The sequence below is a fragment of the Harpegnathos saltator genome, unplaced genomic scaffold, assembly GCF_003227715.2.
Source record: "Harpegnathos saltator strain DR-91 unplaced genomic scaffold, Hsal_v8.6 scaffold59, whole genome shotgun sequence".
Classification (NCBI taxonomy): domain Eukaryota; kingdom Metazoa; phylum Arthropoda; class Insecta; order Hymenoptera; family Formicidae; genus Harpegnathos; species Harpegnathos saltator.
The window spans coordinates 1,481,293-1,609,616 of NW_020230415.1; the positions used below are offsets into that span (position 1 = coordinate 1,481,293).

At 38.9% G+C, this 128,324-nt stretch overlaps 9 protein-coding genes, 4 long non-coding RNA genes and 1 pseudogene across 25 annotated transcripts; 7 read left to right on the forward strand and 7 right to left on the reverse strand.

Moving 5' to 3' along the window:
- Positions 1 to 7,452: 7,452 nt before the first annotated feature.
- Uba1 (ubiquitin-like activating enzyme 1) lies at positions 7,453 to 12,756 on the forward strand. The gene is made up of 5 exons (XM_011154112.3): positions 7,453 to 7,876; positions 8,722 to 9,196; positions 9,504 to 10,011; positions 10,407 to 11,480; positions 11,826 to 12,756. The coding sequence occupies exons 1-5, from the start codon at positions 7,453 to 7,455 to the stop codon at positions 12,549 to 12,551; spliced, it is 3,207 nt and encodes a 1,068-aa protein (XP_011152414.1). The 3' UTR covers positions 12,552 to 12,756.
- Positions 12,757 to 15,979: 3,223 nt separating this feature from the next.
- On the forward strand, positions 15,980 to 19,360 carry LOC105191030 (transmembrane protein 165). The gene is made up of 6 exons (XM_011154116.3): positions 15,980 to 16,351; positions 16,851 to 17,052; positions 17,517 to 17,692; positions 18,136 to 18,315; positions 18,566 to 18,671; positions 18,776 to 19,360. Exons 1-6 carry the CDS (start codon positions 16,208 to 16,210, stop codon positions 18,850 to 18,852), a joined length of 885 nt encoding a protein of 294 aa, XP_011152418.1. The 5' UTR covers positions 15,980 to 16,207; the 3' UTR covers positions 18,853 to 19,360.
- On the reverse strand, positions 18,147 to 34,111 carry msps (msps cytoskeleton-associated protein 5). 4 transcript variants are annotated; one of them, XM_011154113.3, is made up of 21 exons: positions 33,858 to 34,111; positions 32,962 to 33,028; positions 29,830 to 32,566; positions 29,193 to 29,623; positions 28,965 to 29,111; positions 28,474 to 28,749; positions 28,131 to 28,334; positions 27,863 to 27,998; positions 27,574 to 27,767; positions 27,238 to 27,434; positions 26,705 to 26,863; positions 25,466 to 25,642; positions 24,897 to 25,056; positions 24,663 to 24,821; positions 24,301 to 24,488; positions 24,038 to 24,200; positions 23,738 to 23,911; positions 23,279 to 23,428; positions 23,013 to 23,187; positions 22,741 to 22,896; positions 18,147 to 18,332 (listed from the first exon to the last, which is right to left on the reverse strand). In XM_011154113.3, the coding sequence occupies exons 2-20, from the start codon at positions 33,016 to 33,018 to the stop codon at positions 22,772 to 22,774; spliced, it is 6,009 nt and encodes a 2,002-aa protein (XP_011152415.1). In that variant the 5' UTR covers positions 33,019 to 33,028; positions 33,858 to 34,111; the 3' UTR covers positions 18,147 to 18,332; positions 22,741 to 22,771. The 4 variants fall into 4 exon arrangements, with proteins under 4 accessions (XP_011152415.1, XP_025159861.1, XP_019700579.1 ...); XM_025304076.1 differs by lacking the exon at positions 18,147 to 18,332 and having other exon boundaries at positions 20,416 to 22,896; positions 28,474 to 28,746; XM_019845020.2 differs by lacking the exon at positions 18,147 to 18,332 and having other exon boundaries at positions 20,416 to 22,896.
- Positions 34,112 to 36,525: 2,414 nt separating this feature from the next.
- LOC105191031 (uncharacterized) lies at positions 36,526 to 37,694 on the forward strand (annotated as a pseudogene).
- A 647-nt stretch (positions 37,695 to 38,341) lies between these two features.
- Positions 38,342 to 39,842, reverse strand: LOC105191032 (uncharacterized). Its single transcript, XR_003113747.1, has 4 exons — positions 39,596 to 39,842; positions 39,349 to 39,521; positions 39,009 to 39,221; positions 38,342 to 38,860 (listed from the first exon to the last, which is right to left on the reverse strand). It is a non-coding gene; the product is annotated as an uncharacterized LOC105191032 (long non-coding RNA).
- Positions 39,843 to 41,991: 2,149 nt separating this feature from the next.
- On the forward strand, positions 41,992 to 42,952 carry LOC105191034 (uncharacterized). Its single transcript, XR_002163103.2, has 3 exons — positions 41,992 to 42,397; positions 42,508 to 42,624; positions 42,707 to 42,952. It is a non-coding gene; the product is annotated as an uncharacterized LOC105191034 (long non-coding RNA).
- A 1,934-nt stretch (positions 42,953 to 44,886) lies between these two features.
- On the reverse strand, positions 44,887 to 46,295 carry LOC109504590 (uncharacterized). The gene is made up of 4 exons (XR_003113728.1): positions 46,130 to 46,295; positions 45,860 to 46,000; positions 45,517 to 45,780; positions 44,887 to 45,424 (listed from the first exon to the last, which is right to left on the reverse strand). It is a non-coding gene; the product is annotated as an uncharacterized LOC109504590 (long non-coding RNA).
- Positions 46,296 to 50,334: 4,039 nt separating this feature from the next.
- LOC105191035 (high mobility group protein DSP1) lies at positions 50,335 to 61,501 on the reverse strand. 2 transcript variants are annotated; one of them, XM_011154124.3, is made up of 6 exons: positions 60,698 to 61,363; positions 55,917 to 55,964; positions 54,101 to 54,319; positions 53,369 to 53,532; positions 52,752 to 52,926; positions 50,335 to 52,368 (listed from the first exon to the last, which is right to left on the reverse strand). In XM_011154124.3, exons 1-6 carry the CDS (start codon positions 61,361 to 61,363, stop codon positions 52,255 to 52,257), a joined length of 1,386 nt encoding a protein of 461 aa, XP_011152426.2. In that variant the 3' UTR covers positions 50,335 to 52,254. The 2 variants fall into 2 exon arrangements, with proteins under 2 accessions (XP_011152426.2, XP_011152427.2); XM_011154125.3 differs by lacking the exon at positions 55,917 to 55,964 and having other exon boundaries at positions 60,698 to 61,501.
- An 8,425-nt stretch (positions 61,502 to 69,926) lies between these two features.
- On the forward strand, positions 69,927 to 70,774 carry LOC112589735 (uncharacterized). 3 transcript variants are annotated; one of them, XM_025304129.1, is made up of 2 exons: positions 69,927 to 70,338; positions 70,469 to 70,774. In XM_025304129.1, the coding sequence occupies exons 1-2, from the start codon at positions 70,044 to 70,046 to the stop codon at positions 70,726 to 70,728; spliced, it is 555 nt and encodes a 184-aa protein (XP_025159914.1). In that variant the 5' UTR covers positions 69,927 to 70,043; the 3' UTR covers positions 70,729 to 70,774. The 3 variants fall into 3 exon arrangements, with proteins under 3 accessions (XP_025159914.1, XP_025159915.1, XP_025159916.1); XM_025304130.1 differs by having other exon boundaries at positions 69,927 to 70,329; XM_025304131.1 differs by having other exon boundaries at positions 69,927 to 70,326.
- Positions 70,347 to 72,473, forward strand: Sap30 (SIN3-associated polypeptide 30). The gene is made up of 3 exons (XM_011154126.3): positions 70,347 to 71,245; positions 71,790 to 72,017; positions 72,251 to 72,473. The coding sequence occupies exons 1-3, from the start codon at positions 71,075 to 71,077 to the stop codon at positions 72,380 to 72,382; spliced, it is 531 nt and encodes a 176-aa protein (XP_011152428.1). The 5' UTR covers positions 70,347 to 71,074; the 3' UTR covers positions 72,383 to 72,473.
- A 1,435-nt stretch (positions 72,474 to 73,908) lies between these two features.
- On the reverse strand, positions 73,909 to 77,933 carry LOC105191037 (high mobility group protein B2). 7 transcript variants are annotated; one of them, XM_025304098.1, is made up of 7 exons: positions 77,759 to 77,885; positions 77,037 to 77,109; positions 76,032 to 76,215; positions 75,797 to 75,909; positions 75,567 to 75,712; positions 75,151 to 75,325; positions 73,909 to 75,036 (listed from the first exon to the last, which is right to left on the reverse strand). In XM_025304098.1, the coding sequence occupies exons 3-7, from the start codon at positions 76,150 to 76,152 to the stop codon at positions 74,974 to 74,976; spliced, it is 618 nt and encodes a 205-aa protein (XP_025159883.1). In that variant the 5' UTR covers positions 76,153 to 76,215; positions 77,037 to 77,109; positions 77,759 to 77,885; the 3' UTR covers positions 73,909 to 74,973. The 7 variants fall into 7 exon arrangements, with proteins under 7 accessions (XP_025159883.1, XP_025159885.1, XP_011152430.1 ...); XM_025304100.1 differs by lacking the exon at positions 77,037 to 77,109 and having other exon boundaries at positions 76,044 to 76,215; positions 77,759 to 77,933; XM_011154128.3 differs by lacking the exon at positions 77,037 to 77,109 and having other exon boundaries at positions 77,759 to 77,933.
- An 8,258-nt stretch (positions 77,934 to 86,191) lies between these two features.
- On the forward strand, positions 86,192 to 87,016 carry LOC112589720 (histone-lysine N-methyltransferase SETMAR-like). The gene is made up of 2 exons (XM_025304101.1): positions 86,192 to 86,520; positions 86,601 to 87,016. Exons 1-2 carry the CDS (start codon positions 86,230 to 86,232, stop codon positions 86,895 to 86,897), a joined length of 588 nt encoding a protein of 195 aa, XP_025159886.1. The 5' UTR covers positions 86,192 to 86,229; the 3' UTR covers positions 86,898 to 87,016.
- On the reverse strand, positions 86,464 to 103,237 carry LOC112589721 (uncharacterized). Its single transcript, XR_003113725.1, has 4 exons — positions 103,148 to 103,237; positions 101,841 to 101,902; positions 95,330 to 95,527; positions 86,464 to 86,528 (listed from the first exon to the last, which is right to left on the reverse strand). It is a non-coding gene; the product is annotated as an uncharacterized LOC112589721 (long non-coding RNA).
- A 20,241-nt stretch (positions 103,238 to 123,478) lies between these two features.
- On the reverse strand, positions 123,479 to 123,934 carry LOC112589718 (uncharacterized). Its single transcript, XM_025304097.1, has one exon. It carries the CDS (start codon positions 123,932 to 123,934, stop codon positions 123,479 to 123,481), a length of 456 nt encoding a protein of 151 aa, XP_025159882.1.
- Between the last annotated feature and the right edge of the window lie 4,390 nt (positions 123,935 to 128,324).

Sequence of the window (128,324 nt, forward strand, 5' to 3'; positions counted from 1 at the left end):
TATTTTTAAGAGATTGAAGCAATCCATTTGATTAGCATAAAGCTAAGACTCCATGCATGCGGTGAGCTCCGGTAAATGGCTGCGGTGACCAATCAGGAGACAGACGCATGCCGGAGCTTGCCGCAACCGGACTTGCGCCTCCCTCCTGATTGGTCATCGCAGCATTTGCCGCAGCTCGCCGCATGCATGGACTCTTAGCTTAAATCTCCTGGAGACGTCCAGAGACATCCCAGGGCAAAGATTTTAATATAATTTTCATATTTTATTTCATTATTGATTAAAATATAAGAAATGGAACAAATACAAGGTGGTTCAAATATGAATTTAATTAAATTAAGTAATTGTGTGTGTGTGTGTGTGTGTGTGTGTGTGTGATAAGATATATATATTCAATATAATATAAAATAATATTTACCCATGATTTCTTTTAAATTCATGTGAATTTTCACTCACTTTACCACTCATTAATAACATTAGCAAGAACATAGACATCCTAAAACTAGAGAACATACACACGTCATTATACAAACTGCCTGTAAAAGTTAGGAAATAGATATAGAAAGAGCTATGAAGGTCTTTCTATTTCTAGCATTTCGGATGACAACCGAAACAGCCCGATGATGCACGATTCTACTTACATAGTTACTTTCTTTATATAGACAGGAAATTTCTTTCTATTTCTTCGTCTATCATTTACATAGTTCCATGGCAGCTTTCTAATTGAATTCTCTATTGGATTCTTCTATTAGATATCGGAAATCGTACGTTGGACATCGGACTCCATTTGTGTGAAAGTAAAGTAGTTCATCCGTAATGCAAAACAATTTTTTGTTTGTGTGGAATCTGAGAGGGTGAAATCACCTTTCGAAAAAAAGACCATTTTCATTTTTAGCGTATATCTTTTAAAATACGAGGCATATGCAAAAATGATTTATATGAAAATTGTAGTGTATTTTATACTCTTTACAACTATGTATTTAGATTTTGCAAAATTGGAGGAGGTGTTTTAAAAAATTTTTCAATTTTGCAAAATCTGAATACACAATTGCAAAGAGTATTAAATACACTACAATTTTCATGTAAACTATTTTTGCATATGCTTCGTATTTTAAAAGATATATGCTAAAAATGAAAATGATTTTTTTTCTCGAAGAGTGATTTCACCCCCTCAAACTGGAATTCCGCACAAACAAAAAATAGTTTTGCATTACGGATAAATTATTTTACTTCCACACAAAGTTTCATAACTTTTCGAATTTCCGAGTTCCCTATGGTTTCTTGTAAGAGACGATATTGCAAAAACTTCTCAACAGAAAATAACGGCATGCCTTTTATATCCATTTCTGGCAGTGAATTTCGGAACGTAGCCTTCGGCCGTGTTCCAAAATCCACTGCCAGCGCTGAAAAGTTATAGTTTGCGTGACACAAACTATATATTTTCAGTACTGGCAGTGAATTTTGGAACATGGCCTTCCTTAAGGCCCCTTGCACAATGCCAGGCAACAAGCAATAAGAATAAAAATAGACTAATCACAATCGACTATTACAAGAATAATCTATTGTGATTGGTCTATTTTTATTCTTATTGCCTGTTGCCTGGCATTGTGCAAGGGGTTTAACTGTTACGTCCTGGACAAGCATAGAACATGCAATGTCTAGATTCGTTTGGTTTACTTCGGATCAGCGCTATTCTTGTCCAAATCTTTATATCTTTATTATTTGAATCTGTTACCTTTGGAGGTGGGTTACTGTTAGGTTTAAAAATAATAATATTCTCGCTAGTGTTGAATTTAACTTCAAATATATTTCCCTTTATTTCAGATTTTATTCTCGGGACCGAAGATTTTGATGGATCTGTTTTGAAAACAGCTAGGTCGAGCATGCCTGGGTTATAATAACTTTTTAACAAACGTCTAAATTGAATCTGCCGTCCGGCTCTCCTTGTTCTTTTCGGCATAAGAGGTTTTTCGTGATACTTATTTTAACAATATCTATAATAAGGTAGATGGAAGGGACGTGATTAAGTTTAAAGAATAAAAAGGCGAACGGTGTTCATGGTTCAAGCACTATCATTCTTAGGAAAATGAGGAAGAATGGTGCTCGTGGTTCAAGCACAACACTTAAAGTAAGGAAGAGAAGAACGGTGCTCGTGGTTCAAGCACTATTGTTCTTAGGGAAATGAGGTGAATGGTGCTCGTGGTTCAAGCACAACACTCTAAAGCTAAGACTCCATGCATGCGGTGAGCTGCGGCAAATGCTGCGATGACCAATCAGGAGGGAGGCGCAAGTCCGGTTGCGGCAAGCTCCGGCATGCGTCTGTCTCCTGATTGGTCACCGCAGCCGTTTGCCGGAGCTCACCGCATGCATGGAGTCTTAGCTTTAAAATAAGGAAGAGAAGAACGGTGCTCGTGGTTCAGGCACTGCGTTCTGGAAAAATAATGAAGATGATAATCAGTGAGGGAAGAGAGGTAAAGAAATCTGTACACACACACATATACAGGGTGTTTGATAGCTGATCATGCAGACGAAAGTTGGAGATAGATTGGGTGTAGCCGAGAAGAAAAGTCATGAACCATAATGTCAAATTGGCAATAGTTATCGAGTTATTAATTAAAACATGTGAGCCAACGAGCGCGTAGAGAGCGGAGAGCGGCCGCAGTAAGCATGTAGACATTTGATACAGGCGGAGTCAATGAGTGTCGGTAGACAAGAGCGCGCGGCGAGGGGCAACGTAAAGGACAAGAGGCGAGCACGCGCGACGAGGAGCGAGCGAGCGCGAACGACGAGGAGCGAGCGAGCGCGAACGACGAGGAGCGAGCGAGCGCAAGCGACAAGAGGCGAGCGAGCGCGACAAAGAGCGAGCGAGCGCGAACGACGAGGAGCGAGCGAGCTATAAGGAAATAGCTATAAAGAAAAAGCTCGCTCGCTCCTCGTCGCGCGTGATCGCCTCTTGTTGTTTACGTTGCCCCTCGACGCGCACGATCGCCTCTTGTCGCTTACGTTGCCCCTCGCCGCGCGCGCTTGTCTACCGACACTCATTGACTCCGCCTGTATCAAATGTCTACATGCTTACTGCGGCCGCCCTCCGCTCTCTACGCGCTCGTTGGCTCACATGTTTTAATTAATAACTCGATAACTATTGCCAATTTGACATTATGGTTCATGACTTTTCTTCTCGGCTACACCCAATCTATCTCCAACTTTCGTCTGCATGATCAGCTATCAAACACCCTGTATATATATATTATAAAATTACTCTATATTGTTAAGTTTTACAATTTATACACTAAATTTAATATAGTTAACAGCTGGCTCAATACTTATTCAAGTAATAGAAATGATTTTCTATAGTATCATTATGAGGAAAAAAGGCTCGTTCGACCTGATGGGAGCGCCGCCCTGGCAACCGCCGCAGGGAGCGGCGGAGAAGGCGGCGCTCCCCCGGTATGGGCAGCGGGCCCGAGGTGGCGCCGGCCGAGGAGGAGCGGCCACCGGCTCGCCGGAGGCCGCCTCCTTGGACGCGCGGGGGGAGGGGGTGACGGGTGAGTGAAGCCCACAACCCGCCTCCCCCTAGCGTCGGTAGGGGTCAGGCGAAGGGGCGGTGGAAGCCTGGTTGGGGCTGGGCTCCACTCCTCCGCCCCCTTGACGAACAAGAAGGCGCGGAGGGAGGATGGGTGTCCCCTCCCTCCAGTAAGTGTAACTAGAAGGTCAACCCGGTCCCCGGTCGGGCAACCGGCCGGGGACCGCGCCCCCGACTCCCTTTGTGGGAGGGGGCGCGGTACATAGGCGGGGGGCTCTTAGGATGAGCTTTGTGGCTGGGGCGTCGGGGAGGGAATACGAGAGTAGTTCCCCTGACTCCCCCACCATGGTCCGAAAGGTAGATACCCCGCAGGGGGTTTAGCCGATAGGAGTCCGGCATAACTCCCGACCCCCCCAAGGGTCGGGAGTATCCATAATGGATTTCCCCTGCGAGATAAAAAAAAAGGCTCGTTCGACCTTTAATGATTTGGATTTTACGTCTTAACAAAGTCTTAGCATTTGCAGACGGAGTCCTAAGAACAATAATCTTTAATACCGACCTTTCTGATTCCAGGCTCGAGATCCTTTGGCAATCGGCTAACAAGAGGCTCAGCGAAAGACTGTCTGATAGCTGATTAGAGGCTAACAATAGACTGATTAGAGACTGATTGCGCGCGAAGGGCCCTTTTTATACCCAAGCCCGACATTATGGGTGTCAATTGAGCGTCTTTTCTTAATTCACTATTCATTATTTATTGGTTAAAAAATATAAAGATATTATTATCTAGTAATTAAAATTATACTTAATCATATATAGCGTTTGGTAATTCAGTTGTCTCGTTGTTGGCTGATTTATTAATAAAATTATGTTTTACTAAGAAATGAAAATGTTATTGATTTCCTGTGGTATAATATAAGAATTTGGAAATTTTGAATATTTAAAAACTATTTCATACGGGCTGGTAATTGTTAAAGTTAAATAATACGAATAGATTCTCTTACGATTCTAAAGCGCATATACATTAATATATGCGGTTTGACAATAATATTTGAAGAGTTATTTGCGAAATATGATGGCAATTATTTAATATTATTTAAAAAGAAAAATAGAAGAAAAAGAGGAAATTATTTTCTTCTTCGGGTCTTTGTTTGGGGTTTTTGTTTGTTTCGCAGTACGTGGAACAGCTATCGCTCGATGATATCTATAACATAAACACATTCCAATATGTGCGCAGCTGTATCCGAACGAAATCGTTCTTAGTCTCCGAGACAAATGAATCTATAAGCTAGCTCTAAATTTATTCCTTAAATTTTCTTATTCTCTCCTTTCTTATTTTATATATTTACTATGTCGATGTCTGCTTCAGTCCTATGTTAATGTTAATTTTATTCATTTTATGCTATTTAACCCTTTAATTGCTACGGTCGAGATAACTCGAATGTGGAAAAAAATAGCGGCCTTGCTACGATCGAGTTTACTCGATTTGGACTTTCAATGTGTAATACTCATTTCATTTAGTTTCTAAAAAGCGTTACCTTCTGATTTATCAGATTTGAGTGACAGTGACCATTATAAAATATTTTATAATTGTAAAAATAACTCAGCAAAGAGGGTCATACTAGTCACTTAATATCTCAGCAGTTAAAAGGTTAATATTATTTTTGTTATTTAATTGTTTGGTAATTTATCGCTTACTAAACGAAGCAAGAAAGTAGAAGGAAGAAAGAGAAAGAAAAAGATAGATGATAATTTAGTAAATAGTTTCGAGTAGTAATGATATTATATTATATTAACAATAAAAGACGGCAGAGATACTTGTTGATTGCAGAGGTGTTTGTAGGAGACGCTGCAGTTGGATTAGTCGATAATGGGTAAAGATTTGATTGAATAAGAAAAGGTATGGTGAGTTTTGGTGAGAAGATAGGGAATTTTAATATGGAGGGACATTACATAATCAAAGTTGATGGAAACGGACATAAAAGAAAGAAATGGCTGCGTTCAGCAGAACAAAGTGATCAGTGAGCGCTTAGTGATTCTCGCTCTTGATTGGTAAATACTTCTGAATCTTTTTTTTTGGTCACGCAAGGGAAATCTTCATGGATACCATACTTCTGGGTCTATGAAGAATCTAAAAGAATGCTCCAATCACAGACAATAATCACTAAAGTCAGCAGCACACGGTGCTTGTTTTCGTGCTGGATTACTTGCTAGATGAAAATACTGCGTTCTGATTAGTGCATTTCCATCCATCTTCAGAAATGTATCAATCGGAATGCAGTATTTTCATCCAGCAAGCAATCCAGCACGAAAACAAGCACCGTGTGCCGCTGGCTTTAGAGTCCATTCCGTTTCACGCATCGAGCGCATTAACTGCATCCAGAACCGTTCCGTTTCAGCTAATGCGTGCATTGGTGGCGTATAGAATTCCCTAGAATCCCCCTACCTCCATCGCATTAAGCGCACATCAGCTACTACAGCTCGGACTAGAAGCAGTTGATGCGAGCATGCGTAAATTAGTATTTATAATCTTTTATATAACCCTATTTAAATACTGACAACGTGACGTGACGACTGATATATTTAACGTACCGATATTTTTTGATTTTAAAGATACAGATAATCACAGATACGTACAATGGACAAAGTCGACAAAGTTGAATTCCCCGTATTAGGCCCAGTTCCACAACTTGCTTTAAACGGAGTTTAAAGCAAGTTGTGGAACTGGGCCTTAGTGGATAACGAAATGATCACTATGTTTCTCGAAAAAGAGATCGCGTTAAGAGCATTGAAAGGTAAAATTGAAATTTTTAAGTTTTAGAAACAGTTCAATTGTATTTTTAAATTAATGCATGTGTGTGAATATTTTTCTCATCAAGATTTCTTCATAAAATATAGACTCACTACTACTACTGCTACTACTGCTGCTAATTCTGTTGTCATCATTCACTAATGAAAATAAGGCTATTGTTGTCAATGTTTCGATGTCCATTGTAACCATAGTAGCATCCATTTTTCCTTTCACATCAAACACATTAAAAGTCGTTCCGTTTCCAAAAGCGCATAGACGCATTAACGAAAACGGAACGATATCAATGCGCGCAAATGCATTGGTTGCGATCGATGCGCTCGATGCGTGAAACGGAACTGGGCCTTAAGCGCTCACTGATCATTTTGTTCTACTGAACGCAGCTAATGAATCAAAGGAAAGTGTAGTGAGTGCAGTTGAGAGGAACAGACGTAAAGTCGATCACGAATGAGCCGGCGAAACTGCCCGAAGTTGCGTGTGGCAACAGCGAAGAAAAGAGCGCGAGAGGGTAAAGGGGTGAGAAACGCGGGCAGCGTCGGTACGTCGAATGGTGGATCCTTCTTGAATGGTGTGCTTCTCGAGAGTATCGTTAACGTAGTCCGAGAAAGTTCGTAGGTGACAGCGACGGCGGCGGCGGTGGTCTCCAGGTGGATACGTGGAAGCAGAAGACGGCTCGTGAATAATTAGACAGACAAAGGTGATCGTGGCGGTGGCGAAAGTGGGAGAAGGAGATTCTGACGACGGCGAGGAGGAGGGGTGGCGGCGGTGGAGGAGCAGCAGCAGGAGGTGAAGCGACGTACGGCAACGGCTAATGTGAGATTGGTTTGTGCGCGTCGGTACTGATCTGTCTTTTACGTGGTGCCGTCGTCGGCGTTGTAGCTGAGGTGCAGTTACGTGGTCAAGCTGTGTGCGTGTATCACGGCATCGGTGGAGCAGAGCTGACAGCAAAGTCAGGAGAAAAGAGGAGTGAGAAGAGGAGAGAGTGAGAGCGAGCGATAGAGTGTGCGTGTGAGTGAGAGACGGAAAGGCAGGGAAAGAAAGAGAGAAAGAAAACGCGAAGAACAGAACAATCAGGGGAAACAATCGACGAGCACACGTAATCGACGGTGTGACTCCGTGAAGTCCGATGTCTAGTGCTGAGGTGGCGGAGAGCTCCGTTGATCCCCCAGCCAAGAAGCGACGCGTTGCTGCTGCCAGCACGACGGGAAGTACCGACGACGAGCAGCCGCTGACGACGAACGCGGACATGGCGAAGGCGAACGGCTCCACGAGTAGCGGCTCTGGCTCCAGCTCTACCACTGTGTCACGTGCCGGCGGCCCGGCGGAGATCGACGAGGGCTTATACTCACGACAGCTCTATGTACTCGGCCACGATGCTATGCGTCGCATGGCTTCTTCAGATGTACTCATCTCTGGTCTAGGTGGCCTCGGCGTCGAGATAGCTAAGAACGTCATCCTCGGTGGTGTCAAATCAGTCGCTCTGCATGACGATGCTGTGTGCAAACTGGCTGACCTGGGCTCACAGTTCTATCTTACAGAGGCGGATGTAGGTAAGAGAAAGCAAGAAAACAAACAATGAATAACTACAAAGAATGTGAAATATATGAAATTTGTTGGAAAATAACAGAATACACGAGTATTTGAATGTTTCTTCAGGTCTATTTATTCCAGCTGCATTCCCTGTGTTTGGAATAATACAAATACATATTACCTTGTAGAAGGAGCAAGTGTGAAAGAAATGATTGATTTGTATAAATTATTATAAATATGATTATTGTTCTTTGATCAAAAGAGATTTATCTGAATGATATAAAAGATTTGCTTTTACTTTGAAAATGATGATAAACTCACAAAGGATAATCTCTAAGATGATAAGATGTAAATTGAGATAAAGCTTAGTTGCTGCCATTGTTATGTGAATTCTTATTTTATCGAACCATTCATTTGCTGTTATTCATCATACTTGCTAAAAGTAGAATGCAACTGTAAAGTACATGTTATTGATATGCAAGTCATGAAAAGATTGTCTTGCAAAATGCTAGGTCACCTAATAATAAGTTACCTGACCTGTAATTATATCTATTAAAAGATACTATATAAAATATGTGATAAAAAGATTTGATACAAAATCAGAAATTATTGGAGTTATTTGAGTAACTAAATAAAATAAAGATATTTAATAGAATTAAAATAATTTGAGTAAAATAAAAAGGTACAAAGAAAATTTGAAGATAACTGGATTTAATTAAAATTTAAAGATAATTAGAAATTTAAAGATAACTAGATTACCTGATTAATTGATGTCAATAAGTTAATTGATTAAAAAACAAAATAACTGACAAATGATTATTCAGATTGATGCTTGAATATCACTGACATTGTTATCATTTTGCAGGTAAAAATCGTGCAACTGCATGCTGCCAACGGCTGTCGGAGTTGAACAACTATGTGCCAACTCGTCATTACACCGGACCATTGAGTGATTCGTACATTCAGCAATTCAAAGTTGTGGTACTGACAGAAACATCACTTTCTGAGCAGTTGCGCATCTCGCAAATCACTCGGGCTAACGATATTGCCCTGATCATTGCCAACACCCGTGGCCTCTTTTCTCAAATATTCTGCGATTTCGGTGAAACATTCACGGTAGTAGATACCAATGGCGAGCCGCCAGTGAGCACGATGGTCGCTAGTATATCCCGCGATAACGAGGGAGTCGTTACGTGTTTGGACGACACGCGTCATGGTATGGAAGATGGCGATTACGTGACATTCTCCGAGATACAGGGTATGATTGAATTGAACGGTTGTGATCCAATTAAGATCAAAGTGCTGGGGCCATATACCTTTAGCATTGGCGACACTGCCAGGTGAGACACGCAGCAATTAAATATGTTGAGCTCTAAAGAAGTCTTAAAGTTCTTGAGAAACACTTCATATAGCTCTTATTTATATCATAAACAATAATAATTGTAAATAACATAAGCGATTAATATATCATAAATATAAAAAACTTATATTTTTATAATATAACAACTTTTCTCATTCAAGATTTATTATAGAAAAACTTGAAATGTCAGAACCTCTTCTGTGACGTATCAGAAAAGTAAAATATTTAGCTTAGTTAACTTTTGTTGACATCTAGTGTAATAATTAATTGATTCATTAAAATTACAGTTTTTCCGAATACATTCGCGGTGGCATCGTAACACAGGTGAAAATGCCAAAGACTTTGCACTTCATGCAGCTGGAGGATGCCTTGAAGAAACCAGAGTTCCTCATCACAGACTTTGGCAAGTTCAATTATCCGGAACAGTTACATCTGGCTTTTCTGGCACTACATCAGTATGAGTCTGCCAAAGGCGCATTACCGCGGCCGTGGAATGAAGCGGATGCCGATGAACTTGTTAAAATCGCCAACACGGTCAAGGATACATATGGCTTCGAAACGGAGATCAACGATGAGCTACTACGCACTTTCGCTAAAGTGTCGGCTGGTGACTTAAACCCCATGAATGCCACAATCGGCGGTATCGTCGCCCAGGAGGTGATGAAAGCCTGCTCTGGCAAGTTTCACCCTATATATCAGTGGCTGTATTTCGACGCGATAGAGTGTTTGCCCGCGGACCGTTCAGAACTCACCGAAGAGGATTGCTGCCCTACTGGATCTCGTTATGACTCTCAAGTACGAAAATAATTGATGAAAATTTGTCGAAGGGTTGTTGATTAAACAAGTAAAAAAAATATATATTTTTTTAATTATTCTGATATTTTGAATTAAAAGGAATAAATTAGAGGAATAGTTGAAAACTGGAACAAGCAAGTTTAAACTTGTTGTCAATATTTGCCCATTATATCACGAATTTGTAGAACTTTGAAATTGTTATCTTTGCAATTTTTGTAAAATACGATCTGATGGTAATATTATTTTTTACACACGATTATTTTAACAATACGGTAATTCCGATTAAAATTCTTGGATCAGATAATCACTTACAAAATTATAATTTAAAAAATCGAAGTATTGATCTCTTTAATTTAGTTACTTGACAATTTTTAATACATGTTTTGTTTTTCTAGATAGCCGTTTTTGGCCGAAAATATCAATCAGAGATTGGTAGCTTAAAATACTTCGTGGTGGGCGCGGGAGCGATCGGCTGCGAGTTACTCAAAAACTTCGCCATGATCGGCGTAGGTGTGAAAAGCGGTAGCGTGACGGTGACGGATATGGACTTGATCGAGAAGTCCAATCTGAATCGGCAGTTCCTTTTCCGACCATCCGATGTTCAACAGTCCAAATCGTCGACGGCGGCGCGAGTAATCAAGGGTATGAATCCGGATATGAAGGTGATCGCCCACGAGAACCGTGTGTGTCCGGAGACTGAGAAAATCTACAACGATGATTTTTTCGAGGCGCTGGATGGCGTGGCGAACGCATTAGACAATGTAGATGCACGTATCTACATGGATCGACGTTGCGTCTATTATCGCAAACCTTTGCTTGAGTCCGGCACTCTCGGCACCAAGGGTAACACCCAAGTGGTGGTACCATTCCTCACCGAATCATACAGCTCGTCGCAAGACCCGCCAGAGAAGAGTATACCGATCTGTACACTAAAAAATTTCCCCAACGCGATCGAGCACACGCTACAATGGGCACGCGATAGTTTTGAAGGTCTATTTCGTCAAGCAGCTGAAAATGCCGCGCAGTACATTTCGGATTCGCAATTTGTCGAGCGGACGCTCAAGCTACCTGGTGTGCAACCACTGGAAGTATTGGAGTCTGTAAAAACTGCGCTAGTGGATGAGCGGCCTACCACCTTTGCTGAATGTGTGGAATGGGCACGTTGCCATTGGCAGGAGCAATACAGTAATCAGATCCGTCAATTGTTGTTCAATTTCCCGCCGGATCAGGTGACCTCAAGCGGTCAGCCATTCTGGTCCGGTCCCAAACGTTGCCCAGACCCGTTAGTCTTCGATATCAATGATCCCTTGCACATGGATTACATTGTTGCCGGAGCGAATCTCAAAGCCAAAGTCTACGGAATTCCTATTAATCGTGACAGGGAAGAAATCGCTAACATCTTAGCCATCGTAAAAGTGCCAGATTTCACACCCAAATCTGGTGTAAAGATAGCCGAAACGGACTCGCAGGTAATAAAGATGTTTACAACAATTGCTGAAAGCCTTTGCTCGTTTTGAATATTATATGAAATCGGATATTCAGTCTCGAAATCTTGAAACTTGAACCTGATAAAATCTCAAAAATACTAATGTCTTGACATTTACTAAAAGTATTCACATAACCATAAATTCCGAAAATCTTGTAAAAATCTTGAAAGGTTTAATATTATCTTAAGATAAAAATTTAATAAGATTTCACGGAAATATATATTTTGAGCAAAAATAATAATCATGAAAGTTAAAATATTGATGCTAATGTTAGGTCTTTACCGAAAGCATTTAAAACTGTAAACTAATAAGAAATTTCTATGATAGGTGCAGGTGTCGAACGGCAGTGGTAATATCGACCACGAGCGACTGGCGCAATTGCAGGAGGAGTTGCCGAAAATAGAGCACCTGAACGGGCTGGTTATTTACCCGCAGGAGTTTGAAAAAGATGACGACACCAATTTTCACATCGACTTCATTGTTGCAGCGTCGAATCTACGTGCAACCAACTACAAAATTCCGCCGGCTGACCGACATAAGAGTAAACTGATCGCCGGTAAGATCATACCGGCGATCGCTACTACAACGTCTGTAGTAGCCGGTCTCGTCTGCCTGGAACTGTACAAGCTGACGCGTGGCGTGCGTGACCTCACACTCTACAAGAACGGCTTTGTAAATCTGGCGTTGCCGTTCTTCGGCTTCAGCGAACCGATCGCCGCACCTAAACTCAAATACTATGACATCGAATGGACACTGTGGGATCGCTTCGAGGTGAAAGGCGAGCTGACGCTCAAGGAGTTCCTCGACTACTTCAAGGAGCGTCACAATCTCGAGGTCACGATGCTGTCCCAGGGCATCTGCATGCTCTACTCCTTCTTCATGGCGAAACCGAAGTGTCAGGAGCGCATGGGTCTACTTATGTCCGAAGTGGTAAAGAAAGTGTCGAAGAAAAAGCTCGAGCCGCATGTGCGTGCCCTCGTTTTTGAATTGTGCTGTAACGACGAGGACGGGAACGATGTCGAGGTGCCGTACGTGCGTTATACTCTACCCTGATTCGCACGAACAACATCGGATCGCGCCAGATGTCTACTTAACTGACTTAGCCATAGTGATTTCTACAAATTTCTATATTTTACGATAATACCGCGTAAAAAGAAACACAGAGGAGAGACGTATATCGATCCTCACAAACGTCTGTGTGACGCACTCATTTTTTTTCCTTTCTTTTCATTTTTACGTCTGAAGCGCGAAATGTGAATTCTTTATTATCGTCTAGAGTGCTTTAGAATAGCGATTTCGAGCAGCTAGCACGCATAATAGCAAGGTCAATCCTGCTTAGGTTGTACAGCAGAGAGATCTGTCTTTCTGCCATCTTCTTTCCTCACCGAATATTTCGAAATGAACGCTGCGCTATAAATTATAATGTCAGAAGCGATAAATTGTATAAACCATTTTTTTTTTCTGACATTATTCTATGTTTTTCGCTACGTTGGATGTCCGCTATACGATGGTCATATTCTTTCGTTCTCTATATGGTTAGTAGTAAAACAAGCTTCTTTCCTAATTCATGTAGAAGAAATATTTTTATTTTTTTAATTTTTGGATAGTTAAAACCATATATAAAGATTCCGTGAGAAGAAAATACTTTTTATCATATATTTTATCATATGATCAACTACTTAAAATGTAAAAGATGTTGGCCATTCTGAAAAGAATTTCTTGTGTTTACGCAATCAAATATTCACTTATTAAATACAAGTTGAAAGGTGGCATACGAAAAATTACTGTTTAAAATATGATAATAAAGTAAAAATCAATTTCTTGATATCGATATGTTGAGAATATGTTTCTTAGATTAATTTTGAATTTATTACATAAGCTTCTGTGTGTTTTTTAGATACGAAATAGATCAATCATGAAAACAGAAAAAACGTGATATAGAGATGTTAAAATATTCAAACATTTTTTCATTTCTCTTATAAATTCTTTTAATCTTGCAAAATTCTTGTTAATTTATCTTTGTCAGCTTATGAAAATTTAAGTTACTCTAAAATAGACTTATATTAAATTAGAAAATCAAGAGGTTTAGAAATGAAAAAAAAATATATATAGATATCGAGCACTTCATATAGATTTATTAATAATTTACTCTGATGTGACTATAGAAAGTTATAACGTCGTCAAAGTAAATTATTAAATAAAAATAGGATTTACTGGAGACAGAATGTGCACTCGGTCTCTCGCTTCTGATGTTATGATCCCGTTGTCACGTGATGTACGTAATAATTACGATGAATCTCCAGAGCCTCGGCTCACTGTCTGGAAATTTAATTTCTTCGTCTTCGTTACTATCTTTGTACGTTTCGGCCAGATCTTGCTCATGATATACTATATGACGTTGCGGTTGAATAGAGAAAAAGAAAACACAAAATGCGATATTAAATTTCTATGATGAAGAATATACAGAACGCTTCGTAACTTACTATTTTAATTTTAACAACAAATTCTTTGATTAGTGTAAAGCCGATTTTTCTGCAATAAAAATGTCGATATATAATCAATCAGAGTTATGATTAAGAAAGAAAAAACTTTCCGTGAGTTAAATTTCAAAGAAAGCAATTTATATAATCAAACCATATGGCAAGCTCTTTGATGAATTTCAAATAAACTGCTTCTGTAGGATTTTAGTTTAACATTTAAATTAATTGCTAGCGAAGTCATCGGTGACCAGCACCAAGCCTTTGCTGCGTCTCGTTAATTTACACGTAAAGTGTAAGTAATCGCGCCTCGCAAATTAAATATATAACGAAGAGAATCACACAAATTAACTAACAAAAATATACACATCAAGGAATATGAGTGTTTTCTATACATTTGGCTTCAAATTTAAAGGTTGGAACAATATTTGAAAATCAACATGCGGCGGCCAATCGGTTCAATTACAAAGATACGTAATATAGAATATTCTGAAGCTGCAATATCTCGACATTTTTATGAAGGGAGGACTGATTTCGAGCTGAAAAGTTTAGTTTTAGGCCATTCTTAAGACGATCTGGAAGTAAGCTTTTCAATTATTCGGAGAATTTATCGTTAAAATTACAGTTGCGAATTGCGGAACAAATGCTCTATAACATTAACGAGAAGAAGGACAGTTCGATCCGTAGGAAATGTTTAAGCGAATAGTCGGAAGCTCTTCTAGCTCACAGTCCACGTACGTACATCGCTGTATTGTATAGAATCGGATGTAAATTACTAGGGATAAAGACGACTCAATGATCTTTAAGCTGTATTCTATTAGCCCAGTGGAAATTGAAAATGGAAAGTTATGTAATTTCGGTGAGTTCGGTTATTGGCGTTGCAGGTATGCGAGGGAAGAGATCTAAGGTCAAACACGTCGTATTTTACTCGCGATTGAGCATTATTACCGAAGATACGGGATCACTATCGTATACCTCCGCGGTATCCGAATCTGAACTCTGCCAGATTATATCCTTATCAATTCCTGCTTGAAATATAATTCCGTAGAATGGTGTGAGTAAGCCAGTATTAAGTGAACGCGATGTATCTTGCCTCCTCTTCCGTTATTTTTTCCTCTCTCTCTCTCTCTCTCCTTTTTGATTTTTCGCAAGCAAGTTATTTCACGGCGAAGGAACAATGTAACAAGCTATATATTCCGAGTACTTTCGTAATTTCTGTTCCCTATCGCTTTCCTCAACATTCTCGCTAACGCGACTTGACGTGTGATAGACAGATATTTGAAAGCTTGTATAATCGATAGAATTATCGTTTACACCTGATTTATCCGCTTCGCGCAACGTCTTTCTCGAATAATAATATATAATAGTAATAATATTAATAACAATAATGGATATATATAAACTATTGGCTAAGGTTGGTTGTTGTTACGACGGATGCTGCATTTAAATTTATAAAAAGATGTCTTTGGAGGAAGAAGGAAAGCTTCTAAAAGAGAAAAAATTGCATACTTTAGACCAAGATAAAAACAACAAAAACAAAGGAAAGCTATTTTGTTAATTTTAGGATATAATGCGGATATTTATTATATATCATTTCGTCGATAGATGACAAATAGATGTGTTTGGATTTCAACAAGTATAAAATATAACGAGAATAAAATGAGAAAAGTATTTGTGTTTTTTATGCATGTTAAGTTGAATACACGTTTGAGAATCCCCCTCCTTCTTTTAAGTAATAAAATAGTAATAAAATAATTAAATAACTTTCGTTTACTGACGAAAACGATAGAAATATCTCAGAAATATTTGTGAATAAAAATTCTGATTTGTCATTAAGTTGTATTATCATTCCATAATTTGGCGATAGAAACTACTTAATTCAAATTAATAAAGTCCACTTAGCACAAACATGAATCTTATCGGCCAAAATTTGAATCATGTCAATATCTAACAGGTTTTCCCAGATTGTCGCTAGATGACACCAAACAATCCGTATAGTTGCATCTTGAACAATTAGTTGTTATCGACCAACCTTGATTCATTTCGTGTTGTTTCATTCGTGAGGTCGTGCTGTACTTCACGCTAGCGACGTGACATAACCTTATCACGACAGCATTCACAGGAACCACAGTATGGCAGTTTCGGTATATTTGTAGATATTGTTGAAGGCTGTTTTTTTTTTGAGGTTATCTCGCAGTGAACGGCACGGCACAATAGCCATAATAATAAACGATGAACTCTTCCAATCGTATCCGTACAATGTGGCCCGAAAGTTTGTTCTACGTTTGTTCTCTACTTTTGATTTATATTTCGACCGTTGCCGGCGAGATCGAACTACGTTACAATGAAAAAGCCCAATTAATCGCGACGACAACGGTGAGTTCTATGATAGACCTCAATACTTCCGTCAAATCTCGTGACTTCGTTCTTAGTCACAATACAAAAAAAACTTTAACTCTTAAAAAGAGTATTTTGTTTAATTTATTTATGTTTTCACATATTTTTCAAATGTCTCTTGTATGTGAAACATACAAGAGACATTTGAAAAATATTAAAGTTTTTTTTGAAACCTTAGAGAAAATGTTTTATAAAACTCCAAAGTCTTTAATTGAAATCTTCAAGTCTTAACGAATATTAAAATAGTCATACATATAAAATTAAATTTCAAAATCTAGAAAATATCAAATAAATTTTGATCCAAACTTCCGAACTCAGATTTTCATATTCCAAAATATAGTAAAGAAACCTTTGTGGTTTAATTGTTTGAAAGAAGAAATTCGAAACTTTTGTTAGACATTTAAATATTGAGAATTTTGAGTTAGACATTTAAATATTGAGAAGAAACAAATGTCTTAACTAATAAAATTTTTTTCAGAGAAGAGAAGAATTTATGTCAGAAAAGCCAGAGGACAAACTGGGTTTTTTGCATGCATTTATAGCATCTTTATCAGTAATTGTAGTATCAGAATTGGGTGATAAAACTTTCTTCATTGCTGCTATTATGGCAATGAAGCATCCAAGATTGACAGTGTTTGCTGGAGCAATTAGTGCACTTGCATTAATGACTATTCTATCAGGTATTCAACACATGTCACAATGATAATTTTATAGAGATTATCATTTATAGCAATTTATAATAATATTAACTATCTGTAACTTTTATCTAGATACATTTGTTACACAAGAATAATTCAATCAATAAATTATAAATATGGTCATCAGGTGTAATTCTTATCCAAACAAACAATATGCACAGTATTTAACAGTATTAAGAATATATAAATAATTAAATTGAAGTGTAAATGAAACTTTTATTCAAATAAATAATGGAAATAAAACTGAAATAATCAAAATTAAATTTTAGATATATCAGAAGTATAAATTTAATTTGATGTACAACAGAAGTATCTTATAAATACAGTACATCTTGCTTGAATAAAAATTAAAATAGATGAGTAATTTGCAACAATTAATTTACATAGTAATTAATTTACATAGTAATCTTATAGACATGTTTTCTATAGTGATATTTTATTTACAGTGGTGTTTGGATATGCAGCTACTATAATACCTCGCGCCTACACTTATTATATTTCCACTTTACTCTTTGCCTTGTTTGGATTAAAAATGCTACGAGATGGATATTATATGTCACCAACAGAGGCACAGGAAGAGTTAGAGGAAGTTCAATCAGATTTAAGGAAAAGAGAAGACGAAGTATGTTTTATGTGAATTATTAGTTTTTTGTACTTCAATCTATAATGTCACATTTATAAATTTAGAAAATACAACACAATGTTCTATGTAAATATATAAAAAAATAATGTTAAAACCAAATTATATATAGAATTATTAAATATTAAATTTATATAAAAAATTATAAAAATATAATTAGTGGATTTTTTGTGGAAAAATACACATAATTCTCTATATAATTTTTCACTTGATGTCCATTTTCATATATTTTTCTCAATTATATTTGAAATATTTTTCTACTACACTATCATTAAGGATATTTATAAAAAAATACTTAAAAAGTGAACACTCTTTCATACAACTAAGAAAACATTTAAAATATATGAGAAAAGAGTCATATGTTCAAATAATGTTACAAACATTTTTACAGACCTTGAATAATCATTAAATGTTATAATTTTCAGTATGAAAAGGAGACAGCGAGTACTTTGGTTCAAGATCCTGAAACTGGTGTTATACGAAAAACTAAATCTAGCGCATTCATGCTGCTCTCCAGAATATTTCTTCAAGCATTCAGCCTAACTTTCCTTGCGGAGTGGGGAGATCGCTCACAACTAACGACTATAATCCTTGCAGCGAGAGAGGTAAGATAGCAATTTTACTGCAACATTAGTATCCATTAATACACTCAATATGTATATATATATATATATATATATTTATATACATATAAGCTGGATGAGATATCAAACTTAAATGCTAGATTAAGATAAGACAAATTGTTAAGTGCAAGATCTTATCTTATATGAAAACAGATAATTTGTATGATAAAATAATAATATAAAATGTAAAAATATGTATGTAATTTTTCAGCTGTAATTATATTGATTTCAGGATGTTTATGGAGTTATATTAGGTGGAATATTAGGCCATTCCTTTTGTACAGGATTAGCAGTATTAGGAGGACGTATAATAGCACAGAGAATTTCAGTGAGGACAGGTAATATTAGAAATCGATTACTTTATGATACCGCGCGACATATAATTTCCATTTAAAACTAAATATGATTATATCTCGTATCTCTAATCTCTTAATTTGTTCAGTGACCATTATTGGAGGATTCGTGTTCCTGCTATTCGCTCTCACGGCGCTCTTCGTCAACCCTGTAGAAGATACCTGAACGTCACCTCCGCGAGAGTCCCTTCATTACCCGAATACTTCGGCAGTATATCTGCATTACCTCGTGAACGCTAAATTGTATATATTGTGGATATTGTGTATATTTGTATAATATGATTCTATCCCACAGTATATATGTAACATTATGTTTAGTTGGCGTTAGCCGTTTTCTGCGAGAACTACCTTTTTAATGTTGATAAGTAGGTAGATATATGAAGTAGATATATGAGAAAAAAGAAAGTACTCTCGAGAAAATCTATCGTTATGTTGCGCTTTATATGTCGCGGGAAAACAATATATCTGAATGAGTTTTAAATTATTTAAACGCATACGATAGCAATCAATATATCCATGCGTCGTTTAGTATAGAAATTCTTGAGATACGATATCATCTTGCCGAATTTGTACCTAATTCATTGTCCGAGATATATTATCCAGGTGTACTTCATATGCGAATAGCTTTATCATTGATAAAATATTTATATATGCTGTCTGTAAGATACTAGAAAGAAAGAAAGAGAAAGAAAGAAATAGTTTTATACGAAGCATATATATATATATATATATATATATATATATATACATACAGAGAATAAAAGAAAACAATGTATTATATGATGATAACAAAACAAAGAATTCTTTTAACATGTTGCACAAATGTATCATTAAAAAAAGATAGAATAATATATAGAAATACTTCTTATTTATTCTTATAAGAATAAATATAGAATATTATTATAAGTTTGTTATAATTTATTCCATACGGAATAAAATATTCTAAATTGAAATATCAAAATAGATAGAATAATAGAACTTTGTAAAACTTATGCAAATATAACATGTCAAGCATGCAAAATTGATGAAACAAATTCTGAATTTAAAGAAATTTGTTTCAATAAAATTGTAAAAGCTTCGTTAAATTAATACTGAATTAATATGAGACTAGTTATTGAAAGATTATTTATTATTTATTTATTTTTAACGTAAGCTCCCAATTCTGCTGTTTGTATCTTGCATATACTTGATTGATTCAAATTTAAATCAACATCTACCCTTTTCATATTTTATCAGTCAAAAGTATATTTATATAAAATATATATTTAAAATAAAAAATCAATAATAATGAAAAAAGCAGTAAATAATCGAATTTAAGAATAAAAATTGATTAAATAAATTCAAATTGAACAACAGATATTTAATATTAATTTTGTTAATATTAAATTAATACTGTGTGTGTGTGTGCGCGTATGTGCGTGCGTGCGTGCGTGCGTGCGTGCGTGCGTGCGTGCGTGCGTGCGTGCGTGCGTGCGTGCGTGCGTGCGTGCGTGCGTGCGTGCGTGCGTGCGTGCGTGCGTGCGTGCGTGCGTGCGTGCGTGCGTGTGTGTGTGTGTGTGTGTGTGCGTGTGCGTGCGTGTGTGCGTGCGTGTGTGCGTGCGTGTAGGAGCGTACGTTAAAATTAAATGAGTATCAGAAAGTAAATATAAAACAAGTAATTGGTAGTTAATAGCGTAAGGAGAGTATTACTTCATTTCATACATTTCCGTGTCAAACATACGTTACACAATTTCGTCGAATATTCTTTTATTAGTTACGTGTATAATATATACATGTCCTATTTACACTACAGAATATAAGTGTTCAGAAAGCGATAAGTTCTCAAATATAGCAACGAGTCGATTCGTGTACTGTATTAGATAGAAGGGTATTCGTAAAGCCTGTTTGATCTGGGTGACTCGCTTAAGAGTAGATATTTGCTATGTTCTTTTTTCTCTTTCCTCTGCACCAATAATAGAAAGGTAGATATATTTTTCAATAGAGAGTCGCAAAAATCTCGTAACATCATCTTAGGTACGAATACGCGTATAAATGAAAAACGAAATGTTTACATAATCATGATCTATTTAACTCGATATTAATAAAAATATTAAGTAGAACAGAGATATTTGCAGTACTTTAATATATATTCTATTTTGTAATGTTTTATTTCTGTTGCATATTCGTAAATTACTACAATAATTATTAATTATTCCTACTTGTAAATTTATTAGACTTTGTACTCTATCTGTAATAATTACTTAACATGTGAAAGTTGAGTAATTAGCACTTAATTAGCAAAAAATCATGCAATATTCAACTTGTAATAAATCAAGCGATTTATTAATTCGTAGTAAAATCGAGTAGTCAATGTGATTGAAATTATAGAATAAGTGCGTAACTGCACGACTGATCAATTAATTTGCAACATTCGATCAGTCAATTTCTGTCACTGGTCATCGAGCGAATCACTCAAAAAAAAATTTCCATACAATAAAGGTCCAACGTGACATTTTATTCTGAATTTGCTTGAGTTACGAGTTTTATGCGGCTCAACGGCAATCATTACACCGAGTTAATAAGCGTCGATAACGATGCTGATCACTACGACCGATACGTTATCATACGGTCTTATTAATAAATACTAACTGGGATATAACAGATTTGCGTCTCGATAGATAATAGATAGTCGTTGCTCTCGCGAAAACTCCGCCGTGTATGTTCTGATATATTTCTCACGTGAGAAAAATTCTACAAAAATTGCTATTTTTGTCCTTTTATATCGTTAATAATCATAATATTTGGACAGGTACCGTGTAAATTTATCTTATCTCTTGGGCTTTATCAGACCGCTTTGAAAATCTTGATTCTGAAGTCCGATACAGATATATAAGAAAATAATTTTAATTCTACAGTAATGCTTTTCTTAAATGCCATAACGCTTAAGGAACCGAGTGATATTCACGAGGAAGTAGGTACAGTTCCTCCACGAAAGCAACGACGAAATACCGACAATTTAATGTCAAATGTTCAAAATAGAAAAAATTTATTTTTGGAAATAACGTAAAACGCGATTGCAAAATCAAGTTGCAACGATGACACATGATTACAATTTTATTCGAATCGCGCCTTTTGTGTACTTATGCATACATGTTACACGACATGTATCCCAGTACATGGGTAATAACTTCGGAAGTATATCCAGCAGAAATAGTGAAAAAAAGTTCACGCGAACATCTATCCTACCTGACTATTAAATACATTAATCTACATATTGTCTAATGAACATATCAATATCACTATCGAAACAAATATTCATATTAATATCCGCAATTTTCCATCGGGAGAATAAAGTGCGGAATGATGGATTGCTCTGAGTGTTTGAAACAAATAAATTATACAGCGTAAGGATGGGTAGAACAGAAGAGATGTTCGCATGAATCTTTCAATTATTCTCTCATGCTGGATTTACCTGCAAAAATTATACCCGCATATTGAGGAACACTCTACGTATATAATTAATCTTACGTATATAATTATTGACATTATCAACTATACATAACTACTATACGGAAGAAAGAACAAACATTATCGTTAGCACGCAATATTATCATTAACGGGGACGTAACGTGTTGTTACACAGCAACTATAATCGGAAAGTAGGATAATGTATGATAATGTAATTTGTGTCAGTATGCGTTTAACCGCTCGTTAACTTATTTCCTGCAATTTGCTCGCTCGAAAACGTCTGCTGCTAAAGGCAAATCGTATGAGCACGAGCATCACTAAACTCAACGTGAATAAATAACACGCATCTCTTTTTTTTGGATGAAGACGTTTAGCGACACAAATGGGGGATGAGATTTGTACTCGGAAAATCAACTGGCAACTCACTTCGTCGGAAACTTAGTGTTGTAAAAATAAAAAGAACGAAAAGGTAGATGACGAAACAAAATTGTATGTTTTGAGACGCGAATGAGGATGTTAAACGAGTATGCTTGCTATATATATATATATATATGTGTGTGTGTGTGTGTGTGTGTATGTGTGTGTGTGTGTTGTGTGTGTCACTTACCTATAATTTTCATATACGCGCGCAATATTGTTCATGGTGGGTTCGGCTGCGAAGTCGTTCTACATTGCGCTTCAAGAGCTCGTAGTTTCTCAAGTCTGTGCATCGGGTCCATCATATCCTTGTCTTCGGAACCCGCTGACGGTGACTCGGTGGTTTCTGCATTGTTTATTTCATACAATCGCATTGATTCATATTGGTATAGTAGTGCGTTACTTATAGTTGATACACTAACTCGGAAAAGCAGACCGATCTGATCGGTCAGTGTCACTTACCCAGAGAATACTGATTGTTAGCTTGTGACAAGATGCTCTGACTCTTGCGCGCCTGATCGATCTGCCTAAGTCCCTGCTCGATAAAGTCTTGGAAAAATTGATGAGATTTCACTAGAAACGGTTGCACGTCAGCTTCGGGGTATTGAAGCTTAAAGTCGTATAACTGTGTCAAACCCTACGAAAAAAATAGGTAGTTAAGGATTATCTTAGAAAGTAAAGCTGTTATTATAAAGCATTAATCTATGTATTGTAATTTATCCACGTACTTCTTGCATTTGCTCTTTTGATCCAATTTTCTTAAATATTTCCGCCAACTGTTGTCGAGTGGATTTGGACAGATGTTTCGGCGTCCTACCCATATTATTTGATTTCGGGTTTAATTTTGCTGTAGCATTAATCTCATCTGGCTTAAGACTCTATGTGTACATTAAAAATATCGCTTTAATTATGTAATTTATACATATAAATAAATAAATATATATATATATTAGCAATTATATTATTATATTTTATAATCGATTATTATTATGTAATATATTTTGTATATCTAAAATTATCTTTTGAGCACAATTGTGAATCTTTTTGCTCAATCATTGAAATCTTAATTAATCCATCTTATGTTATATTTCTACAAATTTTAAGGCTTTTACAACTGAAGAAACAAATATTGTTTCCTTTTCTTCTAAGTTGCACATATATACTTTGCAAAATGGACGTAAACTTACCGCGATTAATCTTATTAAGTATGCATGCAATTCAGACTCATTAGTGTTGTTTATCAACGTCAAATGATTAAGTATCGTACTGCCTTTCACTCTGGTCATGCTGTGGAGGACAGTTTTGACTGTTCGTAATGGAGTGTCAGATTTCTGTTTCTTCCACCACGTAGTGGGATAGTCCTGTAAACATCATAGTGAATAACTATATAACCCTAAAAACGAATTAAAAAGTAAAAAAAAATTGAGGACCAATTAAAAATTCGTTTGTGTATGTATGTGTGAATTCATTCTTATGTAAATTTATACCTTTAGAAAGCGATGCACTTCCAAGAGTATCGTATCATAATCCAAGTCGGGTGCCCAATTCGACATCGTTTTTACAATTTTCCACAGACACTTCATCACCAATTCCTCGTACTTAGAAGGAACATTTGACTCGGCGCAGGAATGAAGCAATTTAATTAACACGCTAAAGACAAATGTGATGATTAAAATGAAACAATAAATTAATTAAACGATAAACGAACTGGAACTGCTGAATGCAGCATTAATTTTTACTTGTATTTTACCATATAATAGTAGTATGATTAGAATTGTCGATAATCTTCACCATGATGTTGTTAATCACTCTATAATAAGCTCCGGCCTGATGCAAATGTTCCAATTTGTTTTCAGCGAGCAAACTTATCATTTGATCTACTAATTCTTTCAAGTGCATGAAAGTAACGTTTTTTCCAAGATATCCAGTGTCATAAAACTAAAAGAAATTTTTCATTAAAGTCTCAAGATAAATCCCTTACCAAAATTTCTTATTGTCAAGTCTTATAACATGATATAATGTAGTATATAATATATGATTTATTATCATAAATTTCAAATATATATTTTCTCTTTGTGATAACAATATGGTTTTTATTCATTAATTTCTCACCACAAGTATAACCAAGAACGTATTTCTAAAGCCTCTGGATACGTCCACGTTTTCCTGGCGTAATGGATACGTCTGCAACAACTTTAGTTGCATATTTATCGAACCGATGAATTTATCTTCTTTGGATTGTAAACTGGCCGCTTGATGGGACTTCAATAACTATAATACAGAAAAATGTGATTAGATTTTATCAAGTATCTTTATATGCAGCTTTATATGCGAGTAATTACTAACGTTTTCTATGCTGTTCATAGATTGTATCGCAGTGGGCAAGTCCATACTAGCCATGGATAAGATGTTGCGCTCCAACATGTCATCGTGACTACTGGCAGTAGGTGATACAGCAGATGCTGACTTTGACACCAACAACTTTGGTGGTGAAATCGGTATCATTCTGCGAAACACGTTAGTATGACAAAGTATTAATATATATTGACGTACGAATATAATATCTATTATATTAATCAAATATATTTCAACAAATAATGTATCTTATAAATGATGCCATACATGATACACAGATAATATAGTGAATTGTACATTTGTTTTATAAATATATTATAGATAGCAAAATATTAATAGAGAAACTAATCATTTTGTTATACTGTATATTGAAATTTTGTAAAATTGGGATTAATTAATTATTATATATAATAATTTAATAATTTAGATAAAATAATTTATTAACTATTTTATTAACGACTTGATAGTTTGTGAAGTATTTTAGCATTAGACAATTCCGTCGTCTAATGTGTTAAGTGTTAAATCTAATTTAGTAATAATTTTATTGTACTTGTACTTACTGTGTTTTTGGTGTATTCAACATATTAATCGGAGCTTCGTTTAGATCCGACAAACTGGGCTCCAGTAATATCGGATTACGATATTTTACCGGTGCACTCAGTTCGATCCTTTGCAAAAATTCCATATCTAATCCAAAAGGACCTGAGACTTTCGTTTGAGTAGATGTGGGAGAATTCCTAGAAAACAGACGCACCAGAGATATAGATATATTGATTCAATTTGTGCACCTAAGATATAACACACATATGCATCGAATTGAATACTATATGTGTAACATACGACTACTCAAATGCAATTATTAGTTAAAGAGATCTAATTACTAAAATATTACAATTTAGATAGTAATTTAGAGGCCAATTGGGATAATTAATATACTATTAACTACGTATTATTAAAACAAATTTTCATGAGAACACCAATGTTACTACTAAGAAATAGAAGATATCTGTGCCTAAATATCATTGTGATAGTGAGCTAATTGATAAGAACATGTAGAATTAACATATCATCATATTGTACAACGATAATCGTTATTTTACAATCACAATCTACATTACCAATCACCTTCGACACTCAACGTTGGACACAATGCATCGTTTGTAATAATTTAAAAAATTTTAAATGTATAACAAGCAAATATAGAAAATACATTATTGTTCGTCGAAACTTTAGTCCAAACCCAGGAATTGTTATAATTCTGACAAATTCAGAAGTTTATAAGCTACGAGTTAAGAAATTCTAATCAAAATACTACAAATATAAACATTTTTGTAATTCTTAATTATAATTGTATCAAATTTTATACATATGCTTAAAGGTTTCTTAATATGTATTGTAATTGTATTGTAATTGTAATTCCAATACAAAGAAATGTATTTCTATAAATGCATGTATGCATGTATATTTAAGAAACATAGAACCAATAATATGAAAAATTGCACGAGAAAACCCAAAACATTCTTTACAGAATTTGACGATTCATTGTGCATTATACATTTATATAAGTTCTGTTCATCTTCAATCATACTTTCACGTACTTGCTTCATCCTTAAAACCGGTTTAATTATTAAACTAGAACAAAATTAAAACAAACAGATCCAATTGACCTAATGGACAATTTATCGCACATGGAAATCACCAATAGAACGACGAAATCCCAAGGCATTTCCCAACACCGTGTTTTTATCAAAGCACGTGTTCCAGAGAGCATAAAACGAAAAATCGAAGAAGCAACAAACTTTGTCGAATTGTCACAATCGTTATCGGGTACACAATTTTGTGCATTATCGATGTTGAGATCGCTGGCAATTTCCTGGCATGGTTCAGAAGTGGACTGAACATCAACAGAAAGTAGCACCTGTTTCTCCGGATTATTATCAGTGTTCGTGGCTATTGGCCTGCGGACATTGTGTTAAAAGCCAAGCAGATGCCAATGTGAGTGACTTCGTATAATTCTCGCACATAATGTAATAAGCGCTTAAGATAATTCCAAATTATACGATTGTTTCAATGCTTATGAAATGGGCTATATCCACTCTTCTTTCTTGAAGAATATTGATCGTATAATAAAGGCCAGTCCTGCTTCTTTCAGCTGCATTTTGCTACTTTTCACATTTTAACTGAGACAAATATCCGGGTTCATGGGTTTTACACGGTGAAAGAGGAAAGAATGAAATTGCAGGAAAGCGAAAGGCAGCTGAGAAAAATGGACTCATTATTTTATAAGTATTACTTAACGATAAACGGGCACGATTTAGCTATATAAACTTACAATTCTGGCACCGACTCCACCACCTCAGGAATCTCCTCCTGCTCCTCTTCGTAATCCGCCTCCATGTCGTCCGTGGGAGGACTGGAAGCTGTAACTACAGGCGTCGAAAGCTTGTTGGCGGACGCAGATTTCGTAGGACGATTCTTTGCCGCTCTTTTGATGCGCTCGTCCAACAACGATCTATCTTTCTCCGATATCTATATAAATGATATGATAAAAGTAAAGTAAAATCTAGATAAAATTAAAAAGTAAGGCAAAATCTAGATAAAATTAATAATTGCAAGTTAAACTTAGCAGTTGGTTTCCCTAAATTATTTCTTGCAATATATCACGTACTTGACCAATGAGCTTGAATACACGTTCTCCTTGCAGGAAATAAGCCTGAACGATGCAATTGAGAGCGGCGTTACGAACGGAATTGTCGCGATCCGCTATTTGTTTCGCCACTTCCTTCAACGCCGCAGACGGACTGGGTTGGCAGACAGAAACTCCGTAATTCTCAATTAGCGATCCTAATTGATCCAGGCATTCTGCAAATATGGTAGTATTTTAATTCATGCGCATGCATTCTAATTCCATCAAATGAAAAAAACAAGAAAAACAAAACTAAATTCGGGTGCTTCACCTGTTCGTTGTCGCGCGTTCTTCGATTTCAGGCCTTCCATCACGTACGAGAACAACTTGCTCACAGGGTACACTAGAGCGATTTGCCTAAACAGCGCTCGCACGCCATTGCGCACGGCATCCTTCGGATCTCCTATCTATTATATGTGATGTAACAAACATAATATTAATATAATGTAATGACAAAAATAGAATGTTGCTGTACATTATGCAATTTGTAGAAAGTACATAATATAAGTACATAATAAAAAGAAAGATATTTAACATACTTTGATGATAAGATAAGGAATAAATGATGCCGCTTCAGTTTCTAACATATGGTATTGATCTTCTATCAATAAATTGAAAACCAGCTGCAGGTAATCCAGTCCTTTCAAGAGCACAGAAGGATTAGTATCGAAGAATCGCAATGTCAACCACTTGAGGATGAGATCCAGATTAGATACCAGTGCTTTGCTATTCCCAGGTAAATCCTGAAGGAACCACGAGTGAGATGAAAAGTAGTGCCGCATACGTTGAGTGCAAAAGGTAGCAAACTATTCTCAAAATATTTTATATTGTCATGTTTAGAGAAATAAACACTTGTGTTTATTTCTCTAAAATTATATTCACCTCGGTGAGTGCTTCAATGGCTTTCAGATGATATCGGAAATCAGAATGGAACATATTCGCTCTTAATGTCTTGTTAACATTCGCCGTAGCCATAAGTTCCTTCAGAAGCTCGACAAATTCTTCTCTAGGAGTGGTGAAATTCCACTTGAGCACCTTCAGCTTCTGCTCGTCAATCACGCGTTGGTGCTTCAAATTGTTGACCACCAACAGAGGACTGGTATCCACGTCGTCATCCTTTTTGCGAGCACTGCCCAGCGCTTTTGATGATGCGCCCTTCTGGAACAATATCCGATTGACGATGAATCGCAGCAAAAAACAAGTGGCAAATTTAGCAGGAGAATTAGAAGTAAAATGTTAGGACATAAAAAGTCAATATACTTGTAAAATTTCTAAAAATTTTTGTCGTGAGAGAATATAACTTATATTAATAATTTAAGGAAATTAAATATATGTACTAATTTTACGTATTTTAAAAAATTCATCATTTTTACCGGTTTAACCACTTTTGCCACTTTTGCACCCTTGGCGGCACCCTTCTGGATATTCTCGTCCGAAGGTTCTTTCTTGGGCAGAGGTTTCACAGGTAAACTAGGACGAGCTTTGTCCAATACAGCAAGTACTACAGTCCTCGAACCAGGCTACAAAATCACCACATTGCCATAATTGTTATGACAAATATTATTTGCTGCATAATCAGAGTTGCATCGTTTGCAGTGTACCTTTAATTTTTCAGTGTTTCTAACCATTGCCTCATACGAGAAATGAATCATGAACCCGAGAACAGCTTCCTGAGCGTTCTTTCTCACATCAGAATTGCGGTCCTCCAGATTAGCGAACAGATATGGAAGGCACACAAGTAGCTCTTCCTTGGGAATCTGCTTCACAGGTATTGTAGGCAACTTCTGCGCCAACCAATTCCAAAGCTCAGCGCGAAGCATCGGCGAGCCTGCCTTCAAAGCGTCCCCTATCATCTCGCCATCGAAGAACTCCTTGTAACCACATTGATCCCCCCAGATATTGATGCAGGAAATTGCAGCTGTTCTGATCCAGTTCTTGCTGTCACCCAAGCACTGCAAGAACCCGGGAAACAGGATGCGGACATGTTGCTTTACCAGCGCACCGACGGCCGTCGCCAACGTCTCACATATACCTAAAGAAAAGCGAGCAATTGAAATGACCAAATCTTGATCAGTAATGAATCGTATTGTACGATTAGATTCTTCATCCTAAAGTTACTGTTTAAACTATAGATTAATATTTAACGATTGAAAATTATATAATTAATAAAGCAGACAAGTTATAAAGATGATATAGTAATAAAACACATACAACACTGATTAGAGTAAGATAACTGACCTAAAGTCGATTGTGCGATTTTGCTGTTACTGTCGACCAAGCGCAACGCCAAGCCCTGTGGCAGATCGCCGATGTTGGGCTTGATGTATTTGGCCTCGCTGAGTAAAGAGTTCACTTTTTGCAAACCTTCGTTACGTACTTTCCAATTCTTGTCAGCCAACTCAGCTAAAAGCCCATCCGTAATCTGGCTACTGATATCAACACGAGGTATCAGATCATTAATTAGATCTTGCTCGCTGTTACCGGCGGCCAACGGCTGTTTCTTGTCCGACAATTCCGCAGAATCTTCGTCGTCATCCTCGTCATTCTGAACATTGTTGCTGCCTGCCTTCTTGGCCTTGGCGCCGCGAACAGGCGCCGGCGGCGTCTCGCCGCTGCGCTTCTCGCACTCTTGTTCGATCTGCTGCTTCAACGCCGGCTTCTCATTGTCGAAGAACGATAACAACAGCTTACCCACGTACAGATAGAGCGTACCTAAGAGTGTTATAGCGGCAGTTCGCACGGCGGGATTAGTTGCCGCCACCGCGCGCTTCACGTGCTCAATGATGGACTTGACGTTGAGACAGCAGCCGAAGTCTGCGAGGCCACGGCATAGCCACAGCAGCGTCTCCTGCTGCACCTTCGGGTTCTTCTGATTGAATGCATAAGCGACTATCTCGTCCGCAACATGCTCAAAGCTCGTGGCCTCAGCAATCGCTAGTAGCGTCTCCGCGGCGATCGCGCTGTTCTTCGAATCCGCCAGCTTCTCCGCAATATCCACAAGACAGTACTCGGCTACGGTGACCGAGAACGGATGACACTCGGCCAGATGCTTGACCACTTCAATACGCAGCTTCAGTACCTGAAAGTTCGTGTCCTTGAAGCCGGGCTTCTTCGCCATCGTGCGCACGATCACCTGCGCGGACACTTCGACCGGATCCATGCTTTTCACCACGTCCAACAGCTGCGTGACCGCCGTTAAACGCATCTTCCAGTTGCTGTCCATCAGGCCTGAGATTACCTCGGCCGGTAACAGCTGTACCGCTAACTCGTCGACCTCTTCGGGGCTGTAGCTCCTCTCGGTCGGCTGCTTCTTGGACGGCGCCAAATTCGTCGACGATGCACTGGGTTTCTTAGCTGCTGACTTCTTGTTTGCGGCGGTGTGGCTGCTGTTAGGTCTCTTGGTAGCGTTGGCTTTCTTATCCTTGCTCTCCTTGTTCGTCACCTTCATTGCTTCTACCTTTGCCGGTGCAGTATTAGGTCGATCCACAGCTGCTTTCTTCGTCGCGCCCGATACCTTAACGACGATCGTCGCCTTTTCCGCGCATTCCTTGATTTTTGTCATTTTTAGATTGTCAATGTCCGTGAGAAACGGCATCATCGCTCGCTCACCGATCAGCTTCATCGCTGTGCCCAATGCCTCCGCCGAGTTGTCACGCACTGTTGGATCCGGCTCATTCAGCGTCTTCAGCAGTACGCCGGAATACGCCTTCAGTAACTTCTTATTCAGCATGTCCGGTGGCGTGCGAGTGAAGCAACGAGCCAGAAAAGCAGTCGTTTCAGCCTTCACCGCGGGATTTTTGTTTTCCAACGCAGCGAGAGTGTCCTCCAAGATCTGCTCGATGTTGATGCTCTGGTAAATAGCGTCGGCGGCTTCGCGCAACGCTTGTACCACCGTCTGCTTCTTCTCGCGGAATTTCTCCAAGATCGCAGGAAGGCAGACACCAGCGTACGGCTGGAAACGCTTCTTCAGGCCTGACGCGAGACCAGCCAGACACTTACCAGCCAATGTGACCACTAGCACATTCGTATCCTTCGAAATAATCTTCTTCAGAGCACGTACCACGTCGCCATAATCACCGTTTTCCAATTTTGGATTCTTTACAAGCGTCTCAAGCGCCTCCAACGCTTCCTTACGTTCTTGCCACTTCTTCGCCTCAACCTTTTCGTAGAAGTCTTTCGGCAACTTCGACAAGATGTCCACGGGTGACAACAAGTCGTACGGGTCTATATCCGGCACAGAAGAGCCATCGCCGTCTTCGTTGTCTTCTTCACCGTTGTCACTTACTGCCGCATCTGCTACCGTGCCACTGCTGACGGTCTTCGGCCTCTGCGAGCGCAGGTAACGCGTAGGTATCACTTTGTTATCAGACAAATTATTAAATTCCGCCTCTAATTCTGTGATGTGTACTGGTTTCAATGTGTTGAGTTGTTGCTTTAGACGATCGCCTATCCAACGATACATCTCCACTACCATCGCTTTGCTCTCTTCACGCACCGTTTTATCCCGATCCTCCAGGAAATTCGCTATTTTCTTCATCAGCGGTTTCATATTCACAACCTTCGGGCCAAATTCCTTTAGCGCTAAAGTCAACGTGGCGATACACGCGGACACGATTTTGGGATTCTTCGCCTCTGTGCCGCGTAGCAGTTCTTCCTGTACCGCCTCGTGTTTCTCGATCTCCATGTACATCAACGTGATCTGCACCGCCAGCTCCTTAGTCTTTGCTTTCGGCGCGGCGATGCATTTCGACACGATGCCGCTCATCACCTCACCGACTATCTTGCCAGCCACCGCAGCGTTCTCCACAAAGGCCAGCGTCGCCTCCAATCCTTTCTCCTGCGCCGCTGCGTTGCTGTCCACCACAAACTTCTTGATGAAGCCTACATATTTGTTCCACTCCGCCGATTTCTCGTCGTCGATACATTGGAACGTCTTCACACATTCCTCGTAACCATGCAAACGCGCCCTCCAAGACTACACATTTGATTATAGGAGATATCAGTTAACATTTAATCTATCAAGATGTTTAATAATAAATAGTTTTTGATAATAGTTTCTTTTTAATAGTAAAAATTATCTTAGTTATGTCTTTGATTAATTATGATAAATTAATTATTTCATCTTTATTAGACACAGTCAATTATTCTTTTGAAAATTATTGGGGCATGTATATTTCAAGGAATATCTAAAAAAAACTCTATTAAAAAGAAAAAATATAATTGAAATGATCTAAATACAAATTAAAAGATTGTAGTTTTATTATAATTTTAATTTGTTATTCTTCAACTAAGATTTCATAACTTTATATATTGATGAATATATAAAAATATACTGTTTTTGACATTTAGAGAAAGATAATATATTGTTACCTTGTGCACACAACGTTCCTCCAGAGGTAATTTCATATATTCTGTATCTTGCTCCATGATTGATTATCTAAAAGAATGAGTCATCCGAAATATTCTTTTACTCATGAGAAATAAGGTCAAAGTAATAATGAAGAATACTTGTATGTAAGTTTATATTATATATAAATTAGACAAAGCACTGGTGATCAAAATTATAAACAAACAGGAAATAGGAATAAAAATATAAAATTATAATAATGTGGTTACTATTTCTCAAGAAACTTTTGACAGATATATGAATGTAATTGTCCCAATAGATACATTCAGACAATTGCAATCTGAAAGTATCGGAACATTTTTAATGTTAATATTTCTATTGATTTAAACTTAGAACATAACAAATATGATACATGTTACTATGCTATGAATCCAACCATCAATCAATTTCATTTAAAACTCTCAGTAACATCTTAGCAACAAGTCTGTTCTTTTAGTTGCATTGTGCTGACCTTTTTACATTCCATATAAAATAAGTACATGCACAGCCACTGCAAGAACAAAAGTGGAAACAAGAATAAATACAGAAAATGCGGTTATAAAGATGGATCTGACAAGTGTTAATAAACTTAATTAACAAATTAATAACATTTTGTAAATAAACAATATTCAAAACTAGAGTCGAGAAGATCAGAGCGTGAAGCAACGGCTCCCGAAACTCACAAGTGTTTCCTTCCCTAGTACGTAACGCAATGTCTTTATACGTGCGATAGATTTGCTAAAAGTATAAAGGTTGTGAGATTGTTCGGTCGGTCAGGATTCTTGTAGAGCGCATTGAATACCGGGAGCAATTCGCGACTTGCAGATTCAACGTCGATTCTCGCGGTTTTTACACTTGCATGCGATTGTCGGGAGCTTACCTAGCAAAATGACGGCATAAGAAGGATAGCTATGATCTCGGCGACGCGTTACTTGTGCCTAATCGCGTTGTAACGCGCGCTAAGACGAAACGCACGAATGTGGAGAGCCGCCGGGCGAATCGCTGCTCACGACTTTCCAGCGGCCATTAAGTCTGTTGCATTGAATTTTCAAACGTACGTATATGTGACCTTCGTATAACTGTCAGGAACAAACGCAAACAAAAAGGTGATTGCATCTAGAAAATAACGAGATGGACTGACTCCGAAATCCGTTCGATGTAATAGTTCGTCAGCGCCCTCGACAGGTAGCGCTACACGTGTCTTTTCGCTTTTTATCCGTTCGCATGTACACTCGCGGACATAAAGCCCTTTGCACAATGCCAGGCAACAGGCAATAAGAATAAAAATAGACCAATCATAATAGATTATTCTTGTAATAGTCGATTGTGATTGGTCTATTTTTATTCTTATTGCTTATTGCCTGGCATTGTGCAAGGGGCTTAGTAGTAAGTGCCCGTTTTTTGCAACTTTCGGAACGCATCCCGACTCGAGAAGAATGAGAGCCACTGGCCGCGTTCAGTAGAACAAAGTGATCAGAGAGCGCTTAGTGATTATTGTCTGTGATTGGAGCATTCTTTTAGATCCTTCATAGACCCAGAAGCATTTACCAATCAGGAGCGAGATTCAGTGGAAAATCTAGTAATGTTGTCCAACTGTTGAGTCTACTGAACGCGACCACTGCTTCGCCTGCGGAGCACGCCTGCGCAGTGACTCACAACGAAAGGCAAGAAATGAAATATACGCGGTGGGACATATTGACTTGTGCATTCGTTGCAGCTGATGATTCATCTCGTCCATCTCTTTCAGAAGACTTTAAAGTGGAAATCATATCTTAAAACGATATCTCACATATCATTTCCACGCCTGGGTGGAAAGGTAAATATCTATAATATATATTATGTTTTATATTGTAGATACAGTGTGGTGTCAAAATATTTCTTGAGAAGAAGAAAGTAGAAAAATATAATGAAATAATATATTATAATATATTTGTCTCACTTTAACTTATTGCACCAGTTCAACAGTGCAGCTACAAAGAACAGACCAAATATGTCCCACTGCGTATATTTCATTTCTCGCCTTTCGTTGTGAGTCACTACGCAGGCATGCTCCGTAGGCGAAGCAGTGACTCTCATTCTTCTTCTTCTTCAATAGATGGCTCTGTGCATACAATAGATGTTCGAACGCCACTCACACGTTATATTAAGTCATAGGGGGAAGTTCACAACGATTGGTTAGTGTTCAGTAAAAATCTGGATATTTCGACGAAGCAGTGACTCTTAAGCCCTAAACACAATGCCAGACAACAGGCAATAAGAATAAAAATAGACTAATCACAATAGATTATTCTTATAATAGTCGATTGTGATTGGTCTATTTTTATTCTTATTGCCTGCTGCCTGGCATTGTGTTTAGGGCTTTATTCTTCTCGAGTCGGAATGCGTTCCGAAAGTTGCAAAAAAAACGGGCACTTACTATTATGTCCGCGACCGAACATGAATTCTGCTCTTCTTGTTATATTATGTGATTCCTTGTATGTAGCGCTCAGATGTCAAACGAATAAGATTAATTAACCCCTGATCTGCAATACGTGTCGTACGTGTAAGCCGTTAATACCTCGTCTACAATAGAAGTCGTAGAGTCGTAAGTCGTATAAATTGACCAATCGCGGTCGATTATTTTTCTCTTACCGGACTATAATTGGTCAATTTCTACGACTTACGACTCTACGACTTCTATTGTAGACGAGGTATTAGGCCCGATCTAGAATAGATGAAGTAAGGAGTAGGAGTAGAAGTAACGATTTTGGCGTAAAGATGCTTACGCTAGTCTTGTCTACAATACGATGCAATAGAAAGGATAAGCCAATCAGAACGCAGGAGGAAAATTATATCGACTTTGCGGGTGGTCCGGTTGGACACATCATGATTGTATACAGGACACAGAGTAATGATTGGTTGGATCTAAAATTCATCACATAAAGCTTTGCACCGGTTGGTTGTGTCCAATCGTGTAGGTAATCGAAGTCTTTTCGAGTGTGCGAGAGTCGAATAATTTTGCGGGAGTGTGAACTGCGTTCATTTAATTTATAAAGTATATATTCATAAAATAATTTTTAGTATTGATAATAAATAAAGAATTTAGCTAAATAATACGAAAAATTACGAAGACGCTGGATTGTGCTTTTGTAACCGATACCTCTATCGAAACAAACCTCAGTGAATAAAGAGGTTATTTGTGAAATGGAGTTTAATGAATTAATTTTAGCAAGTATTTCCGTCATTACATGGCACCATCAATTAATATTAAAATGGAAACGACGAAAAGAAAGACGAGAACATCGTAAAAGAAGGAGATGGTGGATTCGTCCCATAAATAAACTTAAAGTTCAATAAGGTTATCAGACAAATCTTGTAAGAGAAATGGAGACGCAAGACCACGAGGTATTTTTTCAAAATTTTCGCATGTGGCCAGAGCATTTTAATTGGCTACTTAATCAAGTGCAAGATAAATTACTAAAGCGAAGCAGGAGGACTCCATTGTGTCCTAAACTGCGTTTATAGGTGACACTCTTGTAAGTAGAATCTGAAATAATTTTATTGTGTGTGTGTGTGTGTGCGTGTGTGTGTGTGCGTGTGTGTGCGTGCGTGTATGTGTGTGTGTGTATAACACCATTATGTTGTTCCTGCAGATATCTGGCTCTAGGAGACTCTATTTTAAGTAAACATACTGAGTTTCGCATAGGGAGATCAACAGTGTACATGATAATCCCTAAGACCTGCCAAGCAATTTGGGAAGCATTACAACCAATTTTTCTCCCAACTTTGGATAAAAATTCATGGAATAGAGTGGCACAGGGATTCATAGATAAATGGCAGTTCCCTAATTGCATCGGTGCCATTGATGGGAAACACATATGCATTAAAGCCCCTCCTATGTCAGGATCTCAATTTTATAATTATAAAGGATATTTTAGCATGGTACTTATGGCTGCTTGCGATGGAGAATATAAGTTTACATGGGTGGATATTGGGCAGTACGGTATGTAATCATAGCAGTATATTTCATAATCTAAATATATAGTTATATTGCATGTAGAAATGCACGTCATGTTTCTGTTTATAGGTTCATTGAGTGATGGTAGTATCTGGAGGAATACAAATTTCATGCGAGATCTCAAAGAAGGAACAGCTGATTTGCTACTACTTATTCCGCTCCCTGATGCAGATGTTCCCATATGTTTTTGTCGCAGATGAAGCGTTTCCACTTTCAACATATATGATGAGGCCATTTCCAAGAAGAAACATTAATCTGTCTAATAATGAATGTGTTTTCAACTATCGATTATGTAGAGCGAGAAGAGTTATTGAAAACACGTTTGGCATCATGGTAGCAAAATGGTAAATTTTAAGGTCCTGCATAAGCTGTTTTCCAACAAATGCAGAACTAATTATAAAAGCCTTAGTCTGTCTACATAATTTTATGATGACCTGTGGACGTCCTCAATATTGTCCTCAGGGATTTGTAGATATTCAACACCATAATGGAGAAGTTGAAAGAGGAACATGGAGAGCACAAGTCAATGAAACAATTTTTTATCGTCTAGGCAGAACAGGAGCAAACAGAAGTATACGTGTTGCACACAGCACGAGAAATTACCTAATGCAATACTTTACCTCCGAAATTGGTCAGGAACAGGTACTATGGCAATATAAAAGGGCGCTCCATAAAAATTTAATAAATCTGTCAGATGAATAAAAGTATTACATCTATACATAGATTATATAAATATTTGTATTATTTATATATTTAGTTAATTGTTATATATTATGCATATATTAAGTTAATTTTTTAGTTAATATAAAAATTAAAGTTACATAAAGACAAAACTGTAAACTTAATAACTCTTTGCAGTGATTAATTAATGTACGTTGATGTATTCTATGTTACTTTTCTGATAATATAAATTATGGAAATTTAAAGTTTGATTCATTTTTATATATATATTGTTAACAAATGTAGCGAAGGCAAAAAATTCATTTAAACCATACATCCATATAAAAATATGTTAAATATAGAATTGTATGTTTCATTTAAATGTTTTTATTTATTAAAATTGATATTTATAACATTTTTATGAAAAAATAAAATTTATAGTAGAGATATAAATGGGAAAAGAGAAAATAATTTGTTTATTATAATTTATTCATTATAATTTATTTTGTTTAACATTATATAATTCTTAATATTTCTATATTAATAACATTTTTTAATATTTCTAATAAAAATGTAATCTAAGAAAACAAAAATTTTATTTGGTCAAAACATGTTCTGAAAGTAAAATAAAAACATTTTATAGTAAATAAATTCAAATAAATTCAAAAACAAACAAGTTAACATATTTTTTTATAAATCTATAGAAACAAAAGCAATCAAGTCATTTATGGAAAGAAAAATAGTCAAAAAATCTTATGCATATTAAAAAATTCATAAAAGTTTCATCTCTTTATAAAGTCATTAATGCAAGCAAGGATCGATATAAAACAATCCATTTGATGTTCTTCATGAACTTTGCTCAATCCTAAGGTTATACCACTCCATGTTTTCTATTGCAGTAGATAATTCTGATTTTGCAGATTGTAATGCTGTTGACGTAATATTTTTTTTCAGTGCAATTTCTAATGAGTTGACCAAGGAAGAGATGCTTTTGGATGATTCTAGTATTGCTGCATCCACTTCATCACTTGTCTGTCGCTTTCTCTTTTTAGTACTATCTGCCAGTGGTGTCAGTCTTTGCGGTATGATAGCAGAAACTATGGTTTTTTGCATGCTTGTGGATGCAATACCTTGTGAAATTGATGAGTTAGAAAGTGACACTGAAGAAGACGACTCCATGAAATCCACGACAGATGCTTTCTCATTTTCAGCGAAAAATTCTGAATCTGCAGCAATAAAAATTATTAGTATAATGATCGATATTCTATAATAACGAACTATCAAAGGCTTATTATAATTAATAAAGGTCATTATAATTAATAAAAAAAAGTTAATCATGTGCAATATTTTACAATTATTTAATTATTTTTATACCTAAAGATTCGCACAAGTCAGTTTCATATTACATCTGTGTTTTCTTCAGAAGTTATTGGCGGGATACATATGGATGGATATATTGCAGGTGTCGGTGTGGCACATTGTAAACTGGAATGCTGTGAGCTGGCAAGTTGTGAGCTGCTAAAATGCAACAGTTGCGAAGCTATAGCTTTCTTGCGCTTTAGAATAGGCTGGAAATTTGATGATGTCCTGCACAAATATAATTCATCTTAAACATAAAACTTATGTAAAATGGATCTTTCAAATTTATTGTAAAACAAATGCAAAAATGCAAGAATAAATGTTATAGTTATCATTTATATAATAATTTAATTACTGTCTAGGTTGAATATGATCAGCCAGAAACATTAGTCTTTGTATAATGTCCAATTAGATTATATGGCACATGATTTGCCCCTGTGCCGGATCTTGCCTGCGACTGTATGACTTTCCGGCGCTCTTTTCCGAATTTTTGACGTAAACGATAAAATGTTTTTTCTGCATCAATTCCTGCAAATACACAGTATATAGTATTGAAAAAGAAATCTCTTATCCAAAATATCTAACCTCACTTATTCACTTACCAGTCATTGGCGGTGTCAAGGATGCACCAATATTTTTCCATATTTGCATCTTCATGCTTTTGTTATTGTATTCTTTGTGTTTCTTCTGGTACAAGATTAAATTTGGTTGCATTAAATTAATTAACGTCTTCCATACCAGGATTTGAGTTTCTGATTCTAATGCATTACCATAATTATCATCGTCAAAAGCACTATCCAACATCTCGTCTTCATAATTCATCATTATATTAAATTCTTTATTTTATTAATACTGAAAATATTTTATTAATGTAATCTATATTTTCATATTGCATCAATGTAGTTCACGCTCCCGCAAACTCAAATCTCGTACATAATTTTCCTCTTGTGCTCTGATTGGCCGAGCGTAAGAAAAGCAGGAATAAGAAGTAAGCCGAAATGGAAATAATTTATTTCACTTAAGCTAAGACTCCATGCATGCGGTGAGCTGCGGCAAATGCTGCGATGACCAATCAGGAGGGAGGCGCAAGTCCGGTTGCGGCAAGCTCCGGCATGCGTCTGTCTTCTGATTGGTCACCGCAGCCGTTTGCCGGAGCTCACCGCATGCATGGAATCTTAGCTTTACTCCCTTAAGGTGCCAATACATGGGAGCGTCGAGCGTCGAGCGTCAAAGCGTTCAACCAATCAGTTTTTCATTCTTATTTCACGGATAAAAACAAGGAACTTTGATTGATTGGACGCTTTGACGCTCGACGCTCGACGCTCCCATGTATTGGCACCTTTACTCTAGTTTCTTACGCTGCTCTAAAACCAACGGCATACGATGCTTGTTTTCGTGCTGGATTGCTTGCTGGATGAAAATACTGCGTTCTGATTGGTGCATTTTCATCCATCTTCGAAAATATACGAATCACAACGCGATATTTTCATCCAGCAAGCAATCCAGCATGAAAACAAGCATCGTGTGTCGCTGGCTTTACTTCTTAATTTAGGCTTACTTCATGTAATGTAGACGGGCTAACTTCTTATTGTAGATCGGGCCTTACGGCTTACAGCTTACAACACATATTGTATACCAGGCCTGATGGAGGATTCACAATGCGTCCAATGTCCGATGTACGACGTCCGCCATCCAATAGGAGAACAGCTTTCCAATGGAGAATTGAATTCTCTATTAGAAAGCTGTTCTCCTATTGGATGTCGGACGTCATACATCGGATATCGGACGCAGTGTGAATCCTCTATAAGATTTAGCGAAAGAAAAAGAGAGAAAAAAATTGCGATAAAGTGCTAAAAGTACAGCGAGAAAGAACAAGTTTAATATTTTTTGTCGATCTTCTTTCTACGTTGATACTCATGGTTTATGGCTATCGGCAAATGGCTCATCGATTTGAAATATGTCCAGCCAATGAATTTAAAATATAGAAAATCTTGCAATATTCTCTTACTAAAACGGTTTTAAATTTACGCCTTGCGATTCACATAAAATTAAGATAATATTATACTAAATATGTAATCATACCCGTGCATCCTTTATTAAATATAAACCCAATGTTCTCATATAATGAAAATTTGATCGAGCGTAACCCCTTTCACATTTTTCTATTTTTCGGCGTTAAAAGCTAGTACTATTCAAGTATATCATAATGTTAAAATTATGATTATAACGATATTATAACGAATTATAACAATATTATTACAATTTTCAAATATATATGTATCTATACAGTTAAAACTCATAATTATTACATACTAAAAATATTGTATCAACCTTTGCACATTAATTATAATTAAAATTTGGTGGGTAAATATTTGTAGTTTGTATGTATCAATGGCAAAAAATAAACTAATATTTATATATATATCATTGAATTTTTATTATACTTTCTATGAAAATTAGGAATCATATATTTTATATATCCATGCAGAACAAAATATTCCAGGATTATTTTAGACATGTCTAAGATGTTCTAAAATATCTTAAAACATTTTGAACGCATCCAGAAAGATTTCTAGACATATTGTGCTACATGTACTACTTATATATAATTATTTCATTTTCTTCCAACTTTCCTTTAGTAAATGGAAATAGAAAAAATTATATTTATATTTATATCCAGTAAGCAAAAAGTCATTATTACAACGTTATTATAACGATATTCAGTAACATGTAACATAATATGTCGTATCTAACGTTGTATGCAATATCATAATTATGAACAAACTTTGACCCCGATTTGGAGGTTTCAGTAATGTTGAATTCACAAATGTAAAGTTGTTATAAGTAATGTTGTGCTAATAATTTTGTTAACATTTTGGTAATTTCTCAGTACAAAAATTAAAAACTAATTATTGCTCTTTTTCTAGTAGAAACGATTCCTAAAGTTGTTATGCTGGTTTTACTTGAAACTTAGTTTACTTTATTGATACCATGTCACGTCACATTTGAAAAACTCACACTTGGTACTGGTGGGACTGAACTTCGACATCCGAAAGGGCTCTGGATTACAAGTCAATCATTCTGTCCACCTAACGCTCTAAAATGCTATGTAGCGCTACGGCCGATCTACTTTGTGTTTTGAAAAGCTACAATAACCTTCATGACGTCATCAAATACGTAATTATTTTCGCTCTCATCGCGCTTCAAACGCCTCACCTCAAGAAGTGGGTTAGCGGTAACATTTCTTATATTTGGCGGGAAATATCAATTAGTGAAGAGCGTTGCGTGGTGCGTAATGAAAAATATGGTTGCCAAGATGCCGCAATTGCAAATAATAGACGATGAAACAAATGTGTGTTACATATTAAATTTAAGTGAAGAAGAATATTCTTATGCTTTAACAGGTATATGTTCCGTAGTTATTCTGTACATTTTTAAATGTGTATAAAAAGTTTAGGTTAGAAAACTATTTTTGTAATTTATCGGTGTGCATAAATCTTTTCTCTTTTCTCAGATTTAATATATTGCACACAATTACTTGAAAAAGTAAAAACGCAAAATATGATACAAAGAAAGTAATACAGTGGATGAAGAAAAAAAGAAGCATCCAATACTAATGAAGCATACAATGGTATATGCTTTGTCCTTATATCCATTTTAACAAGTAAAATTTCAATGAATTCCAATAGATTATGTATAACGTTTACTTTCAGATGGTTTTAGATGGGTAGATGGAGCTATTAGATTACTCTTAGCAACATACAAAGAACAAGAAGATTTATTGAACAGTGGGAAAGTATCGGTAAAAAGATTTTGGCAAATAATCTCTGAAAAATTGAGAAAAGCATCATACGATATCATAGGGTTACAGTGCAAAAGTAAATTGAATGGGTTAAAAAAACCTACAAAATAAAGACCACAACGCAAAGAGTGGTAACCATAGATGTACTTGGTCCTATTTAGATGTGTGTATCTTCAATATTTAGATTTAGTATCAGATTTAGAATAGAAATGAAGTGAAAGAACTGAAGTGCATTTTATTGTTTTGCAGATTATGGATGAAATGTTTGGTCATAAGCCATGGATAAGTCCAATTATTGTAACGCTAGATTCTGCAAAATACATACCATCTCCTAGTACCTCTGTTTGCAATGACAATAGTGGCAATATTTTGCTACCTCTACTTTCATCATCTCAAATTGTTTGTGAAAGACTTCGAAAACGTAAGTGATAATTATTAATAATCTAAGAATTAATAAAAGTCGTAGTAAGTAATCTGTCAGCAGTTTGATGACAGATTTAAACTGGTTCTATTAACAGTTCCATGGTCACCTATCTTTACAATATGTTGTTATTTTATTGACAACCTGCTGACAGAATTTGACAGCAGATTAACAGCAGAAAGCAAGCAGGATCTATTATATGTTCTATTTATGTATATTGAAACAGACTTTGTCATAAAATCCTATTGTACAGTAAAGTATTGTAAAGTAAGAGCATGTACGGGTTAATGTGTAGAAAAATTTATTTTTTATGATTTTTAAGTACATGAATTTGTTGTACTCCATGAGAAGAAAAACGCTATACCATTAATAATGAGTCCAGTCACCACCGGCATTGATAATTGCCTGGCATCTCCGAGGCATACTTTCCACTAAGTTGACTGCGTATTCGTTTGGTAAAGACCTCCAAATGAGACTAATTTGTCGTGTCAGCTGCTTCAAAGTGCACACTCTTTTTCCTCGAAGCTTGTGCTTGAGATATGCCTCACAATACGGCTAAAATAACTAGGACGATATTTGAAGCCAACTGCCATTTATGCCATACACGCTCTTACTTTACAGACTGTATTTCTGCTAACATGTTGCTGACAGAGTTTATAGTATACACTGTGTAAAATCTGCTTTCGCAAGTGTAGCTGTCTGGAGTATTTTATTATTTTTCATCATGCATTGTAATAAATTTCTTATATTGTTATTTTTTATTTAGGTAAGAGAGTAATGGAAAAAACTGCGTTGGAAAAACTTATTATAATTGCACAAGAAAATCAAGAAGAAAGAAAAAATTTTACAAAGGTACTGAGGCAAGATAAGAACGCTTATTAAATATTTTGGAAAATATTGCTAACAAAAAATAAACATAATGTGTAAATATTATTAGAAATTAATAACTTAATAATTAATATTAGTTTTGTTAATTATTATCTATTATTTTTATTAATACTATTATAATTTTTATTACTGTTACTATATTTTTTTTGCATAATTGTAATGTAAATTCTACAGCAAGTGCAATTACTAATTTTTTTCTTTTTAACAAAAAGCCAAAGTTTTTAGTATTAATGTACAATAAAGACAGTATTATTTTTTCTAATTACAATATTTCAAGAGTTAACGTAATAATATAGCACAAATATAATAACAATAAACAAGAAAAATATATATTAATATTTTTTAACATTTAGTAATATTTGCGCTATATTAAAGTGTTAACGTGAAAAATTGTTATTAAATATTGTGATGTTCATGTAATGAAGAATTACTCGTAAATTTTATATAATAGAGTTCCTAATTGTGTTAGTGTTATTTACTGCTACATGTTTTTATGTTACAAATTATTTTTGAGTTTGCAACTATTAGAATGTTCTGTGCGTCTAATGTCTAAGTATTTTTTCATCAATATAATTTTTTTGTTATACCAAATGTTATCTCATTTGATGCAACATTTAAAGGTATTTCATACAGAAAATATATTTCTTTGCACGTTAGTCGTTTATTAAAAATAAAACTCAGGACTGTGATCTTATAATGTAACTTTTATTGATAAAATAACATATGTAATACTTATTGATTATATTTATTTAAATTTTAATCAAATAAAAAATACGAATATATCACAGTTTTTTTCATACTTCTCTCATACGAAATATAGAGCACACAAAATCTCGTTTAGCTTCTGCTTCACCTCTGTTTTGCTCTATATCTTGTATTTGTGGTTAAGGGTGTGCTATGTCTGTATTTACGATAACTGCTTCTATTTCGTTTTTTTTCATTAAACATATGTAACACACAACACGCTAAAAAATGATAGGAAATACGTTCCACACATCCCATGGCCAAATGATGAAGGAGGCTTCTTCAACGTCCTTTTAACAAGCCAATAGCTCTTTCAACACCCATGCGACAAGATGAAAGGCAGAAATTGTAATTCTTCTGACGATATATCAGATGGCCATTATCTACATATGGCACCATTAACTGTTTTAACAGGGGATAAGCAGCATCTTCTATCAAGTGACAGTCACTGGGAAACTTTGATGCATCTGAAATGTAGTCTTGTACAGCTGACAATCTAAATATCCGAGCATCGTGTACGGATCCTACGTTTCCAACGTACACATGTGTAAATAGATACGTATGATCACAGACTACCTATATCCAAAAAAAATACAGAAATATGTAAATAAACTTAAAAAAAGTTATACTTTATATTTTATTAACAGAAATGAAAAAAAAGAACGAACTTGAGCTTGAATTGATGTCCTTTCCTATTAACGTAAGCTTCTGCATGCTTATTAGGAGCTGGTATATTTATGTGGGTGCCATCAATTGCTCCAATAACTCTTGGAAAAGCACCAATACGAGAAAAACCTTCTTTAATTTTTTCCATTTTTTCTCTTGTTAGCTATTGAATAAATTTTGAAGCAAGATTACACAATGCTTGCCTAACCCTCTGTACTGCTCTAACAGATGTACCTTTTCCAACACCAAATCTAGTATGAATTGATCTAAAGGAATATTACGATTTAACTTAGTAGTATTATAATTTTTTTATTTATTAACATTATACGTGATCATAATTCATACCTATATGAATCTGGCGTTGCCATACGCTACAAAGCAATTAAAAACTGCTTTTCTGGAGATATCATTTCATTGCCATTTATAAATCGTTGTAATTGATTTGCAATCTGCTCTAAAATGAATTCGAATGTCTGTGGTAACATTCTAAAAAAATATAATAAATAAAATAATAAAACAATGAAATATGATTGAATATTTATTTATCATGCATGTGTGTAAAAATTTAGAAACATTTTTTTTTCATACACAATATGTAAATAGTATAAATTTTACCTGAAATGATTTTTTAATTCCATTGCGCTAAATGACGGAATTATTTGTTCAACATAACCCTTAATTTTTGGGATATTATTTCGATTTGTTTCTATTTGGCCTTGAAATTGTATATATACAATTATTACTTCTACATCATCCTCATGTATAAAATAAGGCATATTGAAAAAATTATCGAAAACACTCATTATTATTGGTATATCCAATTCCATTTTATTTCAATGAAATTCTGATGCTATATTATGGAGATAATACATTACAAGTGGTCCATTTGCATAACATCTATAAGATTCGTAGCGTTAACGCAACGGTTTTCTGAGTTTATTCGGAGCGTAGCGTCTAGAGCATTTCAAAGCAGTAGGATAGTGGACCGCACCCTTTAACACTACACCAATTCTTCACTTTATATAAACGTGTTTACTCTGAGTATAATTTCAAAGTTTCAGTAATGTTTAAATGAGAATGTTATAATGTTGCAAATCTAATATCAAATTATAAACATTTTTTAACTGTTGTATTAACATCAAATAAATGTTAAAATAATATTTAAAAAATATTTGCTATAATGTTTTATAAAATGTTTTAACAACATATAGAAAAATCATATTGCAAAATAATAATTTTTAAATGTATATATAATGTTATTCAAGAAACGTTCAAAAATTCACGTAAAATCAACATTTCTAAACATTAATTTCATGTTCCTTACTTACTGAGTATATATTATACATTTGTTTAAATCAATTAAAGATTAGAATAAATGAATAGAATAAGATAATTTAAATATATATCGGTATCTGTGAAATAATTTTAATGAAGAAATAATTTTGTGATATTGTGTTATTTTGAGTTATATATTATGGTTCTGTGATTTCTCTATTATTACATACTGTACTATTTTAATATATACAAAGTGGTCCATTTTAATTCAGCCAGCCGAATATTTTAAAAACAGACTAGCAGACAAAAATATTTCAGACAAAAGTTGCATGATTTTAAGGGGAACATAAGATGGTAATAGTGATTTGATCTTGAATAGTCGTTTAAAGGTGAAGGTCACTTTCAATTTTTTGAATGGAACCCCCTATTTTTTATTGCATATTCTTGTAACTTACATCAAGAGCTTTCCAAAACGCTATAATAAAATATTTTTTTATTAACAATTTTCTGAGATATTTTACATTTTGTTATGACATTTTTAATGTAAGTTTCCTTGCTTCTATGTTAAAAATGTCATGACAAAATATAAAATATCCCAAAAAACTGTTAATGAAAAAATACTTTATTATAGTGTTTTGGAAAACTCTCAACGTAAGGTATAAGAATATGCAATAAGAAATAGGGAGTTCAATTAAAAAAATTGAAGGTGACCTTCACGTCACATTCAACAGATTATTCAAGGTCAAATCATTGCCACCGTCTTATATCCTCCTTAAAACTATACAACTTTTGTCTGCAACATTTTTGTCTACTGGTCTCATTTTTCAAAATATTCGACTGGATAGATTAAGATGGGCCACTCTGTATGTAAATTTTTTCAGGGATTTATTGGTGAGTTAGGTCATGGCAGAAAATTTAATGCGCTGATGTAAAAAGAACGTGAAAAAGATGGAGTAATAAAAGAAAGAATATGAAGAAATGCAATATTAAAGGGAGAAATATCAGAGTCGGTTGCAGTGATAGAAAAAAGGACAGATGTTAGGAAGAAATGCATTAGTAAGAAAACAGTGCAAAAAAAGATATATTTTTTGAAAAGTTTATTTATCCCTAAGAGATATACAAAACAAACATTTCTTCTCGTGTATAACTATCGTAATTCCCCTAGTAGTAACACAGGAAATTCATGTCATGATCTTTTCGAATATATTCCATTTCTTCCATTCCTTTCATTTTTTTATCTCTTCTTTCTCTCCCTTTCTGTTTCTCTTCTATACTCAATCATCTTTCTCTCTATCGAACGGATGATTATCCGCGATATCTCACAAAATCTCATCAATGTTATCAGTTACATTTCGCTCTTTCGCATAATTGGCTATGTATGTTAAAATTATGCACATCTGCAAATCAGTATTAAAATATTACAATTTGATATTTTACAGTCGGTTTCCTTCGCGTCCTTTAAATCTCCCTCTAGAAAACTGCTTCTTTTTTTCTTTTTCTCTTTTCGTCCTGCTCGCAATCAATCGTCAGAATAATATTTTACGCCGACGAGTTAATGTGTTTTCGGAAAAGGGAAAGGAAGAGAAGGGAAGAGAACACGGACGGGGAGGGACACGAAGAGTAATTTAATAGAAAAAGTAAAGTCTCGGAACTTGCAAATATCTCAAATCCAAAAGCTCGGAGAGCTTAATATCATTTTGCAATCATTCAGATATTAATTAACCAATGTAATTAACAAAGTATACGTCAGTTTAAAACATTTGCAAATTGTAAGACTTGCGTAATTGAAGATTAAAGAAATGGACATTGGTTTCTTTCCTTCCAAAGTACAGACATAAGAAGAAACCAGTGATGTCTGGCCTACTTATATTTTTCTGTTTTCTCTTTCCTCTTTCTTTCTTTCGTTCTTTTTCCTTTTCCTTCGGCTCCTCTTTCTGCACAGTTCCCTCTCTACAATCCCGTGAACGATCATTAGAATCTGTACACGCTAGGATCTAGGAATGTTAATATTACAAGAAACCACAATAATTTATTATAATACAGCCTGCTGTACACCACAGATGACTCGAGGCAGTACAAGACAGAGAAAAAAGAGAACGTCCTTCTTCGCGGCGGGGGAGCTGCTGCTGCTGCTTCTTCCTCACCCGAAACACGCTCCCGAAAGGTATATTACGATTCACGAAGCGTAAAACGGCGATCGTTCGGTTGATCAATCAATCAATCAATCAATCAATCAATCAATCAATCAATCAATCAATCAATCATTCACGTGAGTCTCGAGACGAGAGATTTGAACGTACTTCCCCTTTTATCTTTTGCGTCTTCTTCAGTGAGATAAGAAATTAAGAACGAATAAGTAAGAGGGAAAATGGCGGTAGTAAGGGGCAGGGACCACTTTGAGATGTCTAAAAACGAAAAGAAATTGAAGAGAAAGTCGAACAAAGAAAAGAAAGTACGAATGTCTTCCCGCGATGCATTTAAACGAGAAAAAAAAAGAAAAAGTAGCAAGCGGTAAAACAATAAAAATGTCGCTGGTACAATTCCAAGATCAAAATCAGGATTCAGAGATAAACGAACGTTTTCTCATTGTCGCGCGCACGCTGAAGTAAAACGGACGCCGAGAGAGACATCGTCGAACGTCTTCGTGTTTTACGATCAAGATTCTTCACGATGATACAACGGCGAGCGCGAGCGAAAAATACGGGTCGCATCTCGCTGTGTACGTCTAAGTAAATTAATTTCTCTAAAGAAAATGAAGAAGGTTATTCGGTATAACAGCGTAATCCAAAGAAGATAAATCTAATTAAAGAAGCAATACAGATGCAAGTGCATGAAGATTCAATAACATATCGTAACAATTGCGCGAAAATTTGTTTCTGGATTATTAATTTTTTTACTTCTTCCTAGCCATCGTGCTAGTTTTCGGACTCTCATTCAACGATAATAGTTCCTTTACAGTTGAATTATAAAATAAGTATAAAAAAATTTTAATGCCGAATATAACGTTACTAAACATTGTTAATACATATCACTTTACAGTTTAACTTAAATAGGCCAAAGACGAGAACAGTCAAGATTAAAAATTTAAATTCATATCCGATTCAGAATTCATAGTTATAGATAGGATTAAATGTTCATAATACACTTGGTTAATTCACAATTCACAATCTAGATCTCATTTGTGAACTCAAGTAATGCTTATATAAAAATTACGAGTTGATTTTATGTGATGAAAAATTCATGTAATCAAGTATGAAATCGAGTATATGCTAAATAGTATCAATATAATATCAAACATATATGAAATTTTTCATATAATATGAAACGTAACATCTCTCGGAATGTAATATATAATAAACAGAATATATTTAATAATGTATAGTCAGTATAAGACGCATAATAATGTGTAAATAATTTAACAATGCAGTATATCAGAATATACTCGATTTCGGTTCACTTGTTTCGCATAAATAATCTTAAACATATATCATTACTAAATTACTCTACGAAATTTTCCAGAAGAAAAGAAAAAGAAAAGAAAAAAGAAAAAGAAAAATTAATTTATTTCGACGTACACCGCAGGATTAATTTGCGTGCTTTCAGTCGCTTTCTGACATCATATAATTAGACACTGTAATCTTGTGTCTGGCATGTGAGTCTATCGTGAAGGAATGAAATCCCTCTGAATTTCGTGAGTACAACAGTTGTCATTTCATGTCAGTGTCAAGAACTCGGCGATATCGCTCTGCTCCATGGCTTTGCTAATTTTGATTTAGTAAAAGCTGTGAGCTACACACATGCATACACACACACACACTTGCTCTCACTCTTTCACTCTCGCATTCTCTCCCTCTCTCTTTCACTCTCGTTCTCTCTCGTACACAGTTCTCTCGACTCGATTCGAGCGATCGCTTATCAGCTATCAGTAATAAGGCTCAATCACGTGGCTCGTACAGCTCGTAATAACACAAGTGTTGATCAGAAAAACAAAAGTTATATAGTCGCACGCTAAAGAAAAAGCTTTAAGAGAGTCATAGGAAAATCCAGAAATCCGCGTCGAAAATACACGTACACTTATAATAATTATACTAAATGTACTTACAGTATTATTACTACGACGTGCGTGTACCCGAGAAACAAATTACATTCGCACATCATTGCATACGTAAAAAGCAGCCCCATGCCCCCGGCACGCGCGCTCAACACGATCAAATTCGCTAAAAAGTACGAAAGGAAAGACAAAGCTCTCTGTACAAGGATATACAATAATAATCTGTGTATATGTGAGTTTGTGTATGTGTGTCACAACGAAGACGACCAGCGACGAATTAATTAAAAATTAAACATATTATTCAAAATATATTATTTTTCACTGTATATATCTTGCTTTTTCGCTCAAACATTTTTTTTTACAATCCAAGTACAATTGAGTACAAAAGCTGAACATATCGATGCGCCGATAGCACATGAAAGCTTTTGCATATTAATACATATCGCACCGTTGGAAATGCGCTTGCACGTAACAATAATATACCCATGTATATTTATAAATATATCAACATATATAAATGTATTATTATAGTATTGCTGTAACTATAATAATACATCGTTTAAACTATATATTGATACATTTACTGATATTCAGAAAAAATTTGTATCTCTTGTACGGGGTATTGAGAGAACAAAATTCGATAAATCAAAATTAAAATGAATTCTCAGCGGGTTCCACTAATAAAACGCCGCTCGGAAGAAACTGTATCGTCTTCGTCAAGTTTCGTCAATAGCGGTAAACTAAGCCTTAGCTAGCTTGTAGTAACAGCGTCGGAGAGAGAGAGAGAGAGAGCGGAAAGTCAACAATGATTGAGCCCTTTTTGCGCCTTTCTCACACGGAACAGAAAGAAAGAGCGGGCGCAATATATCATTCTTCATCCTCTCCGCGACCTTTCTTCATATTCCTTTTTTTTTCCTTTTTCTTTCTTTCTTTCTTCTTCCGACTTCTATCCTACTAGCCACTTTACATCATTTTTTTACTATCAATAATGTTTTAAAGTACAAATGTCACTCACACAATCCTCTCGCCTCTCGCTCAAACTCGCGCACGCGCGGCGGCACTCTCACACATACAATATTTTTCTTTTTTTAAAATAATTATCATAAATCGCGCGGGGTACCTTTTTTATTATTATCGTAAATAATCAGGGTAGGATTAGGAGAAAGGAGGCTTGGTTGGTTGATGTGGTTCGTTGGTTATGGTTGGTTGTTTGGTTTTGGGTAGGTAGGTAAGTAGTTGGTTGGTAGATTGTGGTAGGTTGATAAGGTAGGTAAGGTTGAATTGGTGGTTAGTTATTTTGTTCTCCTAGTGGTGTAAGTACGCTCACGCTAAGGTCAATGGTACGTACAGTAGGTGAGGTATGCTTTCAGGATGAAGGACACGGGGTGATAGATGAAATTTCGACGTGCATCCGCTATTCGTCGTCTTCCTTCCATTCCTCTTCGCTGTCGCTTTTTACAGTATTTGCCGGCGCACCGCCCACCACCGGGGCGCCGTCCTGCATTTTTTTTTTGTACGCGGTCATTTCCTGCAAGAGAGGAAAAATATATTAAATAATTCTCATTTGTTGATTTATCTGTTGATTAAAAGACACGAACACATAGTAAAAAGGAGCAAACAATGTGGTAAAAAAATTTATATGGGAAGACTAAAGCCGGTATTCATAATCAGGTCTTATATTTAAGACCGTCTTAAGTTCATCTTCAGATACCCCGTAGCCAATGAAATAATTTGTACAGCATCTGAAGATGAACTTGAGACTGTCTTAAATATAAGATTCGACTATGAATACCGGCCTAAGAGTGTGATAAGGTACAACAGAAAAATTCTGCAGAGTATCGAAAGCATATGACACACGATGTATTCAGTGTGTTAAACAGTTATAAGAATGAATCTTGACAGACACGTTACCCTCTCATATCGAGCCTTGTCCTTCTCCGCCATAGCCTCGTATTTAGATTTGGTTTCAGGATCTGCATCTGACCATTTCTTGCCTAATTCTTTAGCTATATCGCCCACGCCGTACTCGGGATTTAGCATCTTAACTTTGCCACGTTCATCATTGCAGAACCAGAAAAAGGCGGATCTGATAGAATCGATAAAGTAGAATCGTCAATTCAAACATACGGAACATTAATAGTGCAACGTCTATGTCAATGCCTCGTGAATTGAATAGAATAAATGTAAGCACGATTTTTTTATACTTATCTATTTGAATAAGAGTGAAAATTCAAATAAAAAAATCTTATACAATTATATCGGGAAAAAAAAACTGAAATTTTTTTCGATATAAATATATAAGATTTTTTAAATGTATAAGATTTTTTAATACTTTAGAAATTTATATATATACATATATATATATACACATATATATAAGTTCTTCACGATGTTTAAATATTGAATACGAATTTATGGTCAATCTTTCATATTAGTTCTTCTCTCTATTTATCTATCTGTCTGAATGTCAGTCGGCAAATTTTTCCATCAAATTCGGCGACACACTATATATAACACGAGAGGCTTACAGCGATCTCTTGGGAGCATTGTGATCCTTGATGTGTTTGCGTTTCTTGCCCCTGCCTTTATTCTCTCCCTTAGGCGGCGTATAGTTTTGCATCTCTGCGTCGTATCTCTTCTTATCTTTCTCTGCCATTTCATGGAAACGTTTCTTCTCTTTGTCTGACATGGTCTACAAACATACGATGTAATCTATATAATAAGTATATTCTGTCCATAATCACGGACTAATAAGAAAAAAGAAACGATCGCAACGCAAAGAGCTTTTTTCGCAAGTATCAGCGACGTTTCTCATTACTATAAGTTCGATTGTTTTCGCAAATGAGATTGACGCAAATTAACACTACGTATTGATTGCGTTTTGACTGCACTCGTCGTGTTTATCAAAACGTATGTATTTGGAGTCAAAGTAATTCCCATGAAATTTGCGAAACTTTCGACAGAACATCAAACGCCTCTCACTCTTCACTCGTACTTCGAGCTGTGAAATCGATGCGGCAAATTCGATCGTCTCTCCGATTATATGATATGATTGTATGTATTTTATTATAAAAGCTCTCGATTTTAGTAAAGAGTAGAAATATTCTTATTATGGAAAGTTTTTATCTTCACAATCGATTCATTATTTTCACAATTGGTTAACGTTAATTTATAGTATAATATAAATATAAGTGCCAAGACTAATTCATTTTATAACGTTCTATAGGTAGCCTGTTCGAAGCTGAAAAAAAAGAACTTACCTTCCATCTCATTGCACACTTTTTGGAAAACTCTCGGAAAACGATCTTCTCCTCAGGATGCTTCTTTTTATGCTCCTGACGACACGTCTGGACGAAGAACGCATATGCTGTCATCCGTCCCCTTGGCTTCGAATCTTTTCCTCTCGGCATATTGTCCCGCTGCAGACTCTGAGCGTTATTTTGTTGAAGATTATTTTGCGGTAGCTGCTGTATTTGGTGCTGAAATCCAAGCAAACAGTCTACAATGCAAAACTTTGCCGCGGAGAACAGTAAAGTAACTCGTCGGTTCCTTTGGGCAACAAGTCATGAAAATAGTAAGTTCTTACTTTTACTTTTATGTCAAAGAAAATTTAAATTCTGAAATAGAAACCTTCTATTTTCCTCTTTTAGTATAGAGACTTGAGTTTTTTTCACGAAATAAGTTGCCAATTTATAAAAATGATCAGGATTTTCCAGTTTTCTGGAATTTTCAATGAATTTTCCCTGTTTTTATGCGAAAAGAAATTTAAACTCTAAATTTCTCCTAATCTAATTATTCCCCTAGTAATCATTTATTTTTCTTTTTATATCAAAAGTAACACAAGCTGTGAAAGGAAAAATCTTTACTTTTACATTATAAAAACTCAAGTTTAAAGTGTAAGAGAACATTCCATCTCTATGTTAAGAGAAATCAAAATTATCAGACACAGAAATTCTATGCATCTATGCATCCATCTTGTGTAGGAAAAATATGAAATATTCTAAAATAGAAATTTTCTATTTTCAAATCAGGAAAACTGTGTGCATCATGCGGAGTAAGGAATACCATCGTATTACGAGAAATTCGCGCAAGAAGCCGGAAGAGGATTTCGTCGCGCGTTACTGTTATCTCCGACTTGCCGAGAAGCGATCGCGAAAAAATGAAGATTTCAGCAGAGAAGGGGCAAAATGTAAGTGCATTTGATGAACGAGCGAATTCAGCAAGTTATTCGCGCGCGTGCGAACCGAGGCGCAGTAGTTACGCACTTTACGTAATACGACTTGCGAGAGTTAATTAATAAACGACTGCTACCGCCGTTACTGCTGCCGCTGCTGCTGCCCGCGATCTCACATTGACAATGAGAGACGTAACAATGCTCGCCGTACGAACGCGCGTTTTTTATTTTGCCATAATAACAATGGTCATTATATCGTACTGATATATTACGTGATATTTACCATGGTTGTGCATATATATAATTATTATATAGCATAGTGGTGCGTGTAATGCCATACAATAATATCACGCCACAGTGATAAATTAGGATTGAATAATATGTTTGCTATGGCATGATATTTATAGCGTTGCATTATGTTACCGTAGTACAATCACACGGCAACGGCGCCGTACGTACGTACAAGGACAATCCTTGTAACATACATACGTATAGTAATATATATATATACACACATATATATATATACATACATACATATATATACATATATACATATACATACATATATACATACACACACACACACACACACACGCACATATATATATATATATATATATAGTATCTCTAGTATAAATGAGATGAAATCGAAACGAAGGTGCAGTGAGTCTGCTTATTATATTATCGTCGTGTCCATTTAGAATACGACTTTACACTTAAGGCCGATCTCGCGGACTATAGTCCATTTATGCCGTATACGTTAATATGCACATAAACGTTGCGTTGTACATTCATCGCGCACAGACATAGCGTTAACGTACCACATTTATACTTGCGCCATATGTACGATATACCGACCATTATTACTCAGACTGCGATAATAATATTTAACCACGTACCTGCAGAAATAATCGGAAATCTAGCTGACCTACGTTCGGATGTGAGATCTGCCGGCAAAATAACTACCATGTAGAATCGACATTATTATTGAGTCCACTCCATAAATAATGCGAGTCTTTTGTACGTTCTTTCCTTTTTTCTTTAAGCGCAGCGAAAGACATCTTCGCTCACACGAGACGAAAGTGCCTTTCGTACTCGCGATAAAGATTCAGCGATGTCACTCTGAAAGGAAGCTCGCATTATTTATGGGATGGCCCAATATATCGCATACATAAAATATACTGGCTGACTTAATTAATTAAATTTTAATTCTGTTAACGATTTCTCGTCCTATGGGACTGTGTTGCGTTTACGTATCGAAATTTCGATATGCTATAGCGTAATGAATTTTATGTTTCGTCGCTGATAACAGCGGTCGACCATTTAAAGCTGTTTACTTGAAAATATCGTTCCTCTTCTCTGTGCTGGCTTACGCTCTAGTGATATTCAAGTATGCCATTTTAAACGTGCCAATCTGTACGATGCGATTTCGGAAACGAGAATAAAAAATTAAGGAACAATAGATGACGAGTGAAACGAAGAGAGCGCGCCCCGATCGAGATTGGCGAGTGGAAAAATTCTTCTGATCGTGCTAGGGCGCGCTCGTTATTTTTCCCCTCTCGCTTTCTCATGATCGCACGCGCTTCTCTACGAAACGTTCTATACACTTGCATGGCGCAAAATGTAAAAGTGCATCATCGAGGGATTAAAAATTGATGCCTTGCGCATCGCATTACGACGACGATGGTTATCCGTATTCGCGGCGCGGCAGAAGTAAAATTAACGTCGAGCACGCGTTATAGCGCGTAGAAGCAGCCAGATGTTTACGCTGAGCAGTGGTTATCTCCTACGAATGTCGGTAGGAAGAAAGCTCCGTACAACACCGCTTGCTCCGATTTACCACTGCATGCAGAAGAAGAGGAAGATAATAAGGACAAATATATATGTACAACGAAAGGGTCTGGACTGACACGACTGATCGACAGCATTCTAGATCACGACGATCGGGACATTGAGCGCTCGCACACGTTCGTCCGCACGCGGTAACTCTCGAACTTATTTGGAAGTTAGAGCACGTGTACTCTCACTGTCGAGGTATTACCGCGTGCGTGTTAATTAAAGCGTAAATTGCGCTTGGTCGTGTGTTAAAGGCTCCCGGTATCGCGTATACCAAGCATATCCGCGTGCTGCGGTACGTATTTGAAGTAGCTTTAGTAGTATTAAAAAAAAAAAAAAAAAAAAAAAAAAAAAAAAAAAAAACCGCAAAATGCGACAACGCAAGAAGAGGGGTAGCGGGGGGGGGGGGGCGAATCGACAAGAACATGGCAACCCTTGAGGCACACATCCGCAAATTAATTAATATTATAATATGTATAAATAATACACGCATTTCTCTCTCTCTCTCAATCAATATTATAATATTAATCAATATAATATTATAATTACCATTATTTCTTTATCTCAATATCAATATTATACAGTCCCTGCTTTATAAAAATAAATTAGAATTTATATTGTACTCGAGCAACATCAAACCCAAACGTTATTTCGATTATAATTCTTTGATTCTACGTCGTTATTAATATTTATCATTTCCTACGTCAGATATTTATACGTCTATTTCTCGCAGTCTCTTCGTCGAGGCTCCGAAGGAAAAATCGCCGAGCGATCTCCAAAGCGGAAGATTGCGAAAGGAATTGCGTTTCTATCGCGGATTATCATCTCGAAAGTGCGTAATCGGACGGATCATTCATCACGGACTTTCATATGTGAACTTTCGTTCGTAGCCCGGCATATATCCCGAACAGGATTCCGCTTTCGTTACACTGCGTTAAGCTCCGATTATCCGCCCGCGATCTCGCGACGAGAGAAAATCGTTCGCGCAATTCTAATACACTTGATATCATTGCAGCTTCCGATGATCAAGATCGAGAAATCGTTAGAGAATATGGCAATCTCAGATGTTCGTTGGGTCTACGTCGAGGAGAACATCGGTGCAAAATTCATCAAAGAGGGGAAGAAATGAATCGTTGCGTTCAAGGCACCCTGTACATCTTGTGGCTGAGCTTCTTCGATCGAGACTCCGTTAAAGTCCGCTTGAAATTAGGTAATTACAATCAGCAAGTTATATAAATCGCTTCCAGAGGCGACAGTTTTCACTCGACGTCGAGAATTTCACTGTCACTCCGCAATGGCGAGACTGTATTTTCCACCACATTTTAGAGAAAATAACTTGTTTTCACCTCCTGCGTTCACTATTTTCCATGTAAATCTATGTAGATATCCTGCCGAAACCCATCGAATTTGAATTTCAAATCCGAGTGATCGATCAGAGCGTAGTACTAATGAAACCAAATAATCTCGAAATGAAGAAAAATGCGGAGTGTGTACAACCGGGCAGAGAATATCTTCGTAGTCTCTCGCTTTCCGTGCCCAACGGACGAATATTTTCGACCACTTTGCATTGACGGAATCGCGAATCCAGGAGCGAAAACGGACGAAAAGGTACCAAACGAAGCAACGAACGAGCCAACCGACAGCGCGGCTGGACTCGCCGAACGCGAACGCACTTACGAAGAAGGCCGCACGAAACCCGGAATCAATAGCGGACGGCGGACGTACGTACGTACGTACGTACGGACGGACGGACGGACGAGCGGACGGACGGACGGACGGACAGACGGACGCGGGGCGAGAGCTGCGCGCGGGAGCAAGCGAGTCAGGAAGGCGGGCGACCACGATGAAACGCGCGAAAACCGGCTGCGACAGGATCGCAACAATATTTTGTATAATGCGTGCGTGTGTGTGTATACACATTTTTATATATATTGATATTTGATCAACTGTATCAAAATATCAATATATACGTGAAAAATTTATGTATGCGTATATTACCTAACCTAACCGTATGAAAAACTAATGAAAAATTAGAAATATCCAGGTTCCCCAGACGAGACCTCTGAAGGAGCGATTGAAATGTAAACTCCAACACAGAGAGAAAATAGTTGACGCGATCCTGTGGTATTAATATTATTACAAATATATTAATATTTCATTATCGTACAAACTGATAGAACGCTTTAGTCGGTTATTGTTGGATGCAATATTTTTTTCTGGAAGCTTGAAATGTGCGCGCTTTTTAAGAAGTCTAGAAATTTTCAAAAAAATTTCTCTGAAACTAGGGATTCGGAAACGCTACAGTATTAGCTAATGATATTAATTAATTATTGATGTTTTCCTACTTCATATTTGAATTACCGTAGACACGAGTCTGGCTGTGATCGATAGCACTAGTTCATCAATGGTCACGACACGTCCGATCCACGATTTCTGGCGACCGCGAAGAAATCGGCAAACCAGCGGAACGGAAAAGCCCGGCAACGACACAGGGTAGAAGGAACGACGAGTAGAGCCGCGGACCAGCCGATATCAATGAAGATAGAGAACCACGAGGTCCGCCGTTCTTTTCAGTTATACCCTCTCTCTCCCTACATCTGCGACCTTTCATCTTTCTCTTTTCTCGGAGCGCTAGTCTATACACTCGCCTTGCCTTTTTTCTTTACTCATAAATTCCTACATCACCGTCAGCTACGCATTATATTTTTTCAATGGTGTTTTGTTTGACCATCGAGAGAGGAAAATCAATCACATCTCCCGGAGTGAGAAGTAAAATATTTCGAAGTAAAAGCTCGCGGGTTACTTCTAATTATCGATTAGACCTTAGTCCTTGGATTCGTACAAAGTGAAAAGACTAGCTGTACCGGGGATGTTTTTAAGCGCAGGAAGCGCAACCAAAAGGAACAGTCCCTTTCACGCATGTCTCTCGTGCGTCGCGGTGGAGGTGCCGGAAAAGTTGTCAAAAGTGCCGCGTGGCCACCTGGTTGGACCAGGTATATTTCTCTTCTTCGCTCGTTACCTACCCGCTCGTTCGCTCGCTCGTTCGTTCGTTCGCTCACCGCGCGCGCGAAAGCGGCCGAAAGGCCGCCGAGGAGGGGGCAGGGTGCGGAGCGAGGTCGCCGCGTTTCGGCCTACGTATATCTTCTATGTGATACAAAGGCGTCGAGTATAAACGCCATCCCGTTACCGGACACGGTCACTCCGATCGAAGGGACGGTGGTATCGCGCCTGGATATATGAATCGAGGGTACAGAGATGGACCGATCGCGATGTAAATTTATCCTGCAAGACAAAAATCCGGGCGTACAATATTCATTCCTCTTTAATCTCGACTGTGCTGCCAACTCAAGGTTGGAGAAAAGTACGGAGAAAGAGAGAGCCAACGTTCCTCCTCATCGAGCCCGAACTCGGCTGATTATCGATGCTCGCGACAAGTACAGTTTCGTACAAAGTTAATGAACTTTTCGCACTGACTCGAACCTGATCGCTTACTTAAATTCACGCTAAAATTGCAGGCTGACACCGCGGCGTCTGGCATTCCACCTCAGGCAAGATAGTTCTTTTTTCAGTCGCGCTTTCTGTATTTTCGTAAAATCGTCCATTTTTTCACCCTGCCGTTTCGGAAATATACGTGTGTACTACACGTTACGTGTGATTACACATCAGGTTTATTATTCGCGAACACCGGAGTGGTATATACAGAGGCCATGCAATGCTTCGGCAAGTGCAAAAGAAGGGAAGTACGCGCGGATCACGCGAGAGAGTGAACAGAAAAGAAGCCGCTCAAGAAAGGAAACCGCTCTGCCTCCCTCAACGGGGGATGATAATGTTCTTCGCAACATACCGGGGACATTACGGGGGGCGTGGACGTTTGCGTGGTAATGGGTGAGAGGTGTTGCTGCTGTTGTTGCTGCTGTTGTTGCTGCTGTTGCTGACTCTGCAACTGCTGGTGCAGGTTGTTCTGTCCGGCGTCCATAACTCCACCTGAATACCACCACTGCACGCCGGGCGGCGGTGCGGAAGGTGTGCCGGCAGGCACGCCACCGCCGCCGCCAGCACCGCCACCGCCGCCACCTCCACCACCGCCGCCGCCGCCTTGTCCAGGACCCGTGCCGAGCCTGTAATCGTAACTGCCCCTCATGCATTGCGCGGAGACCGGCGTGGACGTCGACACCGGACTCGACGACTGCGTGCCGGTGGTGGCCGGGTTCTGGAAGCTGGAGGCCATTTTGTAGGAGAAGAGCTGCTGGCTGGCGGCGGCGGCGGCGGTACTTCGGACGATGTCCGGATGGTGTTGCGGTTGCTGTTGCTGTTGAGCGAGTTGCTGCTGCTGTTGCTGCTGCTGGTTCATCAGGTGTTGATGTAGATTTTGTTGTTGCTGCTGTTGTTGATCGGTTGAGACAGTGTTGAGGCCCGAGGGCCACCAGGCGGCACCGCCGCTGGCATCCTCTCGGTTTGCCGGGCTCGCCGTGCCCCAGCCACCGGCTGCTACGCGGTGATGCTCCGACATGTCGTACACGCGCGAGTACGTCCGTTTGTCACCTCAGCTTCTTGTCTTTTTTTACTCGCCGGTAATACCAGCGAGGGAAAGAAGAAGGATGCACGAAGGAATTGCTCGGTCGCGCGCGCGCGCACACATGCACGCGCTAACGTTCTCTCTTTCTCTTTCTTTCTTTCTCTCTCTCTCTCTCTCTCTCTCTCTCTCTCTCTCTCTCTCTCTCTCTCCTCTAACTTTCTTGCCGTCTCTCTTTCACCCTCCCTCTCTCTCTTTCTCTCTCTCTCTTCCCCCCTGAGGTACTCACACGTACCCGCGCACGCTCACCGACTCGGTAACATCCCGCGCGCACGCACAGTGCACACGCACACACCAACCAACGATGACGACGAGACGACGATTCTTTCTCTCTCTCTCTCTCTCTCTTTCTCTCTCTCTCTCTCGCTCTTTCTCTCTCTCTCTCTCTCTCTCTCTTTCTCTCGCTCCGCGACACTCGTTCGAGGGAGAAGGAACACCCGGCACGCACGCACACGCACGCACGTACTCACTCACGCATGTACGCACGATATATACACGTAGAGCCCGTCTCGCATTCGAACTCGGGGAGGAACTCGCTGGTACCGACGACGCTTAAGTATCGGTGAGATAGGAGAGGCACGCACCGTACGTACGTACGCACGCACCGCATGCACGTATCGTACGCACGCGTTCAACACGCTCTCGCACTGTCACACACGACGGCGGTAGCGGCAGCAGCACACACGTCGCGCGTCCAGGCCGCGTTTTCGGGCCGGCTCGATGGTGGTACACCACTACAAACACCGTTTCACTGTGACTACTCGGCCCGCTCTCTCTTTCTCTCTCTCTCTCTCTCTCGGCTTCTTCTGCCCGTACTTCTTCTCCGCTCTCCTTACTTTCCTGCGAGTGCGTCGCGCGACAATCGCGCGAGATAACACCGTCGTAGGTGAATCAGAACGAGTTCGCGCGCGCGTTATTCCCGTGTGGAATAATATACGTACGTTATACTTGGGATGCGGTCTACTCGACGCTACGCTCGACCGTTCGTTAGCTCCGTGAGTAGGTACGGCGGCGGGCAGAGGAGGCGGCGGGGGGTGGACGGGTGGGTAGTAGAGGAGGGCGCTCTCTCTCCCCCTCTAGCTCTTTCTTTTTCCCTCTGTCTCCCCACCATCGACGTGGAGCAACGACGTCGAACGCCGCTCACGCCGCTTCGCGTCTCCCCTCGTCGTCTTTCTCTCTCGCCTTCTTTTTCGAAATCTCTCTCTTTCTCTCTCTCTCTCTCTCTCTCTCTCTCTCTCTCTCACTGCCCCTTCGTCTGTCTTCTCCTCGCGTCTCACTCTCCCGTCCCGCGACCAAGACTCGCTTGTTCGACTGCCAACGACACGGTGGTTCCTTCCAGCAACAACGGCGTCGTCGAAGGATACGAAGGCTCCTCTTAATACTGTGTCCTTGATACGATGCTGAAGAAACAGCAACAACAACAGTCCCCCGGCGATAACGACGCAAACCTTATGCTACGCGTCTACTTTGATTTCTTTCTCTCCTTCCTTCCTTCCTCGAATTTCGCTTTACACGCAACGACTCGTTCTTCCTCCGAACGATGCGATGCTTGCGAGCGCGACGCGAGAGACGACGCACCACGCGCGCGTTATACACACGGTGGCACACGGCTCGCTCGATTCACGCACGTTTGGTTTGGCGCGAGGCGAGGCGACGCGACGCAACGCGACGCGACGAAGCCGGTATCCGACGAGCACGCCGCTGACGATGACTATGGTACCGATAGTAGTACCAGTAGTAGTATCAGCAACAGCAGTGCGTTGTAATGGTGGTAGTAGTAGCAGTAGCAATAATAGTATTGGTGGTGGTGGTAGTAGTGGTGGTAGTAGTAGTGGGACGCGTAATAGCTTTTTCACACGGAGAGAAGCATACGCGCGCACGAGACTCGCTTCTCTCTCGCCACCGCGGACTCTAACACGCGACGTCGCGCACACACAGAGGGCGAACCTGGCGAGAACGAGCCGCCTGGACGCGCTTGTACGATCTATATCTTTCTCTCTCTCTCGCTCTTTCTCGCAGTTCCCCCTTCCGCCCCTTTACCACCACCTTCTCTACCGGGTGTCTCGTTCGCCGTTTCGTCTCGCCGTCTCTGTCTTTCTTTCCCTTCTCTATCTTGCTCGCTCTCTCACACTTGCTCACCAGTTCAACCTTCCTTCCAGCGGACGCCGGCAAACTCTCAGCGACGTTGCCAAGCACGCTTTCACCCGCCCGCTCACAAAGGAGAACCTAAGCGCGTCGGCCAATCGAATCGCACCGTGCCGCCGGTAGAGATGGCGGGAGTCCACCGATGTCGAACCACAGGCAACGTCGCTTTCTCTCTCTCTCTCTCTCCCTCCTCCTCCTCTCACACACACTCTCTCTCTCTCTCTCTCTCTCTCTCTTCCATTCCGTTCTCTCTACGTTCGTAGAGAATTCGAGAGCCGCGCGCGCGACTCTCCGTAGTCCCTCCAGTAAGGTAGACAGAGAAAGAGAGAAGAAGGGAGAAAAAGAGAAAGAGAAGGCATGTGAGCCGAGGAGGGAGGAGTGGAGAGAGAGAGAGAGAGGACGAACGACTGCGAACCCTTCTCTACCCTTGAAACTCGAGGTCAACTTTTAGGCAGAGAAAGAGAGGCACGCGGAAAGAGAAAGAGAGAGAAGGACGCATCTACCGCGGCCGACTGGCTGACTCCTCGTCGTCGTCGTTGTCGACGTCGTCGTCGCGCACTCTTTCTTCCGTTGACTTCTCTCTCTCTCTCTCTCTCTCTCTCTCTCTCTCTCTCTCTCTCTCTCTCTCTCTCTCTCTCTGATTCTCTCCCTCCCCCTCTTCCTCTCTCCTTTTTTCTACCCTTCTTAGTTTTGTTACACTGGTACGCACTCGCTAGCTCGCTAGCTCGCTGGAATTTGCCCCACATCGGAGAGACGCTTCCTGCTTTTCGTCCACCGCACGCGCCCTTTTTCCCGCTCATACGTGTACGTGTACGCGCGAAGAAGACGAGGACGAGGACACGCGTCGTCTGTCTTTACCGACCGGCGACGACAGGCTGTTCCTCCTCGTCGGTCGATACGGAAGAAACTCGGAGAGTCCACCGAAATTTTTCGTCGTGGAATGTATGCCGGAGAGGATCGAACTTTCTCGCGAGACTCCGGTTCACGCGAGCAGAAAGGACCGAGACCGGATTTACGTGGCCACATCTTCAGCGTCTTGCGTACACGCAAGGCGCCGCGCGCCATATTGGAAGAGATGTTCTTTTTTTCACTCAAATTTCCTACAATGTTGAATTTCTTATGGAGCTCGAGGAACCTTTCTCGATTGTACTCGTGTTACAACTTGGAGCCGCGATCAGTGGCTCGACTTGCTCTGTTCGACGAACAGCATCATTCATTCGTTCCTCTCCTCTTATACCCCTTGTTATCTCCTAACCGATGCAACACAGTCGCGCGATGATAGTCGCAAGAATGCGACATGTGCGCGCGCTTGCTCGCTCGCTCGCTCGACACATCCTCGCGTCTTCATCGCGTTTCTTCTCTCACGCGAAGTCGCGAATGTCGCGAATTCCGACTTGCGCGATTTGCTTGTTCGCGCAACCGGACGGAGATGAGCGGCGATCTGGAGGCACTCCTCGGGGGGAATGGCCGAAAATTTTTCCTGACCCCTTCCCAGGAACGCAATGCTTCTTTTTTCTTTCCCTTTCTCTCTCTCTCTCTCTCTCTCTCTCTCTCTCTCTCTCTCTCTCTCTGCCTCCCTCTCTTGCTCTGTCTCTATCTCTGATAGCACGCCAGGAAGATGAAATGAAAATGTATATCGCGGGACCTGTACGTCGGACCTGTCCTCCCCCGTCCCCTCGTCGCTCCTCGTTCACTTCTATATTCCGCGCCCCCCTTGCTTCCGCCCCCTCGGGCAATCCTCATCGTCGTGAGGCGGCGGGTGTGAGTCGGTGGTATAACCCGGCGCGCGAATCGAAGAGAGAGGAGAAGAGAACCGGGTCCGGGTCAATAAGACGCGCGAGCGAAAGAGACGGGGGAAAGCGAGGGAGACAGAGGCAGATAGAGGCAGCGGCATTGGCGAAAGGGGATAGGGGGTGAAGAGTGGGCAGCGGCAGAGGGGGGATTTATACGGGCGAGAGGGGGGAGAGAGAGAGAGAGAGAGAGAGGGGTGTGAGTGAGAGAAAGACGAAGAGAGACAAAGCCACCGCGCATTCCCAGGGCCCAGCATTGGCAACCTAACGAACGTACGAAAGTGGCGAACGACTCGAGGGGTCGCGAGAAAACCCCAACGGAACGGAACCGAACGGAAAGAAGCGGAAGAAAACCGGAAGAAGATGACACCGCGCGCGCTCTGGCAGTCGAGAAAGAGAACGTCAAACGAGCGCGCCGAGGAGACAGGAGAGAACAACAGGGAGAGATAAAGAGATAAAAGGGAGGAGAGATGTGAAACTCTCACGAGGACGACGGAATTCGAGTTAGCCGATCATGTTGGTACGGCCAACGACGACGTTAGCCGAACCGGATCCCAAGCCCGCCGATTCCGCTCGAGAATGTAGCCGTACATCGCGGGCGGAGAAAAAAGAAGACGCCAACGTGGCTAACGTTATAACGGAAAGCCGAAATGTGTCCGTTCAATTCGACTCGGAGGATCGAGTTCGACCGGAAGCCATCTAACGGGTGCTCGCTGCGGCGCGCGGTAAAAATCCCAATTTTTCGAGCCGCGCGTTTCAAACGGTAGGCCGCGGGGCTAACTTTCACCTCGATCCTACGCGGCGGCGGGTCGTGATAAAACACGCGAGAGAAGACGGCCGCTTTTAGAATTTTACCGTTAGAATTCCGAAGAGCCAATATCGAGTTAGTCGTTAGTTAGCGAGACAAGGGGGAAGCGCCCCCCCTCCTCAACTCGCGTTCGATTCTCACGATTTTCGACGTGCGCGCGCCGCGTACGCGCGCTTCCTCGAAAAATGTGCATCATAATTCTTTATCTATTACAATATGCTCGCGCCGGCAGCCAGCGAGACAGAAACAATGGCGGGAACCCTTCGGATCGTACCATCTGCCTTTCGAGGACCTCGAATCGTCGTGCCATGTGGCGCTACAATTGTCGCGCGCTCGGCTGCGGCCGGCGCGTACACTTTTGTACAATGGTCAGTTGAGAGAAAAAAATATCGCCACATAGTGCAAAGATATATAAATATATATATATATATATATGTACACATATATATATACATATACACAAGTACATATATATATATATCTTGCACTATAGTGTACTTTGTACCACGTATGTGTGTTATTTCGAAAATGCGTCTTCGAGCCGCGCTGCGATCGAGCCACCTATCGCTTCCTCCGGCGTTTCTCATTTAATTAACGCGCGATGCTATTTCTCGCGTTCGCTTTACTTTCTCTCATTCTGCTTGCATCTCCTTCGCTCTCGTTCTCCCCGCGAGAAGGTACCATTCGTCTTGTTTTCCTCCTGGCTCTTCATCACACGTTAGACTTCGTGGCATTTATTGCGGCCTCTCCTCCCGCCTTTTGCGCGCCTGGACTATTGTGTGCGAGCAATGGTTGACTTGCAATGGTGTACTTGGCTTTAAAAAGTCCGTATTTAAAATTGGAGATTCCGCGGGGCGGGACGGCCAAAAGGAAAACAGAGCGCGAGCGCGTTTACTCGCAAGAATGATGTAACTCTTAGATAACTCGTAACTTCAGCTCGTAATTCTTAGCACGTACATGCGGTAGAAAGCCGATTATCCGAAATGAACGAGACTCGAGGGCGGAGGGAGGGGGGCGAGAAGAGGGAGGACGATTTGTTCCGTGCGAGTGCTTTTGCGGATAATCGATCGAGAGAGGAGATGTTGCGCATCGAGTAAAAAAAATATTTGCGGCTGTGTGTTTTACTTTACGTAGACTATACCGCCGGCTTAGTCGATGAATATACAGTCGAGTTTAAGCTTCGTTAACGCTCGCTAGGCTTGAAACACCGCGAAGCACAACGCGCGCTCGTTTCTACAGGGTGTCCCGCTCGGACTCTGTCGAGATTCCAATCGGAAATCGAATGAGGCTTGGCACGGAGGCTTCAATGACCACGCAAGAAGTCTCGCTCGTAAATACAGCGATGATCGTAAATATACGGATAAATGAGAATGCAAATAAGCACCGAATCGTGAATATGAAAGCTCTGAGTTGATCGCGTATTTTGTCTTCTACTAACGCTTTTGTCTTCTACTAACTAATCAATGAGATATCACTTGAGACTTCTTTTTTTGTCGCAGAAGAGACGGACGCACAGAGTCAAATATCGGAATAAAAAAAAAAAAGATCGCCAGCGTTAAGGCAGCAGCTTTATTACGATCTCGAGCTATTAATGCTTTGATATCAACCTTTTCATGAATATGTGCGTACACGTGTGTGTGTGTGCGTGCGCGTGCGTGTCAAAAAATTTCGCGTACATTGGAAATCCATTTTCAACATTTTCGGGACAAAGGTCTTTCTGGCGAAAACGAACGCGATTCAATTATCTCGGAACAGAATACGTGACCATTTTCATAACCGCGGCTGCAAATATATCGCCAGGTATCGAAGCTATTATAATTCCAGCAGGATCTACGGGGTGGCGCATGGAAAACGCTCCGGCTCAGTGTCAGTTTCAACGGGAACCTTATCGGCGATGACAAGTTTTTCGCAGCGAAACAGACGGCAAAGAATATTTTCGGCGTATACTTGAACATCGCAGGAAATATTAATCAGCAATAATGACAGAATACGGCGAAATACACGCAAGGCCGAGCTACTTTTTCGCCTGCCTCATGCACATGCCTGTCGTCGAGGATGACGCACAGACCTCGCGCCGATCGTCGCGCGCGAGTTCGCGAGGTGATTTTTGCCTGTCCACCGCGTCGAGAGAAATCCTCATTACGAGATTAAACGAGATCGCGGGCGGAAATTCAATTCGTTGACGCGCACACGTCGCACGCGCGCCCGCTCGTCCGCCCCAGGACGTTCATCGATCTCGCGCATGTTTTCGCATTACGCAGCGCGTGAATACGTTATGCATCTCGGAGACGCGCGAGAGGCCGTCGGACGACGGACTGGCGAATAAAAACGTCAAGCGAGCCAAACGGCACGAGTGCTTTTGGCGCCTCCGCCACGAGCGCGCTCACGCCTCGCAGAGTGCGAGATGTACGATCGGTGAAGGAGGGATGCTACGTGTAACACTCTCTCTCTCTTTCTCTCTCTCTCTCCCTTCCTCGCTCGCTCGCTCGCTCGCTCGTTCACTCACTCACTCACGCTTTCTTTCTCTCTCTCTCTCTGTCTCCTGATTTCCGTCTATCTCTCAATCCTCCGTCCTGTTCCCGCCTACTCCGCGCGATCTATTTTGCTGAGCAATAACGAGCGCATGCATGATTACTGAGAAAAAATAATCCCATTGTTGGGCGGGAGGGAGACACTGAGCGAGAGAGCGAGAAAGAGAGAGAGAGAGATAGAGAGAGAGAAACAAGCATCGGCTCCGTCGACATCTTGAGGAGCCGAGTAACTAGCTGGCTAGCTCGCTCACTCTTGACAGCTTTCGAGAAGATTCGACCTACGGAGGCGGGAAAAGCACTCGCGAGAACATCCGGATATATCACGCCATTGGCATGGTGGTGACGCGCACGACGACCGAGAGCGACGATTCGTCGCGCGTTCCACGGCGGTGGCGGCGACGGCGACGGCGACGACGTCGACGTGCGCGCCGACTTCTTGGACGAGTGTCGACCACCGTTGTCACTGCGATGCAACGACGTTGGTCCAACGGGTCACGATGACAGACACTATGGGTGAGACGTGGACGCGCGCACCAACCTTGACGTTGTTGAGCGAGCGAGCGAGCGAGAGAGCAAGCGGGCGAGCGAGTGAGCGAGCGAACGAGTGACGACGGTAGCGGCCGCCTTGTTGCGGCTCTCGCCGCGATTCCGGCGTATCCGCGTCGCAGCGACGCGATGCTCTCGCCGTACACGTCGTTCGCTTGCTCGTCGTGCGAGATTACGACGCGCGACGCAACCGAGAGACGCGTAGGCGCACAGCACGACACGACGCGACACGGCACGTCCACCCGGGCAGCCATTTGCTGCCGTGTGACGGTTCTACGGAAATAAAAGGTATACGTACGCGAACGCAGCACGGTAGCAGGCCACGGCCAGCGGACGAGCTCGTGTTGGGCGGGTCGCGCGGCGTGGACGAACGGCTGGTGAACACGCAACGCGCCTGGCGAATCTGTCAACGCGCGATGACGAAAATATTTTGGATTTTTCTTACCTGAATATTCGGGATCCACAACGGCTAAAAGGATTCTCTCGGCTTCGAATATCGCGACCCCACGCTACTCGTGCGGCATACGGACAGCGTACGGGGAAAATCTCCATTACTATTGGCTTATTTCAGATAAGCCGCAAAAAGTAAGCCAATCAGCGCTTACCTTTTATGTTTTGGTGCGTTTCTTTTTCGCCCCCACCAGATAAAATGTCGGCCGGGCAAAAGAGCGGGAAAATGTGTGAGTGCGAAGTCGATCGTGGGACGGCGTACGCGGACGCGTTTGCACCTTTCGCGGTGGCCTCGTCGAAGATTGACACGTCGGTCGACTGAGGCCGTGTGTCTTGGCTTATTTCGCATGACGACGTGCCCGTACGGCCGAGTACGCGGAAACGTTGAGGTTAGGCACTGTTTCTATAGCAGATGGAGCCAGCAACCCGGGAACGTCGCGGTGGTGACCTACGCAGGGTCGCTAACTACGCGCGGGAAGGACACCAACGCGAGCCAAGTGAGACCCGACATCTGTGGGTCGCAGGAATATATCACCAGAGGAAGAATCGATATAAAAGTGGAGTTTGCAGGCTTGCGTCTCGCTCTCGACGAGGGATCAGCGATGACGTATCTAGCTACTTGCAGGATCCGTGGTATTACCGGTGTGAAAAAGATCGGGGAGCGTCCGTCCGAAACAGCGGACGGACGCTCAGCTCAGTTGTGTGCAGACCGCACATCGGGGTTGCTCGTATCGCTTGCGCGAGCTTTGTAATTATTGTCACATTCTTTCAGATTCGTCCATACGATATTCCTACGATATTACGATAGAACAGATCAAGCGCGAGCAACGACGGTCGTGCTCCGCAGCGAAGAGCTGTTGTTGCGTGTCGAGTATCGGTATATGGCGAAAATCCGGCATAGCACGAGGGACAATCGTCAACGGCGTAGTAGGAACTCTCCACATTCTACAGCGTTGTTCGCTTCCGACGGTCGAGCGTGCGGTCGTCGATCGAGCGAGACGCGAACTTGTCGAGTCTGGTTGCGGATTTTAATCCCGGCTCCCCGTTGTACCTCGTGGCGTCCCGCTGAGTGTCAGTTCGCCGAGCATCCATACGAGGAAGCACACGTTGGCCGGTAGACGAGCAGCGTACGAGCATCAGGAACGACGCGGCACCTCCGGCCGCGATTGACTACGAATTCGCTGAGCGTAGGACGGAATTATGTGCGACAGCGAGCCACGCAGAGCTTGTTATCAGTGTCGTAACGTAATCGGCTGTTGGCCGATTGACTTTTGATACGAGCACATGTGGAGAATCATCGTCGACAGTACCAACGGATACGCAGCGAGGTAATCGGCAACAGCACACCGTCGTCGCACATCGTCAGTAACGAAATAGAATGAACGGATTCAGCACCGGCGAGGAGGACTCCAGAGGAGCGGCCGATCAGATTTGTTGTCTCGTTGACGAGGGCGAGCGATGTTCCCGCCCGGCTGGCAACGCGTCCTACAGCAAGCGAATCCAGAAGACCGTCACACAACGACGGCTCAAGCTCAATCTTGATCACATGGTGTGTAATCACACACGTACATATACGTCATACGCGATATATGTGCAGTAAACACGATAGCTTATTCCTTTTTGAATACGAGCGCTATATTAAGAAGCACGAGAGGTACGCATAGGGAGTGTGAAAGATACGCTCCAAAGATTTATTTTACGTTAGAAATTTTACTCCGCATGTATTTTTTACAAGCACAGAGATGCCGGTTTTTACCAATAGAAGCGATTTCTGAATTTTTACAATTGGCATGTTATTGAAGTTTATAATTAAAATTGATGACCAAAAAAACGTCTCTCTTAAACGTTTAAACATTGAACGGCAAATAGTAGAAATTTATCGATAAAATTCTGGTTATACAACAATTAGTTACTATTTTAGCAATTAAATAACGAAATTTATCATTAAACAGGTTTTTTAATTTTGTAACCTTTCCAAAATTGAGAACTTTTATAACTGAAAACTGAAAAAATAAACATGGCACTCCTACCACAAGTTATATTTAATAGAAGATAATATATGTAAAAACATCACATCTGTATGTTATACTTAGGCACGTCACATATATATCTGCGACTACCATAAACAAGTGATTCAGTGTGCAAGAACCAAACAGCAACAGCAACGCAGACGAAAAGATTCTGAAGAAGATTCTGGTGAGACTGATAATGATCTTCCAGAAGTTGATCTATTTCAATTACAAGTTGGCACTCTGAGGCGATACAAAAGGCACTATAAGGTTTCTACTCGCCCAGGACTCAATAAGGCTCAGTTGGCAGATGTAAGTATGATTCTACTTTTTAATTATTTCATTTTGATAAAAAAACTACCTTTCATAGAAATATGTCATTGAAGTTACAAACAAATGAGTATATAATTAAATAACTCAAAATAGACACAAATATATAATATAAATATATAAATACCCTTCTTCGTTAGATATTTTCTATGAAAAGTTCTTTCTGTGGCAATGCAAGTCTAAATAAACTCACTTATATCAAATTTGTGTTGCAGACCCTTATGAAACATTTCAAGACCATCCCAGTTGTAGAGAAGGAAGCCTTGACTTTTTTCATATATACAGTCAAGACCAATGCGAACAAGCTTGATCAGAAAAACGGTTTAAGTAGTAGCGACACAACATAGCCCGACCAATGGGATTTCTCTATCTTAATATTACTACTTAATTATATAAGTTATCTAATATCATATCCATTTCTACTTGTTAATATATACTTATTTTATAAGAAAAATATGTATAGAAATATATATGTATATAATATAATAGCGTGTCATAATTCTGCATATATATTATAAATATGATATATCATATATGAAGTATAATGTATATATGTGTATATATATATATATGTATATTCCTAAAGAAAAAAGAATATATATATACATATGTATGTATATATACACGTGTGTATATTTTAACATCACAAGAATGCTTATTATTCTTTCACCTATTCTTTTCAATAGATTTAGGTTTCATATCCGAGATACAAATTTGTAACATACAAACAATTTGCATCTAATTGTAAAATTTATTTTTAGATTCCTATAAATTTCCATGCCTTTAAATAATAAGAACTATGTTTATAAGCTATGGAAAATGTAATTTAAACTTGGACTTAGAAATGAAAGTAATCTTAAATTTATATTAAAAGAAAAATAAAAATTATATCCACAATCAGAAATAAATTTTTCAAGCCAATAAGAAGCATAATGCAGAATGATGATGTTGCGAATAATTCCTTCTGTGATAGGATAATATACTTCGATACTTTGTCGATATTATCGCCCTATTGCAAAAAAAACTGTCCACAATCATTCTATGTAGCTCACATTGACTTGAAAGATTTATATTTCTGATAAAATATCTGTAAATATCTGAAAATTATATCTTTCTGTAGCTTTATAACATGTGCAATTTATATTTTTACAAAGCTTTATTTTTATATTATATATTTATATAAAAAGAATATAAATTTAAAACAATTTGAGAATATAAGCAATTTAATTAAATTCTCAGAAGTGTGTGTGTGTGTGTGTATATGTGTATGTATGTGTATGACAATTACGAATCAACAATCAAAAAATTTCTATATATATTTCTCACATACTATAATATATAAAACTAATTTACGCATTTTATATGGATATATTTTTATCTTTATTGAAAAAAGAAAAAATACATAGAATATATGAACCGTTGTATCGGGGTTTCAGTATTTTTTTCCCGATTTATATATATATATAATCTTACAAATATATGTGATTACAGACAAGACTACGCTCTGTACAACGTTTGCTCTATTCGATATTTACTATAACATATTCTCTTCTGCATGTTTATCTTTTCTTTTTGTTCCTTTCTCGTTATGAAAGTAATGTTATGAGGGTATGTATTATTGTTATTATTATGATTATTATCACTAATTAACTAATCGATCGAGTTAATTTTAGCATTCAACTCTGTATTTAAATTTCACAAAATTCAAAATAACCCATGTATGTGAAAATAAACATCATTACAAAAAGCAAGAATGATTTCTGATGAACTTGTCACATGAAAAATGTCTGTAATGTGAGTATGTATTTTTATCAAATTAAAGACTTCGATGAGTTCAATGCGTTTTGGAGATTGAACCATGAGAAACAAGGTCTTATATTGGACATTGCATTTTATTAACTTGCAAGAAAGCACAAGGATTATTAGAGTATATACGTGGTATCAAAATATGAACTCAACGAAATTATATGGATATATTAATTTCAGTGTCATACACAATAGAATTACCTTGCAAAGAACAGAAGCCCGATTAAAACGCGACCAAATTGCATCGTTTTGCACACACATTTCTCCTTATTGCTTCTCCTGATTAAGCTCTCTTATTCATTTAACTTATTACATATCAGCAAAACATTCTACCGTTAATTCTAATAACGTAATGCGGTGCGGTATACAATTTCTTTATCGTCATTACTCTCAAACATTACCAGTATCAGTTATGATTACATCGCTATTCAATATTAATGTAGCACAGTAGCACTATTGTTATTTGAATTATTTACCATTACTTTTACTATCGCTAGGATTTGTTATATATCTCATATTAGATTTTGTCGATAAATGTATACAGGATGCCATAGGTTTTATCAGTCAAACTGTGCTAACGCATTTTATAGTTAAAAATATATGAGGTGACTATAAAAGTTTTTTATTAAAAAGTTATAACAGAAATACAAAATAGAATAGCATTCTATTTTATATAACATTTTTTTCTTCTTACTCGTAAAGCATGTTGGCACAGTTAGATCAACAAATCCTAAAAAAAGCATCCTCCATATATATATATATGTATGTATATGTATTTATATATTAGCACACGTTAGTCATGTATAGTAGTAATAGCCCTTGCGTGGTAGAAGAATTCATTATAAAATGGAACTCATTTCATCGAATCTATCTCGCCTATTTGTCACACTACGAGTAAATATGAATCGAATTTTTGCACGTTAAAAGAATGAATTTTTTTCTGTTACTTTTCAACAGTGTACATAATATATACAACGATGGACAGTAATACTAGGTTAGTAAAATCATAGAATTCTTGCAAATGCCAAGAATACAAGTATTCGAATGAGAGAATATAAGTAATCTTTCCTTCTCTTGTTCTTCTCAACCGTCCTGTGTATGTGAAGGTGAATATGCATATGTATATATTCACTTATACAGTCCCAACTTCTTCAGGGTCGTAATTTTTTACTCTCTTATTGTACGCAATTATTTCCTGCACATTAAAATCCTCGAAATAATATCCCATCGAATTTGCATGTTTCATGGACAAAAATAAGCAACTTTAACGTATAAATACAGTATATATATCGTAAAATATGCAACGTACCCTTTCATATCGGGCTCTATCTTCCTCCGCGATAGCCATGTACTTAGACTTAGTCTGCAGGTCTGTACTCATCCACAATTTTCCTAATTCCTTCGCGATTTCGCCTACTCCCATCTCAGGGTGCAATTCCCTCATCTTGCTGCGCAGCTCTTGGCAAAAGTAGAAGAATGCTGACCTATGATAATACATTGATACAAGAGTACATTTCTGAAGTGAAATTCCACCTTTGACGTTCATGTAAGCAGACACCTAAGAGAATTTTGAGGCTTTCTAATAGATCTTCCATTCTTTATAATGTTGATTTCTCTTGTAACGCTTTTATACTTTGACTGTGTCCACGCAGACGGCAAGTTCTTTCCGAAATTGAAAACTGAAATCTAATAAAAAGTCAGGACATTTTTTAAGTGGCTACGTACAGCGCCCGTTTCGGTGCGTCCTTGTCTCTGTATCTCTTTGTTCCTCTACGCGTCGGCCTCTCTGGCTCCTCATGACCGGTGTAATGTCTATCATAGTAATACATCTTCTTGTTATTACAATGTGCACCATCTTCTAAATGCACAATCTACAAAGTACATTACTTTTAGTTAGAAGTATCATATGAACATGATCAGCATCGTATGTATTATACTAGCTCTAACAATTGTACCTCGTTCTTTACTGGAACTGTGCCGATGATGAAATTCTTACTCTGGGCATTAGACCACTTGGCCTGATGGGATACACTGGACACATTTTGCTTCATTGCACCTTCTGCACATTCTAAAAAAAAGCCATATAGAAAAGAGGAAAAACTATAAAATGGAAGATAATTGTAAGATAAAGTTGATAGAGTAAAGTAACTTTAAAATATACAAAATTGATACAACTATGCAACTATTTACCAATGGCTGTACCTGGTTGCATATTAGTCTGGCCAACAATCATGGCATCTCTCATTCCCGAATTTAAAGAGCTATCGCCAGTTTTCGTGAGATAAACATTCTTCCTGTCTGATGACTCCATTACTGATTTCGATTGTTTACTTTCTCTTATGCGATTCAAGAGATAAGGCTCGATTTATTAAAACTATACATGCAAAAGAAGAACACCAAATTACTCCTTGTTAATATCTTAGTCAAGATTCAATCGCAAGAGAAACAGTCGTCAGCTTCGAGTACGTCGCAAACGATCGGCTTAGTCCAGACAGCGCTTAACGACGTTGAACCGTCAAAATGTCCCATTAAGCTAAGTATAATAAAAATACAAAAAAATAATGATATACAGTTACAAAAGTTAAGATACGTTTTCATCTTCATTAACGTATTGTCCTTGAAACTAATGTCCGAATATTCTTGTCGAAGAATACAAAGCCGCGACGCCATGTATCGTGCATAGCATTATTTGTCCATAATGGTCCATAATGGGAGAGCAGTACTGTCACCGCTTCTCACACGTTTTCCTTTTCTTTCTTTCAAAAGATACGAACCGATGAATATCGCTAATGCAGCATATCGCTAACGCCGCGGTATTCCGTACTACGTTGACGAGTATTTGTCGGTGTGGAATTTCAGAAACCATCATGTGTTAGCGTAGCGACGAGCTAATGAGACACTGCGGCTTTCGATTTCCGCAAAATTACCGACAAAGATCGTTAACAGAATATGGAATACTTCTACTTTTGCACAGCAAAACATCGCGTTGTCCGGGGATAGTTTTGCCGAGCGTCGCAAACGGAAACAGCGGGAGAAGGCGGCGGCGGCGGCGGCGGCAGCGGCGGTGACGAGCTCGCATTCGCAAAGGAACAGTGGCCGACGCGAAGGTACCGAGTCCCCTCTCTAACATGCAGTCTCTAATTTTACAGATATTACAAGCCTTAGATACAACACGAAAAGCCTGCGAGTACATACCTAGGTGGCAATTATTATCGCGCCTCAAGACAGAGCATCATATGTATACGGGAGTATTCGTCACGATTGTCCACTGCTGTCGCAAGCGAGAAACAGAGATGGAAAGAGAACGAAAGGTTGTGTATGTGCGTGCGTATGTATGTATGTATATATATGTGCGTGAGCGAGAGAATAAGAGAGGGGAGAGATAAAGAGACACGACGGTTCGATCGTTCCGGTCGGATCGTCGAGTTTCGACGTCGCGCGTCGCGTTTCACGTCGCGATCGTCCGCGGAGATTGCTGACGACGACGGCTGTAATCACCACGCGAAACGATGCGCAAAGCGAAAGCTTGAGAAGCAAAATGAAGATATATATATATATATATAGAAAAAAAAAGAAAACTAGCGGATTAGATATGGCAGTGCGTTGGCGTGACGTATTATACGCGCATGGATATGTACATATATACACACTCCATGTATCTGTGTGTGTATATATATATATATATATATGTGCACACGGCTGGATAAACGCGCGACCGTGCGTACACGCGCCGTACGAGTTTTTTTACTTTCGATCTTGGGACTCGGTTCATTCGCGCGTGCCTGTCAGACGCGTCGTTCACGCTAATGGCATTTTCGCAATGACGACGAACCCAACGCGACGACGGCGGCGGCGATCTTTGGTACGACGACGGCAACGCGTCTCGCGGCTGCCGACGCTCGTACATGGATACGTACGCCCAATCGTCCGTACGGAACAATTCACGCGTTGCGCTGCGCGAACTCGAAGCACCAGCGTTCGACACCGCGATCTCGCGTTCTTATGGTGTACGACCTAAGGGCGTCGTTTCGAACCCCGCGACATCGATTCTCGCGCCATGAGCCGTGCGATTCGCCGTACCATCATGAGGGATTCGCATGAAGGATGTGCGATCTGCGTGTGTTAAAGGCGACTTTCATTAAAGCCAGCAGCACACGGTGCTTGTTTTCGTGCTGGATTGTTGGATGAAAATACTGCGTTCTGATTGGTGCATTTCCGAAGATGGATGGAAATGCACCAATCAGAATGCAATATTTTAGATGACGGCAAGGTCACCTGAAATTTCGAACTCTTCTTTCTCCATCTCTTCTTCGACAGCAATTTTAAGCCCTGTTCCACAAATTCGAGTTTAAACCAAGCTTATCTGAACAGCTGTTAAGCCCGTATCAGATTATGGATTGGGATTGAGATTGGATTGAAATTTGACCAATTGGAAAAAAGAAAATAATCTCAAATATAATAAACTTAGCCCTGATTGGTTAAATTTCAATCCAATATTCAATCTCAATCCGTAGTCTGGTACGGGCTATTCCGAAAATTATTATTTATTAAAAATCTCCTTTGATCAAATAAATTTTAGGTGTATGGAAAATGCTTGCAAAAGCAAATGTTTTCAGACTGAATAATATATCATGTCACGCGATCGCTGCAGTTAAGCTAAGACTCCATGCATGCGGTGAGCTGCGGCAAATGCTGCGATGACCAATCAGGAGGGAGGCGCAAGTCCGGTTGCGGCAAGCTCCGGCATGTGTCTGTCTCCTGATTGGTCACCGCAGCCGTTTGCCGGAGCTCACCGCATGTATGGAGTCTTAGCTTTAGTTAGACAAGGATAGCACACCGACTAGATACTATAGCCGTGTTCCAAAATTTACTGCCAGTACTGAAAATATATATTTTGTGTCACGCAAACTGTAACTTTTCAACGCTGGGAGTGAATTTTGGAACACGGCCTATAAAGACTGTTGGTCTTATGGGATTTAGCCATGGACATAGGAATAAAGCCCATATCAGACTATGGATTGGGATTGAAATTGGATTGAAATTTGACCAATTGGAAAAGAGAAAATAATCTCAAATATAGTAAATTTAGACCTGATTGGCTAAATTTCAATCCAATACTCAATCCCAATCCGTAATCTGATACGGGCTTAAGGAGATGGAACAATAACCCGAACTTACGGGTAACGGGAGAGAAGCCGCTGCGCGGCGAGGGAGCTATAGTCACATGGTACATTTGGTGCCGCACAGATAATTGGCTACATAATACTTATAAAGCAATGATTGTTTATAAATAAATGCGCAAAATATAAGAAATATTATGTTAGCAATTGTATATGTGTGGTAGGATATTTAAAGTAAAATGTTTTACTTATAAATCAATATACCAAGTTTTTCCAAAATAACGGACCCTTCCCCTCTATCTCAGAATCTATGTATTATAGGGAAAAATGACTCGAACAAAAGTTTTAGGGTTCGTAAAGTTCTATTTTACTAGTTTTTAGACTTTCGTGGCCATTGATACAATCAGAGTGTGTTTCTTCCGGATGAATACCGCGTCATAATTCAGCTTTGTACCGACGTTTCGCAAACATTGTAGCTTGCATCATCAGGGCTAGGAGCCCCGATACTGAGTCTTCCTGGTTTGTGGTTGTCCTTATATACTCTTCCATTCTTCTAAGTGGGGGTTAGGAGAAATGGGGAACGGGGTGAGGGAAATGTTTCGACCAATCATATTAATTAGCCAGCTGATCAATTAAAAAACCGGGAGGACAGCGTGTCAAATAGGGTTCACCATTTTTAATTGACTAACTGACCAATTAATATGATTGGTCGAAACATTTTCCTCACCCCGTTCCCGATTTCTTGCAACTTCTACTTAGAAGAATGGAAGAGTATATAAGAACAACCACAAACCAGGAAGACTCAGTATCGAAGCTCCTAGCCCTGATGATGCAAGCTGCATCATCGAAATGTCGGCAAAAAGCTGAATTACGATGCGGTATCTATCCAGAAGAAATACACCCTGAAAGTTTTATTTGTGACCTCAAATTTGACCTTGAAGGTCATTTGAAGGTCAACTTGCGTTTTTTAAATGAGAATTCCTATTTTTTATTACACTGCTTTTTTCTAACAATTAATTTGAACAACTTTTGTTTAAAACATTTCTTTATTTGCCTAATATTTTTTAAGATATTTGAGGAAAACTTGATAACTTTTTCAATATTTAACTTACGATATCTCACTAACTATTTGTCGGAAGAAAAAGTGGTACTAGACTTTTCTACTCTATTTAATCTCAAGAATATATTGTTATAATAACGCCCTGACTTTTGTTAACTTATCGACATTTGAAAATTTCAAAATCATTAAATTAATAAAAATCAGGGCACTATTATAACAATATATTCTTGAGACTAAATAAAGCAAGAAAGTCTAGTACCACTTTTCTTCCGATAAATAGTTAGCGAGATATCGTAAGCCAATATTGAAAAAATTATCAAGTTTTCCTTAAATATTTAAAAAAATATTAGGCAAATAAAGAAATGTTTTAAACAAAAGTTGTTCAAATTAATTGGTAGAGAAAAATAGTGTAATAAAAAATAGAAGTTCCCATTTAAAAAACGCAAGTTGACCTTCAAATGACCTTTAAAGTCGAGATTGAGGTCAAATTTGAGGTCACAAAAAACAGAACCTTATAAACCCTAAAACTTTTGTTCGAGTCATTTTTCCCTATATAATGCATAGATTCTGAGATGGGGGAAGGAGGTTTGTTACTTTTAAAACACTTGGCACATTAAAATATTAATAGTGTTATATAAATATATGTCATTAGATGTCATTAGATCAAAGATGTCAGAAATAAATGATAAAAGAGTACGTATAAATTTGAGAACTGTGGAATATTTCTAAATGTATTTAATTTTACAAATATATACCCAGATAGCCAAACCTGCGCGAGCAGATTTCGAACAAAGCCTGCTATCATAGTTTGATGGCAAATAGGCAACAAATTTAACGCAGAATTTGTTATATCAAATTATGCCGCCAATCTGCGATCAAATATGCGCCAGATCATGCTGTCGGATATTTGACGGCAGATTTGTAGCAAAAATCGCGCAAGACTTGCAGTAATTTGATGGCAGATTGGCGGCAGAAACCGAGCAAACTCTGCGCGCAGACTCTACGCGTAGTTTGGCAGCAGGACCTGCGCGGTTTTTGCCAACAATCTGCTTGCACGGCCTGTCGCACAGGTCCTGTCGACAAAATACAAGCCTAATGAGGACACAAATGACTATGGTTTTGATGTAGAGATCTGATCGAAATTGGCGTCAATCTGCACGCATTCTGCTAGCATTTTGCTTACTGGGTAATAAATGTAATAAGTTTTGCAATAGTACTATTTAAAGAAATTTGTAAATAAATAAAATGCCACTATGTAGAAATAACTGGAAGAGTACTTTTACTTCGTTGCACGTAAAAATTGTGATTTAATTAGTTTTGTAATTACATATCATTTGCCAGAAGAAATATATGTTCACAGTTTTGATATCAAATAATCAAAACTTTTTCATAAAACTTAATTCGGAATATCACAATATTGCTAATTCATATCAACCTATGTAAAATGTATATGTATATAATAAATGTGTTCCCATACAGCACAGATCATTGCAACAACATTGTAGCAACGTTGCAAATTGTAATACAATATTACGAAGACATTGCAGAGATATAGATTCGCAAAATACTTTGTAGCAACATAACATTAATATTTCCGAGACATTGCAGAGACATTGCAAATCGAAATTCCATAATTTTTAATACACTCATTGAATATTATATGCGTCGCGTGTTGCATCGCGTATCGCGCTGGTTGCAAGAGCCATTGGTTGCGTTCTGATCATATTCACTACGCAATGAATATCGGAACTCAGGCTATTATAGCGTAGCTGCGTCATTGCACCTGCACTCTTTAATCTGACGCAAGCGTGGGCAACTAGGATTCAAGGTTGACCGCTTGACAGCTAAGCGCGTGCGAGAGCGGAGAGATTCGTTCATTTACAATTATCGCAAAAGATAGACGTCCTGCACGTTTCCTTCGCGTTAACTGTGATTTGCCTAGTCAGCCTACTATATATACAGGGTGCACGATTTATCTGAAGACATTGAAATATCTCGAGAACTATGCATTGGATAAAAAAAGTGGTTAATGAAAGTTGTTAGTCTCGAAGGGGGACATCCAATGATACCAAACTCGACCTTCCACCCCACCCCCTGGGGGTGGGGGTTGGAGGCAACTTTGAAATCTTAAATGGAAACCCCCATTTTTTACTGCAGATACGGATTCTACGCCACAAAATACGTAAATTTTGTCCGAAACTTTTTTTTTATTCGTGATAGATGGCGCTGTAATCGCAAAAAATTATATTTTACGCAATTCTCCAGAAATGATCATTGGATTGAGAAATAAAAAATACCTGTTCAATATTTTTAAAGAACATAATAAAAGTTATTCCCCCCCCATCCTCTCGGGGTAGGGTGGGTGGTAACGTTCAAATCTGCATGACGGTTGCCCAGCGCATAACTCAATAGCAGCACGGGAAGTATTAGACCGTGATTACAATGGTCGGTGGATTGGCAGAGGTGGCCCGATTAATTGGCCTGCTAGGTCGCCTGATTTGACATCGCCGGATTTCTTTCTGTGGGGTTACCTAAAAGATAAGGTTTATCAACAAGTGCCAACAACTCGTGAAAACATGGTAGAACGCATAAGAAACGCTTGCGCTGAAACTCCCGCAGATATGCTTCTATCCTGTGTACAGTCATTTGAAAAAAGGATCAATAAGTGTATTGAAGTTGAAGGTAAAAATTTCGAACACTTACTCTAATTAATTGAACAGTGAGAGACAACGGGACTCACATTAAAAAAGCACCCCGATCTGTGAAGGGAACATAAAACTACTACGTCTTCGTCGTTGTTCCTGTGTAACGCTAAAAGTAGTTTCCCTAAAAGCTAAAAGCTAAAAGAAGTAACGTTAAAATCTCAAATGGGGACCCACATTTTTCATTGCAGAATTAGATTGTACGTGAAATTTTTATTGAAACAATTTTTTTCATTCGTGATAGATAGCGTTGAATTCTTCCGAGAAACTACTTTTAGCGTTACACAGGAATAACGACGAGGACGTAGTAGTTTTATGTTCCCTTCGGGTGCTTTTTTAATGTGAGTCCCCTTGCCTCTCACAGATCGGGGTGCTTTTTTAATGTGAGTCCCCTTACCTCCCACTATTCAATTAATTACGAGGGCGGTCCGATAAGTACTTAGCCTCACCGCCCGATGGCGCCACTATCGCAAGAGAAATTTACTATCGTGTAGTACATTCTCGTAGACGGCTACTGTCGAAATTTCAGCCGAATCGGACTCGTAGTTTTGTTTTGACCGCGTGTGGAAGCGGGCGTGTCCGCGGATTTTAGAAAAATGGAAAAAGAGCAATATCGGTCGATGATTCGATTCTTGTTTTTGGAAGGGAAATCGCGCAGCGAAATCAAAGAGCGCTTGGATGCTGTGTACGGTGACTCTTCTCCTTCGATGGCAACCGTCAAAAATTGGTTTAACGAGTTTCAACATGGTCGCACGTCGGTTTTTGATGAGCCACGCCCAGGTGTCCCGAAAACGGCTACCACGGAGAATAACATGACAAAAATCCACGATCTCGTATTGGCAGACCGCCGATTGAAGGTGCGCGAGATAGCTGAGACAGTAGGCATCTCAAAAGACCGCGTGGGTCATATCCTGCATGAAATTTTGGGCATGAGAAAGCTGTCGGCGCGATGGGAGCCGCGTTTGCTCACTCCGGACAACAAGCGCAACCGTGAGACCACTTCAGAGCAGTATTTGACGCTGTTTAAGCGCAATCCGAAGGAGTTTCTGTATCGTTTCGTGACCGTCAACGAAACATGGATCCACTGGTACACACCAGAGACCAAGGAACAGTCGAAACAGTGGACTTCACCGGGCGAACGTGCTCCGAAGAAGGCGAAGACTGTCCTATCGGCCGGAAAGGTGATGGCCACCGTTTTCTGGGATTCACAAGGTGTGATCTACATCGACTACCTGGAGAAGGGCAAAACGGTTACAGGGCTGTACTATGCCGAATTATTGGGCCGATTCGACGCCGAATTGCAGAAAAAACGGCCTCATTTGGCGAAGAAAAGTGTTCTTCCACCATGACAACGCACCGGCTCACACCTCCGCCCTCGCCACGGTCAAATTGGTCGAATTGGGCTACGAACTGCTGTCCCATCCACTGTATTCTCCAGATTTGGCCCCGTGCGACTTCTTTTTGTTTCCAAACTTGAAAAAGTCACTCGCCGGACAGAAATTTGAGTCGAATGAGGAGGTCATCGCCGCCACGGAGGCCTACTTTGCAGACCTCGAGAAAACGTATTTTTCAGACGGGTTAAAGAAGTTGGAGCATCGCTGGGTCAAGTGTATCGAGCTAAAAGGAGACTATGTTGAGAAATAAATCGCCACTTTTCCAAAATTTTCGTTTTTCTTTTGTAGGCTAAGTACTTATCGGATCATCCTCGTAGAGTAAGTGTTCGAAATTTTTATCTTCAACTTCAATACACTTATTGATCCTTTTTCAAATGACTGTACACAGGATAGAAGCATATCTGCGGGAGTTTCAGCGCAAGCGTTTCTTATGCGTTCTACCATGTTTTCACGAGTTGTTGGCACTTGTTGATAAACCTTATCTTTTAGGTAACCCCACAGAAAGAAATCCGGCGATGTCAAATCAGGCGACCTAGCAGGCCAATTAATCGGGCCACCTCTGCCAATCCACCGACCATTGTAATCACGGTCTAATACTTCCCGTGCTGCTATTGAGTTATGCGCTGGGCAATCGTCATGCAGATTTGAACGTTACCACCCACCCTACCCCGAGAGGATGGGGGGGGGAATAACTTTTATTATGTTCTTTAAAAATATTGAACAGATATTTTTTATTTCTCAATCCAATGATCATTTCTGGAGAATTGCGGAAAATATAATTTTTTGCGATTACAGCGCCATCTATCACGAATAAAAAAAAAGTTTCGGACAAAATTTACGTATTTTGTGGCGTAGAATCCGTATCTGCAGTAAAAAATGGGGGTTTCCATTTAAGATTTCAAAGTTGCCCCTAACCCTCACCTCCAGGGGGTGGGGTGGGAGGTCGAGTTTGGTATCATTGGATGTCCCCCTTCGAGACTAACAACTTTCATTAACCACTTTTTTTTATCCAATGCATAGTTCTCAAGATATTTCAATGTCTTCAGATAAATCGTGCACCCTGTATAGTTAAATAAGTATTTATCTAATAATAGGAGTTTACTGTGTGATCTCCGGACATAAAGATTATCCCGACAACCAAGCTGTTTCCAATAATTAACCTCCTTCCTTATGAAAAAAAAATCCTCAATTTTGGGTATTAACACTCAAAAAATGCTTAAAGTTGTTCAAATTAATTGGTGGAAAAAGACGGTGAAACAAAAAATTGGAGTTTCCATTTAAGATTTTTATGTTGATCTTGACTGGACTCCTCAAGGTCATCCCAAGGTCAAATTTATAGCATCAGTAAATAGATTCTTTGAGGCCCTACAACTTTTGTTTGAAACATTTTGCTTCAAAATGTTGTGTTTACGAAAAAATCGGGTCATCCGGGTGGTCTGAAACACCTGATACACCGAAAAAACACTCAACTTGGGTGTGATTTCGAGTCGTCAATTGAAACTTACATCTAAATGAGGGTTAAGGTTCAACGAAAACCCCCAAAATAACATCCAAGAAAACTCTCAAAATAACACCCAAATAAAACCCTGAAAAGAAACCCTAAAATTAAATGCACCCACATTTTGCAATAGACGGCAATACACACAAATGAAAGCATATGTTCATGAAATCTTTGTTTATTTGTTGTTTTCACTTAAAAACTTAAAAATAAGCCATTGATAGAATAAATAAATAAGCTAAATAAATAATACTTTCATTTAATTGTATCATATTCATTTTGATATTCGTTTTCAGTGTAATTGTAGAGTTAACCATCAAATGTAATACTCGAATGAGATGTAATATTCGAATGAGGGTATATATGCACCCATTGCGCAAATAGTAAACATTAGGTATTAAATACATATTTTTAATGTCCTACTCAGAAACTATGACATTAAACATATATGTTATGTATTTAATACCTAACGTTTTTACTACGAGGTATATCCAGAAAGTAAGAATACAAGGGCTGTGTAAGACGTAGGGATTTTTTTGTTGCAAAGTTGGCACCCGTGACGTGTAGAGGGGTTCGTAACGGTCAAATTAAGCCATCGAGCGCCTCAGTCAGTTATGAAATGTCGTCGCAGCAATTTAATACGTCAACCAGTGCGTTCTCCGTTCGCTCCACCTACAGCAGATGTGAGATTCGTTCAGTCATTCGGTTCCTCACTTCAGTCTCATTCTCTTCAGTCTCAGTATGACAGTCTCTCTAGTGGCGCCATACCCATTCTCCATCCTCCAAAAAATTCAAAGTTCAATCTTCAGAGAGGAAAATCATGGCGTCCGTGTTTTGGGACTGGAAAGGGCTCTTGTTGGTCGATTTCATGCCCAAAGGGACCACCATCAATGCAGCTGCATATTGTGAGACCCTAAAGAAGTTGAGAAAAAAAATCAAAGACAAAAGGAGGGGAATGCTGACTCGTGGTGTGTCTCTCCTTCAGGACAACGCCAGATCCCATACCGCCCGGCTCACTCAAGACCTGTTCGTATCGTTTGGATGGAACATTGTCACTCATCCACCCTACTCCCCTGACCTGGCACCCTCGGATTATCATCTTTTCAATAAATTGAAGGAGTTCTTGGATGGACAGCGCTTTTCGAACGATGAGGAGGTCATGCAGACTGTGACAAAGTGGCTTCAGGAAGTGAAGCGAACGGTATACGACGAGGGTATACAAAAGCTGATGCCCAGGCTTCAAAAGTGCATTGATCTCAACGGCGATTATATGGGGAAATAATAACATATTTTGGCACATACCATGTAAATTTCAATAAAATATATTCATTTTTCGATTTTAAACAATTGTATTCTTACTTTCTGGATGTACCTCGTATTTGCATAGTGAGTATATAGAGTGTCCCATTTTAATGTCCCACCTCAAAAACTCTTCAATATTGAAGTTTCAAGGAAAATTATTTGAATGAAAGTTGTAGGGATTTAAGTGAGCTACCTTATGATGACCTTGACTTTGACCTTGACCTCTATTTTCAAGGTCATTTGATGGTAAACTTGTGTTTTTTAAACAAGAATCCTTATTTTTTATTACACTATTTTCTTCTACTAGTTAATTTGAACAACTTTTGTCTAAATCATTTTTTTATTTGTCTAATATTTTTTAGGTATTTGAGGAAAATTCGATAACTTTTTCAATATTTAACTTACGATATCTCGCTAACTACATGTCGAAAAAAAAGTAGTACTAGACTTTCTTGCTTTATTTAGTTTCAAGAATATATGGTTACCACAGCGCCTTGACTTTTGTTAACTTACTGATTTTTGGAAATTTCGAAATCATCAAATTAACAAAACTCAGGGCGCTATTGTAACAATATATTCTTGAGACTAAATAAAGCAAGAAAGTCTAGTACCACTTTTTCTTCTGACAAATAGTTAGCGAGATATCGTAAGTTAAATATTGAAAAAGTTATCAAGTTTTCCTCAAATATCTAAAAAAATATTAGACAAATAAAAAAACTTTTGTTTTAAACAAAAGTTGTTCACACTAACTAGTAAAAAAAACAGTGTAATAAAAAATAAGGGTTCCCATTTATAAAACGCAAGTTGACTTTGAAAATAGAGGTCAAGATCAAAGTCAAGGTCATCATAAGGTAGCTGACTTAAAACCCTATAACTTTTATTTAGATCATTTTCCTTGAAACTTCAATACTGAAGAGTTATTTGGGGTGGGAAATTAAAATGGGACACCCTGTATATATATCTTTATTCGAGTATTACACGCAGTTGATGGAACATCATCAAAATGAATGTGTAACAGTCAAATGAAAGTATATTTAGCCTATTTAGTTATTCAATTAATACCTCATTTACAAATTATTAAATGAGAATATAATGAATAAACAAGGGTTTCACGAAAACATACTTTCATTTGTATACAGGGTGTTTGATAGCTGATCATACAGACGAAAGTTGGAGATAGATTGGGTGTAGCCGAGAAGGAAAGTCATGTACCATAATGTCAAATTGGCAATAGTTATCGAGTTATTAATTAAAACATGTGAGCCAACGAGCGCGTAGAGAGCGGAGGGCGACCTCAGTAAGCACATAGACATTTGATACAGGCGGAGTCAGCGAATGGCGGTAGGCGAGCGCGCGCGGCGAGGAGCGAGCGAGCTATAAGGAAAAAGCTGTAAAGAAAAAGCTCACTCACTCCTCGTCGCGCGCGATCGCCTCTTGTCGCTTACGTTGCCCCTCGCCGCGCGCGCTTGTCTACCGACACTCGCTGACTCCGCTTGTATCAAATGTCTACGTGCTTACTGCGGCCGCCCTCCGCTCTCTACGCGCTCGTTGGCTCACATGTTTTAATTAATAACTCGGTAACTATTGCCAATTTGACATTATGGTACATGACTTTTCTTCTCGGCTACACCCAATCTATCTCCAACTTTCGTCTGCATGATCAGCTATCAAACACCCTATATATTGTCGTCCACTGCAAACTGGAAATATTCTGAAAATTGAAGAATAAAAGACTAATTACTCAACATTATATTTTATTCAAAATATAGGTTTCTTAACCACTGGCACGCGCGCACTATTGCACCATTGACGATCTAACCGACACACACTATTAAATATCTACATCAAACTAACATTGAATATTAATGGTCTTAACCGACACCCAATACTGATGCCCCATGCTTAACCACTCAATGTTTAGTGTCTACTAATAATACACGGAATATTGATGGTTACACCCAACCGACACCCAATATTGAGTATCTACACCAAAATAATAACGAATGTTGATGGTCATACCCAATTGACACTCAATATTGAGAATCTACATTAAAGTTATACTGAAAATTTGGTAATCACACCCAACCGACACTCAACATTGATGCTTAACACTCAACTAACACCTAATGTTGACGGTTAATACTCAACTTTCATGGTAAACACTCAAATTTCAGTGTTTACAGTGTTTACATTCAAAATTGAGGGTTTTTTTTCATAAGGGGTACTACACAATGTGACACGATATGACCAAAGCTTTTTTATTTTTTAATGAATATTACATATTGTTTAAAATGTATGTTATTAAAGAATGTACTACACGATGTGACACGATATGACACGACCAAATATTTTTTTATTAATGAACATATTTCAAATGTACGGTCGCGGACATAAAGGTTGTCACTTTTTTTTTAATAACTTTCGGGACGCATCCCGACTCGAGAAAGATGAGAGCTGCTGCTCCGCCTGCGGAGCATGCCTACGCAGTAATTCACAACGAAAGGCGAGAAATGAAATATACGTGGTATGACATAAGTATGTCAACAATCATTGCGTTTAGCGGAGAAAACTGCTCAATAAGTGATTAGTGACTGTTAGTCCTTACTGTTAGATCCTTACATTCAGACCAATAACGTTGACAAATTATTCAACAGTTGCTCAACCGTTGAGTGTTGTGAACGCACTCAATTCTTACATTTTGAAAAATCAGCAGCGGAGGGATAGATACATAGTGCAAGTCATTCAAATGGGAATGCGTCTTTTGCAAGGTATTGAACAAGTATATATATTAAATTTTAAGTGAAATCGTATTTATTTAGTCACTAATCGCTCACTGAGCGGTTTTTTCCGCTGAACGCAATGATTGTTGACATATTAGGAGCGCAAAAAAGTTCTGAGCCCTAGATTTCATACTACTGAAACCACAATTTAAATTGCATTAATTTTCCCGCCCTCTTGCGGTTTTAAAGCAGTAACATTTGGTCTTTCGAAACATCGTGCGATTTGGCGTTTGATGCACATAACCTTAAAATCAGTAGTGTTCACGATGGCAATAACAAAAGAGCATATTCGATTTTCCACCCACTTCGCGTTTCATCTGAAGAAAAATGCTGCTGAAGCCACTGAAATAATCTGTGTTGCATATGGAGAGAACGCTGTAAGTTATGCTACGTGTAAAAGGTGGTATCAAAAATTTCGCCAAGGAGATTTCAGTCTTGAAGATGAATCGCGTGCTGGACGCCCTCAAAAGATTGAAACGGACGAACTGCAAGCATTGTTGGATATAAACTCTGCACAAACTGAAAAGGAGCTTGCAGAGCAACTTGGCGTTATGCGACAAGCCATTTTCACACGTTTACATGCAATGGGAAAAGTTCAAAAGGAAGGCAGATGGGTTCCGCATGCACTGTCCGAAGACAAAAATCGACGGCGTGACACGTCACTCACTTTGCTTTCAAGGTTCCGGAAAAAGGATTTTCTGCACCAAATCATTACAGGTGATGGAAAGTGGGTACTTTATGATAATCCGAAGCATAAAAAATCATGGGTTGACCCTGGTCAATCTTCGACATCGACGTCAAAGACCAATATCCACGCCAAGAAGGTTTTGCTTTGCATATGGTGGGATTGGAAAGGTGTATTGTATTACGAGTTGTTATAGCCGGGTGAAACAGTAACGGCAGATCGCTATCAGCAACAATTGAGCAATTTGAGCGATGCGTTTGAAGAAAAGAGGCCATTTACTGGCAAAGGACGTCGTAAAGTGATACTGCTTCATGACAATGCCCGACCACATGTTGCGAAAGTAACTCAGGACCATATCTTTGCGTTAGGCTGGGAACTTCTTCCGCACGCGGCGTATAGCCCAGATATGGCGCCTTCCGATTACTACCTATTCCGGTCTCTGCAGCATTTCTTGGCTGATACACATTTTGTGACACTTGAAGAGATACAAAAATGCATTGATGACTTTATCGCCTCGAAGCCGGTGAGCTTCTACCATCAGGGAATTCGCAAGCTGCCCGAAAGATGGTAAAAGGTCATCGATGCAAACGGGGAATATTTCGTTGATTAATATAGTTTTGTTTGTTTTTAAATAAATTTTGAATTTTACAAAAAAAGGCTCAAAACTTTTTTGCGCTCCTAATACTTATGTCATACCACGTATATTTCATTTCTCGCCTTTCGTTGTGAGTTACTGCGCAGGCGTGCTCCGCAAGCGGAGCAGCAGCTCTCATCTTTCTCGAGTCGGGATGTGTCCCGAAAGTCATTAAAAAAAAAGTGACAACCTTTATATCCGCGACCGTATGTTATTAAAGTGTGTATTATACCATATGACACGATATGACACGACCAAAGATTGCTTTTTTATGAACGAATTTTATTAGTTAAAATGTATGTTTATATATATATATATATATTTATACAAATAAAGTTTTTTTATATATACATATATGTACATATGTGTTTATTCTAGAGTGAAGCAAAATATGAAAGCAAATTAAGAAAAGCTAAATGTAAACAAGTATTAGGCAATAATTTCGTATTATTATACCAATTTTATAAATTATATAATATAAATTCAAAGTCATACGTAAATATATATCTTAAATATAAAAATATTGCAAACCCTTGTTTACATTCAACTTTTTCTTATTTTATGTCTTCATATGCTTCTAATATTTATTGATCCAAAACAAAAACATTCTTATATATAATATTACGCGGTGATTGCAGGAATAATGCATTATTGCAATTTCGTTACATTGCAATATTGCTAAAAGGTGTCTCAAAATGACCTGATATTTTAATTTATTAATAAAACATATTATTTATTTGAAAAGTACGAATGTTTTTATTTTAATATAAGGTATAAACATGGAGGTTATGTGTGAAACACAACATCCGATAAATGGCCGCCTCGACCTATTTGCAAACGTTCATTCTTTTGATAAAATTTTCAATGACATTTTGGCATAATTGCGGACTAATTTCATTAATGGTGCATTTAATTTCTCCTTGAGCTCCGGAATGGTCTGTGGATCATTGGCATACACTTTTCCTTTCAGAAAACCCCAAAGAAAGAAGTCCAATGGCGTCAAATCGCATGATCTTGGTGGCCAATTCATATCGCCGCGGCGCGAAATGACACGACCATGAAACTTCGTCTGCAATAACTGCATTGTTTCGTCCGCAGTATGGCAGGTTGCGCCATCTTGTTGAAAGAATATGTCTTCCAAGTCCATGCCGTTCAATTCATTCCATAAAAAGTTGGTTATCATGTCACGATAACGAACACGATTGACGGTAACCGCATTTCCCGCAGCATTCTCGAAAAAGTACGGCCCAATCATTCCTCCAACCCAAAATCCGCACCAAACAGTGACTCGTGGTGGATGCATGGGAAGCTGTTGGATCACTTTTGGATTTTCGGTCCTCCAAATTCGACAGTTTTGTTTATTCACGTAGCCATTAAGTTGAAAATGCGCTTCATCGCTGAAGATGATTTTGTTCGAAAAATCACCATCGATTTGTTGATGCTCCAATATCCAATTGGCGAATGTATGGCGCTGCGCATGGTCTGCTGGTTGCAGTTTTTGTGTCAATTGGATCTTGTAAGCATGCAGATCTTTCGTCAAAATTCGCTGCACAGAGAATCTTGAAATGTCTAATTGCTGAGCACGATGGCGAATCGAGGTGGAAGGACTTTCGTCAACACTCGCACTCACTGCGGCTATGTTTTCATTCAACCGACTGATACGAGAACGGCCACTGCTTTTCGCGGTCAGAATTGAACCACTAACCTCAAATCTTTTTATTAAATGCACCACAGTGTTGCGAGATGGTGCGTTATGATAACCAAAAGACGTGCGGACTTTTCGAACCGCAAAATTTTCACCATTTTTGTAGTGAATTTTCACAATTTCTATGCGTTGCTCGATCGTGTAATTCTCCATGACTAAACCTCAATACTTCCTGGTGCAAGTTGTCAAAGATTAGTGTTCTATGTTCGCCACAAAAAAATGGCGCGCAATTTAAAATGTCAGATCATTTTGAGACATCCTTTATAATGTTTCGTTGCAATCATTTCTAAAAACGGATATTTTACGTTGCTGCAGTCTCGAAACAACGTTGCAGCAATATTTCGCAATGTATTTGCAATGTTGCAATATTGCAAGGAAATGTTGCTACAATGTTCCTGCTTACTAATCTTACTTTTTTTTTGGTCACGCAGGGGAAATCCATCATGGATACCCCCACCCCTTTGGGGAGGGCGGGGGTTGTGTCGAACTCCTACCGACTAAACCCCTGCGGGGTGCCTACCGCGCGAACCGAAGTGGGGGGAGTTAAAGGAACTACGCCTGCATTCCCTTCCCGACACTCTAGCCCCAGGGTTCTCATGGAGCCCCACGTCCAAGTGCCGCGCCTCTCCCTTTTAAAAGGGAGTCAAGGGCGCGGCGCCCCGACCGGTTACTCGACCGGGTTGGCCTTCCGGTCTAAATTAAGGAGGGGGGACACCCGCCTCCTCCTCGCCCCGCCTTCCCCCTTCCCTACTGGGGGGAAGGGGGCAGGGGGAGTGAGTCCTGGCCCCAACCAAGCTCCACTCCCGTTCTTCCTGTCCTCACCGACGCGCTGTGCGGGTGGGAGGGCCTAACCCTCCTCACCCACCCCCACTGCGTCATCGGAGGCGGGCCCGTGGCGGCCGAAGAGGCGGCCTCCGGCGAGCCGGAGGCATCTCCTCCTCGGCCGGCGCCACCTGGGGCCCGCTCCCCACCCGAGGAGCGCCGTCTCCTCCGTCGTTCCCTGCAACGGGGTGGGCGGCGCTCCCATTCGGTGGCCTCCTTGCGGGCCATGACATCCCGGCAAAAGGAGGCCGCCTCTCTTCATACCTCCTCGTTCCCGCACATTGCTCTCAACAAGTGCGGGAGCGAGAGGGCCTCTCCCTGGCACCCCATCGCCCGGGCGAGGACACGGCGCTGCCCTTCCCACGTCTGACACTCAGCCAGGGTGTGCTGCATCGTGTCTTCTCGCGCCGGGCAGTGGTGACATCCCGCAGTGGGCTCCCTTCCAATCCGGTGCAGGTACCGACCGAAGCACCCATGCTCGGTCAGCACCTGCACCATATAGAAGGTGAGTCCGCGTCCCCGCCTGCCCGTCATTTCCGGCAGGCAGGGGCGGACGGCCTTAGCCGTTCGAGGCCCGAATCATCGGGGGTCGGCCAGTATGGCCGATCACCGTTCCAGGACTCGGGCCTCGGTTTGGGATTTGAGGGCCCTCAGGCCCATGGCCGAGCGTTTGGTGGACATCCTGCAATCTTACTGTGCTGTATGGGTTATATAACAGTTACATTGGTAAGTAGAAAATTATAAATAAATTATAAATAAGTTATAATAATAAAAAGTTATATAAATTATAAATAATAAGTATGTTATATGTTACATTATGTTTAATGGGAATTGGGGACTTGAATAATTTCTCGCTGTTCCCCGACAGATGGTGTTATCTTAGCCTTTTTGTATCGGGCAATACTATAGCCAACTTCATGTTGAAGCTCCACCATTAGGTTCGAAGTGACAGTATATGTTATTCCGCCGAAGCATGAACAACATTTTTTATAGCGTTAAACATGTCGAATTTCATCCCAAAAAAAGAGTATTTGCGGGGAATTTTATTGCATTACTTTTTTCAAAAAAAATTTGCAGCTGGAGCACATAGAATTTTTGTGGAGACTTACGGCGACCATGCTCTGTCGGAGACAACATGCAGAGATTGGTTTAGACGCTTTAAAAATAATGATTTTGATGTTGAAGATAAAGAATGCTCTGGCGCACCGAAAAAGTTTGAAGATGAAGAATTGGAAGCATTACTTGATGAAGACCCATGTCAGACGCAAAATGAACTTGCGGAATCATTAGGAGTTGATCAAACAACAGTTGCCAAACGTTTAAAAGCATTAGGAATGATTTAAAAGCAAGGAAATTGGGTGCCGTACGAATTGAAGCCGAGAGACGTCGAACGGCATTTTTCACGTGTGAACAGCTGCTCCAACGGCAGAAAAGGAACATTTTTTTGCATCATATCATGACTGGCGATGAAAAGTGGATACACTACGATAACCCAAAGCATAGAATATCGTGGAGTAAGCCCGGTCATGCATCAACGTCGATGGCAAAGCCGAATATCCATGGTTCCAAGCTCATTCTCTGCATTTGGTGGGATCAGCTGGGTGTAGTATATTATAAGCTCCTCAAACCCAACGAAACCATCACGGGAGATCGCTATCGACTACAATTGATGCGTTTAAGCCAAGCATTGAAGGAAAAACGGCCGCAATACGAGGAGAGACACAACAAAGTAATTTTGCAGCATGACAACGCTCGGCCACATGTTGCAAAACCGGTCAAAACCTACTTGGAAACGCTCAAATGGGAAGTCCTACTCCACCTGCCGTATTCACTGGACATTGTTCCTTCCGATTACCATTTGTTCCGATCGATGACTCATGGCCTGGCTGAGCAGCACTTCCATTCTTATGAAGATGCCAAAAACTGGGTCGATTCGTGGATAACCTCAAAAGATGAGTCATTCTTTCGGCATGGTATTCGTATGCTGCCAGAAAGATGGGATAAAGTAGTGGCTAGCGATGGACAATACTTTCAACCAATGACATGTTCTTTACTAATTTTTTTAAATAAAGCATTCGTTTTCATGAAAAAACAGCGAGAACTTATTCAAGTTCCTAATATATAACTATACATACAGGATGATTCATTTTAATGTACCATCCCCAAAAACTTTTTTATTTTTGATTGTAGAAAAAATACTTCAGATGAAAGTTGTTTGGATTGAAGGGGAACACATGATCACGACGTAAGTCGTGTCGCAGGTGTAATCGTTTTCAAGAAAATTTGAAGGTGACTAATTTCTTAAATGGAACTTGATTTTTCTTGAGATAAAAGTTGTAGATCCATCGAGACATTTAAAAATACTACCCATAATTGTTTTTTTGCATAAGCTGTTCCAGAAATATGAAACCTCAAAGTTTACAAAGCCTAGACTGACTTCACCTGTATGGTTCGAGCAAAAGATTTAATGGTTGTGCTAAACTCTTACTACTCTAAATTTTTATCCACTACCCTACTTTTAACGCTACCCAGGAACAACGGACTGGACGTAAGAGGTTTCTGTTGCCTTTGGGGTGCTTGATTTATGTGAGTTCCGTCGCCTCAATTGCGTCTACGCAATTTCTTATCGTAAATGTTAAAACATACCTCCATTTTGATCGATACATTGTGTCACGCGTAATCGAAAATTATTTTCGACTCTTTGCAATGTGTCGTCAGTGATATCTCGGAAAGCGCGTTCAATTCGTAATTTCATATCTACGATAGTTGTAGGTTGTGTCGCATACACTTTTTCTTTGTTATAACCCCACAAGAAAAAGTCCATAGGCGTGAGATCGGAAGATCTTGGTGGCCACTCTTGAGTTTGACTGCCTATTCTAATCCACCTTCTATGGAATTTTTCGTTGACGTATGCGATGGTCAAGCGACTCCTGTGAGCAGAAGCACCATCTTGCTGCCATCACGTCCTACGACGTATGTGGAGATTTACATCTTCGAGGAGATTTGGCAACGTTTTGCAGGAATTGCAAGTAAGTTTTCCTATTTAAATGACCTACGAAATAGTAAGATCCAATTATATCCCAGCGAGAAATGACTCGTTGATCGACGTCGAAATGATGTCGAATTGACGTCGAAATCATCAAATCGATGTCGATTCGACATCGTTTCGACGTCGATCGACGAATAATTTTTTGCAGGGATAGGTTCCGATAATGCCACTCCAAACATTAATTGACCACTGATGATGGTGCTCCACGCTCCGCTGTCATTGTGGATTATTAGACTAATAATTAGACTAATTTATATTAGTCTAATTAGTTAGTAGAAATATCAGACTAATAAAAGTAATTGTGTCGGTCCCCATACAGCACAGCACCGTTGCAGCAACATTGCAGCAACGTTGTTTTGCAAGATTGCAACATTGCAGAAACGGTGCGAAATGTTGCTGCAATCTTGCAGCAAAGGTAAAATGTCTTCTTGCAGCAATATTGCAATGAAATATTGCAATAACATTGCAGTGTAACATTGTAGCAACATTTGTAATATAATTTGTATGCAATAATGCTTTATATACAGGGTGTCCGGAATGTGATCATTAATATTTTGTGTACTGGTAGATTGGGTGTAGCCGAGAAGAAAAGTCATGTACCATAATGTCAAATTGGCAATAGTTATCAAGTTATTAATTGAAACATGTGAGCCAATGAGCGCGTAGAGAGCGCTGGGCGGCCGCCTTTTGTCGCTTGTGCTCGCTCGCTCATCGTTCGCGCTCGCTCGCTCCTCCTAAGTTGTGAGTTATAGCACGTAAAAGATGTACGTCAACAAAGAGAAAATTTGGTATATTTTACAATTTTGCTTCGATAAAGGCGAAAATATAAGCCAGGTGGCTGAAATTGTGAATGGTGTTTATGGTCCCGATACTATCACAGCCAATCACGCGCAATTTTGGTTTCGTCGATTCCGTTCCGGTAATTTTGACGTTAAAGATGCATCTCGCACAGGTAGGCCCGTCGTCGAAAATGTCAATAAAATTATGGAAATGATCGAAGTAGACCGGCATGTTAGCAGTCATAGTATTGCCCAGGAGCTGAAGATCGACCGCAAAACAGTTTTAAACCATTTGCATAAAGCTGGATTAAAAAAAAAAAGCTCGATGTTTGGGTGCCACATAAATTGACGTAAAAACACATGATGGACCGAATTTCAATCTGCGAAGCCTTGACCAAACGGAACAAAATCGAGCCATTTCTGAAACGGATGGTGACTGGGGATGAGAAATGGATTACATACGACAATATTGTGCGAAAACGATCGTGGTTAAAGCGTAGCGAAACGGTTCAAACGGTGGCCAAACCAGGATTAACGGCCAGGAAGGTTTTGCTGAATGTTTGGTGAGACTATAAAGGAATCATCCACCATGAGCTGCTTTCATATGGCCAAACACTAAATTCGGACCTCTACTGTCAACAATTGGACCGTTTGAAGCTAGCGATCGACCAGAAGCGGCCAGAATTGGTCAATAGGAGAGAAATTGTTTTTCATCAGGACAATGCCTGGCCACATACGTCTATAGTGACTCGTTAGAAATTCCGGGAGCTTGGTTAGGAAGTTTTGATGCATCCACCTTATAGTCCGGACCTGGCACCAAGCGATTACCATCTGTTTTTGTCATTGCAAAACTTCCTTGATGGTAAGAAATTGATCTCAAGAAAAGACTGTGAAGATCGCTTAGTCGAGTTTTTTGCAAATAAGGACCAGGGCTTCTATAAAAGAGGGATCATGAAATTACCTTTAAAATGGCGAAAAATTGTAGAATAAAACGATGCTTATTTGACTAAAATCGAACAATCCTAACTATGTTAAATAAAGCCTTGAAATAAACGAAAAAATAATGTATTTCTTTTTCCCCAACCTAATATATATAATTTATATAACACAAATTTAATATTTTGTGTTTACTAGGTGTTTTATATATTTTTATAATTTAATTTACAAATGAAAATATAGTATTTTAGAATGCTTTATACCTAGTTGTATAGAATGATGTCCTTTTCGATTTATGTATGCAAGTGCATTTTCTGTCGGAACTGCAAGTGTAATATGTGTTTCATCTACAGCTCCAATTATGCCTGGGAAATTATATTTGTCTTGTATATACCTGGCAGTAACTTCTGCTTCTTTTAATGTTGGCCAATGGATAAAATAATTCTGAAAATGACAGAGCTTTCACTACTCTTTCTACAGCTTGTCAAGCTGTGGCATTTCCCACATCAAATTTAGTTACAACAGATTTATATCAAAGAAAGTTATGAATGGACATTGGTTGGAAAAGAATCAATTCATGGAAATGTAATACAATAGTAATGAAACATAAATATTTACCTGTATGAATCAAATGTTCCTAACACATATAAAGCAATATACAACTATTTTTCAGGTGAAATAACAGGATCACTTTTCTCAGTTTCCAAAAATGGCCTCAATATATTCAATAAAAAATCAAAAGTACTGCGACATATACTGGAAAATATACCTCCTCTTTGACCTTTTACCATTGTTTGTTTTCAATATTTACGCGAAAGTGATTGAAAACAACCAATGGAAAGGGAGTGAGAAGAGGCAGGTGAGATGGGAGTGGGGCAGGAGTGGAGGTGGGGCGCGCGTAGCGTGCTGTGCTAAACGTACTTGCAACTTACGTATATACTAAACTTTTTTTGTTAATAACTTTTTAATAAACGATGAGCGACAGTTGCAACTTTTTGCATAACACTTAGGAACATGTCCTTAACAACATATATCAAGGTAATCAACTTTTGAGGAGGTTGACCTAATGTACATACCTGGACAGCACCGGACATCCAATAAATGTACGTTTCACGTCCAATTTATGTCCGTATGTCCGATTTACGTTCATGGACACAAATTGAACGTAACAAGGATGTCCTTATTGGACATCGGACCTGTAGGACGTCCGATATACGTCCATCGGACGTCTTATGTTCGAAGTTGTGAAACGTACGTTCTATGGACGTCTTTTGTAAAAAAATGGACATATAATGGACGTCCAATGGACATTCGTGTGCTGCCTGGGTATTTACCAAAATCAAAAGTATTGCGATATATACTGGAAATTATATCCAACATTAAAATAAAAACGATTTATTTATTTTGCATGTTAATTTACCGAAAATGTCGTTTAAATTCTTCGGTGTCATAGGCGTAGATCACATTTTCAATAAAATTTTTAATTCTTGGTTTATTTTGATATTTATTTTTCTCGCAAAAAGTAAATTCAATATCTTCGTCATCACTGGGTGCGTTCACGACACTCAACAGTTGCGCAACTATTGAGTAATTTGTCAACGTTATTGGTCTGAATGTAAGGATCTAACAGTAAGGACCAATAGTCACTAATCGCTCACTGAACGGTTTTCTCCGCTGCACGCACCCATTGGGTGCATTCAGTACTACAACCGCTTACTGAGCGCTCAATGAACTTTTACATTTGATTGGTATATTCCTTTAGATTTGGAAATATACACTAATCAGATGCAAGAGCTCACTTAGCGCTCAGTGAGCGGTTGTAGTACTGAATGCACCCATTGTTACTTGAACTCGAACTCGTAAAAGCCATGTTGAGCACTGTTATTATATTTTGGTTCATTTTTATACTATTATTTGTATTAGAAAATAATAATATTGTCAACTATAGTTGTTAATTTTAGCAGGTTATATTGGATTCGGAACTTTTCGGTTTGGTTACGTGGCTGCCAACATCTAGAAACAAAAATAAAGCCAGCGGCACACGGTGCTTGTTTTCGTGCTGGATTGCTTGCTGAATGAAAATACTGCGTTCTGATTGGTGCATTTCCATCCATCTTCGGAAATGCACCAGACAGAACGCAGTATTTTCATTCAGCAAGCAATCCAGCATGAAAACAACCACCGGTTGCCGTTGGCTTTAAGCCGAGCGGCATCGGTACAGAATACACCCTGGCTGCGTTCCGAAATTCATTGCCAGCACTGAAAATACATAGTTTCTGTCACGTATACTATAGAATTTCAGTGCTGGCAATGAATATCGGAACGCAACCTTTGGGTGTTTACTTCTAGCAATCTGATTTGTAATCGAATTGGAAGCAGTGATATAAACTGACTTTAGAAAAAGTTCCCTAATCCTATTTAACTAATCCGATTTATGAAACGTATCCTCGGAGCAATCCGATCAGATCCGATTAGCTCATAACAAGTAAAAGACGTGATTGCATCTTGATTTATTTGCATTTCGAGAAAACCATATTAAGATATCAAACCTAATCTTTTATAGTTGAGTATACATATCTTAGGTATATATCTTAGGTAACTTATAATTTGATTCATATTCTTGTTTAACAAAAATATTTTTATAAATATTCTTATAGAACACAAACATGGATTTATTACTTTTATGGAATATTTAATGATGACGAGGAAAATGAATCTGAATGACAAATACGTAGAGTAAGAGAAGAACATATTAAAATTAATAACTTTTATGAAAACGTCGTTCTTTATTATTCATTGATAGGTAAGAAGGACATATACACACATATTTACTGAGTTGAATATAACAATGTTAAACAGTGATTTCAATAACATGGGTTCAATACTTATAAACAAAACAAAGATTTATTTAAATATCGTTTAATATGCATACACGCGTATAGGTGTATAAAATAATATAAGCATATAAAATTTTTTAAATATTTTATATAATGCATATATAATATTGTTTTGTCATGTTATATATGTATATGTTTTCTTTTAGATTTTAAAACATATTTTCGCGTCAGAAGAGAAACTTTTGAAATATTGATACAACATATTGGACCATACTTATTGCAACTAGACAATTAGCCTAATATACTACCGGAGAAATAGATAGCTGTAGCCTTGTGGATATTTGGCAATCAAGAAGTTTACAGGTTGGCAATAATAAAATCCATTTCTTATTTTACAATAAAAATTCACAGGTAACAGAGTGTTACCTATTTATGTTTATAAACCTATTGAGTTTGTGTTTATACGTAACTTTGTTACGTATACTTTATATGTAACAGAGTTACATATAAACACAAACTATCAATAACATAATATCAATATTATAATTTTCTACTCAACAATGTAACTGTTACATAACATGCACGTTATATGTTATATTTAAATTAGACAATGAGATATTGTAATATTTATGTTATGTTGCTGTTAATTGGTGTTTACTAGGAAATATTGTCTTTTCAATAATATGATATATATACCGTATTGATCCTGTTCACATAGGTTTTCCTTTTGTTCACATGCTATACTGATTTTCAAGTATCTAAAAAAATGATTATTTTGATAAACTTATATGCTAATAATTGAACTAGACGCAGATAAACTAATAGACTAGCATAAATACGTCAAGATGCATCCTTGTATAAATAGAATTTTGTTAATATGTAAAAGAAGGCATCTGATGCCATGAAAATTGTGTCAATATTGCAGAAATTTTCTATTGTTATAAAAATTGCTACCAATATGCTGACAAAAGAACTAAATTAATACTAAATTATTGTAGTAATAAAAAGACCATACTATGTTCAGTATTCTGTCTATCCGAGGAGTGGCAGGTTATTCATTATAGTCTATTAATTTTTTGAAAATATATATCGGTGAAATATAAATACATCTTGTCAATAGACATTTGAAGGAAGTTTAAAATTAGGTAATTATCCAATTTAGACTTTCACTTCCGATTTGGTTGAAATTCACATATTTATATTGTGTTTTAATGCATAGTAACCATATTTGAAAGTCAAAATAGTCGTTCTACGCCCTAAAGCGAGATATGAATAGTTAAAGTTGACTAATATTACAGATTACGAAATCTGTTATTGCGACAAATTATAGCCGTTTCATTTATTTTTTTTTAAATAAAACAAATAAGAAGGAGGTTAAAGATAGCTGCAGCAAAGTACAAGTTAGAAGAAGAAAGTATTTTGCTATTAATTGCATAAAAGACAAGAAAATTGGGTGAAACTAATCGGTAAAAAATTTAACTCCCTTATACTTTGTACTTACCTCAAACCACTTTGTTATTTGATTTTTTTTTAATAAAACTAATAACAAGAAGGTTTCAGATAGTCACAACAAAGTACAAAGACATTAGGACATGAAAATATTTTGCTATTAAAAAAAAAAAAAAAATCAAATAACAAGGAGATTTTGGATAGTCGTAGTAAAATACAAAAGAGTTAAGTTTTTTAATTAGTTTCACCCAACTTTCCTGTTTTTTGTACAATTAACAGAAAAGCACTTTCTTAGCCTAATTCTTTTGTACTTTGCTGCGGCTACCGCTAATTTCCTTGTTTTAATTACAAAAAAATTAGTAAATCAAACAACTGCTATAATTCATTATTATAACAGGTTTCTTAACCTATTTTCTTAACCTATTATGTCAGTCAATTTTAATTATTCATATTTCAGTTCGCAGTGCAAAGTGACAATTTTGGTTTTCACATTAGATTGCTTTGACTAGGAAAGTAATTATAAGATTCATAAAGTACATATCTATATATTTTACCTGATTCGTATTAATTTGATTTGAAATGTAAATCACAAGTAAATAAACCACGTCCTTCTCTACTCGCAGAGAGAAGCCTGAGAGCGGGCATGGCTGCATTTACAGCGTTATGGAAAAGTTGGCTGATTCGCAGCGCCAACTGGGTCCATTTTTCATGGACATGAACTACTAAGCCAATGTCCACGATTTGTTGGTACTATTCCGTGCTATGTCCATAATTATTTGGTTCTGTTCTGTGCTATGTTCACGAGCGAGCTAGATTAGTTAGATAAAAACGAAGAATCGGTCTTTGTCTCACCACCTGCGAATAGACAATCGCGACGAAGCGAGCCAGCAGCTATGTTACCGTAAGGCAGACGTCGCCGTCTCGCCTTTCACCCCCTTATTTTCCTTTCCACATTGTTTTATATTCATAATTCGGGAAGAAAATAATTTCGAGAGTCCGGATGATTTCTAGCAATGACGCGACAGAGATAACGCGCGGCCACATTAATTTGTCATGACTTTTATATTACTTATAATTACATAAACGCCCATATATGCAAATTATAGATAATTATTGCGCGTATGTTTTAATATTGTACAATATGGTATATAATAACAACAACTTCATTTCTTGCAGTAATTTTTTTAAGATCTTCGTTGAGGTCGTGAATTAATTTTTTTCTTTATCAATCAGTTTTCTGCAAAAATTACGATTTTTTAAATAAAATATAAAATGTTTCTCTTCTCTTCTCTCCGATGAGTTAATTAAAAAATATGTACTCCACAGAATCAACTAAAAAATATGTAGTCAGAAGAGTCAATTTAAAAGTGTACTCCGAAAAGTCAATTTAATAGCGTATTCCGAAGAGTCAATTTGAAAGCGTACTCTGAAAAATCAAATTAATATTGTAATCCGAAAAGTTAATTTATAATAGAATATTTACTTCGATGATTCAGCTAAAGAAAAAAACATTTATTTATTATTATCAGAGAATAATATTTAATTTATTATTTATACTTATCTTACTTATGTTTACCCTACATATGCTTCTTTGAATGAGAAATTTAATTTGTTGACTGATTCAGATTCAGATTTGTTAAAATACCTCTTATGCACAATTCTTGAACAGGTAGGTAGTAAAATAATTTTCTTTCTTTACGAATTTTATAAACTTTTCACGAACATAAAAATTGAAAGATTCTCAGAGAACAAATAACTTTTCTTGAACATTTAAACCAAGGGAAAATCTTTTCCCATTAATAAAGAGTGAATAATTAATATCTCATACAAGAGGAATCTCCATCCTTGAAATCACCGCGCGGCTTTGCTTTTAGAAAAGTATAATATTGATGTAATAGTAACAAATGCTATCCAAAAACGATGCAGATCTTAAACGTTTTTGAGAAATGCAGTTTGAAGTTTAGTCTTTTCTGTTAATGTCGTTATAGCAGAAGAATTACTAATTTGCTTCAGTAGCGCAGTGGATCAGGCTTTGTGATATGAGCGTAGAGGTTGTTCAAGTGTGTTATTTTTGCTATCACAAGGAGAACTATGTAGAATGTATAATAATACGCAGACAAATTCTTTACATAATCATACTTATTTCTTTTAGCATGAATAAAAATGATCAATGCTAACATGATAAGTATATATCGCAATTGTACGTGTACACATACACACACATACACACGTATATCAATGATGTCAAAACCGAACAATTCGTGAAAATTTTTTATTGATCGCAATTGTACGCAAAGATAAAAGAGAAGTACCCGGGTCTCCGCGGGTATCTCGTCATATTAATTGTCTATGAGCTGATAAACAATTGATCTCCGGTATTTACAAGTTACGCTTGTCCGCAGCTTGTTCGGTTTTGACATCATTGGTATCAGTGATCCGAATTTGGTGATGGGCTTGCACGAGGATTCTCCCCCCCCCCTCATATACGCACACAGCCAGCTCGGTCAATCCGTGTAAGCCACGCGATCGTCAATCGTCGACGCGCCGAGCGAGCGAGAGAGAGAGAGAGAGAGAGAGAGAATATCATTCCCTCCTTGTCGCTCTCGTTCTCGCTCAGCGAGCGAGCCTAATTCTTTCTTGCCCATAAACTGAATCGCGGGCGCGACTGTCTCTCTCTCTTTTCCTCTCTATGACAATACTGAAAAGTTTTGTCTACTCGGCGCACCGAAATTATTACAAATAATATTTTATTATTAATAATTAATATTATTGTAATATATATTATTTGTAATATTATTATTTGTAATTTTATTTGTAATTGTATAATAATGTTACAAATAATACAAACTTTTACTAATTTTATTTGTAAAAATTTATATCATTCGTAATATTATTTGTAATAGTATTGATAATATTCGGCGCCAAGAAAATGAAATATATTTTATTAATTATTTTGCGGAGTCGGGCAGGTTCACAGGTTTGATTATTGAATTGTTTAATAATATTTTAAGAATAATTTTAAGTTATACAAGGATGTAGTATGAAATATAAAAGAATATTGTAACAGAATCAAGAAGTACGAAATGAAACCTCTTTGCTTTTATTACAATATCCTGTAAGTTAATAAATATTTTTCGTACAGTATTAAATAATCTCCAAAAACAATTACATCCGTGAAATTTTCTATCTGCGCGAAAAAACATTCATAAAATATATTTGTTTCGTCACTCTAAATGAGAAAACTCTCAGAACAGTGTCATAGTTATTCAGTGCACTACTCAATAAAAATATAATAATACTATGTTTGTATGTGTGAAGAATATTTGTTAACTTACAGGATATTGTAATAAAAGCAAGGAGGTTTTATTTCGTACTTCTAAGGCCAAGACTTATTAATAGCTAAAGACATATTCGAATCGATCTTGCCTTAATTGGTCGAATCAGTGATCGGTCTTGCCTTAACTTCCGAGCCTCATAACTCGGAAAGTACTCAATGAAATGTAACTTTGTTAGAGTGTTTTGGAATGCTCTCGAGATAAGCTACAAGAATATGTAATAAAAAATTGCAGTTTCTATTTAAAAAAACATTAATGACCTTGGCCTGATTTTGACAAGGTCACTCAAGGTCAAGTCCATATTTCCGTCATGTGTCGTCCTTCAAGCCATGCAACTTTCGTTCGAAAAATTTTTTAATAAAATCATCGATAATGGACCATATCACTTTAGTTAGAAAAGTCTGGAAACGGTCAAATATCTCGAAAACGGAACATTTTAAAGAAAAATGTTTCCAACTAAAGTTGTACGGGTTTTAAAAGTTCTATTGAATGATCATATCTGGTTGACCTTGAGTGGAGGAGTCAAGGCGAGGTCAATGCCAACATGATTTTTTAAAATGGAACATCCCATTTTTTATCACACAGTGTTAAAGATGACGTTAAAGCGAGACGTTTCCAAAACACTACTTGATGACTTATTTTTATTGAGAATTGTCTGGGTTATGAGCTTTAGAATTTACGGTGCCGCTAGCATTAGTATTATTCAGGATGTACCGCGTGGAGGTTGCATGGTCGGACTTTACACCCCCCTGTGTGTAAGTGTGTGTGTGTATGTCAGCAGAGATAAGGACTATGCAGTAATAGTGCGTCAATTTTTAACTGATACTTTCCCAAACCGATGGGTAACAAGATGTGGAGAAATAGAGTGGCCCTCTAGATCACCAGATCTTTCTCTATTGGACTATTTCTTATGGGGATATGTTAAAAACAATGTGTACGGAACGAAACCTGCTAACTTGGCAGACCTTAGGGAATGCATATTGCACCAAGTAAATCTTATTTCACCAGAAATGAGACGAAACGTTTTAAATGCATTTCATCTACGATAAGATCATTGTCAAGCAGCAGACGGAAGACAATTTGAACACTTAATTCAATAAAAACCCTTCAATAAAAATACATAACAGGTTTTTACAAGTAAAACTTAAAGATAATACATAAGATTTTACAAGTAAAACTTATCTTTTTAAACAGAAAGGTAAAAAAAAGGCGCCAGGTACATGCGCACACGTATTGTGTTATTTTTAGAAGTATCAAACACAAATTATTTTTTTAAATGTACATATGTGTACATAAGTTTTCACAAGTAAAATTTATAACTATAATAAAACTCTGCAACACTATTCTACTGTACAAAAGAAGTGATATATTAGAAGAGTAGCGCCAATTGAGAAACCTAACATATATATATGATTATTGTATACTTAACTTAATATTTTTAGAAATCTCAAATGGGGAAGAGAATCCTCGTGCAAGCCCGTCACCAAATTCGCATCACTGATACCAATGATGTCAAAACCGAACAAGCTGTGGAGAAGCATAACTTGTAAATACCGGAGATCAATTGTTTATCAGCTCATAGACAATTAATATGACGAGATACCCGCGGAGACCCGTGTACTTCTCTTTCGTCTTTGCGTACAATTGCGATCAATAAAAAATTTTCACGAATTGTTCGGTTTTGACATCATTGATATACGTGTGTATGTGTGTGTATGTGTACACGTACAATTGCGATATATACTTATCATGTTAGCATTGATCATTTTTATTCATGCTAAAAGAAATAAGTATGATTATGTAAAGAATTTGTCTGCGTATTATTATACATTCTACATAGTTCTCCTTGTGATAGCAAAAATAACACACTTGAACAACCTCTACGCTCATATCACAAAGCCTGATCCACTGCGCTACTGAAGCAAATTGGTAATTCTTCTGCTATAACGACATTAACAGAAAAGACTAAACTTCAAACTGCATTTCTCAAAAACGTTTAAGATTTGTACCGTTTTTGGATAGCATTTGTTACTATTACATTAATATTATACTTTTCTAAAAGCAAAGCCGCGCGGTGATTTCAAGGATGGAGATTCCTCTTGTATGAGATATTAATTATTCACTCTTTATTAATGGGAAAAGATTTTCCCTTGGTTTAAATGTTCAAGAAAAGTTATTTGTTCTCTGAGAATCTTTCAATTTTTATGTTCGTGAAAAGTTTATAAAATTCGTAAAGAAAAAAAATTATTTTACTACCTACCTGTTCAAGAGTTACGCATAAGAGATATTTTAACAAATCTGAATCTGAATCAGTCAACAAATTAAATTTCTCATTCAAAGAAGCATATGTAGGGTAAACATAAGTAAGATAAGTATAAATAATAAATTAAATATTATTCTCTGAATATAATAATAAATAAATGTTTCTTTTTAGCTGAATCATCGAAGTAAATATTCTATTATAAATTAACTTTTCGGATTACAATATTAATTTGATTTTTCAAAGTACGCTTTCAAATTGACTCTTCGGAATACGCTATTAAATTGACTTTTCGGAGTACACTTTTAAATTGACTCTTCTGACTACATATTTTTTAGTTGATTCTGTGGAGTACATATTTTTTAATTAACTCATCGGAGAGAAGAGAAGAGAAACATTTTATATTTTATTTAAAAAATCATAATTTTTGCAGAAAACTGATTGATGAAGAAAAAAATTAATTCACGACCTCAACGAAGATCTTAAAAAAATTACTGCAAGAAATGAAGTTGTTATTATATACCATATTGTACAATATTAAAACATACGCGCAATAATTATCTATAATTTGCATATATGGGCGTTTATGTAATTATAAGTAATATAAAAGTCATGACAAATTAATGTGGCCGCGCGTTATTTCTGTCGCGTCATTGCTAGAAATCATCCGGACTCTCGAAATTATTTTCTTCCCGAATTATGAATATAAAACAATGTGGAAAGGAAAATAAGGGGGTGAAAGGCGAGACGGCGACGTCTGCCTTACGGTAACATAGCTGCTGGCTCACTTCGTCGCGATTGTCTATTCGCAAGTGGTGAGACAAAGACCGATTCTTCGTTTTTATCTAACTAATCTAGCTCGCTCGTGAACATAGCACAGAACAGAACCAAATAATTATGGACATAGCACGGAATAGTACCAACAAATCGTGGACATTGGCTTAGTAGTTTATGTCCATGAAAAATGGACCCAGTTGGCGCTGCGAATCAGCCAACTTTTCCATAAATGGAAATGCAGCCATGCCCGCTCTCAGGCTTCTCTCTGGTTTGAAGCGCTCGTAGATCATTCTACCGGAAGTATTTGTAGCAGTAGCATCTGATGCTTTGGAAACGTCTAATGGATTGCACCTTAGAGAGGGTCAAGCATGGATCTAAGAATCTATGGACAGAGCACTAAGCATATCGGTTGGGAAAAATGCGGAAAGGGGGGCGCTGTCTCTTTCTACAATAGGACACCGTCGGGTGTTTCCGCCACACACACGATTATTTCCAAAAGACTTATATATGTTATATCCATTAACTTCGGAATTAAGATACGTAATCTGAATTATTTCTAGTCTTTAATTTAATGAAATATAGATGTATATTTAACATAATTAACATTAACATACACTAAACATCTAAATTTACTTTAAATATAACTAATATATACTTATATATAACTTATACTACATATAATATATATATAATAATACTTATATATAAGATATATAGTACGTAATATTATATTACATATAATATTAAGTAATATAATATTACATATCACAGCAATATTGTAGTAATATTGTTGTAGTATTACGTGCATATATTTGGGTATATTTGAGTATCTTTTATTAATAAAATAATAATTATTGTATATATTAATATATATATTTATTGTCCCTTAAATAATGTAAGCTTATTATAATATTGTCTTTCAGTTGTTTTCATATTATATTCTTTAAGAAAATGACAAATGCGAGTTTTTATATAAGTTTCCACGATTACCCTTATCAAATAAGTGCCATGATTTTCCAGAGGCTCCTGGTTTCGGAAGTCGGCAGATGATACATTTTTCTCACATGGTAAATTAATCTGAATATTTAAATTATTAGGTTGTTCGGAAAGTTCGTTTCAAATTTTTGAAATAAATTACGAGCGCAATATTTTACACAAAGAGGAACTTTATTGAAGCAAATATGTACCGTTTTGTTCAACGACCTTGGCTCATCTTTCAGGAAGCTGCATGATGCCTCCCCACTTTGGGGAACTGGCCCCCAGGGTGCGCAAGGCAGGTCTGGCGGTGGCCAGCCTGACGCGCACCCAAGGGGGCCCAGGATGGAGGACTCGCCGCCTGTACGTCACGGCGGTGCTCTCGATCGCCCTATACGGGGCGCCCATCTGGGCGCCACAGCTGGGGGCCTGCCGCAGAGGCAAGTGCGCACTGCGGCAGGCCCTGAGGCCCGTGCTCATCAGGGCGATTCGGGGGTACCGGACCGTGTCGTACATGGCGGCGACCACCCTGGCCGGCGTCCCCCCTGTGGAGCTCCTAGCCGAGGAGCGGCATCTCCTTTACTGGAGGGTAAAGGAGCTTCACAGAGAGGGAAGAATGTCGACCAGGGCCCTAAGGGGTCTGAAGCTCCAAGCCGAGGCCCGGACCCGGGAGAGGTGGGAGGACTTATTGTCCGACCCCTGGGGTCCCGGGCCAGCGACGGCAGCGGCTGTCCGCCCCTGCCTGTCCGAATTGACAGGCAGGAGGGGACGTGGACTATCCTTCCGTCTGGCGCAGGTGCTGACCGGGCACGGGTGCTTCGGTCGGTACCTGTGCCGGATAAGGAAGGAGCTCACCACTCGATGCCACCACTACCCCGCGCCGGAGGACACGGCGCACCACACCCTGGTCGCGTGCCCAGCATGGGCGGGGGAGCGCCGTGTCCTCTGCGGGGAGGAGGGGTGCCAAGAGGGGGAGCTCTCGCTCCCGCACATGGTCAAAGCCATGTGTGGGAGCGAGAGCTCCCCCTCTTGGCACCCCTCCTCCCCGCGTGTGGTCAGCGGCGGTCTCCTTCTGCGAGACAGTGATGTCCCAGAAGGAGACCGCCGAATGGGGGCGTCGGCCGCACCGAGGCTGCGGGGAGCAGCTCCCGGGCGGCAGACGCCCCCAGGGGGACGATGGGAGCGACAACGGGCTCGGGGCAGCGCCGGCCGAGGAGGGCTCCCAGACCCGCGAGGGACGGGAGCTCCCTCGGCCGCCCCGAGCCCGACACCGGTCGCAAGGGGGGGGAGTAGGGGGGCGGCGAGACGCCTTCCCTGCCTTCCCCTCCCAAGCGACCGGATAGGTAAGGACAGAGGGGAGCGGTGCCCCGGTTGGGGCCGGGCCCGCTCCCCTACAAATCCTCCCCTCCCTGACTAGCAGGGAGAGGGGTAAGGAGAGGGGGTGGATGTCCCCTCCCTCCTTGGTAGGAGACACCAGAAGGCCAAGCGACGGGGGGTAACCCCCACCGGGGACCGCGCCCTGGATTCCCTTCGTGGAACAGGGCGCGGTACACAGGTGGTGAGGGGCTCCCGGAAGGAAGCCCTGGGGCCGGGGGGTTGGGGAGGGAATACGGGAGTAGTTCCCCTGACTCCCCTCCTCACGGTCCGACAGGTAGACATCCCGCAGGGGTTTTAGCCGGTAAGAGTCCGACATAACCCCCTCCCCCCCAAGGGGAGAAGGTATCCATGAGGATTTCCCCTGCGTGACCAAAAAAAAAAAAAAGCTGCATGATGCCTTTGCTCCAAAATAAAGGTTTCTTATTGGCAAAGAATTTATCAAGATGACTTTTGAGGACTTTCAAAGACTCGAATTTTTTGTTCCGAAGAAAATTTTTTAAAGAAAGAAATAGTAGTCAGATGGGGCAAGGGCGGGAGAATATGGAGGATGAGGAAGAACGTCTCATTCGAAGTCTAACAGCTTCCTACGGATAGACATTGCGACGTGAGGTCTGGCGTTATCATGATGGAAAACAATTCCACGCCTGTTGGCTAATTCAGGGCGTTTCCGTGCGATGGCAGTCTTCAGTTCGTCTAGTTGAAGGCTGTACGTCGCTACGTTGATGGTTTCATTTGGTTGAAGAAGCTCATAATATACCACGCCCTTAAAATCCCACGAGATACTCAGAAGAACCTTTTTCGCGTGAAGCCCCGGCTTGGCCACTGTTTGCGTAGACGCGTCGCTGGTTCCCCACGACCTCTTGCGGCTAACATAATTGTATAGAATCCAACTTTCATCGCCTGTTATGATCCTCTTCAAGAACGGTTCTTTTTGGTGCCGTTGAAGCAGCATATCGCAGACGTTCACACGTTCCAGCAACTGCCGTTCATTCATTTCGTGTGGCACCCACACATCCAGTCGACTTGAGAATCCTAGCTTTTTCAGATGGTCATGCACGGTGGAAACAGACTTGTGCAGAGTGTCGGCGAGTTCTCTAACTGTCACTCGAGGATTTTTGTGCACGAGATCCATAAGAAGTGTTTCATCAACCTCCTGAGGCCGGCCTAAGCGAGCTTGATCTTCCATGTTGAAATCGCCAGCTTCGAATCTTCGATACCATTTTCGAACTGTCTGGTGAGTGACGCAGGCATCTCCATATACTGAGAACATCTCATTCAAGGTCTGCGAAGCCGTGAAGCCACGTTTAAAGCAATATAGCATCACATGACGAAAATGGTCTTTTTGGTTCTCCATTTTTCAAACTGATTTCTGACGAAATAGTTGCACTTAGGAAGATCTGCGAAGTTTCCTTAGCGGGCTCATAGATCCGGGAATGTTTATTGACAAACATAAAATCGTTTAGAGCGCCTTCGTTCTTATTGATTACATAGAAATGTGGAGCGCGCGAAATTTGAAACGAATTTTCCGAACAACCTAATAATTGCTGATAAGGAAACTAATTACTAACTTGTAGGTTTTGGTAATATACATGCTTATATAATGACCAACAACAGCTACTTCGAGATAAAACAGTATTTGTATGTAACCATTTAGAGTATTTTCTATTCATGTAAAATAAACTTATAATTAGTCACTATTAACAATATTTATATTACACAGATCTACAAGTTCTTGCATTCGATGCAAAACTATTACATCGAATTATTACATGTATTTATCGAAGGTACGGTTGATTCCTTCAATATTCGCCTACTTGTGCACCAATTTTGAAAATCACTGCCTGCAAAATGTTCAGAACAAATAGTTGCCGTTTTATGGTTATCCCAGCTATGCAGTCCTAGACGTGTTAATCAAATTTGGCGTTTTTGTGAATCTTGAGGAAATCTAAAATATAACCTAACTTAACAATATGCAACAATTTTAAGCATAGAAAGTATATTACTATATTATATAAATATTTAACTATATATACTAATACGTTTCACAATGTTTATAAACGAAATAAAGTTAAAAATCAAACAATATTACGTACTTGTGAAATGAAATTCTTCTACAATATTCCAGTTCGATCTGCAAGGCTCTTTTTCTTTTCGGATCGGTCCGATTAGTATCCGAAATTATGCAAGACGGCATTGTCAAAGAAAAAAACATAGAACTTTATTTTCATTCACAATAAGCTTCATAAAAAACTTCGAAACTGAATTTTTCTGACATGTTTATTGACTATATATCTTAAGTTTCGGATATCTTCGGTCAAATTCGTTTATTAGCCGACGGTGTCCTATTGTAGAAAGAGACAATAGGCGAATAAAGAAGGAGAGTGCTCTCATTCCTCTTACCGCAAATTTCCCAACCCCTTTGCCTGAAAGCTTACTTTGCGCTCCGTCCATAGATTCTTAGGTCCATGGGGTCAAGGGAGAGTGTGGCAGATAAGGCGGAAGTCGCCATTTTGAGAACAATCAAATGGAATGAAGCGCAGTTTTCAAAAACGTATATACAGGGTGTCTCATAATTGAAAACCACCAACTCTATAGGGATGTAGAGCTAAGCGATAGGATGAAAAAAGTCCTCTTTCATTTTTCGATAACTGTTATAGTTTTTTTAGTAATAACTGCGTAAAGTTTGGTGTTTGTGACGCCCATTGCGACCTATAGATGCTCCACGGTGAGCTGTGTGTGGCGCGTTGATCATCGTCTCGCCACGTACCGGTACCATTAAAGCGCCAAGATGCCACAGCAATAGTCAGCGGGCCGCGTTACTGTTCAGTCTCAACGCACACAGCTCGCCACGGAGCGTCTATAGGCCGCGATTCATGTGACAAATGCCAAACTTTACGCGGTTATTACTCAAAAACTATAACAGTTATCGAAAAATGGAAGAGGACTTTTTTCATCCTCTCTTTTAGCTCTACGCCCCTATGGAGTTGGTGGTTTTCAATTATGAGACACCCTGTATATTGTAAATACGAGAGAACATTATATATGCTGGTAAATTAAATTCTTTTTAAGTGGAAAAATATGAAATAAATACTCAGTTATTATTTTGTTTATAAAATATTTATTTATTTAAAAAAATAATGTTTACACTAATAAGTGGTATAAAAAATATATTTATAAATATATTTAAATCATATATTGTATCGAATAGATAAAATAATATTGATAATATTAATCTGCATTAATGTATTAGGTCGTTAAGTCTGCTAGGTTGTTGAAATGTCCGATTTCGAATCAAAAGCTTGGTTTATTATATTTCAAACTAGAAATAATATAATTAATCCAAGTATGCGCCTAAACTATCGGTACAGTTTCTGCCATCTTAACGGTAGCTTATTTATGCCAGTAGCGAAGAAACCTGAAGAGCAGGTGACGATGAAATCACGGAAGACGTTTCCCTCCGCTTGTTAAGATTTGAATAATTTTCTTTGCAAGAAATGGTCCAATGCCTGAAAGAAGTCAGTTGGTACAAGGTCTGGTGAATACGGTGAGTGACAGAGAGGTTCAGCTCCTGTAGCTTGAACAACATTGTGTGATATGTGGTCGAACGTTGTTTTGCAAGAGGATTACCTGTGTCTATTGGTCAATTTCGGCTGCTTGATCGCAAGTATTTTCATCATTTCGTCTAGTTGATTACAGTAGACATCCGCTATAATCGATTGACCAGGTTTCATGAAGCTGTAGTGGATAATATCAGCGCTGGATCACCAAACAGACACTATTAGCTTTCTTCCGTGAATATTTGGTTTCGGACTGTGTTTCGGCACTTCATCCATATTCAGTCATTGTGCCGAACACTTGCAATTGTCGAAAAAAATCCGCTGTTCATTATACGTAACAATACGATGTAAAAATGGTTCGCTTTTACGTCGTGATAGTGAGGAAAGGCAAGCTTCGAGACGACTTCTCTTCTGACGCTTTCTCTTTTCGTTTACTTCATGCAGAACCCACTTATCTATCTTCTTTATCTTGCTGATTTGTTTCAAGTAATCCAATATTGTTGGAATAATAATGTTAAACCTTGCTACTAATTCATACGTAGTTTAAAATGTATCCGCTTCCACTACAGCTTTCAGCTCATCATTATCCACCTTGGTCTCGGGTCATCAACGTGGCTCGTTTTCGAGATTAAAATTGCCAAAACGAAACTTCTCAAACCATCGACATATTGTACGTTCATTAGCCACATCTTTACCAAACACTTTGTTAATATTTCGAGTTATCTGTGCTGCATTGGTTTTATGACGGAACTCATATTCGGAAATAACATGAATTTTTAACTTATCCATGATTACACAAAAATTGCTGTAACAAGAACAATCGAAAGATAATCATAAACCAAAACAAGCATTTGAAAGAGTGATGATGTGCCTTTACGACAAAGAAAAGACCAAAAACTGTAAAAGTGAAATGTCAGAGATATCGATTGTCGAACTTAGTACTTAAGGAAATCGGACATTTCATATTTAATGATCTAATATATATCAATGTATATAATATGGCAAAAAAAGGAGTGATGTAATCCTAAAAAACTTACCTTTTTAAAAAAAGATAAAAAAATGGCTCCAAGTACAAGCGCTAGATGAAAATGTTTATTAGTTAAATATATTATAAAAAGTTAAAAATTTAATAAAAAATATATTACAAAAAGTTATGTAGTACAAAAATCTGTTTAAATCAATTTTTTATAAAAAGAAGTTGTGATATCAAAATGTTGCGCCAAAATAAAAATGAAAATTTGTACATTATTTATATCATATTTGACATTCAAAACATTATATGCAATAAAATATTGACTTAAACAAAAATATGACATTAAATAAAATGCAAAAAAAATATTACATCCGATAAAATATACATTTTTATATAAAAAAACTTGGCGCTGCTAGAATAATACCCTAAGATGTCGAAAAAAGGAATTAATTTAATTAATTATTATTTCATATGGTATCTTATATAGGATATATATGTGTGTATTTGATAATTAAATGCCTCGAGATGAACATTTAACAATATTTTTAATATAACTAACAAGGAGCGTGACACAACCTCACCGAGGTGACTGTCCCTCACCGATTTGAATGAGCTTCGGATATATTGTAGAGCATCAAAAACTAAGGGATATGTATTTTTTTTATATCGGCTTCGGAGCATGTTTAGGGGGTGAAACCACCCTTTGAAAAAAATAGCTGTTATCGTTTATAGCAAAGATTTTCTAAATTATGAGTCATATGAAAAAAAGTTTCAGACAAAAATTTTGCAATATTTTATGCTCTTTGTAACCATATGTTCAATTTTTTAAAATTTCAAATGTTGAACTGCTCTCCCCTCCCTTCTCGTTACTCTGGCAAAATTTTTAAGTTTTTGTAAGGAAAGAAATTGTAGAGCATTAAATACCAAATCCATCCACATATAATATTAGAAGATGGTATTTAATATTTTGGACAAAACGCAATGAGAAATCTTTATGGTATATGTGCCGCGCTGCCCGAGTAGATAGATACTGTAGGTAGGTACGCTGTGATATTTCTCTACAATTGCGCTATACTTCACGACTGCTTGTGTATATTTTCTTATGCTACAATTAATCGTAATGATATGATATACAATGTATTACACGAAATAAAAATGCTTGATGAAAACGTGAATAATTGAACAATTTGCATATATAACAGTAGCAAATGTGTGTGCAGCATCGCTATTTGTACAAAAGCTCCAAATGTATATTTTCTTCATTTAATGTGAGTAGTATTGGTAGTGTGTCTTTCGTGGGAAGGTGTGGCCCGTCAAAACATTCCCCTTCCACTCGACCCGCCGGCGCCACTAAACCACGCCCACCGGCGCTGGCGGGAGGGGGAATTTTTTGACGGGCCATACCTCCCCACAGGCAAAAACTAATCGACTTTTGAAATAAGCAAATTATGGGCGACATTATTTGGGCAATTCTGATTCTTGATCAGCTACTTAAATTGCATATTGCATTTGCGGAAAAATTCTGTGAGCTCTGCTGGATTCGAACCTGGGACGACCTCTGGCTCTTGAGTCATGCGTCTTACCACTACGCTACTGCTATACCCTGATGGAAACTAGTTATATAGCCTACATACGGAAAATATCGACGTCACAAGGTTTTGGAAAAACTCTATAAAGGCCCTGCTGGATTCGAACCTGGGAACCTCTGGCTCTTGAGTCACACGTCTTACCACTACGCTACTATTATACCCTGATGGAAATTAATTATATAGCAGCCTACATATGGAACGTATCGACGTCACAGGTTTTGAAAAAACTCTGTAGGTCCTGTTGGATTCGAACCAGTGGGACCCTTTGGCTCTTGAGTCACGTGTCTTACCACTACGCTACTACTATACCCTGATGGGAACTAGCTATATTGCCTACATACGGAAAGTAACGACGTCACAAGTTTTGGGAAAACTCTGTGGTCCTCTGCTCCGATTCGAACCGGAGTCCTCTGGCTCTTGAGTTAAACAACCGTCTTACCACCGTACTACTGCTGCTCGTTGGTAGAAACTGGCTTTACGACGTAATCGTATAACGGGGTGAGGTGTGCGTGCGCGCGCGTGTGTGTGTGTGTGTGGTCATCCCCACATGCGTGTTCTCTGGAAAAATCTTGTTGGTCCTCCTCGGATTCGAAACAGGGTCTGTTGGCTCTTGAGTCAAGCGTCTTATACACTACGCTATTGCTATACTCTGATGGAAACTAGATATATTGTATACATATGTAGAGTATTGACGTCACACGTGGAAAATTTCGAAAATTCTAAGCCTTACGGACTCGTGGCTTTGAGACCCCTGCTCTTGAGGCGCGCGAGCGTGTGTGCACATGTTCGAGCAGATAACGATAATTTCGAAGATAAAAACTACTCAGCGATTGTTAGAAGACGATACCTCCTCTATGTCTACCTCAATATTTTTACCTGTGTGTATTCCCTCGCTTTCGAATTCGAAAAGTTTACAACAGGTTTTGTTACCGCCAATTGGAGATCACAGGGAAGAGAGAAGAAGCGGAAAGGAAGGAATATACAAAATTTTTATAGAATAAATTCACATTTTATTCTTATATTTCCCTAATACAGGATTGAACCTGGTACATAGAGATATGATGATCTAGTGATTTACGCTTACATTGACAAAAAATTTTCTTATACATTCGTACAATTAGCTGATCGTTTCGTTCGCAATCATTGGTAAACAAATTTTTAAAGGCATTGAGGTTGTAACCCCTGCACATAAAGTAAAGAAAAACACAACAATAATGGCCACAAGTCATCTATAAGAGACCCTGTAACTGAGAGGTATTCCATCGGTAAGTGGCGGAATTTCTTCTAAGACGCAGGAGAAATCGCGAGTCCCAGGGCGGCATCCCGTAGCTGTCAAAGTATGTGGCTGCTCCATTCTGATCGATGTAGAATGCGACTCAGTGCTGTCCTGGACGGTCGTGATTGTCCGTATTAGCGACTATTGCCGTCGATCTCGTCCACATCCTCGGTAGTCTGTCGGCTGGACAGATGCCTGTATATCTGGCGTTGAGATGTTGCAGCGCATGTTGAATTTCGAGCGAATTCATTTTATATAATTTCGTTTTACCTCTGGTAACGTGATTGTTATAGTCCTCGACGGTTCGACTGAATGCTCCAACTCAGTATTTGTTTCGTTTTCCTCTTCTTCAGTCGATGGCTCTTCACTCCCCGATTTGTAGGAATAGCTATTTTCACTTTCTTCCTCGTCAATTTTGGAGGACAAGCACTGAGCCACATAGACGTTGTCACGTTTCCTGATATTGATTTGGCTTTGTTCGATGTACCAGTGTTTCAATTTGTATGCGTTGCGTAATGCGCAGTGATAACGACTGTTTTCTAAATGCGTGGAATGAGCAAGCTTCTACACGTTCGCTGGATGAAAAATCACTGGACATCGGCGATATATTCTCCGGATTATATACATTTCGGGCTAGTAAATTTTGCAAGTAGCTTGCTTTTTCCTTACCCTTTGTCATGAAGTCACGAATATGACTCGTAATTTCACGCAACCGCGGATAAAAATATTTCGGATTGCTCTCCCCGTCATACCACTCGATAGCATGATAATTCTGTGAAAGCCAGTTATTTATACGTCTTGATTTTTCATTCAATTCCGCAAATGAATACTCTGGAGCTAAGATCCAATGACCGACGAATGACTCATTAATACCAATAATAGCCACCTCCTTGAGCACGTAGACATCGTTGCTATCGCGGAAACATTGTACTTCGATAATGACATCCACTCCTTCTGTATACGTAATTCTGCTTCCTCCGAAATTATACTTTTCACGCCTCGAAATCGACTGGACTCTTTTCTCAAAACTTTTACTCAGGAGGGTTATGATGTTGAAAATCTTTACATTGGAAGGGGAATGACGTCGAAAAGAAAAGTGGGGAACTCGTTTTAACCGCTATAATCTACAATGACTTGACAAGAAGAATCTATTTCCAGCACGCTTTCAAATTCAGCGTAAACTAAGCAGTTGATCGTTGTTGTGAGAGCTTTTTCGAATCGTACTTTCATTCGCAAACTACCATGTTTCACAAGGTTCCATTGAGCCGCGCAATTAGCCGATAGATCAGGAGTGAGATCGAAGGCGAAAAGAGTATAACCAGCAGGATAATCTTCTCTGGATATAGAATTAGTTTCGTTCAAAAAGTGAATACCTGTTCCCGAGAAAAGGATGTGATACGCTTCGGCGTAGAGCATCTCGTTACCAGAGAATTTTGGCTGTAACGGCCTGCTAGGGATTTGAGTTCCATCGACATACAGTGAAAAGAAATTTATTCCATAATGCTGGAAATTGAACGGATTTAAATGTCGGGCACCGTTAAATGTTTTGTTATCAAACTGACAATTTTGTCCAAGGTATTTGTCCAAGAATGACGTTGTCCAGTGTTTCTCCTACGACGCCACTATGAATCGTGAATGATTTAACTTCGACTCTCGTGAGCGGGTATTTAGCAGTAGTCCTGGTCAACATTTTTGTATGAGCGAGTAATATGCCTGGATTTATTCTAGCTCTTCTGATGAGTAGTGTAGCATCTAAAACGCGTATCCGTGACATAGTATTTCCCTCCATAAGATATAAGGAATCTTTTGAACGAACAAGCCTCATGCGTACTTCAATATCATTGATCAAAAATTTATCTTGATTAAAGACGTCGCAGTGAAGATGACCTATGAGATCCAGCGTTCAGCCTCCTTGTACAAAAGCAGCTCGCTTGTCGAGTCCGTGATTGCATGGTGTCGCTCCCGGTAGAGCGTCCATGTTCCACGCCGTATCGTTGAACCACAGGCATGAAGTCAGGTGGAAGGTTTTTACTGGTGAAGCATAATTTAATAACGCCTCTATGTAAGCGCGGTAAGTGCTTTTAACATTGTTTGGAGGAGACACGAGCTTTTGGTTGAAATATATGTACGTCGATTTGATTGAACAACGAATGCAGTATATGGTTTACTGGGCCTACTTTTGTGGCGGCGGCGGCTCCTGGTACAGTTTCCGTTTCTATTCGTATGCGTAGCGACAACATGGTGTGAGCAAGATCTATGTATTCTTCTCCATGCCCGGTTACGACGAATTCGATGGGCGCGTCGTCCGTGAGAGAAGACACGGGTTTGTAATGAATCCATTGTGAACTCTCAATGCTGATTTGTGTAGGCGGTAGGGTGAAGAGATCGAGTTCACTCTTTAAACATTCACAGGAATGTGTATGAAGAAAGGACATGCTTCGAAAGCACGTGTTTGTTGTTGTTGTTTAGGAAAAAATGTCTTACACGCTTCTTGATACGCTTCTTGATAACTCCCTGACGTTTAGCAAGGCCTCTCCCGCTTTTCTTCACTGAATGCTTCTTCGCCGACTTCTTCGCTAGCTTTTTACCCCGTTTTTTCCCCTGTATGTTTCTTCGAGTCGCTTCCTTCTTGCTTGATTTAGAAGCGTTGACTAGACGTTTGGGTGCAGATGATTTGCCGCTGTATCCGCTTAGCGTGACGAAAGGAAACTGAGCTTTTCCGATGTTCGCAGGAGTTTTATATCCAGACCCCTCCATCAGTTTGTTAATGTGTTCTTCCGCTCTTCTCTTGAGATTTGAGCCTGATTCCTTGAGGCGCGTTTTAACAGCTGCTTTCAACGTAATGTTATTCTCCACGTCATCGAGTATATTAATCCCTGCGCGTAGAGCTTCTTTTCCAATGACACGCGCACCACTGGCCAGATAAGGTAACACACGCCTGAACAGACCACCGAGAGAACTACCGATACCATGACCACGCTGATACTGCGATCCTACAAAAACTCGCGGAATTCCACCGCCGTGACTTCCCCCGGATTGCGCTTCGTAATATTCTAAACATGTGTCATATCGTGCTAATCACGACGTCTAAATGGTAATGTAACTGTCAACGTCTCAAATTCAAATGGTATTCTTTCGCCAACCTGATCTCTTATATCTATTTCGATCGTGCGGAAACATGTTAACCACAATGGAATATAATTCGGCAGTGAAAAATGCTTCACCATGTTATGGTCGTAGGCATATTTACCACCGTTGTATTCGACGGGGACTACACGGAGAAGAGGAGAATATACGTCTCCCGTTATATAGGACTTACAAATGTCGCAATAAACAAAGAGTTTATCGGGTACACCCTGCACCGTACTAGCTGGTTCGTCGGACATAAGTTCACGTTTCAACGTGATAAAAGAGTAAAACCTTCCTTCTCCAATTTTCTGGGGATTTCGCATTATGATCAGTATTGGGATGGTACGCTATACGCCCCTGTATAATTTTCGGCAAGTCGAGATGAATAAATTCCTCGTTCGGGCTATATATATCGAAGTCGAGCATACGAGCCACTTTGTCGGAAAACTTCACGAAATGAAGACTATTGCATTCTTAGTATCACATATGCAGTACAACGTTACTTTACCACCCTGATGAGGATCCTGGCGCCAGGCAATGTGCGTTTTGAGTAATGAGCTAGCGTTGTTTGAAGATGACTGTAACAGTTCGCTCACTGTGGTGTAAACACCGGAGGTTATGTGGATAAGCCCGAATTTGGGTAGATGGTCGTCACCTTTTATGATGACTGGTTTGGTGCTTTTGGTATTAATATTTTCACGAGGCAATGGAATGAATACGAGTTCTGTACCTTCCTCGGAACGCACGTGTAAAAAACTAAAGGGGAATTGAATTTCGATAAGCGCAACTTCTCATAAGTCAGTCAGCTTCACTTCTTAACCGCTTGAGTCCCAAGCAGCGCGATCGCGTTGTTCAGATTTTATGTCGAGAAAACCCAGTACATTTCGATCATTGTGGACAACTGACGGTGCGTTACCGATTGTCGAAGTCGCGCGCTCAGATTTACTGAAGCAAGTATATCACACCGATCCTTTTAATGTAAATAGTACATTTTATAATAGGTAGAATAATACTATAATAATGCAATAATACATTACAAAATAAAAATTTTTATTTCATTGTTATCTTCTCAATAATTTTTATCGAACAAAACTTGAAATATTTATAAATTTACAGTACGCATATGTAATAATACAGATGTATTTTATAAAATAACGAATTACAAATTAACAATATTTTTGTGTTATGAACAAATAATTTAAATGGAGAGTAACAATTATAATTTGTAACATTGGTGTTTATCAAAACATGTTGGATGGATTCCTTTTGCTTCGTTGCTCCGTTGCTTCGTCTAATCATTTTGAAACACACAATTATTAACAATGAGAAACACTTACGCAAGAATACGTCCGATCGCTTTGCAAACTACAATAAATGTGACAGAGCGATGAGAAAAAGACGAGAATCGCGTTACCTAACAAATACAAGAAGCGGTATTGGTCCGATTGGGATTTATCGATGTAAAATAAACAAACTATCGCGCTGCTTGGGTCTTTTCATACTCATTTATAGAAAACGCGGTTGAGCTGTTTGGGATTCTTCGACAGTGTTTTTTCAATACCCCCTGGGACTCAAACGGTTAAGGCAATTCCGTAATAAATGAAGTAGTTGTATTTTCGGGATAGTGTCACATGCTACTATTGCTCGGTAGTATCATGAGAAACTGGTTTTCCCCCATCATGGTTTGGAAGCAGCTTTATATTCGAAGCAGCTATCCAGGAATTGAATTTAGAAGGGTAACCCCGCCAGCTGACGAAAAATTCTTTATTAGCTCCTCGTCCTCGGCGTCGTATCACCTTATCTACGATAAATTCTTCTTCTTGTAAGTTTTTGTTTACCCCGGTTAGTTCTTGCTCGTAGAATATCTCATCGATCACTTCACCTGACAGATCACGCAATTTGTACATACGAGGATTTCGCCATTCGAGAATACGGTGAATACGAAATATTTCTTCCGACCAGTTCGCCTCATATCCTTTCTCAAAGACTCCTTTCGCTTTATTGACCCACACTAGTGCATCCACTTTGTATTTAGCTCCTCGACTATGATTTCTTCGATCGAGTTTATCGAGATGATGGTATCGCTGCTGCATATGTTCACGAGTGATGCGTGCGTTTTTCAACGTGACGCTTGCCGGTTCTATTTTAATGGTGGAATGTCGAGTGTGGTTGTAAGCGTGCACAATGCCTTGCAAAACATCTACAGGGTGTTTGATAGCTGATCATGCAGACGAAAGTTGGAGATAGATTGGGTGTAGCCGAGAAGAAAAGTCATATACCATAATGACAAATTGGCAATAGTTATCGAGTTATTAATTAAAACATGTGAGCCAACGAGCGCGTAGAGAGCGGAGGGCGGCTGCAGTAAGCACGAAGAAATTTGATACAGGCGGAGTCAGCGAGTGACGATAGGCGAGCGCGCGCGGCGAGGGGCTACGTAAGCGACAAGAGGCGATCGCGCACGACGAGGAGCAAGCGAGCGCAAGCGACAAGAGGCGAGCGAGCGCGAACGACGAGGAGCGAGCGAGCTATAAGGAAAAAGCTATAAAGAAAAAGCTCGCTCGTTCCTCGTCGTGCGCGATCGCTTCTTGTCGCTTACGTTGCCCTTCGCCGCGCGCGCTTGCCTACCGACACTCGCTGACTCCGCTTGTATCAAATATCTACGTGCTTACTGCGGCCGCCCTGCGCTCTCTACGCGCTCGTTGGCTCACATGTTTTAATTAATAACTCGGTAACTATTGCCAATTTGATATTATGGTACATGACTTTTCTTCTCGGCTACACCCAATCTATCTCCAACTTTCGTCTGCATGATCAGCTATCAAACACCCTGTATACGCATACATACATACATATATAACACATAAACATATATATTTTAACGTGATTATTAAACGAGAAAACAATTTTAATAATAATGTGACGCCCCAGCTGATTTCTTATACAGCGACGGGCCTGAGTGCACCGCGATCGTCACCCCGGCCGCTGAGCACGGAGCGGTGCGAGAGGGACGGTAGGCGTCACCTATTGAATTTCGCCCGAAATGTGCAGATCGCCCGAAGTGTCCAGCTCTGCTCTACAACATATCGAAAGCCCATTCAAATCGGTGAGGGACAGTTGTGTCATTCTCTTTGTAAGTATTTTTAATATATAAAGTTATAACTTATGTGATCATATTTAAAAAAAAAGCTTTGATTTCTTAATGTAAAATATAATAAAAGAAATATTCATCACTTTTCTAGTAATATATTTTGAGCACTCCACATCCTTTTATTTGGCGGCAATGTGCATTTTGTTAGTTGATATCTTAACTTCAAAATTGTCATCGTTGCGTGCGGAAACGTGCGTTTTTAAGAATAACATAATAACTAAGAAAGTGGCATGACATATAGGATGAACGGCTAGACAAATAAAATTATTAACGTTTTTCAACAAGTAAAGGATTTATTATTAAAAAATCTTTTCTATTTATCCGACACTTCATAAAAGTCAATTCCCTTGAAACGAGTCTAAGTTTTCAGGATTTCGAGAGCAACGAGGAGAGGCGACGCCAATTATTGAGTACGGCCAGAGCTGATTCTGACGAATTTACAGCAAATATTTTTCAGCTGTTCAAGAACAAGCTATTATTAGTATTATTATTATTTTTTTATTATTCAACGGACATTTTTTAAGTCAAAGTCGAATTCAGCGATCTCGAAAACTCTTTATAAAAACATATTTTCTTATCTATATGAAGTCTTGATTTTTGTTCAGCTTCTGACCGGTTTCGGCCCATTGTGCGCTGGTAGTATACAGCATAAATGGTAGTTGGCTTCAAATATCGTCCTAGTTTTTTTGTGAGCCGTATTGTGAGGCATATCTCAAGCACAAGCTTCGAGGAAAAAGAGTGTGCACTTTGAAGCAGCTGACACGACAAATTCGCCTCATTTGGAGGTCTTTACCGAACAAATACACAGTCAACTTAGTGGAAAGTATGCCTCGGCAGATGCCAGGCAATTATCAATGCCGGTGGTGACTGGACTCATCATTAATGGTATAGCGTTTTTCTTCTCATGGAGTACAACAAACCCATGTACTTAAAAATCATTAAAAATAAATTTTTCTACACATTAACCCGTACACGCTCTTACTTTACAGACTGTACGTGCATGTGGCATGGAACATGTTAAAAGACAATAATTTTAAAGAAAATTTGAGAGAGAATAATACTGGGAAAGTACAAAGGACTTGACAGGTTTTACGATAAAAAAATATAGACTAACAAGGGAGTTTTGAAAAATAAAAAATTTTGACAAATTTGAGATTTTACAGAAATGAAGTACATGTGATCTGATCATACTATCATACTGATCATACTTGTACAGAGCTACTTGTACAGAAAATATTTTCCTATCTTTTATACTTTTGATAGTACATGCTCTGAAAGAAAAGTATCGATTTTTTTAAAGGCATATTTTGTCCCTTAAAAGGTCAATTGGATATAGAAAAATTCATGTTCCTTATTTTGGTCAGATTACAATAGATTACAATATATTTCAAGCTCATCAAAATTGGAGGGAGACACTTCCTTGTGTTTCCTTATGACTCCTACCTGATTCTATTGTACTAGTGGCCTGACCAAAAGAATATTGTGCTGATAACAGATTGAAGATTAATTTTACGTTTTGAAAGAAATTATTATTGACAATTGATTCATATATGAGTATAAGGAACTTGAGAAAATATTTTTATTATATTATTAATAACAAAAACTATTATAATTATAAGCATCCAAAGTAAAGAAGTGGAGGATAAGAAAATTAAAAACAAGTGTCCATTCTAAAATGGGCAACCGCGTCCTGGTTTACCAAGGACCGGAGAATCACATTCGTGTGACTCAAAAGTTCCTACAGCGCGGGCAGAGTGGGCTCGTCAGCCTATGTTTAGCCGAACTAAAAATAAAAGTCCATGGTAGGATGATATCAAAAGACTAGGATTTATTATCCTAGAGATTTCGGAGCTACAGAAGCTGGCACGTTAGCGGATGTATCGTCCTAACTTCCCTTCTCCTGTATCGTTATCGAGTGTGAATTCTTGGTGTATATGAATTTTTGGCTATGTATCAATCGATATTTTTCACTTCGAACTCCACCTCAGAACAGTTTCGACTTTTTAAATTACATTTCAGCGGAGAATCAGAATTCACTATTTAATACCAAATATAATAACATAAATACAAAAAATTCTGTCGTGAATATCTGTTGTTACATAATATATTATGTAAAGGAGAAAGTTGGAACGAAATTAAATATTAAGTATGTAAGTATGAAGTAATAGAATAATGAAAAAAAATAAAAATCATACATAAACATGTGACGTCTGGAGTACGCCCGTGCGGGTTCTTCCCGCGAACGAGTTTCGCGATAGGTCTCCGTCGAGGCACGGCTCGCCGGAGTCCAAAGGCGGGAAGGGATCGCGCTCAATTTATTGTTTGCAGATAATCTAAAAGTCCTTTATTTAAAGAAAGCTTAATATAATATAATATTAGGTGAAGAGAATGGCTGAGGTGCAGTATGCGATTTTGACCGGTGGGTAGGTTATCTACGGTCCGCGATTGCTTTCGTGATGAAATGTCTATGGTTTTCCGCTCACGGATCGCTCGCTCGTTAATCGTTTCCTCTCGCGGAGGGCGGTCGGTCGCGCCTGTCGCCGTTGTATTCGCGGCATGCGAGAGTGATGCGAAATCGCTGGTGATCGTGAAACACCGAGACTATTTGGGTTAATATTGCGCACGTTCGACGAGAATTCAGGGAATGGAGGGATTCGTTTCCCCGGGAGGGCGAGCACACTCGCTTCCGGAAGGAATAGAGCACTCTCTATTTCATGGGTATTAGCGAGTACACTCGCTTCGAGGCGGCGAGGACACTCGTTCCAGGAGATGGCGAGCACGCTCGCTTCGGATGCTGCGAGGACACTCGCTCCAGGAAGTAGCGAGCACACTCGTCTCAGATGCGGCGAGGACACTCGCTCCAGGAAGTAGCGAGCACACTCGTTTCGGATGCCGGAGGACTCTCGGGTGGATAGATGACTCATCTCTACCAGACGAGGTGTCGGAAAAGATCGCTCTCGAGGTTCGCACGGCGCCTTATATCGGCCGCCCGTATGACTCTCGATCGTTCCCCCTCGGTGTCTCACGATACTAGAGGGGCACATGACGGCCGCATGCCGCGTGCGCCGAGGCGGTCCTTGCCTCCACGCGTGTGCCGCGTGCTCGCTCACTCTTTCGCTCTTCTCGCTCTTCTCGCTCGCTTGTTCACTCGCTCGCTTGCATCTCGTGCACGATGCATGGTCCGCGGATGGGATGCATTTTGTACGGCCCAGTGCGTAATGATCGGCGTATCGTTACAAACATATGTTAAATATAGCTATATTTTTGTTATAATATTATATATATATAATAATATATATATAATAATAAGTTATAATATTATATAATTAATG

Excerpts from the sequence above, each read along its gene's own strand:
- Uba1 (XM_011154112.3), top strand. The coding sequence starts at position 7,453 with ATGTCTAGTGCTGAGGTGGCGGAGAGCTCCGTTGATCCCCCAGCCAAG. Across the intron at positions 10,012-10,406 it reads GATCTCGTTATGACTCTCAA|ATAGCCGTTTTTGGCCGAAA; the intron begins GTACGAAAATAA and ends TTGTTTTTCTAG. Across the intron at positions 11,481-11,825 it reads TAGCCGAAACGGACTCGCAG|GTGCAGGTGTCGAACGGCAG; the intron begins GTAATAAAGATG and ends TTTCTATGATAG.
- LOC105191030 (XM_011154116.3), top strand. The coding sequence starts at position 16,208 with ATGAACTCTTCCAATCGTATCCGTACAATGTGGCCCGAAAGTTTGTTC. Across the intron at positions 17,693-18,135 it reads TAAGGAAAAGAGAAGACGAA|TATGAAAAGGAGACAGCGAG; the intron begins GTATGTTTTATG and ends TATAATTTTCAG. Across the intron at positions 18,672-18,775 it reads GAGAATTTCAGTGAGGACAG|TGACCATTATTGGAGGATTC; the intron begins GTAATATTAGAA and ends TAATTTGTTCAG.
- msps (XM_011154113.3), bottom strand. The coding sequence starts at position 33,018 with ATGGAGCAAGATACAGAATATATGAAATTACCTCTGGAGGAACGTTGT. Across the intron at positions 29,112-29,192 it reads GAAACACTGAAAAATTAAAG|CCTGGTTCGAGGACTGTAGT; the intron begins GTACACTGCAAA and ends GTGATTTTGTAG. Across the intron at positions 23,912-24,037 it reads AAGTGCATCGCTTTCTAAAG|GACTATCCCACTACGTGGTG; the intron begins GTATAAATTTAC and ends TGATGTTTACAG.
- LOC105191035 (XM_011154124.3), bottom strand. The coding sequence starts at position 61,363 with ATGTCGGAGCATCACCGCGTAGCAGCCGGTGGCTGGGGCACGGCGAGC. Across the intron at positions 55,965-60,697 it reads CGCCCCCCGTAATGTCCCCG|ATCTCACATCCGAACGTAGG; the intron begins GTATGTTGCGAA and ends TTTTGCCGGCAG. Across the intron at positions 52,927-53,368 it reads AATGCTCCCAAGAGATCGCT|ATCCGCCTTTTTCTGGTTCT; the intron begins GTAAGCCTCTCG and ends CGATTCTATCAG.
- LOC112589735 (XM_025304129.1), top strand. The coding sequence starts at position 70,044 with ATGACGACGTGCCCGTACGGCCGAGTACGCGGAAACGTTGAGGTTAGG. Across the intron at positions 70,339-70,468 it reads CAGGATCCGTGGTATTACCG|ATTCGTCCATACGATATTCC; the intron begins GTGTGAAAAAGA and ends ACATTCTTTCAG.
- Sap30 (XM_011154126.3), top strand. The coding sequence starts at position 71,075 with ATGAACGGATTCAGCACCGGCGAGGAGGACTCCAGAGGAGCGGCCGAT. Across the intron at positions 71,246-71,789 it reads AGCTCAATCTTGATCACATG|GCACGTCACATATATATCTG; the intron begins GTGTGTAATCAC and ends TGTTATACTTAG. Across the intron at positions 72,018-72,250 it reads ATAAGGCTCAGTTGGCAGAT|ACCCTTATGAAACATTTCAA; the intron begins GTAAGTATGATT and ends TTTGTGTTGCAG.
- LOC105191037 (XM_011154128.3), bottom strand. The coding sequence starts at position 76,152 with ATGGAGTCATCAGACAGGAAGAATGTTTATCTCACGAAAACTGGCGAT. Across the intron at positions 75,326-75,566 it reads GACGCACCGAAACGGGCGCT|GTCAGCATTCTTCTACTTTT; the intron begins GTACGTAGCCAC and ends GTATTATCATAG. Across the intron at positions 75,037-75,150 it reads ATAGAGCCCGATATGAAAGG|GAAATAATTGCGTACAATAA; the intron begins GTACGTTGCATA and ends TTTAATGTGCAG.
- LOC112589720 (XM_025304101.1), top strand. The coding sequence starts at position 86,230 with ATGAAATGTCGTCGCAGCAATTTAATACGTCAACCAGTGCGTTCTCCG. Across the intron at positions 86,521-86,600 it reads CATCAATGCAGCTGCATATT|GACAACGCCAGATCCCATAC; the intron begins GTGAGACCCTAA and ends TCTCTCCTTCAG.
- LOC112589718 (XM_025304097.1), bottom strand. The coding sequence starts at position 123,934 with ATGCAGCAGCGATACCATCATCTCGATAAACTCGATCGAAGAAATCAT.